At 51.0% G+C, this 142,439-nt stretch overlaps 2 protein-coding genes across 6 annotated transcripts in view; both read right to left on the bottom strand.

The window, feature by feature from the left end:
* Window positions 1-16,445, bottom strand: part of ZBP1 (Z-DNA binding protein 1) — a 16,676-nt gene extending 231 nt beyond the window's left edge. Inside the window, exons 1-8 of one of the 4 annotated variants that reach the window (XR_004032992.1) lie at window positions 16,128-16,287; window positions 11,410-11,478; window positions 10,785-10,958; window positions 9,070-9,237; window positions 7,625-7,828; window positions 6,052-6,270; window positions 2,713-3,219; window positions 1-687 (exon numbers count right to left, since the gene is read on the bottom strand). The exon at window positions 1-687 is cut by the window's left edge and continues 229 nt beyond it. Coding sequence is in view for 3 of the 4 variants with exons in the window: in XM_004090058.3 (XP_004090106.1) it covers window positions 491-687; window positions 6,052-6,270; window positions 7,625-7,828; window positions 9,070-9,237; window positions 10,785-10,958; window positions 11,410-11,478; window positions 12,134-12,358; window positions 16,128-16,161 (1,290 nt within the window). In the remaining variant the exon portion in view is untranslated. Of the gene's footprint in view, window positions 688-2,712; window positions 3,220-6,051; window positions 6,271-7,624; window positions 7,829-9,069; window positions 9,238-10,784; window positions 10,959-11,409; window positions 11,479-12,133; window positions 12,359-16,127 lie in introns of all 4 variants that reach the window. The other 3 variants (XM_004090058.3, XM_030825796.1, XM_030825797.1) reach the window with 3 other exon arrangements.
* Window positions 16,446-44,409: 27,964 nt separating this feature from the next.
* PMEPA1 (prostate transmembrane protein, androgen induced 1) lies at window positions 44,410-105,425 on the bottom strand. Of its 2 annotated transcripts, none has more exons than XM_003252978.3 (4): window positions 105,277-105,425; window positions 55,549-55,703; window positions 49,049-49,102; window positions 44,410-48,615 (listed from the first exon to the last, which is right to left on the bottom strand). In XM_003252978.3, exons 1-4 carry the CDS (start codon window positions 105,278-105,280, stop codon window positions 48,070-48,072), a joined length of 759 nt encoding a protein of 252 aa, XP_003253026.2. In that variant the 5' UTR covers window positions 105,281-105,425; the 3' UTR covers window positions 44,410-48,069. The 2 variants fall into 2 exon arrangements, with proteins under 2 accessions (XP_003253026.2, XP_030681667.1); XM_030825807.1 differs by lacking the exon at window positions 105,277-105,425 and adding an exon at window positions 104,293-104,927.
* Between the last annotated feature and the right edge of the window lie 37,014 nt (window positions 105,426-142,439).

The raw sequence follows: 142,439 nt of genomic DNA, 5'->3' as shown, positions 1-142,439 counted from the left end.
AAGGCTGGTCTCGATCTCCTGACCTCCTGATCCGCCCCCCTCGGCCTCCCAAAGTGCTGGGATTACAGGCGTGAGCCACTGCCCCCAGCTGGGATTATGTTTTGTTATGAATTTTGTTGGGACTCCAACATTCAAACCACAGCAGGTAGCCATGATGGAGGGTAACTCCAGGCAGATGCCCCGAGCCCAGGAAAGAGTGGAGAGAGTCCCCTGGGCCTGGGAGACCAAGCTCCACTCCCATCTACCCACCTCCTCTCGGCACACCAAAGGTTCCCCAAGGCAACTCCCTGTCATCTGCTCCTGGCCATCAAAAGACCTGGCCTGAACCCATCCCCATGCCAGGTCCATCCCCCCAAAACTGACGCATGCAGGTTATGTCTGCAAGCAAGCACGTCGAACAAGACGCTAAGGAATGCAGAGAGCAGCAGGCTAGTTTCCCTAGCATGCGCCCCCTCCCAGCCTGTGTCCAAGCCCCACGTGAGGCTGTGCACTAAATCCCACCTCCCCACCAACTCCCCTCGCATGAGGCTTCATCCACATAGTGGCTGCCTTCTGCAGCTTTGTGACTCCTGTTTCCAAGAGTCATAGCTTCCAGCTCGGAGGTGAGCTTCGAGTGGCTGTGAGTGACAGGCTGACCAATGTCTCGAGGAAAGTGACTTCTGGATTGTGTGTCTGCCGGACGAGGACCTGGGGAAGAGAAGATGGGGGGTGAGCTTCGTGGGCACGTGGCCTGGGCATTTCCACAGGGACCCACTCTTGGAAGGATTTCGAGCTCAGCTTGAGCCTTTGTTGTACTGTCTTGAGATTTGTACTGAGTCTTGAACAGGGAGCCCCACCTTTTCACTTTGCACTGGGCCCCCAGATCATGTAGCCAGTCCTGTTCTAGTTTCACAGCAGTGAGATGGAGGAGCAGAAATAACACCAGAAAGCCCCCATCCCAGGGCTCTCCCACTCCCCCCAGGGACCCCAAAAGACGGCTCTACGTGCTCTGACACTGACAGTCTCTGGTTAGCAGTTTCCTCAAACAAAACAAAACAAAAAACCATTCCAGGCCTTACACATCTCAGGATAAGGTCCCGCTCGCCACTCAAGGAGGAAGTGACAGGCAGACTCATTTTATCGCACTTTACCTTATTGTACTTTGGTTTATTACACTTCATAGATATTGCATTTATTTTTCACGAGTTGAAGGTTTGTGGCACCCTGCGTGAAGCGAGTCTATCAGTGTCAATTTTTCCAGCAGCATATGCTCACTTCCTGTCTCTGCGTCACATTTTGGTAATCCTCACGATATTTCACACTTTTTCATTTTGATTATATGTGTTATGGTGATCTGTGACCAGTGATCTTTGATGTTGCTGTTATAATTGCTTTGCTTTGGGGTGCCACAAATATCACCTGTATAAGATGATGAAGTTAATTAATAAATCTGTGTGTTCTGACCTGTCACTGATCGGCCGTCTCCTCCTCTCTCTCCCTCTCCTCAGGCCTCCCTATTCCTTGAGATGCAACAATATTGAAATTAGGAAAATTCATAACCCTACAATGGGCCAGGCGCCATGGGTCACGCCTGGAATCCCAACACTTTGGGAGGCTGAGGCGGGCGGATCACCTGAGGTTGGAAGTTCGAGACCAGCCTGACCTACATGGAGAAACCCCGTCTCTACTAAAAATACAAAGTTAGCCAGGCGTGGTGGTGCAGGTCTGTAATCACAGCTACCCAGGAGGCTGAGGCAAAAGAATCCCTTGAACCTGGGAGGTGGAGGTTGCAGTGAGCCTAGATTGTGCCATTGCACTCCAGCCTAGACAACAAGAGCAAAACTCCATCTCAAAAAAAAATAAAAATAAATAAATAAATAACCCCAAATGGACTCTATGTGCTAAAGTGAAAGGAAGAGTTGCACGTCTCTCACTTTAAATCAAAAGTGAGAAATGATTACGCTTGGTGAGGGAGGCATGTCCAAAGCTAAGACAAGTTGAAAGCTAGGTCAAAAGTTAGCCAAATTGTGAAGACAAAGGAAAAGGTCTTGAAGGATATTAAAAGTGCTACTTCAGCAAACACATGAGTGATGAGAAAGTGAACCAGCCTTGTGGCTAGTGTGGAGAAAGTTTTAGTGGTCTGGATAGAGGATCGAGCCAGCTACCACAGTCTCTTAAGCCTAAGCCTCGTCTAGGGCAAGGCCCTTGCTCTATTCAATTCTAAAGGCTGAGAGAGGTGAGGAAGCTGCAGAAGAAAAGTTGGAAGTGAGCAGAGGTTGGTTCATGAGGTTTAAGGAAAGAAGCCATCCCCATAACATGCAAGTGCAAGGTGAAGCAGCAAGTGCTGATGGAGAAGCTGCTGCAGCAGGTTACCCGGAAGCTCTAGCCAAGATCATTGATGAGCGTGACTACACGACAAGCAGGTTCTCAATGTAGATGAAACAGCCTTCTATTGAAAAAAGATGTTGTCTAGAACTTTCATAGCTCGAAAGGAGATGTCAATGCCTGGCTTCAAAGCTTCAAAGGGGACAGGCTTTCTTGTTGAAGACTAATGTAGCTGGTGACTTTCAGCTGAAGCCTCTCCTCAATGACCATTTTGGAAATTCTAGGGCCCTTAAGAATGATGCTAAATCGACTCTGCCTGTGTTCTATGAATGAAGCAACAAAGCTAGATGACAGCACCCGTTTATAGCATGGTTTACTGAATATTTTAAGCCTCGCATTGAGACTTACTGCTTAGAAGAAAAAAATTCCTTTGAACATTTTACTGCTCATTGTCCACACCACAGTAGCTGGGTGTTCAGGATCCTGGGTTGAGGGCCAGAAAAAAAATGTTTTTTGTTTTTGTTTTTGATTTCTTTTTCTGCTCGTTGACAATGCACATGTTCATCCAAGGGCTCTGATGGAGATGTAAAAAAGATTAACATTGTTTTCATGCCTGCTAGCACAGCATCCATTCTGCAGCCTATGGATTAAAGAGTAACTTCAACATTCACTTCTTATTCTTCAATAAATACATTTTATAAGGGCATAAGTGCAATGCAGAGTGATTCCTCAGATGGATCTGGGCAAAGTAAGTTGAAAATCTTCTGGAAAAGATCACCAATCTACATGCCATTAAGAACATTTGTGATTCACGGGAGGAGGTCAAACTATCGACATTCACAGGAGTCTGGAAGAAGTTGATTCCAACTTTCATGAACGACTTTGAGGGGTTTAAGACTTCAGTGAAGGCAGCAACTGCAGATGTGGTGGAAATAGCAGGAAAACTCGAATTAGAAGTGGAATATGAAGATGGGACTGAATTGCTACGATCTCATGAGAAAGCTTGAACAGATGAGTTGCTTCTTACGGATGAGCAAAGAAAGTGGTTTCTTGAGATGGGATCTATTCCTGGTGAAGATACTGCGAACATTGTTGAAATGACAACAAAGGATTTAGACTGTTATATAAACCTAGTTGGTAAAACAGCAGCAGGGTTGGGGAGTCTTGGTTGCATTTTTGAAAGAAGTTCTAGTATGAGTAAAATGCCATCAAACAGCATTGCATGCTACAGAGAAAGCTTTCATGAAAGAAGAATCCATTGCTGCAGCGAACTTCATTGTTGCTTTATTTTAAGAAATTGCCACAGCTGCCTCCACCTTCAGCAACTGCCACCCTGATCAGTCAGTAGGCAAGACCTCCACCAGCATAGAGATGATGACTGGCAGAAGACAGGTGATGGTTAGCATTTTTAGCAATAAAGTATTTTAAAATTAAGGTATGTATATCGTTTTTTAGATATAACGTGATTGAGTGCACACCTAATAGACTAGAGCATCGTGTGAATATAACTTGTATGTGCACTGGGAAATCAAAAATTTGCATGACTTGCTTTATTGGGGTGGTCTCACCCATAGTATCTCTGAGCTATGCCTATTGATGTCTCTTGGGGACAAAGAGAGGTGGGTGGGTCAGGGCAAGAGGCAAAGATGTCATTGGCTCCTCTGCTGGAACCTCAGGGAAGAATGTCAGGATGTTGCAGGACAAATCTGGGAGTGTGGCCATTTTTTTTTTTTTTTTGAGACAGAGTCTCGTTCTGTCACCCAGGCTGGAGTGCAGTGGCGTGATCTCGGCTCACTGCAAGCTCCGCCTCCCAGGTTCACGCCATTCTCCTGCCTCAGCCTCCCAAGTAGCTGGGACTACAGGTGCCCACCACCATGGCCGGCTAATTTTTTGTATTTTTTAGTAGAGACGGAGTTTCACCATGTTAGCCAGGATGGTCTTGATCTCCTGATCTTGTGATCCACCCGCCTTGGCCTCCCAAAGTGCTGGGATTATAGGCGTGAGCCACCATGCCCAGAAGTGTGGCCATTTTTTAAAAACACAGAGCTGTGTTCTTTCCAGAAAGAGGAGTCTTCAACGGTCTGGCTTGAGACCCCCAGGGCTCTGCAGACGGCCCGTGCTATGGGGTCCTAAGCCGGATGGGGGATGGAGGGCTGGTGGCACATGCCCTCCTAGTGGTTCCCAGTGGCCTTGGAGGTTTCAGAGACACCCTTTGCTGCTGGAAGGGAGTCCGTGCTCCCAGATGCTCATGGCCTGGGTCCTGAGGAATGCGCTCCCGGTCCCCATTCCACAGGTGTCACGTGTGCATGGGGCTCCTAGGGGTCCTGGAGGGAGAGTTTGAAGACACGTGGGGCCAGGGTGTCCTCAGTATGCTGGGACAGCAAGGACACGGCCCTTGGGGTGAGGAGGCCCTCTGGACTTCCAGGACATGCATGCCCTGGGCCTTCAGGCACTGGAGGGTAGATGCCGGCCAATCCTCCAGATTCCATGAATCCACATTTTCTCCCCACTGGTGGGATTGGGTGTGATCCCTTATTCCAGATCCCAAAAGGGTAGGAGCGGAAATCCTCCTTCTAATTCTTTCTTCACATGGGAGGCAAAAATCTCATCCTGCCCCTCTCCTGCTCAAGGGCCGCCGTGGCTCCCAATTGCCTTAGCATCAGCTGCAGCCTGGAGCCAGGCCCTGGCTCTGCTCTCCACGCTCAGGTCACAACCCCTATGGGTTCCCACACTGTCATGTCCTCACCTCCAGGCCATTGTCCACACGGTTCCACCCACCAAGTACACCCGCCCTGGCCCTCCCCACCTTGCGTGGACCTGCCTGACTCTCCAGCTGCCCCCACCCAAGGCCCCGAGCTCCCTTCTGCAGAGTTGGGATCCTCAGGCTCTGCAACCAGCCTGTGCAGCTTCCAGGGACTGAACTGTGGCTGGGGCGGTGAACCGCACTGGTTTCCCCTCTCCCCTCTTCCTGTTGGCAGTGGAGCCCCCTCCCCTGAGTCTCTTGCTGGGCTTAGACTGCCTTGACACAGGCGGCACTTCCCAGGCCCCCCGTGGCTAAGTGCAGGCCCTCAGAACAGCACAGATGCAGTGGGTGGGCTTGGTCAAAGACAACAGCTGCTCTCTGTACCCTCTCTTGCCCCTCTGTTTGCTGGTGCTAAGTTCAACCCCACAGACGAGGACGGAGCCCAAGGGACGACTCAGCACAGAGGTAAAAGAAACCCTGATCTGCTACCCTCGCCCGGACATGAGACTTGGGCTTCAAGTAGGCGGGGCTGCCACATGTGGCATCTCCACTGCGGCAGGTCAGCCTGTGCCCTGATGCAGAACCTCATTTGCATGGCAACCCAGCACCTCTCTTGGGCCCAAAACAATCATGACAACAATGATGAGACAATAACACTCCTATCTCCTGAATGCTGGCAGGGCTGGTGCAGGGCTGAGCTCCGCCTTCAGATTTTACCCCAGTCTTGCAACCACTGTAGGAGTTGCTTCAGGCTATTCTTGCCATCCCACTTGACAGTTAAGGAGACAGAGGCTCCTGGATGAAGTGACTTGGGTGGTCCCTCCACTAGGAGGACGGAGCCTCGAAGCTGTGACTCCAGAGCTGCTGCTTCTCGCTATGGGTGGGCGCTGCCTCCAGACTCCGGGAAACCAGAGATTAGCGAACGATCCATGAGAATGAATGAATGAGTGGAAGGTGGGGAGAGAGAGAGAACACACAGGGGTCCACTCTGCCCCCCAGCTCACCTGCGTCCTCCCCTGGCTCCCCTTCTCCAGACCCTGCGACTCCTCCTGGGCCAGCCACCCCTGGGCTGATAGACATTTTGTTGCTGTTGCCGATGGTGGCATCCTTGAGAAAGCACGATTTCATGTGGATTCTCTGGGCGGCGTCCCCCTCGGGGTGAGTTCCCGGACTGGGCATTCTTGCTTCAAACGAAGCTTCTGGGCCGGCAGCAGTGGCAGAGACTGTGGGTCAAAGGGAGAGAGGCCTGGAGCCAGGAGCAGCTGGACAGTGGCCGGGAACCCTGACCCCCAGCCTGGCTCACCCTCCTCCCCAGACCTCCCACCAGTGGCCCACACCATCCCAGGCGCACAGCCTGTGCCTGCCGGCCACACCCGCGCCCGCCACACCTCCGCCCGCCACACCTCTGCTCGTGCTGTTGCGCTGTCTGGGAAGCGTCTTTCTGCCCCACTGATCCCGCAGTGGGTCTGCCCCACTGATCCCGCCCAGCTGATCTGGACGTCAGTGTCTTCCTCTGGGATTCAGCTCCTCTCTCCTCTGCTTCCTACTTCCCACTGCACTGGAACACTGGCCCCCACTTTTGGTTGAAATCTTATGGGGGGTCCCAGCCTGGCCCCAGCCCCTGCCATCTGGCTCTGCCCTTTCCCACCCAAACTTCTGAAGAATCATCCACACTGAGTCTCGCCTCCACCACTCCCCAGACCCCTTCTGCTCCCTGGTTCCCAGAAACCACCCCCGCAATGTTACCACGACCCCTGTCCCTGAACCCCACAGATGCTTCCTTGGCCCCGCCAGCCTGGCCTCTCTCTGGAGACACCTTTCCCAGGGCCTCTGCTTTCCTCCTCCCTCTCTGGCTTCTCTGCTGGTTCTCTCCCCCAGCCCATCTCTGCATTCCCAGTGCGGGGGAGGCCTCTGCCCGCGGCCCTCTGGTCACTGCAGCCACAGCACCTAGTAGGGCACCTGTCTTCCATCCTCCCTAAACACCATTGCAGTCTCAAACCGCCACCCTGCTCCAGCTGGCTCAGCCTCTGCTTCTCTGTCCATTTTACAAATGAGGAAACTGAGGTTTCCTGCAGTCAGTCGTAGGGGAAGGGGATCCAGAGTGCTAGCTTTATTTTATTTATTTATTTATTGAGATGGAGTCTCACTCTGTCACCCAGACTGGATCTCCGTTTACTGCAACCTCCGCCTCCCAGGTTCAAGCAGTTCTCCTACCTCAGCCTTCCGAGTGGCTAGGACTACAGGCACATGCCACCATGCCCAGTTAATTTTTTGTGTGTGTATTTTTGGTAGAGACAGGGTTTCACCATATTGGTCAGGTTGGTCTCGAACTCCTGACCTCAGGTGATCCACCCACTTTGGCTTCCCAAAGTGCTAAGATTTCAGGTGTGAGCCCCCGTGCCCAGCCTAGAGTGCTAGCTTTAAAAGCCCCACCTGCTCTACTCTGGTTCAGCCACCTTGTGGAAGGAAAGGAATTTCCCATCATGCTTCTCTCCCCACAAAGATTCTGGCTCCAGTTCCTTCCAGTGAGGACCCACGGGGTGGCAGGGTTGGGTCTGGCCTCTAGATGCCAGTTACCTGGGGGGCTGCCAGGAGGGCTGTGGGCAGGGCCCTTGGATGGGACGCCGTGAAGCCTCATCTCATTGCTGTGTCCCAGCTGCACCCGTTTGAGTATGGACCGCTCCATGTGGATGTCCTGGGGGCCCCAGGGATTAAGCAGGATCCTCCGAGTTGAGGAATCACCTGGTGCCATTGAAGGGAGGTGGCAGGGACCGGTGGAACCTGGCAGGGAACAGTGGCACAGCCTGACTGGAGATTACTGCAGGCTTCTTCCCTCCCCTCACTACCACACACATTCCTGTCCTCTGAATTCTTCCTAGACACCATCGAACTGGGGGCCGAAGACTTCAGGCTCCGGCTTAGAGAGCAAGAGGACCTGGCGGAATAGCTCATTTTGGGGCTCCCTGGGTTCTCAGGACCGGGGCTGGTACTGGGTGTTGCAGGGATACTCACAAACCCAAACAATGAGCTCCTCGTTCTGATTCCCAGTCACTCCCGAGCCTTCCCACCTCATGAGGACAAAGTCTCCTTCAGTGCTAACACCGAAGGCTCAGAGCCTCCTGCAGTGTTTTAACTGCCAGGGACAACATTTATTTTTATGGTGATTTTCATGGTTTTCACTTAAAATAATACTATAAAATTGTTTTAAAATAACTTTTTAAAAAGGTGCACCACTCAACAACATTAATTAAATAATCAGACGTGGGTATGGCCAGAATCAGGAAGGTGGGGCTCAGAGAATTAAAGCTAGGGAAACCATGATCTAGATTCTAGAACAAAGTTCCTCATTTCACAACTGGGGAAACTGAGGCTGACAGTGGGGAAAGGTTCTCCCAAGGTTACAGGGAGTGTCCTGACTTTGGGGCTGATGCTGTCACTCACAGGTGACAAGGCTGGGCTGACACGTGGCTCTGTCCCCTCTTGCCACCGGGCCCGGCACAGGGTAAGTGCTCTAAGTGCAACACCGCATTTCATCCAAACTAGGATGCCACAGGTGGTGAGATGCACCCCAGTTTCCAGCCTGTTAAAATGTGGGGGAAAGTAGCGTGTCTCAGAACAAATACCGTACTACAATAACCTCCCCTGTAGCATTCCACGGAGGGAGAGGAAATCGAGTTGTTTCTCATGAAAAACACCGGACCCCATTGAAAATGAGGCATAAGGTCAGGCGCAACACAGAGATACCCCATCTTAATTTTAAAATTTTATTAGAAAAATAAAAATTAAATTAAATTTAAAAATGAAGTAGAAGGTATCAGAGTACAGGGAAATCAGGAGAGCTTTGATCCGGGTGTCCTCATTCTCAGGACGGCCATAAAGGTGGACTGTGGGGATCTGGAAGCAACCCTTTCCCCTTGGAGGGCTGAATCCCCCCACTCCCCATCCCTACCCTTTGCCCCCACCCAGTGGATCAGGTGGCCCCCCACTGAGGTCCCCTCCCCGGGCTCTCTCGGGTGACTCACCGTCCTCCCTGGAGACTGTCTGTCTTGTAATGATGTTCCCGTGTCCAATCTGGATGGCTTTGGAGTTTGCGATGGAAATCCGGCTATTCGGTCCATTCTGGCAGATCATGTTGATTGGATTGTGCTGGTGAATAATTGAGACCGACTCTGCTCTTCTTCCAGAATCTTCTGCAAAATGATATTCAACTCTATCCCTTCGCCCCTCTCTATGGGTCAGGGGTTCCCAATGCCAGTCGGCAGCACCAAATTCTCCTGGGGAGCTTGTTAAAATACCCTGGGCGTTCTGAGTCAGTAGGGCCAAGTGGGAGGCCAGAGCTGGGTATTTAACAGACACCACAGGTACCTCAGAGGGAGCCTTGCTTGAAAATAGCCACTGTGAGTGACCCTACCTGTGTCCTTTGCTGCCCCATGGCCGGGCCGCCATGATTGCTGGCTGGGAGGACCACAGGGGCCCCACACTGCTATCCCTGGGGGATAGCCACAGCCCAGACCCCCGAGCACCTGCACCATTGCCCTTCTCCCTTGAGTAGTGGCTGAGAGACAGCAGCCCATCAGGCCAGATCGGTTGTGTTGGGCTCTCATGACATTTTAAATATTTGAATTTGTCACTAGTGTTTTGGCTGTCACGCGTTATTCCTTTCTCACAGCAGCCCTAGGATGCTGAGACCCCCTCGGGCACCCGTCGTGAGTAGCAGAGTCAGCCCCGCCGGGGTCGAGGCAGGCACCTGCCCAGACTGTGTGGGGCCCATCAGCACCCTCTGGGGTCTCGGCTCCTGTGCCTTTGTGGGCCCTTCCCCTATACACAAATATTTAAATTACATTGTAGGGCAAGGATAACCCAGACTGGATTTTTAAATTTAATTTTATTTATTTATTTGGTTTTTTTTTTTTTGAGACAGAGTTTCGCTTTTGTTGCCCAGGCTGGAGTGCAATGGCGCAATCTCAGCTTAGTGCAACCTCTGCCTCCTAGGTTCAAGCTATTCTCTTACCTCAGCCTCCCAAGTAGCTGGGATTACAGGCACCCGCCACCACACCTGGCTAATTTTTGTATTTTTAGTAGAGAAGGGTTTCGCCATGTTGGCCAGACTGGTCACTCCTGACCTGAGGTGATCTGCCTGCCTCAGCCTCCCAAAGTGCCAGGATTACAGGCGTGAGTGACCGTGCCTGGCCCATTTTTAGATATTCATTATTATTGTAGTATTCATTCTTCTGATTTTAAATGAAATTAAAATTAAAACATTTTCAAGGACCCCTAAGAGTGCCATGCACCTATTGGATCTTGGCCCTCTGTGCCTGCTGGATCTCACGGGGAAGCTGACCCTGGGGCTCCACCCGGTAGGGGTCCGAGCCTAGTCTTGCCTTCTCTTCTGCCAACTTTTAAAGCCAACTTGGGCAAAGTGCTCAAAGAAAACTATTCCCAAACTCAGACTGATCCCTGCACCCCAGAGCTGAGAACACTGGGAATGGGCCACCTCCATCCCATTTACTGGCCTTCTGCAACTGTAGCCCTTGGGCTACGCCTCCAAAAAGCCATCCCTGGTTAATACTGCCAGCACACCCCTTCCTCCTGGAAGCCCTTGCAGTGAATTGTCAGTAGGACCCCCAGAAGCTTCTAGCAGTTTCTGGTGAGCTGCTCAGCAGAGCACCCAGCAAAGACCAAGCGCTAGTGTCATGGTTTCCCTCTGCAGCCCAGGTGCAGGCAGCCAGGCGCCTACCTGGGCGGTAAATCGTCCATGCTTTGGACTGCTCATCCACGTCCAGAAGGTGCCTGCTCTTCATCCTGTACAAGTCTGGGTTCACATCTTTTGCTGTCCTCATTCCCAGTGCCTGGGCGATGACCAGGGCCCTCTGGGGACCATTGTCTTTGAGAAACCTGTAGATGTCTTCCTCTAGGAGGCAGGATGGCCAGGTGGTTAGGGAGGAATCCTGGGGTTTGCATCTGCCCCACCGCTTCCTAGCTGTGTGGCCCTGGACCCGGCCCCTCGAGGCCTGGTTTCCTCATCTGTAAAATGGGTGTCACGATAACGGGGTCATAATGATGCACCGCAGAGGTGCTCTGAGGGTGGGGGATGTGCACAGAGTGCTGTGCACTGGGCCTGGCGCATGGCGGGTGCATGGTGAGGGTCAGCTATTGTCTGACTAGAGAAATCACTGCTCAGCCACTCAGATTCTCCCGCTGTGAGGGCTGGGTCTTGGCTCTGAATACTGTGTGGGAGCCGCCTGGTGGGTGGGACAGGGCCCCTGAACACTGGTGAGATCTTGTACCCTCAAGGAGGGCCTGGGGTTCCTGGGGATTGGGATCCTGTGTCCCGGGAGCTGAAGGGACATGCAACTACTTACCCCGTTGTTGGCTGAACTGAGGGCCAGGGGCCTCTGGAATTGTAGCTGAATATTGCTGGGTCCTCTTGGCTGGAGAAAGAAAGATGGGTCAGAGGGGTTGGGGACAGGAGACCGCACCAGGCCCCCACCCACAAAGGTGGGCAGCTCCCTAGGGGTGAGTGGCAATGCCGGTAATTGCAAACTCAGACTCCAGAGTTAAACACACTTGACTTCAAATCCTGCCTGCACCCTGGCAGCTGCGGTTTCCTGCTGATTAACTTCTCTGGGGCTCAGCCTCCTTTGCCTCCTGGGGTTGTGTGAGGGCTGGGTGAACCCCAAAACAGTGCCCAGCTTAAGTGCATGATAAATGGCAGCTCTTTCTGGCTGTGGGCTGTAAAGCTAGAAAAGGGGGGCTGGTGGGACTGCATGTGTTCTGTGATTAGGACCATCGCGTCATTGCTGTTTCCATCATGATGATTTTCTATTATAATTGTTAGTGTTCTGCCTAGTACTTCCTGTATGCAGGGCTGGGCTGAGCCTGACACAGGGCCTCCTCTCAGCAACCCCCACCAAGCAGCCCTGCTGTGAGCTCCATCAACCAGAAAAAGAAACCAAGGCACAGAGAGGAAACCCGTGAGCTCCCAGGTGGCAGAGCTCAGATTCAAACCCAGGCTCAAATCTGTGCTTGTCCATTGCCAGGATGCTCCCTGCTGGGTCAGACCCGCCTCCCCGGGGTGGCAGTTACCAGGGCTGCGCAAGGCCAGCTCTGCAGGACCCTCGCCTTCAGGATCAGTCCCGCCCAAGCACCAGGTGGCAGGGGCTGTGAGGGAGACTTTCAGCTGCTTTTTCATTCGGTAGAGGACTTGGTTAAGCTCCCTCTTGGGCGCTTGGCATTCCTTCACCAGCTGGGCAAGTTTCACCGGGGAGCCAGCCTCTGTCAGCACCTGCAGGATCCTCTGTTCAAGGTGGCCTGGGGGAGCGAGCGGGGGACAGAGAGAGGAACTGAGTCTGCCGGGTCCCCACAGTTGAGCCCAGGCTGAAGGCTCCAGGAGGCACATAGGCCCCTTTTTGAGAGGGGTCCAGGGCAGAGGAAAGGGCAAGGACCCCAGCAGATGCCCCCTAAGAGCAGAGCAGCTGTCCCTGCCCAGAGAGAGGCATGCAGGCTGATCAGAAACGGCCTTGGCTGGGCAGCCTGGTGGCCAGAGGAGGTGCCGCCTCGCCTGTGCTCTCCCCGGGTGTGGGTTTCAGAGGGCAGTGGGGTTCCTCAGCTCTCAGGTGTCCTCAGGGCAGAGGGGAGTAGAGGGCAGAAGGACGGAGCCAGAGGGAGGCAGGGGGACCTGGGAGCACAAAGGCAAGTTCTGCCTGGGACGCCTGCCTGGGTGTACCTGATGCCCATCGCCATTCTCCCTGGGAATCCCTTCCTGTCGGCTCACCATCCATCCATGGCGCCATATCCATCCAAGCCAGAGACCGACCAGACATCAGAAACAGACCTTTCCCCCAGTGCCCAGTCATGGAGCCCTGGAAATGCCATTCCCGGATTCTCTGGAATCCCCCCACTCCTCTCTTTTCGGCTGGCACCACCCCCTTCCTCTTCACCATCTCCTAGGTGCAGTGATAGGCTTCCCGTTGGCCCACCAGCTCCAGCCGGGTACCCTCCAGATCTGGCTCTGCCAACCACCCAGCTTGGCCTGCACCTGCCCCCAACTTCCCTCCAAGTGCTGGCCTGTCTGTGCTCCCTTCAGCCCCACTCACCCCAGCCCCTTTGCACACACTGTTCCTGCTGCCAGGAACACCCTTCCCTCACGCCCCAACCTGTATGATGTCTACTCAACCTCCAGGCCTCCTCAGATGCCACTTCCTTGGGAGAGCCTGTCCCTGTGTCCCAGAGTGGCTGGGATGCTGATTGTGTGTGGGTCCCCTGCAGAACGTCCGCTAGTGTCCCCCGCTGTGCTTGCATGGCTCACTGTTGTACCTTCAGCATTTAGCACAGTGCTGGGCACAGAGTAGGTGCTCAGGAAATGGCAGTTGAATGTATGAGTGACTGAGTGAATGAATGAATGAATGGGGCCAGGAGTGGTGGCTCACACTTGTAATCCTAGCATGTCAGGAGGCTGAGATGGGAGGACCCCTAGAGGCCAGGAGTTCTAGACCAGCCTGGGCAACATAGTGAGACCCCCATCTCTACAAAAAAAGAAAAAAATCAGGTAGGTACGATGGCACGTGCCTGTAGTCCCAGATGCTCAAGAGGCTAAAATGGGAGGATTGCTTGAATCTAGGAGGTTGCAGCTAGTGAGCTATGCATGCACCACTGCACTCCAGCCTGGGCAAGACCCCATCTCTGGGAAAAAAAAAAAAAGGACTGAATGAGTGAGTGTCTGTCTCTAGGGACAGACGTTTACCCAGTAGACCCCGGGCAGGGCCCGGGCAGCTTCTCCTTGGCCATTTGGCATGTGCTGCTGTTTCCTGGACTGAGTTTAATGAGAACTAAGCAGGACCCCAAGAGATTCAAGGAGGAATTCTCCAAATGACCCCTGCTCCTCCTGAGGCAGCTCTTAAAAATCAAAGCCATTAGCTCACACAATAATTAAAAAATCAAAGCCAGCTGCCCTGCCCGGAGATGAGGCTGGGGCAGACACAGGGTATGGGCAGCACCTGGCAGCCAGCAGCCTGGGAGAGCCACTGTGGGCGGGGGCCCCACCTGTTCACCAGGAAGCTTCTGCTTCAAGGAACCCAAGGGCAGTGCGTTGGAGAGCCCTTCTTGGAAAGACCTGAGTTCCCCTTCCAGGACAGTGACTTAGTCCTTTGTCATCTGGGCTTTCTTTCCTGTTCAGAGGATTCTCCAGGTTTGCCCAGGGTTCCTTGGTCACAGCACTCGTAGGGGAGGGAAGAATCAGTTTGTGCCTCGCCCTGATGGTTACAAAGCTGACAGGCTTGCCGTGTGCAGGTGAAGAGCAATGAGAAGACCTGGGAATCCCCACTCCTGCGCCCACTGAACTCCCCCACCAGCAGCCAGCAGCACCCCCATGCGCCTGACTTCACACCTGACTTCGCCTTGTCTCGCAGAGTTTTTTTTTTTTTTTTTTGAGATGGAGTTTTGTTCTTGTTGCCCAGGCTGAGGCTGCAGTGGTGTGATCTCGGCTCACTGCAACATCCACCTCCTGGGTTCAAGCAATTCTCTTGCCTCAGCCTCTCAAATAGCTGGGATTACGGGCACGTGCCACTACACCCAGCTGATTTTTGTATTTTTAGTAGAGACAGGGTTTCCCCTTGTTGGCCAGGCTGGTGTCGAACTCCTGACCTTGGGTGATCCCCACAACTCGGCCTCCCAAAGTGCTGGGATTACAGGTGTGAGCCACTGCGCCCTGCCGCAGAGTTTTGATTCTGGAAGGCTGACCCTAGGGAGCCAGTGCCTTGGCTCCATGGACCCCAGAGGAGATGGGGTCAGAGGCGTGGATGCAGGACAAGCACGGGCCCTGGGCTGGCCTCGACCACTGAGTCCCAGGCTACTGTGTCTGAAAATGGGAAATTGTAAAATGGAGCAGGTATAGGCAACAATTTGGTCACAAAAGGAAAATCAACTGGGGAAGAAGACAAGAAAAGCCAGCGAGGGCTGAGTCCGGAACCTCTGTCAGCACCCGTGAGTCCCGGAACAGGAAGCACCACAGGAACTCAGTGGCCAGCCCGGCTCCTGGGCCACACCCTGATATTAGCCCTCTAGGGGCACAGTCTGGGTTGGTTTTTTAAAATTCTGCTGGCTGATTTCCTGGGTTGAGCTCCCAGCCCTGCCAACCACTAGCTATGTGACCTCCTCCCGGCTTCGGGTTCCCCTTCTGTGAAATGGAGACAATAATAACTACTTCAAAGATTGTGGTGAGGATTAAAAACAAAACAAACCCATCCCCCAGACCGCAAAACCACACTTCACCTACAGTCTACAGCGCTTAGTGGAGACCCTAGAGAACAGCAATTATTCGATATGCTATTGGCTTTCATTGCAACTCTTTTAGGAATAGAATGAATGAAGTGTTAGTTGAGGAAAGAATGCAACAAGGGGGAACAAAGGCACACACGTATCTCATCAAAGCAAACCACTTTGTTCTCGATATGACTGTGACATGGGTGTTTAGACGCTAGCACCAGCGCTCGCCACAGTGTCATTTCACCTCTCAGGGCCTCAGTTATCTATAAAATGGGAATGACATGGCACTTGTCCCTGAAGGCCATCAGGAAATGCTTGGAAAGCATGTTTCGAGGTGCCTGGGGCATAGTCAGCTGTCGAAGGAGGATGGCTATGCTGTCCCTTTCTATTTTTTTTTTTTTTTTTTCTGAGACGGAATCTCACTCAGTCACCACACCACTGGGGTGCAGTGGTGCCATCTCAGCTCACTACAACCTCCGCCTCCCGGGTTCAAGTGATTCTCCAGCCTCAGCCTCCCGAGTAGCTGGGATCACAGGCATGCGCCACCATGCCCGGTTAATTTTTGTATTTTTAGTAGAGATGGGGTTTTGCCATGTTGGCCAGGCTAGTGTCAAACTCCTGAGCTCAAACAGTCCACCTACCTCGCCTCCCAAAGTGCTGGGATTACAGGCGTGAGCCACCACGCCCAGCTGGTCTGCTATTCTTTAGGATACTGCTATTGTCATCATGATCTGGACCAAGCAAAACAGGAAGAAAGAGAAATGGAAATCTCATCCCGGGAGCTACCGCTGGTCCTTGGAAGGAAGAAGTACTGTACCTTCTCTGTCCGGGTCAGCAGAAGCCTGGGCCATGCTGAAGGCAGCTGCAAGGAGCCGGAGAGACTTGGCAGGTGGTGCAGGCTTCTGCACTGTGGCCTTGAGAGGGTGGGCTAGGTCGAGGCTGGGGCTTCTCAAGTGGCCGAGCCTGGTACTTCTTGCAGCTCTGAACCCACAAGGGAAGGGATGCCAGCTTCCACCGGGCAGGTGTCAGCTGCTTACAGCCCGGAAATAGACGCCTAGCCAGGCCGGCCAGATTAGGTTTCAGGAGAAAAAGAAAATGAAACTTCTCTGTTTGTCTTTTGAAAGAAAAAAAAAAAGTGGAAGCCGGGTGGATGAGCAAGACAGAGTTGGGGCCCTGACTTGATATTGACAGGGAGGAGCTGTAAACTTGGCAAGACCAGAGCGTCCTCCGAAGAGGCCTTTGAGACAGAGGACTTCCCTCACCTTCCCCGTTCCAGGCACAGCCCACCTGGACCTCTACATTTTTATTTTCTGAATCAGCATCAGAGAATTGAAAAAAAAAAAAAAAAAAAAAAAAAAGAGCATTCACCACCTGGAAGGGTGATGTCAGGGCGTGGCATCACTCTGATGATGTCAGGAGCTGGGGCTGGTTTCCTGGTTTCTGTGTTTTTGTTTGTTTTTGAGACAGGGTTTCTGTCATCCAGGCTGGAGTGCAGTGGCGCGATCATGGCTCACGGCAGCCTCCACCTCCTGGACTCCAGCGATCGTCCCACCTCTCAGCCTCCCTAGTAGCTGGGACCACAGGCCTAGACCACCATGCCCGGCTAATTTTTGTATTTTCTGTAGAGATGGGGTTTCATCATGTTGCCCAGGTTGGTCTCAAACTCCTGGGCTCAAGCGATCTCCCTGCCTTGGCCTCCCACAGTGCTGAGATTCCAGGTGCAAGCCCCCAAGCCCGGCCCCCCTGGTTCCTGTGGTACTTCCTCCTCGGGGGCTCACAGGTGCTACAGAGGCACCGTCCCCAGCTCTCAGTGGCTTTTCTTGTCTTCTTCCCAGTTTATTTCCCTTGCCCACACTAGGGGCAGAAAATTTAGGTGGGTGAATGCCCTGAGATTGTTCTTGTGTGTATCCATGTGAGCCTCTTTAATGAACACCTACTATGCGTTTTCCAATCTCAAGTGCTCCTCCAACCTGTCTACAAGATAGGGGCCAGTTCTGTCTTCTCCTCAGGGGGGAAACTGAGGCTAGAAAGGCAAGATCACTTGTCCAAGGCCACAAAGAGTCCATGGCAGAGCTTGTCCTGTCCATTCCCCAATTGTGTTTCCTGATCTGTAACACCCAGAAGTCATTGGTGAATCACCCTTAGTGCACAGATGACATGGAGTTCCCAGCCTCATCGTAAAACTTGCTTATTAATTTCAGAGTCAGATGCCTGGGGTCAGCATGTGAGAACCGGCAGCTGAGTGGTTTGGAATGCAAGCCTGGGGTCAGCATGCTTGGGTCCAAATCTGGCTCCACCATTTACCGGCTGTGTGACCTCGGACAAATTATTTAACCCCCCTGTGCCTCAGTTTCCCCAAGTGTAAAAGGACTTAATCAAAGGACTTAGCTTATGGGGTCGAGGTGAGGACCTAAGGGGCTAATCCAGCCCAGCTGTCGGGCTAGAGCCCCAGAGCCATCGGTAGTCATGGACACCGTGGTCACCTCACAGGAATGCTTCTGGGAGAGGACCCATTGCTCACATCATTCTCAAAAGGACCAGTGACCTCAGAAAAACTCGGAGCCACTGTTCTCTTCCAGATCACAGAAGGAGGAACTGAGGCCCACAGAGGTGAACGCTGTGTACAAGGCCCCCCAGCTCTTGGCAGCCAAGGGGGTTGAGAGCTCAGCCCTGAAAGTCCCTGGACTTGGGGTTTGTGTCTCATCTGCAGAGGGCTGGGAGGGCTAGAGACGTCTGGGCTCCTTGCAGACCCCATTTATGCATAAGGAACAGCTTAGCAGCAAATACAAATGGAAAGGGGGTCTGGAGGTTTATCCTGAAGCGATCTGTCTTTGCAGAGCGAGCACCTGGAACCCAGGTCCTCGGCCCTGCCTGCATGTTAAGGATTTGAAGAAAAAAAAAAAAGTCTCAATGCCCAGGCCAGACCAGACTAATCAACTCCAGCATCTGGGCTGGGGCCCGAGGGCGAGATTTTTTATGCTCCTGGGTGACTTTTCCTGCTTCCAGGTGGAGAACCAGTAAGTCTGGGACAAGTCAGTAACAGCAAACTGCAGGATGCTTTTATTCTCCTCTTACGTAAAAGCGAAAACTGCGTGTATCACCCTATGAAATAACAATAGTGCTCTTTAAATGGGGGGGTAGGTGGGGTGCTGAGGGAGATGATGAAGGTGCCCTCCGGGAGGGGCACCGGCTGAACCCTGCAAGGCTGAGTCCCTTGGGTGTCTGGGGTGCCATGCCCGAACTGGCCACCAGGTGATGCCACTCACCAACCTGGGCTTGGGCCCCCCTTGGCTTCAAGTTCCCTCTGATCTGCAGGGAGGAGCTCCGACCCCAACCCACGGTTGGACTCCAGACTTGACGGCTCACGGCTCCAAGACATGCCCACCCCTCCCCCTGCCTTGTCCTGCATCATCCTTTATTCTTCCTGTCTCTTCAATCACTCATCGTGGTTTCTTCACTCATCTTTCCTGGAAGGAGTCAGATTCTAGCTGTTTCTCTGTGAAGCCTCCAGGCAGTTCTTTGTGCTCCTCCAGCCTGGCCTCCCGGTGTTGGTCTTGACACAGCCCACCACTCCCCAGTGGGGAAACCGTCTCTTCCCCTGTCTCCAGGGCCCATGCTAGCTTCTCCCCTTCCTTCCCTGGCCTCTGCAGCTCAGGCCTTGACCCCAGGTCGCTGGAGGGCTTGCAGGTCAGGTTGAGGGATGTTAGCTTGGTCCTGGGTGCCAGCCTTGCTTCTAGGAAGATGGCTTCTGCTGCAGGGAGGAGGCTGGTGCCCCTCACGGCTGGTCTCCATCCAGACTGTTCTTGGATGACCCCTTTCTGTCCCCGTGGCCACATCCTGAAGCCACATGGAGCCCCTCCGAGCCCGAGCCATTCTTAGGAGTCTGTAGCAGGGACCACCGTGCCAGCAGAGACCAAGAGCCTCGGGAAGTTCCCTGGACAAGGATTCTGTCTTGTCTCTTCTCCAGGGCAGGCTCTCCTTCCCAGCTGTGAGCGTGGTTTCTTTAACTATAAAGCAGAGATACTAAGAAAAAGCATTTTTGACACTTAGTATGTGCTCACAAAATTTGTGTAAGTTAGAAAATGTGATGCATCTCCACAGTATCTCTTTAGACACCAAACAAACAAAAGGGAGCAATAGACAAAGAGAAAGAAGAAAACAGTTCACGTGGGTGGGTTCCACCTTTCCACCTTTCTTTGCATTCCATGGCACATCTGGAGATGAAGCCAGGAATCTGCTATGTGCTTGTCACCCACTGAGTGGGAGTCTTACTTTTAAATACTTGGATTGCCTTTATTTCTCTTCTCTATTTAAGAGCTGTTAAAGTTGAGTTTGACCCTAAGGATTATCTTTAAGCCTAAATACCAGTGGCTAAAACAATAAAGTTGTGTCTTTTTCTTGAAACAGTTGTAGGCATTCCAGGTTTAGTGTGGTAACCCGGGGTCCTTCTACATTGTTGGTCTGCCATTTGTGGCCTTCATTCTCATGTTTGCCTTACATTTTAGAATGGCTGCTCAAGCTCCAGCCATTACATCTGCATTCCTTCCAGCAAGAAGTAGGAAAGGGAACAAGGGCAGATATCTCCCTTTAAGCACACATCTTACAAGTTGCACACACATTCCACTAACACCCCATTGGTCAGTCTTGTGGCTCTTATCTGTAAGGGAGGCCTGGAAAGATGGTCCGTATTGTGGGTCACCATGTGCTCAGCTAAAATTGGGGTTCTATGACTTTAAAATGGGGGACAGTAGATATTGGCAGAGACCTAGCTATCTCTGTCATTTCAAGATTCCATTGTGTCCCCAAGGAAGGAGCAAAGATACCTCCTCTGTGTCTTCAGGTGTGTCCATTCACGGAGTTTATTTATTCAGCAGTTGCTGTGCCTCCTTACTCTGCCTGGAAAGGGCCTCAAAGGCCGCAAGACTTCCAAGATGGCACCACTGCCTGCTGGAGTCCACATCTCCTTTTGCCTTGGAAGGCGCACTCCTTGTTCATGGCTTGTGTTTTTCCGGAAACTATTAGAGCTCTCCGCCCAAACCGGATGATAATTACATGTTACTGATCTTGAGTCTTTAAAGTTTTCTCGCTCTCTCTTTTAAAAGAGAGATATTTTTACTGCACATTGTGTTGACAAAACCCAAGTCTCCTTTCTACCAGGCAGCCTGGATTTTATTTTCAGATTTCCTCTGTGAATTCATGCAGAGGGAGGAGGTGGAAAGGTACTGAATGTGAATAATAACATGTCTTTGGTCAGGGACAAGGGTCAGAGAACCAGGGGTGGCTGAAGAGGGGAATGGAGATTGCCCAAGGTCACAAAGTCATCCTCCTGGGGCGGAATGAAGACTGAGTAAAACTGGTGTGTCCAGGAAAGCAGGCTTTCATTGCAGTCCCTAGAGGAGTCTGCCCTGGCCCTGTTCTCTGCTCTTCAAGGCAGAGCTGTTGATGGGGCCTCCATTGTTTATCTGTGTCCATTGGAGTTGAAGAGACCTGGGGTTCTGGTCCTGGCACCCACCTTTTTAACTCTGTGCCTTGAGCAAGTTACTGCTCTGTCTGAGCCTCAGTTTATGTCTTTGTAAAGGGGGTCATAGAAGTACTTACCTTGTGGGGTTGTTGCACAGGCTAAATGGGATCATGTACCTGTAGGTCCTAGTAGAGCACTGGGCCCATAGTGTGTGCTCAATAAACAGGAGCTAGTCATGTTATCACCATGTGATGCTCAGCTGTCCCTCTCTCTGGTAATAAAGCAATCCTATTCACTCATCTGATCATTTGCCAAATACTTTCTCATGCCTTCCTTTTATCGGGCCACATGCTGGGCCCTGCAGGGCATGGGAGAAACATCTCTGTCTTCATCTGTTTTCTGCTGCTATAACAGAACATCACAGCCTAGGTAATTTATAAACAATAGGATTTTATTTGGCTCATGCTTCTGGAGGCTGGGAAGTCCAAGAGCATGACACCAGCCTCTGGCAAGGGACTTCATGATGTATTATCTCATGGTGGAAGGCAGAAGACAGAAGGCAGAAGGGCATACAAGCATATGAGACAGAGGGGAAAGGAGCTGAACTCCCAAGATAACCAAACTACACTGGCAAAAATTAGCATTTGTCCATTCATGAGGGCAGAGCCCTCCTGACCTAATCACTTCTTAAAGGTCTTACCTTTTTAATACCATCACAATGGCAATTGAATTTCCACATGAGTTTTGCAGGGGACATTCTAACAATAGCAGTTCCATTTGCTGATTCCTGCCTCCATTTCCCACTCTGGCTGCAGAAGAGGCCACACTGCCTGGTCCTGGGATGAATGGGGTGGCTCAGACCAAGTCCTAGGGCCCCAGCACTGACTGGTAAAGGCAACCTGAGACGGGGGCAACAGCACCTGCTCTCAAGTGCATATGAGGTCAGGGAAGTGGGCATGGCCAGGGCACGGACAGTCCTGGTAGAAAACTGAGATTTTTACCCAGGAGGTAAGGGAAGGGCCGGGGAAGACTTTCATCAAAAGCAAGTGGAAGATTTGGAAAGGTGGCCCTGGTTGCTGGGAGAACAGGTGACAGAAAGTGGGCAAGGGGAGAGGGAAGGCGGCCACTTCATATTTAACTTTTATTATAATCAAAAGATTTTAAAAATCATTTTGCTTCCAAAATTATTTGTCTACAAAAAATTCACTTAATTACAATTGGCCACAATTTACCAAGCATTATTCTTGGGAATTCTTGCAAAATGAGGAAAATCTTACAACCTATAAATTCTTTTCAAATATAATGCAGTGTCATGAAATTTTTATGAGAACTAAATGGAACAATTAGTGAACTTGCCATAATGTTAGTTTTCTAGATGTTTAATTAAACATTTATTGGTTTTAATTTTGCAGTGGGGTTTTTTTTCTTCCGTATTTTTGGGCACAAACATTTTCAGAGGCTCTTGAAACGTCTGTCGGCCTGATGTTCTAAGACTTTCACACTTAAAAGGTAAGATGGGGAAATGGAGGGACACACATCCAAGGGACAGGGTCCCTGGCCTCCCAGAATAGTGGACAGGGTGTGAATTGATGGTGGCATTGGGTGTTGCTGAGTGTGGGACAGAAGACAGGGCAAGGGGAGATGCATTTACGTGTTAATGTGCAACTTCTTTTCATTTAAAATGGGTATCCTCCTTTGAAATTTGACCCAAAGATGGCCCCTAAAAGACTTGGTAACCCAACAGCAACTTACATTTATTTGGAGCTTACTGTCTACTCAATTTCCAGTGCCTTACACTATTTCATTGACTTCTTATAGCAATGCTATATGGTAGGTAATTAAGATTAAATCTGCATTTCACAGACAAGGAAACTGAGACATGGAGAAATTACCAAGTTGACTGGCCAAGATCATAGAGCTAGTGAGCATTAAAGATGGGATTGCTATGAGACCCTAGAACCCAAGCACTTAGCAATTCTAATATTGCTAGGAACAAATCTGTTGTTATAATTCTGCAAAGATAAGAAGAAATGCTTTCTATGCCAGACAACTCTGCTATCTAGCATGGCTTTTGAGGCCTGTCAGAAAAAATAAGTTGCAGCGTCATCGTTTCCTAAGCTTTCTTTGACTGAATGCGCCCAAGGGAACAGGACATTGTGCCAAGTACTCAGGGGCATAGAAAGCTGACTAGCTAGAAGAGAGTCTAATATTTAAGATTTTTTCCTCATTATGATTTTTAAAATATTGACTACATGTTGAAACAATATTTGATATATTGGGTTAAAAAATCATTAAAATTTTTAAAAATAGAACAAGGTGACTATATGTGCACACTGATCTCATACACGCAGCCCCAGACACATACATAGCCTCTCTGTGCTTTCTCCTCCCTAAGCCCTTCTCCTCCAAGGTTCTCTGACTTTCTCACTTTACTGACCACTGCTTTCTAGTTTGTCTGAGGCTGAGCACTCCCAGAAGCACATTCCAAAGGAGAGCTTTGAGTGCAAGTTGGTTATTTGAGAGGTGGTCTCAGGAAATTCTGGGAGGTGGGTGTGGAGGTGAGCCCAGGAAGGATGGAGAGCAGTTGAGGATGTGCCGTCTGCCGATGACTTCTGCGGGCAGCTGGAGCTCAATCCTGCTGGACAATGCTGGGAGAGCATGTGCCTCACGGTGATCTACCCATTGGGCGAGGGAGCTGGGGTATTGATCCACCCACTCCCATCATCACTCAGTGAGGTTGCCCCTGGTGGGGGGGGTTAATTCCCTGGCACTCTTGGCCTGCCACATGGGGGCCAGAAGAAACTCCAGGCAAGGCACAGATGCCTTCACCTGGAAGCTGGACCCATGTGGACAGAAATGCAAAGGGCCAAGTGGATGTGAGTGGGATACCAACCACACCTGCAACGGATTCCTGCATAAGTTACTCCTTACGGCTGCTGAGGCCTGGAGTGGTTAAGTAGCATGCTGGGGCTGAATAGCTGGAAAGGGGCAGTGGAGAGGATTTGAATTCAGATTGTATGACCACAGAGCTGGAGTCCCTGACCTCAGGCTTTGCAGCTTCCTCTGCCTTTGCTGACTCCTATGAAGGGCAGGCAGGACTCTAACTCTGTGAATTTAAAAAATTCATTTTTAAACTCACTCACTCAATCAAGTTAGAAGCTTTTAAAGACAAATTTAATAAGTTTGAACTCAATAAAAGCCTTTTAATAAGTTGAACGTCATGATTTCAGCCCTCTGCTCACAGAATTATTAGGCAAGATGGTGGGGGGAGGGGAGGGGCAGGAAGGGAAGTGGGGGGTGAGGGTGAGAAGGGGAAGTTAGAGGAAGTGGGCTAACACACACAAACAGGCACACACACAGATGTATGTTTCTTTTTAAAATTCATTTGCACATTTAAATCGATGGTTTGTTTCAAATTGTTTGATTGTGAAGCTTTTATAATATTTTGTTTTATTTTTAGAAACAGTTCTTTTACTTCAGAACAACTGTACAAAGTGCTAAAGAAAATGCATCGCTGACTTGGCACGGGTTTGCTGTGTGTTCTGTCTCCTCGCTGGCTCACACATTCTTCCTCACACTGAACGTTCCGTCTAGGCCTGCGACTGAGACAGGAAGCCAGACACACATGCTGAACTAATTTCAACAAATATCAACTTAAACCCAACCTGAAGTCGTTGGAAATGGACGGACTGGTTCAGACACAGCTGCCTTCCCCAGCTTCATGCACAGGAAACTGCACTGTCTACACAATGCAAGAGTGTTGCCATAGCTAGAAAAGTCTTTCGGCTTTTCATGACTAATCCATTTACTTGTCCAGTGTAGTGAAATCTGTTCTTGCTAGCTGCCCAGCACCCAACCCCTTCTTCTGGGAAAATCACCTCAATTTTCCTTTGAAAACCTCCTCTCCCCTTCTCAATCCATGTGGAGCTGACTCTGCCTCCAAGGTTCAGGGCAGGGCCTGGGACTCAAGCCTGGCCAATTAGAGCATTCCATTTTTTGTGGCTGCAGTGACTGGTCCAGAGATGGGCATGTGACCTAAGCCAAGCCAATGAGCTTCAATTCTGAGGCTCTTGCAGGAAGGACTGGGGACTAATTTCTTCGGAGTGGATTTAGAAGTGTAAGGAAATGAGCCTAGAGAAAAGATAGTGCCAGGAGGGGAGAATTTGAACAGAAATCAGTAGAGACAACAGCAGTTTGATAGTGGAGACAAACTGCTCCCTAACACCACCGTGAGCGTGTCTAGATCCGGTAGTGTATGATCTAGCCCAGCTCTAGACTGTAGCTTTTCAATTATATGCACCAACAATGTCCTTTTCTGCTAAAAGGTCTAATTTAGGTGTAGGTCACTTACTATAGAAAGATTTAACTGATACATAAACTTATTTTAATTTTGTTTTAACAGAAAACCAAAATGTGGAATCAACTGGTTCAAGATCACTGGGTGAAGGTCTAGGGATGAAAAGCATTTTTGAGCGAGTGTAGTCAGTCCAGGGACTGCCTGTGTCCCAACCTTGCCATGTGGTCTCTGCTTGTTCATCCTCAGTGATGGGCCATTCGCTGTGTGTGTAGCAGTGCTAATAATCAGAGTTCCTTTCTTTTATCCTAGAGATAATATTACATTGTTCAAAGATGTACACATGAGATGTTCATCACAGGATTGTTTACAAAGGTGAAGGAGGCACAAACAGCCTAGATATCCAAACAAAAGAGATCAATTACATGAATTATGAAGTCTGTACAGTGAAATGCTCTGAAGCTATGAAAAATGGGATCTAGAATTGTATTTATTGATATGGAAGAGTGTTCACAGTGTGTTGGGAAAAAATGTTTATAAATTGTATGATTCCATTTTAAAATGTCTGTGATTATCCATAACCCAGAAAAATACTGAGAGTATGGAATATGTCTCTGAGATACATAGGTAATGTGTATTCTAGACTTCCTTTCTTTCTATAATAAAAATGGATTACCTGTGTTTCTTAATCAGCTTGGGCTGTCATAACAAATACCATGGCTGGATGGTTTCAATGATAGAAGTTTCTTTTCTCACAGTTCTGGAGGCTAGGAATTCAGGAGCAGGGAGTCACCATGGTCAGGTTCCGGTGAGAGCTCTCTTCCTGGCTTGCAAATGGCTGCCTTCTCATTGTGTCATTGAGAGAGAGAGAGAGAGACCAACTAAGCTCTCTGGTGTCTTAGGGCACTGATCTCAGGGCACATGATGGCCACATCCTTATAATCATGTCTAAACCTAATCACCTTCCAAAGGCCATATCTCCAGCTACCATCCCACTGGTGCTAGGGCATCTACTTACCAATTTGGAGAGGACACAACTCAGTCCATAGCGCTGTGGAATAAAAATAATAGCAAAAATCAATTATTTACATTGCGTGGCACTTTGCAATGCAATGAACAATATCGGCATAGTCACAATGTAAACGCCATTTACTGAGTTTCAGATTTAGAAACAGCTCATGGATAAAGCACAGATGATTTCATTATGCTGCAGGGCAGAATCCAGATGTCATTGGTGTTGAAGAGTTGGACATAACAATGAAGAGGCCAGAGGAGGCAGTGAGCTGGAGGCCAGGGTGGGGTTCCGGATTCTGCACTGGCACCATGGGGAGTGTAGAGCCACATCCCCTTATGTGGTACAAGAAATAGAGTCTAGATGAGGCAGGGAAGTGAAATTTTTCCCCTGAAGTTTTGGAAAATGGAGACTATAAAACAAACTGAGAGTAGACAGATTAACTGGAAAAAAGGAATACAAATGTGTTAGGTGCACTGTGTGCACAGGAGTCGTACAAAATATGAAAACTCAAAGAAATGTCCAGATGGCTGATGCTTTTATAGCATCGTGAGCTTACAGAAAGAATAGTTTGGCGCATGGAACACATGTTATGGAGGCAATGCAGGTTATGAGAAGGAGAGAAGGGGAGGAAAGGCATTGAGCAAAGACAATCTTGTTTCGCAGATGAAACCCCACCTCAGAAAGAATAGATGGTAGCTGGTGGGAATGTTTCTCTGTCAGAACTTTAAAGGTGTCAAACTCTCAGTTAATTCTTTTTTAGATCTGGACAAGATGGGCTTAGACAGAGCCTGTTCACATCTGTTGTTTACTTCACTGTATTTCCTCTGCAGATGCAGATCTCCCCTACAAAAGACATCTTTGCAGGGCTAGCCTTAGGTTCACAGGACCTCTGAATAGCCATCTAGAAATATGTCAGATAGATATATTTTGGGGTGAAATATTTTTGATTTCCTTTAATAACAGGCATGTTTAGGAAACCCAATCTAGCAACAAGAAATGTTCATCCTTCTCCAGGGCAAGTGAAAAATTCTTCAAGATAGACCATATATGGCAATTATTTCTTTAACATGACACTGAAATTTTAAAAGGGACCAAAGGAAAAAAATAGCTAAATTGGACTTCATGAAAATGAAAAACTTTTTTACTTTTAAAGAACATTATCAAAAAGGTGAAAAACAACATAAGGAATGGGAGAAAAATTTTGCAAACCATATATCGGATGGAGATACAGTATCTAGAGTATATAAATAGGTATTACAACTTAACACTGAAAAGACAAATTGCCCAAGTAAAACATGGGCAAAGCATTGAAAGACATTTCTCCAAAGAAGATGTACAAATGATAAAATAGCACACAAAAGGATTCAGAACATCATTCATCATTAGGGAAATGCAAATCAAAACCTCAGTGAGATACCACTCTATACCCACTAAGGTGGCCATTAAGAAAGAAAAAGGAAAATAACAAATGTTGGTGAGGAAATGGAGAAATTGCAACCTTTATAAATTGCCAGTGGGATATAAAATGTGCAGCCACTGAGGAAAACAGTTTGTTTCTTCCTCCAAGAGTTAAACATAAAACTACAATATGACCCAGCAATTACTTCCACTCCCAGGTCTATATCCAAGAGGAATGAAAACATATGGCCACACAAAAACTTGCACACAAATATTCATAGTGGTATGATTTGTAGCAGCCGAAAAGTAGACACTACCCAAATGTCAATCAACTAGTGGATAAACAAAATATTGTACAACTATACAACGGAATATTATTCAATAACAACAAAAAGGGATGAAGTACTGATTCATGCTACAGCATGGATGAACCTTGAAAATATGCTGAGTGAGTGAAGCCAAACACAAAAGACCACATATCATATGACGCCACTTAGATGAACTGTCCAGACAGGCAAATCTACGGAGATGGAGAATCGGTTAGGGGTTTCCAGGGGATGGCAAAAGAGGGAAATGAGGGAACAACTACTAATGGGAATAGGATTTCACTTTGGAGCAATGAAAATGTTCTGGAACTAGATAATGATAATGGTTGCACAATTTTGTGAGTATGTTAAAAGAACTCTGAATTGTACATTTCACAAAGGTAAATGTTATGGAATGTGAATTGTGTCTCAATTTTTTAAATTTATAAAAAAAAGAAAGAAAGATGGCCAGGCATGCTGGCTCATGCTTGTAATCCCAGCACATTAGGAGGCCAAGGCAGGAGGATCACTTGAGGTCAGGAGTTCAGGACTATCCTGGGCAATATAGTGAGACCCTGTCTTTACTAAAAATAAAAACTAAAAAATAGGCAGGTGTGGTGGTGCACGTCTGTAGTCCCAGCTACTTGGGAGGTGGAGGTGGGAAGATTGCTTGTGCCCAGGAGTTGAGGCTGCAGTGAGCTATGATCGCACCACTGCGCTCCAGCGTGGGCAACCCGGTAATTGTGTGCACCCAGCTTCATAACTGTGGTCATCTGAAATACTGTGACAAACAACTGACGTCTTTGATGAGGTTCAAAAACCACAGTGGATTACCACTACACCTGCAGATCCTGTCTCAAAAAAGAAAGAAAGAAAAAAGAAAGTGAGTGTTGCAGGAGAACTTCCATTTTCAGCTCTGACATGCTAACAACTTAGAAGTCATCACTCTTAACCCTTACAACAAGAAAATCTGAACACTCTGAAAATCCATAACTTTTCTTTGACTCCTCAGAGAACTGAGGTCAGAGGGCAAACAGCCACCCTAAAATATGCAGAGATGACTCAACCCAGTGACTCCCAGCTGATATCTGTTTACCTAAGGAAGAAGATTTTGGAATAAATTGGTAGAAACACTTAACTGGTAATTTTGGTGAATCGTCAGAGGATGAGTGTGTGCTAGCATGAAAGTTAGTCCTGGCAGCTGCAGTCTTAGGGGGCCCCCACATTTTCATGGGATTCTAGGAATCCCTTCAGGTTTTTACAGTAAAGAAGTGAGAAAGATCCCCAGCTGGGCTGGCAATGGAAGGGAAAGAGTAGCCATTGCAATTCACCCATGGTGTCCTCCACAAAAATGTCCTGCTCTCCAGGGAAAAAGACTCCACCGGAGCCCTCAGCCTTCCTGTCTTACCTAAGCAGGGAGAGAAAAAGCTAAGCAACACTTGTGAAGGTCATGGCCCAGGAACAGCAGCACACTAAGTAACTCAGATTCAATCATAAGATTATAAAATACTTATCTTCTCCATACTCTACCACCACACCAATAGGGCTTCAGGAAAATAGGAGAGTTCACCCGGAAGAGCAGGAAGACACAGGCTGCCTTTGAGAAGGAATACTTAGGAGAGCCCTAAGCGAACAGGGATAATGAAAACAAGGACACTAGAGGAATTTGAAGTCTCTGGCACTACAGCTACAGAAAACATTAAATATAGCCCAACTCCTGGACAGAATAACATAAAACCTCACACTTAAGGCCTCTATGCCTCGATTCTTATTACCCAATACTTGATGTCTGGTTTTCAATAAAAAATTACCACACATGCTGAAATGCAAGAAAAAAACATAATCTGAAGAGACAAAACAAGCATCAGAACGAGACTCAGCAATGACACAGATTTTGGAATTATCAGGCAGAAAATTAAAATAACTATGATTAATATGGTAAGGGTTCTAATGGGAAAAAAAAGTAGTTGGGCAATGTAAGCAGAGAATAAAAATGCTAAGAAAGATGCAAAAGGAAATACTGGAAATAAAAAACACCATTAACTGAAATAATGAATGTCTTTGATGGGCTCATCAATAGAATGAATCCAGCAAAGGAAAGGAAGAGCTTGAAAATACATCAAGAGAAACTTCCCAATTGGAAAAGCAAACAGCAAAAAGAATGGAAGAAAACAGAATAGAAAATCCAATAACTGTGGGACAATTTCAAAAGATTTAATATATGGGTAACTGGAATACCAGAAGGAGATGAAAGAGAAAACAGACCAGAGGAGATACTTGAAGCAATAATGGCTGGGAATTCTCCAAAATTAATGACAGACACCAACTATTTGATCTTGGGAGTTCACAGAACATCAAGCAGGATAATCACCAAAACATCTACCTAGATATATTCAAAGTGACAAAAAACAAAGATAAAGAGAAAACAATGAAAGAAGCCAAAAGGGAAAAAAGCCCCATCTTACCTATAGAGGAACAAAAAAAATAATTACATCAGACTTCTTTTCAGAAACCATTCAAGCAAAAACAAAAACAAGAACAAAACAAAACAAAAAAACAAAACAAACAAAAAAATGAGTGGACTAAAATAGTTAAAGTGTCAAAAGAAAGCAACTACCAACTTAGAATTCTATATTCAGTTAAAATATCCTTCAAAATTAAGAGAAATAAAGACATTTTCATATAAACAAAAACTGGAGAAATTATCGCCAATAGACCTGCTTTGCAAAAAAATATTAAGTTCTTCAGGGAGAAAAAAATGATGTAGGTCAGAAACTCAGATTTACATAAAAAAATGGAAGGGCACTCAATAAAGTATAAGTGGAGATAAAATTAAATTTTATGTTTCTTATTTTGATGATTTAATAGATAATTGTTCAAAAGAACAATAGAAACAATTTATTCATTGATAATAACGTATGGAAAAGTGAAATGAATTACAGAAATGTTGTAAAGAACAGGAGGGAGGAATTGGAACTCTGTGTTGTGGACCGAATGTTTATGTTCCCCTAAAATTCTTATGTTGAATTGTTAATTCATAACGTGATAATATTTAAAGATGAGACTTTTGGGAAGTAATTAAGAGTTAGACTAGGTCGCGAGGGTGGGACTCTCATAATGGGATTAGTGGCCTTATAAAAAGAGGAAGATCTCTCTCTCTTTCTCTCTTTCTCTCTCCTCTCTCTCTCTCTTTCTTCGTCCCTCTGTCACTCCCTACCTCCCCACACACATGCACTGAGAAAAGTCCATGTGAGGCCACAACAAGAAGGTAAGTATCGGCAACACAAAGAGAAAGCCCTCACCAGGAACCCAATCAGCTGGCATTTTGATCTTAAACTTCCTAACTTCCAGAACTGTGAGAAAATAAATTTCTGTTGCTTCAGCCAGCGAGTCTATGGCATTTTGTTATGGCAGTCTGAGCAGACGGTTATAAAGACACTCTGTTACAAAATACATGCACTCTACATGAAGCAGTCCATTTTTAGAAATTGGACTAAGAATAATTGTAAATGTATATTGAAAACTCTAGAGCAACCACTAGATTTTTAAAAATGAAATATTGATTTGTTAAGAGAGGGGAGAAAAATGGAATCGTATAATGCTCCACTAAAGCCAAAGACATTAGAAAAATGGGAAGATAAAAAATGAAATAAGGAATAAGTACAACAAAGAGAAACAGCTACAAAGATGGAAGATATTCATCCAAATATATCAATAATCACTTTAAATGTGAATTGGGCTGAATATACCTGTTAAAAGACAGAGTGCCAGAATAGATTTTTAAAAAACAATATCCTTTTATATATTGTCTGCAGGAACCCACTTTAAATAAAAAACTTGAACAGGTTAAGAGTAAAAGAATAGACAGAGATATACTATACTAACACAAATCAAAAGAAAGTTGGAGTAGCTATGTTAATTTCACAAAGGCAGACTTCAAAACAAGGAAAGTTATCAGGAATAAAGAGGGATGTTATGTAATAATAAAGGGGTAGTTTTCCAAGGAGATACAACAATCCTAAACATGTATGAACCCAACACAGAACATAAAAATATTCAGGACAAAAACTGATAGAAATGAAATAAGAAGTAGAAAAACCTACTCCTACAGCTGGACTCTTCAACACCTCTCTTTAGTAATTGATGGATCAAGAAGGCAGAAAATCGGTAGGAATAGAAATGATCTGAACAGCAGTGTCAATCAACATGATGTAATTGACATTTATATAATACTCCATCTGACAGCAAATTACAGCATTCTTCTCAAGCTTACATAAAACTTTCACCAAAAGGGACCAAATTCTGGGCCATAAAACACATTTTAACACATTTAAAATAATATAGGAATCATACATAGTATGTTCTCAGACCACAATGGATTTAAACTCTATCAATAGTTATCAATATCTGGATGTAAACAACATAGATTTGGATAATAATTCCAAAAGACACAAGCCTGAATGCCATAATCCCAAATGTTGAAATCCCCAAAGATAAAAATCTCTAAAGTCTCAAATCCCAAAAATCCCAGTCACAGGATGATGGTTGCATCATATTAGGCAGAACCGTTACCTTGTTATTGTCTTTATTTAAAAATTAAGCATGGCTTAGGGAGATGTGTATATGGGAGCCAAACTGACCAGAGGTGAACTTTTAGACTTAATTTTAGGTGTTGATTTGACTGGATTGAGAAATAGTAGATTTACTAGAATCCTAGTAAAGCATTATTTTGGGTGTTGCTGTTTGATTGCCAGTATTGTTTCTGCCAAATCTGGGGTCTGTATGTAAGTGCATGTGAAACGGGCTTTTGCATGCCCAAAACAACACAGAAGTATGGCACAGAAGATAGGAAAATATCATCGGGAATGCTCATGTCAGTGTCTATTAAGTCATAGAATTTCAAAAAAAGTGGCACCATATAGAAAGTGAATGTGAACATCTTTTTGAGGACAGTCATGTGCTAAAAGGAAAAAAGCAGCTATTCATCATGATGCAAGACTTCAAAACATAGTTAATGACCATGAAAGCCAGCCAGTTCTATGGACTATCCCTATGGAACTACCCATAATCTATACCTGAAATACCTTTTACTTACATAAATTTTTTTAGGTTTTTAGGTTTTTCTCCTTTTTTTCTTTTTTGAGATGGGGTCTCACTCTGCCACCCAGGCTGGAGTGCAGTGGTGTGACTCCACTGCAGCCTTGACTTCCTGGCTCAAGCAATTCTCCTACCTCAGCCTCCAGAGTAGCTGGGAATACAGCCACACACCACTATGCCTGGTTGATTTTTAAATTTTTGTTTGTGGAGATGGAGTCTCCCTATGTTGCCCAGGCTGGTCTTGATCTCCTGGGCTCAAGCACTCCTCCCACCTCCACTTCTTAAAGTGCTGGGATTACAGGCATGAGCCACTGTGCCCAGCATTTTCTTTTTTCAAGTTTTTTTTCATTATTTTAAATTGTCAGCATTCGTTTTTACAATTCATTATGCTATGTATTTCACGTTTGAATCATTTCCAATACTGAAAATATAAATTTTATAGAGACTTTTAGGGAGCTCTAATTCATTTTATGCATTTTTTACAAATTTGACTCCATGAAAGTGCACTATCGCAATGTTGACTTTGTGTGTAAGCATTGTGCATGTATGGAAAAATGTTGAAACTGTCTCAATAAACGAAGAGATGTCCTTTTTGTACATCTGCATTTGTGAAAGACAACATTTCTTGAGATCTTGGCTCTTTGGGAAACTATATGCAATGGTTATCAATTGTGGGTTTTAACAGTCTCATCAGACTTAGATTGTCTGTCACAGTATTGCAGACAACCACGGTTAGAAAGCCGGTTGTGTACAATTAGCAACCATAGTGATACACGTTTATATGTTCCCTTTTTGCCCTATTTCTTTACGCAGTTTGTCTGCTCATAACTGTTATACCTATGTGGCTGTCTTTAGTATACCTGCTTGCAAAAATATGTGTTATTATTGCCTATTTTATTGTGTAAAGTGGCCTCTGAAGTGTTCTGTTATGTTTTTATGTTTCTCAATTTCCTCTTTAAAATTTCTTCTTTAAAATGTCTTTTAAATAAATTTTTTTTCAGAATTATATTTTTGAAATTTTGATCTTTTGGGATTATAAATTTTGGGATTTCAGACTTCGGTGACTTTTATCTTTTAAGATTTCAACATTCGCGACTGTGTCTTTGGCATTATGATTGGCTCTCAAACAACACATTCCTAAATAACCAATGAGTCAAAGAGGAAACGACAAGGAAAATTAGAAAATACTTTGAGATAAATGAAAGCATGAAACATACCAAAACTTGTAAGATGCAGCTAAAGCAGCACTTTAGCTTTTAGCTAAAACTTTTAGCACTAAAATGTAAAGATCAGCAAAGAAGAAAGATCTCAAATGAACAACCCAAGTCAACACCTGAAGAAACTAGAAAAAGGAGAGTAATTTGAGCCTAAAGCAAATAGATGTGAAAATAAAAATCGTAAAACAATTTTTAAAAAATCAACAAAACCAAACGCTGGTTCATTAAAAAAAATCAATAAAGTTAATAAACCTCTAGCTAGGCTAATCAAGAAAAAAGAGAGAAGACAAAAACTACCAGTATCTGAAATAAAAGAGGAGTCATCATTACTGATTCCATGGACATTGAAATGATAATAAAAAATATCAAAAATTGCTGGGCATGGTGGCTCACGCCTGCAATCTCAGCACTTTGAGAGGCTGAGACAGGTGGATCACTGGAAGCCAGGAGTTTGAAACCAGCCTGGCCAACATGATGAAACCCCATCTTTACTAAAAATACAAAAATTAGCCGGCTGTGGTGGTGCATGGAAGTGGAGGTTGCAGTGAGCTGAGATTGTGCCACTCTACTCCAGCCTGGGCAACAGAGCAAGACTCTGTCTCAGACAAACAAACAAACAAATTTAAAAAAACAAAACAAAAACAAATTCTAAACCTACAAATTTGGTGACTTAGGTGAAACAGACCAATTCCTTGAAAGATAGAAACTTCAAAAAACTCACACAAGAATAAGTAATCTGAATACCTATGTCAACAAATAATTTATCATTAATGACCTTCCAATAAAGAAAGCATAAAGCTCAGATGATTTTCTTTGGTGAATTTTGCCAAACATTTAAGGAAGAAATGATACAAATTTTCTACAATCTCTTCCAGAAAATAGAAACAGAGGAAACGTTATATAAATCATTCTATGAGGCTAGAATTACTCTATTAACAAAAGTTTATGAAAACTTCACAAGAGCTAAAAACTATGAAACAATATCTTTTTTGAAATAGGGCAAAAATCCTTAACTAAAGGATGGCAAATTGAATCCAACCATGTATAAAAAGAATTATACACCATAACCCAGTGGTATGCAAGACGGGTTTAACACTCAGAAAACCCAACATCATCCACACTAACAGGCTAAAGAGGAAAAATCATATGATCATATCAGTGATACAGAAAAAGTATTCGACAAAATCCATTATCCATTCTTGACAAAAGGCAGTAGGAATAAAGATGCCATAGACGGACTGTGTATCCCCAAATGTGTATGTAGAAATCTTAACTCTTAAGGTGATGGCATAAGATGGGCGCAGGAGGAAAGAGCCTTTATGATTGGGATTAGTGCCCTTATAAAAAAGGATTTCAGAGAGATCTCTCACTCCTTCCACCATGAGTTCCCAGCAAAATGACAGCTGTCTATGCACCGGGAAGCCCTCCCCAGACACTGAGTCTACCATGGCTTTGATCTTGGGCTATCCAGCCTCCAGAACTGTAAGAAATACAGTTGTGTTGTTTATAAGCCACCTAGCCTATGGCATTAATGTCATAGCAGCCCAAGTCAACTGAGACAAGAGGAGAACTGCTTCAGCTTAATAAAGAGCAGCTATACAAAGAACTTACCATTAACAGTATACATAATGGTGAGAAGCTGGATAACTTCCCTGCTAAAATTAGGAAGAAGGCAAGGATAGCCTTCTCACTAGTTCTGTTCAGTATTGTTCAACATTGTACTGAAAGGCCTAGGTAACTACCTAGGACAATAAGACAATAAAAGGAAATAAAATGTGTACAGATACAGAAGAAATAAATAAAACTGTTTTTGTTCATAGATGACATTATTGTCTACATAGAAAATCCTAAAGAATCAACAACAACAACAAAAAGTGTCTGCAACTAATAAGTAATAATAACAATGTTTTAGGGTATCAGGTTAATACAAAAGTTAATTATTTTCCTATATACCAGCAATGAACAATTAAAATTTGAAGTTAAAAATTAATATCACTCAAAACAGCACCAACCAAAAATGAAATACTCAGGTATAAATCTAGCAATATATAAGATCTATATGTCTAAAACTACAAAATCCTAATAAAAGAAATAACAGATCTAAATAAATGGATAGTCTGTGCTCATGAATTGGAAGATTCAATATTATTAATGAGTCAATTTTTCCCAACCTGATTCATAGAGTCAATACAATCGCAATAAAAATCCCAGCAAACTGTTTTGTAGATATTGACAAACTGATTCAAAATTTTATATTGAAAGGCAAAATATCTAAAATAGCCAAAACAATAATGAAGAAAAGAAAAAAGTTGGAGGGCTCACACTAACTTATCTGAAGACTTACTATAAAGCTGTATCAATCAAGATAGCATGGTATTGGCAAGAAAGTGGACAAATTGATTAGTGGAACAGAATAGAGTCCCAGAAAGAGACTACACAAATATAGTCAACTGATCTTTGATGAAGGAGCAAAGGAAATTCAATGTAGAGAGGAAAGCCCTTTTAAACAATTGGTCCTTTTAACAATTTTAACAATTGGAACTCTTGGATATCATGTGCAAAAACATCGACCTGGACGCAATGCTTGGGCTTTCCCAAAAATTCACTCAAAATGGATCCTGGACCTAAAACACAAAACCATAAAACCTTGAGAAGGAAACATGGGAAAAAATCTAGGTGACCTTTGGCTTGGTGGTGAGCTATCAGATATAACCCAAAAAGCATGATCCATGAAAGAAAAAATTGATAATTATTGATAAATTGGACTTTATTAGAATAAAAAAAAATCCTGATCTGTGAAAGACAATGTTAAGAGAATAAAAAGACAAGCCACAGATTGGGAGAAAATATCTGCAAAATACACATCAGATAAAGGACTTGTATCAAAAATATACAAAGAACTTGTGAAACTCGACAATAAGCAAACAAACAACCCAATTTAAAAATGGGCCAAAGATCTGAACAGATACCTCAACACAGAAGATATACAGATGGCAAAAAAGCATTTGAAAAGATGCTCAAAATCATTTGCCACTAGGGAATTTCAAATTAAAACAACAATAAGTTACCATCACACATCTATTAAAATAATTAAAATAAAAAGAAAACCTGACAATACCAATGCTGGCAAAAATATGGAGCAACAAGCATTCTCATTCTTGCTGGTGAGAATGCAAAATGGTACAGCTACTCTGGAAGATAGTTTGGTAGCTTCTGACAAGGCTAAACATAGTCTTACTGTGTAATCCAGCAATTGTGGTACTAGGTATTTACTCAGAGGATTTGAAACTTATGACCACAAAAAAGCCTGCATGTGAACATTGTAGCAACTCTGTTTGGAATTGCAAACTAGTGAATATGCAACAACAAAAATGTCGTTCAATAGGGGAATGGATAAACAGAACATGGTATATTGATACAATAGAATACTATCAGCAATGAAAGCAAATGAGCTATCATGGCACAAAAAGACATGGATGAATCATAAATGAATATTGCTAAGTGAAAGAAGCTAGTCTGAAAATGTTGCATATTGTATGATTCAATTACATGACATTCTGTAAAAGGCAAAATTACAGTGATAGTACAAAGATAAATGGTTGCCAGGGGATTAGGAGGATGGTAAAGGGGAGAAGAGATGCATTAGGTGAAAAATGGGAGATGTTTAGGCCAGTGAAACTATTCCATAACGATGAGGTAGGAGGCAGGACTTCACTCCAGAAGTGGGGCTGAGACACTAGGCCAACCTGAGGACTAGCTAAAACAGGGATGGGGTGGAAGCAGCTTTCCATGAGACACACCACCAGTGTGCCATGTCAGTTTACCATCACCATGGCAACACCTGGGAGTTACTGCCCCTTTCCATGACAATGACCTAACAACCCAAAAGTAACCACCCTTTTCCTAGAGATTTCTGTGTAAACCGCTCCTTAGTCTACACGTAACTAAAAGTAGGTATGATTACAACTGCAGAACTGCCCTGAGCTTCTACTGTCAGCACACTGCCTACAGGGTGGCCCTGCTCTGCAGGAGCAGTCATGGGGCTGTAACACTTTTAGAACTCTAACAGTGCTGCTTCAACAAAGCTGTTTTCATCTACCCTACCACTGACTCACCTTTGAATTCTTTCCTGGGCGAAGCCAAGAACCCTTGCAGGCTAAGCCCCACTTTGGGGTTTGCCTGCCCTACATCAATGATACCATAATGGTAGATTTATGACTCTATGCATTTGTCAAAATCCATAGAACTTTACAGAACAAGGAATGAATCTTGATGTATGTAATTTTTTTAAAGATTAGGAGATTGAGGGAATCTCAGGATGAAATTTACAATGTGACCAAACAATCTAACTGCATTACAAATGTAGGAAACAACCTCACTGAAAGGGAAAGGGTGCTAACCCAAGTAACTTTGGAAATGAGTGGAGTCTGTAAGACTAAAGATGAAAGGAACCATACATAAAAACTGGATGCTAGTTGATAAAATTATTTCCTATGACGATACCAGTTAACAATTCTGATACTGCTACCTAAGTACACTGGAACTGGATAATTAAATAAATGGATGATGAGTGATGGGACCCATGTTTCTCACTGCTGGGGTGAGAGATTGCAGATAAGTAAGGGGAGAAGGCTAGAATAATTCATGTGGTGACAGATTAGGATTGGATACAGCAGTATGAATTCATGTTTAGTTTAATTTAAATACAGATGGTTCCATATACAAATATTTATAAATATACGTATATACATGGGCTACTATACACACATATATTTCCTTGCTAAGTCAGCTGAAAGGGCCTAGAAACAATGGAACCCTATAATAGCATGAACACCTAGAGTTTGGAATGTCCTAGAGACTTGTTGAATGGTTTTGTCCAGAATGCTGATAGCGATATGGACAATAAAGTCCAGGCTGAGGTGGTCACAGATGGAGATGAGGAACTTGTTGGGAGGTGAAGCAAAGGTGACTCTTGTTATGCTTTAGCAAAGAGACTGGCAGCATTTTGCCCCTGCCCTACAGATTTGTGGAACTTTGAACTTAAGAGAGATGATTTAGGGTATCTGGCAGAAGAAATTTCTAAGTAGCAAAGTGGTCAAGAGGTGACTTGGGTGCTCTCAAAGGCATTCAGTTTTAAAAGGGAAACAAAACATAAAAGTTTGGAAAATTTGCAGCCTGACAATGCGATATAAAAGAAAATCCCATTTTCTGAGGACAAATTCAAGCTGGCCACAGAATTTGCATAAGTAATGAGGGGCTGAATGTTAATCACCAAGGCAGTGGTGATGGCAGTTCTTCCCATCATAGGCCCAGAGGCTTAGGAGGAAAAAATGGTTTAGCGGGCCAGTCCCAGGGTCCCTCTGTTGGGTGCAGTCTAGGGACTTGGTGCCCTGCATCCCAGCTGCTCCAGCCGTGACTAAAAGGGGACAAGGTACAGGTCGGGCTGTTGCTTCAAAAGGCAAAAGTCCCAAGCCTTGGCAGGGGTCAGGGGCAGAATGGTATGGTTTGCCTGTGTACCCACCCAAATCTCATCTTGAATTGTATCTCCCACAATTACTACAAGTCATGGGAGGAATCTGGTGGGAGGAAATTGAATCATGGAGGTGGGTCTTTCCCATGCTGTTCTTGTGATAGTGAGTAAGTCTTACAAGATCTGATGGTTTTAAAAACGGAAGTTTTGCTGCATAAGCTCTCTTCTCTTGTCTGCTGCCATGTGAGGTGTGCCTTTCACCTTCTGCCATGATTGTGAGGCCTCCCCAGTCCCATGGGACTGTAAGTCCAATAAACCTCTTTCTTTTGTAAATTGCCGAGTCTCTGGTATGTCTTTACCAGCAGTGCGAAAACAAACGAATACAGCAGAGATTGGCAAAGGTCAGATTGTAAATATTTTAGGCTTTGTACGTCTCATATGGCCTCTGTGGCAATTACTCAACTCTACCATTGCAGCACAAAAGCAGCCATAGGTGACCTGTAACTAAACTGGTTGTGGCTGTTTTCCAATAAAACTTTATTTACAAAAACAGGCAGCTGGGGATTTGGTGTATGGGCCAATGTTTGGTGACCCCTGGTCTAGAGAGATGACACAAACAGTCCAAGAGCCCAGCAGGGCCCTGACACTCCTTAGAGCATCTTGCTATGGAAATAATGCATTTTCTAGTCACTGAAATCCCTGTTTGCTTATTTTTTGTTACTTGAAGCCAGAAGCCCCCAGACAGATACAAGTGTGCCAGCTCCTGTTCCCACTCCTCCCCTGTTTCCTACTGGCTGCACTGGGGTGAGTGGGGGAGGCCAGGGGTGGACAGGCAGCTGGATGGTGCACATCTGTCTGCCCATGTCTGACTGCCTGTCCATGGGAAGATTTTGAGGAAATTGGATGAGGAAACAGCGTGGGTGGGAGAGAGCATCCCAACACTTCCAAGCCGGTGACACAGAAGGCAGGCTGAGTTCTCTGCCTTGGTTTCCATGTCTGAAGAATGGGGTGTTGTGAGAATGGAAGCAGTTGTGGAGTGCAGGCCTGGTCCCTCCTGGGAGCATGTGTTTATCCCCCATGGACAATGGACGTGAGTCGGGCCCTGACCTCAGGCAGTGCAGTGACCTTGGGGAGGAGCCATGAACGCCACAAGCAGTGCAGTGACTGCCTCAGTAGAGCCAGCACAGAGAAGCTGGGGGCATCCTGGAAGGCTTCCTGGAGAAGGTGTTGTCTGAACTGGGTCTGGGTCTGAATGACGTCAGGGCAATGTGGGGTTTGGGAGAAGGGGATCCCAGGCAGAAGAGGCAGCAGTGAGCACAGCCACAGGGAGAAAACGGTGTGTGTTGCTGGAGCATCTGGGAGACGCCAGAGAGAATGGGAAGGCTCTGCAGGGCCTTGAGAGCCTCGAGGGCATCTGGGCTTCCTCTTGAGGCCATGGGGGCCACGGAGGATCCTAAGCTTCCCCAGATTTGGGGCTCCCCCAGGAGGGAGGGAGGAAGGAAGGAGGCAATGGTAGGCATCTGGGTGGTGTGGGAGCCTGGCCCAGACCACACAGTGGGGATGTGGGGAGGGACGGGCACAAGCTAGTTAGGGGTGCTCTCTGCCCTGCAGCAGGTGGGTGGCATGGAAGGGAGGGAGAAGGGGCATCTGGGAGGAGCAGCGGGTGGGCAACAGGAGGCTCTGGTCAGGCAGACCACGGTCGCCACCAAGAGCAAGCTCAGGAAATTCCCTGTTGCCTCTGATGGATTCCAGACGTTTCTCAGGAGGTGCCCACTGCTATGTCTGGTGCTCGATGACAGATACGGAGGCGGCCAGACCAGGTGACTTGCTGGTTTTCAGGTAACTTCTGGTCAGGACGAGCAAGGATTGGACATGCCAGGGTGGCTCACGTACCCACGAAGAGGCCCCGAGGCCATCCCCAGGGCCGCCTCATTGACATGAGGCCTGTGAGGGGGAAGTGGGGGCCTCTGCCTGCCACCTGCAGCCAGTGCCAGCCCTCAGGTGTCCAGGCGAGGACGCATCTGTCTGGTCAACCTTATGTCCCTGTCAGTGGCCCCTGGCACACAGTGGGTGCACACTGCCCGCTCATCAGATGGACTTAAAGGTGCCCAAGCCCAGGTCCCTTCTTGTTATGCTCTGTGGTAACTGCGTGGTGCTCTGAAGCCACAGGAAGTGACATTTGTGATCATGCTGGGGCTGCTTGTCAGCCCACACTCATCACCCTTCCGGGCTGGTGTGCTGGAGAGTGGGGGGTCCTGCCTCCCCTTGCAGGGGTCACTTTGTCATATCGAGCAGCAGCTGTGCTAAGTCCCCTCCCAGCCTGGGCTCATGCACTGCCCAGTTCACCCTCTTGCCTCCTTTCCCTGTAAGGAAGGTGATCTCTTGATCTCTAAGCTGAAGATCCAGTCTTCTATAAACCACCCCCTTCCTCCAAAAATCCCACTCTCCTGCCCCTCACCTCACTGTGCTGTGGTTCCAGTTTGTGAGTCTGTCTCTAAAACCTGAAGGTGAGTCCTCGGAGGTCAGGGATTGCATCTGAGTGCTGGTACCTCCCAGCAGCTATCTCAGCCTGGCACCCAGTTGTGATAAAAGAAACGTAGTGGATGGAGTGAAAGATGAGACCTTCCAGGTGACAAGCTGTTGCCTTCAGAGAACTTAGCATTGAGCTTGGCACTTAGTAGGTGCTGAGTAAGCGTGGACTGCTCTGATTTTGATCTGTGTCTACTTAAGCTATGCTCAAGGATTGCGGGGGGTGGTCTCCTTCTTGATTAGAACCCGACTCCTCTCTCCAGCTGGGGAAGGCCGTCTATTCTGTCCTGACCACCTGAGGGACACAGTTCTGTCTCCAGGTCCAGCCCAGGACCTGCAAGCTGATCCGAAGGTTCAAGGGATTCAATTGTAATATGAAAGCCCCATGTAGATGTCCATGTTAATATGAAGAGTGACTAATCCTTGTGGGTGCCAGGCACCCTGCTGGGATGATGTTACAGGCATTATCTCATCAGAGACACCAAGTGCCAGCATCTCATGGTGCCCGCATCAACCCCATGCTAGGGACCGGGAGGCTGAGGGTCGGCAGGGGAATGACCCCTAGCAGGAGGCAGCTGGGTCACCATGTTTGGTCCTCTGCTCTCACCACGGAGGAGTTACAAGCTCTTTTGTTTTCTCTCCAATTCTTCGTAATATCTGAGGTTTTTCTCCACCAGAAAGGGCCCCGGGAAGGCAGGGGGTGCTGAGTGCTGTCCTGATCATGTGGGCTGCTGTCTTGGGCAGCATTCCTCAAAGCAGTGAGATGTTTCTAGGGCCCTGAGGTCCAGATGCTTAGGAAACCCTGGGGCTGAGGCCAAATGGTGTCCAATCCCTCATGGTGGTGGGGTCTTTGCCTCTTTATATTGGCTGATTAAACATAATCTTACTCAGACATTAAAGATGATTCAGTTGACACTGTGCAGGTCCACTTATATATAGATTGTTTCAATTAATGGATTGGAAAATATTTTGGAGGTTTACAGCAGTGGGAAAAAACTCAAAGATGAACATGTAGCCTAAAATATTATAAAATGTTAAAAAGGTATGTCATGAATGCATGAAATATATATATAGATACTAGTCTATTCATGTGGCAATCGACTGTTTATCAATCAGTAAGGCTCCCTGTGAACAGTAGGGCTATTAATAGTTAAGTTTTGGAGGAGGCAAAAATAATGCATGAGGCTGGCGTAGCGGCTCATGCCTGTAAGGCCAGCACTTTGAGGAGGCTGAGGGGTGTGGATCTCTTGAGCCCCGAAGTTCAAGACCAGCCTGGGCAACGTAGGGAGAACTCATCTCTACAAATAATAGACTAATAAAAAATTAGTCAGGCGTGGTGATGCACACACACCTAGTCCCAGCTACTCAGAAGACTGAGGCAGGAGGACCGCTTGATCCTGGGAGGTCGAGGCTGCAGTGAGCTATGATCATACCACTGCACTCCAGCCTAGGTGACAAGGTGAGATCCCCATCTCTAAAAAGAATTTTTTTACAAGTAACGCATGGATTTTTGACAGCAAGGGGGTTCAGTGTGCCTTGAACCCCTTGTTGTTCAAGGGCCAACTGTAGAAAAATAAATGAGACAGTTTCTGTAGTGGGTACTGCAGGTGCCCCCAGGTCCCGCTGGAACCCTTTAGGGAGTCTGTAGAGCCCTCCCCCTGTCTCCATGAGCATTGCTAGTTGCTGGCTTCTGGGAGGACAGTTCTGCAGCTTCTGAGACTCACTCCTCCATCTCGTGCACCAAGAGCCAGAGGGGTCTGGGACTCTACCTTTCCAGGGTCCAGAACCCCTGCAGGTCCCCTTGGGATCAAGTTGAGGCTGGAACGCTGTCCACAAGTGTCTCCCTTGCTCAGGTTCTCCCCCTCCTTGATCCTCTTCCCTGACTCCCTTAGCGGAAGCTCCCTGGGAGCACATCCTTAAAACGTCCTTAATCCCTTGCACACAAGGCCACGTCTCAGGGTTACTTCTGGAAGAACCCTACCTAAGACAGTTTTCTTTTCTTGCAGACCTTATCAGAGCTTTCGTCATGCTATGGTGAATAATGATTTCCCGAGGGAGGAAAAGTATGCAGTGTTTTGCAAAATTGTCTAACAACGACCACCCCCTTTACCAGAACCTGCCTGAGCTAGTGTTTTCACCGGGCTCCCTGAATGCTGTCTGAACTAATAAAACAGAAAGGTTGAACGAATTGTTCAAGGTTGCCCAGCAGCTCCGAGGGATTGCTTCACCTCCACTGAATGCACCCGGGTTTGTTGTAGAAAGGGGTGGGAAGTGAGAAGAGCCGCATTTGGCCAAAGAAGTGAAAAAGCCTCGTTCCAAAGAATTGTAAAATTTATTGTATAAGTATTGCAGCTTTTCAGAATGTCATCATTGCCACTAATGATTACTGATACACAACAAGCAGTTTCTTCAGGCCTGCGGATTGGCATCCAAATACAGAGTCTTACACAGCGGGGACGTGGGTGCGCGCCCCGCATGCCACGGAAAGCTTACATAAGTTTAACTTGAACAGAGCTTGGGAAATGGGGCTGCAAAGGAGAGCAGTTCCCACGCCAGGAACCAACGTGAAAGCATTGGAATCAGCACAACAGCCATGGAATCAGGCAGGCAGGGGAGGACGGGCTGTGTCCTTCTGAGCTCTATAGTACAGCAAGATTTCAAGCAGTTTCCAGAAAAACAACAACAACAACATTTTTTTTCCTTATCGTTGGGATATTTTATGGTTCTGGAAGCTTCGTGTTGCACATAGGAAAAAAAATTTCTCTGAAACGTACAATTCATAGGGACGACCAATGAGGATAGGGAATGAACCCGACTCTCCCCCAGCCCTGATTTTTGCTACATATGGGGTCCTTTTTCATTCTTTGCAAAAACACTGGGCTTTTTGAGAACACGGACGGTTCTTAGCACAATTCGCGAAATCTGTCTGCGTAGAACCGGGCTTTGCAGGGGAGATAATTTTCCTCCTCTGGAGGAAAGGTGGTGATTGACAGGCAGGGAGACAGTGACAAGGCTAGAGAAAGCCACACTCGGCCTTCTCTGAACCGGGATGGAACGGCAGACCCCTGAAATGAAGCTTGTCCCCCTCCAACCAGCCACTTCTGAGAACCCCCATCTAACTTCCTACTGGAAAAGAGGGCCTCCTCAGGGGCAGTCTAAGAGTTTTCAAAGATAACGTGACAACTACCATCTAGAGGAAAGGGTCCACCCTCAGCAGAGAAGCCGAGAGCTTAACTCTGGTCGTTTCCAGAGACAACCTGCTGGCTGTCATGGGATGTGCCCAGCCTTTGAGAGGCCACTACCCCATGAACTTCTGCCATCCACTGGGCATGAAGCCGAGGACACTGGGCTTCAACACTGGGTTGTCATGAGAGGGACAGGCTCTGTCCTCAAGCCGGCTGAGGGCAGCAACCGCTCTCCTCCCTTTTCTCATGCAAAGCCATTCCCACAAATCCAGACCATACCATGAAGCAACGAGACCCAAACAGTCTGGCTCAAGAGGATATGAGGACCGTCTCAGCCTGGCTTTGGGCTGACACCATGCACACACACAAGGTCCACTTCTAGGTTTTCAGGTTAGATAGGAGTCGTGCACAAACCTTGGCAAAAAAGGTTGGAGGAGCAGGAGGAGTAACCTCACCAAGCTAGGCACCTCCCCGGTGGAGAGAGGGTGAGGACGCGCAAGGATGATGGGGTGTCTGAAAAGCAGGAGCCCTTGGTGGACCCTGGGAGGGGATACCAGTCCCAGGTGAGTGAGGCACTGTCCGGGAACGTCCTCACCGAGCGACAGGAGTGTCACTGCTTCTTCAGTAAGGCACTAGAGACGCGTCACATAAAGGAAAGATACGTTTCAATCATCTTTACAAGTGCGTCCTTGCACCTTTCGGGATAACCTGTATTGATTTCTCTGCAGGACCTTTTCAAAGAATCCTCTTCAAGAGAGAAACAAATTTTAGGCTGACGACTTCACAGAGAGGCAGGTTCTGCTGTTGCCAACGAACAAGAACTTTCTACTAGGCTGGCGGCACGCAGAGCCCACGTCTGTCAGCTGCCACCTTCTTAAAGCACACATTTCACATGCATGGAGCTCGAGTGGCTAAAATTTCAAAACTGTGCTCAGGTTTTTGTTTTGGAAGTTATAAAAAAGTTGCTCACAAACAATAGTTATTGCCTTTTATATCTTTCTTTTATGTTAGTCTACTAGTCAGCATTCTGCCCAAAATGGAAAGCCACTCCCATGGGAAGGGAGGGGGTAGCAGCTGGGAGTCTGCCCTTCCAGCTGGGGGCCCTCCCACCCCCATGGGGAGGAAACACGTCGAGCTCCAGCCACCGGCCTCGGTGGGTCCCAAAGCCCCACCCCTCATGCTCTCCTCTGGTCACCTCTATTTACACTCACGTGCCCCTTCCTGCCCTTCACCTGCACGTCACCAGCAGGTCCCGCCAACCCCAGATCTATCTGGTGAAAACCTGGAGAACAAGAGCGGAGTCTAACAGAGATGTAAATGAAAACACAGATCAACAGAGACACCAGAACTGAAGCGTTGTTTCTGCGGGGAAAGGAGATGGAAAGGGGAACAGAGAAGGTGAAGAATTCTGCACCCGAAGCTCGGGTTGGTGTTTGCTCCACTGCTTTACTCATTTTAACCCTTTCACCTATCCTGGCAGAAACCACCTTATCATGTTGGGTTGTCTGTTCATTGGCCTCTCAAGTGAGAATTGATCCGTGAAGGGAAACAGACAGGAGGAGGTCAGATTGCGAATACCTGGGCCTTCCTAGGGTCCAGTGCGGCAGCTACCGCACCTGCCTTCACCGGTGAACCTTTAGCCAGCTGAACAACCACCAAAGCGCCCTGCAGAGACAAGTCATCGAGCCCTCTGGCGTGTCCCTGGTAGCCCGTGCACCAGCCGCTGCGGCTTGTGAGGGGCATCATGCTCCACCCCACGGGGACCTTCACAGTTGGAAAAAAGAAGAGGAAAAACTAATTCCTTCGGTAACAGTTTATTTTCATTTTTGGGAAAGGCAAAACCACTACCTGGAACTCGGTGCCTCCATGGTTAACTTTCCTATTTTGCTTGTGATTTAAAGGCTCTTCTGGGTCGGGGGGAAAAATGTGTCTCCTTCGGTAGGGAATGTATAACGTGGGGATAACCTGTCATTAGGCAGAAGCATCCACTCTGCAGGGACAGTGGCCCCTCAGGAAAGGCCACCGCTCCCGGCCAAGGCCTCTCTGCAGACTCCACGGGGGCTCACCCTCTGCCGTCAGGCGACTCTGAAATTCCGACATTTCTCCCTTAAAGTCTCAACAGACACAAGAGAAGTTTCCATCAAGCAAGCACTGACATATTTATATTAAAAAATAGTGCAAAATCTCAACATTTATATAAATAACTCTAAACCCCTGCTTTGTAATTTTTTTCTTTACAAGGTAATACACACTTTCTGACTTGGCACTCAAAAATTGCCATTTTTTCCTCTTCTAGTTCAGAAAACAACTTTTTTTTTTAATAGGCCTCTTCTAATACAAAAATACTCCTGCCCTCGCACATACAGTTTATCTTATCTTATATATATTTATATATATAATATTGCAGATCTTTAAACAAAGGTTTTGTGCAAATATGTCTTTAAAGTTAAGTGAAATTATCATAAACAAAAGAAAATAAGCATTCACGCACGCAGCTCAACTAGAAACAAGAAAGACTACTGTAGAAATTTTTTTTCTCTTTTGCCTTCAAGACACAGCTCAACAAAGAAACGTGGTTTTTTTTTCTTTTTTCTTTTTTTTGCAAGCTCTCTTAGCTTGTGCATTCAGACCAGACATCACATGTAAATATTTATACACAGGGAGGTGGGAGGGGAGGGCCACGCGATGCGTTGCTGCGCCCCCCGCCTTCCTCTCACTCCTCTTCTAAGAAGCGCGGAGTGTTCTGCCTTTTCACCTACGCAGCCCTAGCCCGGCCCCCCTGGGGACCCTAGAGGGGGTGTCCTTTCTGTTTATCCTTCTCTTTGCTCCAGATGGCTGCACTCTCTAGGGGCGCGATGTGTGTGTGGTGGAGCCGGGTCCCCTCCAGCAAGGAGGGCGGCCCACTGCTCTGCTGGTGCTGGAAGGAGGACCCCGGGTAGTGGCCGATGACCTCGCTGTAGGTGGGCGGCGGCCCCTCCATGCGCCCGCCGCTGCCGTAGCACGTGGCGCTGATGCCCGAGTTACTGCTGGGGGGGCAGGGGCCGCCCAGCCTGGCACTATCCATCAGGTCACTGTCGAAGATGGTTCTGTTTGGGGGTGCGCGCACCGACTCCCGGTTCAGTTCCAGCTGCTGCTCGGGGTCCCGAAGCTGGAGGGTGCAGGGGCCCTGGTAGGGTGGGGGCTCCTCCCCGTCCGACAGCGAGATGGTGGGGGGCAGGTCGATTTCGTGCTGCAGGTACGGATAGGTGGGCTGGAAGCGGTGGAAGCGGTCCCGCTGGGCGAAGGGCGGCACGGTCAGACGGTCGGTGGGCCGAGGCGGGGCGTAGACCTGCGGCTGGAGGAAGCAGAGCGGGAGTGAGGGAGGGCGGCTGTCTCAGGTGGGTCGTCCAGAAGCGATCCTGAGACTGGAGTTCTGCTGCATGTGACCTGGCTCTCCGGGGAAAGGGAGAGGGCGGCAGGGCTGGCGGGGGCAGGAGCCCAGAGCCTGATCCTGCGGGGGCCCTGGCCTGGGGGCAGCACTGCAGAGCTGCACCGCCCTCCTCGAAACAGTGGCAGCGTCCGTGCTCCCGTGTGCAGAGAGCAGAGAGCTGGGCTGCTCCCTCAGGGGCAGGGAGCAGATGATCTCCAGCGAGGAGGTTCCCAGCAGCAAGGGCACTGCAGAGAAGGGCGGAGGGGTGAGCCTTTAGCAGCCCACACTATTCCAGCCGCAGCGGGAGCAACCCAGCGTGGGGTGGGGGTGTTGGAGGGGAGGCCCAGGGAGGTCTCACCTCTGGGATTCCGTTGCCTGACACCGTGCTCTCCGAGGGCCACAGGCATCCTTCCTGCATAGGAGGAAACGTACAAGCAGGGTCAGTGGGGTGGGCAGGAGGGACAGCAAAGGCTCAACCCAGATTCGACTCTTAGGCCTTTACCCTGGAATCAGCTATTGAACCCACCCACCTCTCTGCATCCGCACCAGCTTCCCCAGCCCCTGGCCCTGGACGCTCTTCCAGGACGTGACCACAATCACCTCCTCACTGATCCTTGAGGCGCCCACTGCTGTCCCCTGAAAATCCAGCCTGACGCTTTCCAAAACATACACCCACTCGTGAGGCCCCCTTCTCAAAGCTGGCCGTAGCTTCCCGTGGGCCTTAGTGGCTTCTCACCAGGCTCAGCGTAGCCTCAGCCCCTCACCCCTGGCCCCACTCCCCTGGGCCTGGGCCCCCTGCTGGCTGTGTGACCTGCGGCAAGTTACTTAATTTCAATGCTGCAGTTTCTGTACCTGAATTATAGTTCTTGCGATTACAGTGCTTGCCTCATTGAGTTGTTCAAGCACTTGCTGAATTTGAACGTAAAAACCACCCGGAGCCCATGTGGCACTCAGGTAGCATGTGAATGTGCTGGGTGTCACCTCCACACTCCCACCAGCCACGCTGACCGGCCCCATGGGGCCTCAACAAGCTCAGCCAGAGCCCCAGGTCTTTCGCACGGCAGGCCAGGCTGCACGGCTGGCTCCTGTCCGCTTTCAGTTCCAGCGTCCCCTGCAGACCCTTGGAGACCAGCATCTAAAGGGCCTCTCCCGTGAACCTTGTCATCTGTTGATTCCCCTTCCAGCACCTGTCCTACCTTAATCATTGCTTCTATGCATTTATTTCTTTACAGTCTTTCTCTCCCTCGATCTGGTGAGCTCATCATTACTGATGTCCCAGTTCACAGGTGAAAGACAGGAGAGTTGAGGAAAGTGCCCAAGGCGGCTGCTCTGCCATAAAACAGCGATTCAATCTCTGGCAAAGGAGATGTGTGGTTCCACTGCGGAGCCAAGCTCTGGTCTGGGCGTAGGGACACAGCTGCCACTTCATGAAGCTTATGCCATCTGCTCTGAGATTACAGCAGGGGCCTGGACCTCCTCCCAGGAAAATGAGACCCCATGCCAGGACCAGTTCCTCTGAGTTTCCCCAAATGCCATGACGGTAAGCCCTGGGCCCAGGGAAAGGGATGTCTGTTACTTTTATAGCTTCATTGAAATATAGCTGATATGCAAATAAATGGACATATTCAAAGCATACAATTTGGTAAGTTCGGGCATATATTTATACCAAGAACCTCTCACCACAATCAAGATAATGAGTATGTCCATCACCTCAAAAGTTCCCTTGGGGAAGGTTTTTCGAGGGTTCCCAGGTAGGATACCGCTCACCTGCAGCCTGGGTAGAAACAGCCAGAGGGCAGTAATTTCCCACATGGCCACTAGGAGGCTCTGTGGCCCTCAAAACTGTCCCATCAGGACCGCTCCTACCCCTTAAGGAGGTCTTATCCTGCCTTGTCTCCTGATTTAAGGAATGGCTCTGACATTCTTCAAGTTGCAAAGTCAGATCCACGGGCTCATTCCTGACAGCTCCTCTCCCCACCACCCTTGTTCCACCCACCCTTGATCCCCTCTCACTTCTCCCTCTATTAGACAGTTCTATGCACCTCTCTCCCCAGCATCTGTGCCTAGCGGACAGCAAAGTCCTATGGAACCAGGGCCTCCACGTGCAGACAGTCCATCTGCAGCCTGCAAAAATGCAGATTCTGTAGCAGGAGGGCTGGCGAGGCTGCGTGTCTCACAATCTCCCAGAGGCTGCGAGTGCCGCTGGTCTTTGAGGTCCCTGAGGGGTCTCCCAGGGTCTCCTCCACTCTTGCCCTTCCCCAGGGTCCTTCATCCTCACAGAAGTGGGAACATCTCCCTCACACCCCCCACCCACACCCTGCCACTCCTCTGCTTAAACTCTCTGGGCCCCCCGCTGCCTCCAGGAGAGAAAGTTCCAACCCCTTACCGAAGCCCATGCCCCTGTAGATGTCCACGGCCGTAGTATAGCTGTTTCCTTTAACAAGTTTTCCTATCTGTATAGCGGGCTGATGACAGCGCCTGCAATGCACCATACAGTGTGTTCTGCAAGGTGCCCAGTGAACACAGACTCTCACGTCTTGCCTTTGGATGTGAGCCCATCCTGGGCCTGGACCAATAGCCCCTCTTTCCTCCCTTTCCTAAATAACTTTGACCTGCCCCTCAAGCCTCTGCCAAGGCGTGCTAACCCCGGAGCTCTCCGTTAGCCCCCCAGGTGGGTCAGGCACCTCCTCCCATCTCCTCCAGTCCCCTCCTGCACCACAGCCTTTGTCCCTCTGCCCCTGGTGGCCTATTCATGGGTCTCACTCGCCCTGCAGGAGCTGCTACCGTTTCCCCAGTGCCAGGCGCCGGCGTGCTGTGCAATCAGGGAGTGCTCAGGTTGCTACTCAAGTGTGAAAGTTGCTGAGTGACCCGTGCAAGTCACCTTTGTGGAATTAGGTCCCAAAGTGACCTGAGAAGTAGGGGGAGGGGGCCCAGCTTCAGAATTGTCTGGAACCTTCCCCAGCCTCTGGCTATGTCTGGCAGTCACCCCCAGGTGGAGGACAAGGACAGGTTCCGATCCTACAGCCACTGCTGACCAGCCCCCTGCTCCCTGCAGCCTCCAACCACTCCCAGGCTCCCAGGGCTCGGGGTGGACTCCTCTTCTTTGAAGTGGGCACACCCAGTCTGCCTGCGCCTTCCCCATTTAGACGCTTCTAGACCAAGGGTCTGAAAACTGTTTCCATAAAGAGCCAGAGAGTAAAATATTTTCTGCTTTGTGGGCCGGCAGGTCTCTGTCATACCACTGAACCCTGCTGCTACAGCCAAGCGCAGCTATGGGCAAAACGCACTCGAAAAGACTTCATTCACACTCGGAGAAGCCCTCATTGACAAAACTAGGCAGCCACAGTGAGCTGACGCTCACGCAGCTCCTCCCAGACCCCTCCAGTCTTAACACCACGAGGCCAGAACGCAGCTCCCCATTCTTCCCCTGGAGTCCCCAGGCACAATCTTCCCATCCCAGGGGACGGGATGGCCTTCTATCAAACTGCGAGGACTCAGAGATGTTTCTAAAGAATAAAAGATGATTCTGGCCAGGACACCGCCCAGCACAAGGGGCCTGGGGGAATTCGGTATCTTCTGAGGCCATGGGAGTGGACGCTAGGTCTTTGGCTCCCGCTGCTGGCAGATTGTCGCACACTGGCCTGGCCACAGTCTTGTCCCTGCCCCTGGGAAATGGACCCTTGGTGGGCTGGGTTCTCACGGGAGCAGGAGACCCACACTGAGGACTGATTTGGGGATAAAGATGACAAAGGGTCACCCCATCCAAGGCCTGAGTTCCTAGTCTGGGCAGGCCTTGGGCACAAAGACTGGGATTGCCTTTCTGGGTAAATCTGAGGTCTGTGCCACTCGGTGGCTGGGTGGTCACTGCAGTGATGTTCTGCATCATGTCCCGAATACCCTCAGAGCAGCGCCAGGGTGGAAGTGCCATCCCTGGCCGTGGGGCCTGCCTGCACTGGAGCCTCACTCTCAGAGGGCAGATCCTTGCCCAGTGTCACACAACAAGGAGGTGACAAGGCCAGGACCAGACCTCAGAGCTCAGGGTCTTACCTGAGATGGTGAGGCAGGTGGGTGAGGCACGAGCTCTTGTCTCCATACAGGCAAGAGGGGACCCCCAGGGTCACCCTGAAAAGGGGCCATGGTCCGATAGCCATGCCAGGGGCAGAGCATAGGTAGCCTGGGGGGATGTAAACTGGGCCCGGGACAGATAGGAGCTGTGTGTGGATCTCTATGGAAGGCCGCAGAGCCCAGGGACTCCTGTCTGGCAGGGGGTCCCCAGGGGAGCTGCCACATTCTGCTTTAGGCCTAGTGAGGCTCCACGTTTACCCAGCCAGGCATCCCGGGTGGCTGTGCAGGCGGCTGGGTAGACAGTGGGAGGAGACTTTCTATTGGCCGCAGGTGTGACGGAATCCTACCCCTTCCTGGCAGCAGGTTCCCAGGTGCCGTCTCCCGCTCCACAACAGTGAAGCCCCTGCAGTCGGCCTCTGGGTACCGTACACTCTTTACGAACTGCATCCTCCCCATGACCACGGGCCGCACAGGCCTAGCTTCAACCCACTGTGGAGATGCACACAGGCTCCCAGGGGCAAGGTGAGCCCAGCCTGGAGTGTGTGCCCTTCCAAGGCTGGTGCCTTCTGGAATGTCCAGGCGCCGTCACTCTCCCCAGCATCTGAGGGAGGACGGAATAGGCTGTGGGCTCTTCACACCAGCAGTGACAAGCAGTGTGGCCTCCGGCAAATGTTCCACCTCTCTCATCCCCAGTTTCTCCTCTGGAAAGTGGGGTGAACCCCTGAAGTCCCTGACAGCATCCCTGGGCAGATGTAACCAGTGGTAGCAACAGCGAATAAACACGTCGGGGCTTGAGAGCAGCAGGTCTGCAGCACGCCCTCCGGACAGCATGCCAGGACACACAGCGGGCCCCGGGTCTGGGGAGCCCGGCATTCCCATCAGAGGTCCCAGGGCTGATGCTCCTTGCCCTGGCAACCTGGTGACGCACTGAGGCTGGGGCCTGATGCAAGCAGAGGTGTCCAGACCTGCCAGGGACAGGCCTGCCGGCTAGGGACCGTGGCCAACAGGCTTCTCAGCTGACTTGGCTCAGCCCAGGGACTCTGGGCACCACCACCAACCCCAGGCGTCCCCAGAAGTGGGGAGGCCACACCCAGTGCTGCCTGTTCTGTGGGTCCTCCCCACACCTGGTGAGCCCCGGCTCAGAGACGCGCCGCAGCCCCGGGGCTGGCCACGTGCCACCTCCTCCCCGCAGTTCCCAGCCTGCTCTTTAAACAGCCGCTTCCTGCCCCACGTTGTTGAGTTACACATCCTGGGTGCAGAGATGGAAGCCATTAAGAGATTAACTCTGCGCCGCCCTTTGGTCCACCTGCTGAAGGATACCGAATGGCAGGGCTTCAGGCAGCCGACGTGGAGCCAGGAGTTCACCGTCAGAGGCAGGCAAGTTCCCACCGACCCGGATCTGCCCTGTTTGCCCCTGACTTTGTGGAGACTTGAAGGGGAAATTCTTGGGGTTTCCAGAACACCCACCAATGCTCATAACTCTGAGAGATCAACACCCAGGACTGTAACGGAGAGCAGGGTCCCTCCTGCAGGGCTCTGTCCTCCTCACACTCCCACGCCCACTTCACCTGGTCCTGCACAGCTCGGCCTCAAGAGCAGCTCGCCCCAACTTCCCAGCCACGGCCCTCGCCTTCCTTCATCCACGCACCTGCTCCTGTCTGCGCCCATCCAACTCACCAGCAGCACCCCCTGGGACTGGCTCACAGCCACTTCCCAAACGCAGGGAGAGTTTTGCGTACCCTGTGTGTGTGCTGGGTAGAGATCTGTCGGTGGATGGATGGATGGATGGATGGATGGATGTGCTTTTACAGCCAGCAGTGGCCAGACCCATGCTCTGTGCTAAAGCCCTGAATCTCTGGGGAGGTGGACGCGACTGTCAGCCCATTTTACACATGGGGGATCTGAAGCCCCATTGTGGGGATCAGGGACAGGTCTGAGAGCACGTGGCCAGTACTGGTGGAGATGGGATTAAACTCAGGCCCCGGGACCTGGTGTCCTGTTGCCTCTATGGCTGTCCATGGCATTGTGACCACATGACCAGATGTCAGCATAGCACGAGGACAGGGCCGCCACCTCCCTTTCGTCTGGGTCAGGGCTGCAGGACGGCAGGCACCTTTCCCACCACTACCCAGGTGGGTAAGTGCCAAATGCCGGCCCCTCATCTCCACCATCCTGTTGCATCAGGCCTCTGTGTAGACCCAGAATGCCCTCCTGTGCTGCCTGCCCCAGGTGCCTCCCTGCTTTCAGCCTCATCCCTCTAGGTCTGTCTCCACTCAGCCCCGAGAGATGTGGGTCAAGACGGAGGTCAGCTTGCGCTGCTTGTGAGCCCAGCCCTGCCTCCCCAGCCGAGAGTTCCTCGCAGAGGCTCCCCCAGGCCCCAGTGGTCGCATCTCCTGCATGGCGCTATCACCACCGGGCATCTCCTCATCTCCCTCCTGGAACGTCAGCTCCATGACAGCAAGGACCTGTGTGCTGCCCTCTCCCCGGGCCCCGCCCAGAGCCTGTGACCCGAGGCTGCTTGAAAGTCAGCTGAGTGCGTGAGTAGATCACGAAGCCTCTTCCCAGCCCAGCTCTTCATTCCCCACGTTCCTCCAGCATCTCTGAGGCCCACCTGGCGGGTGCTTTCCTCCCATTTCAGGGGAGGAAGCTGGTATCAGGTGGGCTCATCAGCCCCTGTCTTCCTGCCCTGAATCTGTTTCCTGCAAACGCTGCCATTGGATCCTATCCAAGTTTTTACAAGGGGTGTCCCGCTGCCGCACCCTCAGGCCACAGACAGGATGGCGGGGCACTTACTGAGGACAGGGCATCTTCTCTCCTCCGCCCCTGGCTGTGCCGGCTGATGAAGGACCGTGCAGACAGCTTGTAGTGGCTCAGCAGGCACGTGATCACCACCACCATCACCATCATCACCACCACGATGATGATGATCTGAACAAACTCCAGCTCCGCTGTGGGGACAAAGAGGGACACGTGAGACCCTGGACACCTGCAGGCCGCTGTGCTCGGGACTCAGCCCTTCTGAGCTTTTTCACCGCCCAGGGGGACAAGAGTGCAACCCAGACTCAGGAAGCCCCCGCCACTCTCCCGGCAAGGTCACAGGCGATGCCTGGGGCTGGGGTACGTGCAGGGAAGCTGCTCTCATGGGGCAGGAGGGGGTACTGCTGGCTGGGGGAGCACCTCAAAGGTGTCCTGGGACCCAGACACCTCTTCTGTAGGGACTGACCGGAAGGAGGTAACGGGACAGGCAGGAGGAAGGCCCTGCTCTCTGCTCTCAGAGCCTCCTGGAGCCGTTCTGCGGATGCACAGTGTGATCTGACCGGCAGAAAGGGAGCCCTGCGCACTGGCTCCTGTCGCTGGGCAAAGGCTCAGGCAGACGGTCACAGACCGTCTCTTCAGCTGTCTTGGGGGCCCAGGGAGGGAGCAATTGGGAGGAGAAGGGGACCCCTGAGTGCGGAGAGAGGAAGTTGGCACCGAGTTTGGGAGTGGAGCTTTGTGGAATTAAACAAAGAGGAGCTACATGTGAATGTGTGTACACAAACCTATGCACACCTGACACTCCTACACATACGTCAACACCCCAACACACACACCCCAACACTCCTACACACACACCAACACAAATGCCCCAACACTCCTACACACACAACACTCCTACGTACATGTCAACACCAACACACACCCAACACTCCTACACAAACACCCCAACACGTACCCCTAACACTCCTACACACAACACCCCAACACTCCTACATACACAACACCCCAACACTCCTACACACACGTCAACAACACTACATACTCCAACACTCCTACACACATGTCAACACCAACACACGACCCAACACTCCTACACAGACGACCCAACACTCCCACACACATATCAACATCCCAACACACACCCCTCAACAGTCCCACACCCAGGTCAACATCCCAACACACACTTCCCAACAGACACAAACACACACAGACACAGCGCACCACACGTACCCACACGCACACGTCTATCCCATGACTCACAAACACACGCCACGCTCAACAGGACGGGGGTGTCAGGACCCTCCTCTTGGTGAAAAGGCCTCAGAAAACCCACATTCCAGATGGCTGCAGATGTTGCGATTCGCATTTTCTAAGGTTGGGTTTTTTTTTGGTTTTTGATTTGTTTTTCCCCTAGAAGGCGGAAAAACCCTCAAGTGCTGGAATAGGAAGAAGGTTATTTTGATCCTGCCTGAGCCGGGCAGTTTCTGCTGACTCAAGCGGGTCTGTGCCGAAGCGGCCTCAGCAGCTGGCCGAGCACGGTGCCAGCAGAGCCCCCAGCAATGGGCAAGACGCCGGGTCCCTTGGAGGTGACACGGCAGAGTAGGCACCAGCCGGCAGCATCCGGGGCCAAAGCTCCTCCAGCTTCGCCCTGCCCAGGACACCCTGCCCAAGGTGTGCAGGAATGTGACTCCCCAGACCCCGGCTGGCATGGGGGCAAGGAGGACTCCCCAGGGCTCCCTGGCATAACAAGCAATTAGCCAGGCTCCCTGGGGGCCCCGGTTCAAGCCCAGTGTCACTGACTCCGTTCCTCCTCCTCCCAGGACCGAGGAACCAAAGCCGGGGGAGAGGAATCGGGGTGGGCAGGTGTCAGGTGGGACCTGGAGAAACAACAGGCCTTGCAGAGCCGATGCCCGGCGCTCGGGCCATCAGACGGCCCAGGCAAGCACACTCCAAACCCGGGGGGGCCAGCCGTCTCCTGCCACCGGCCTCGCTCTCCCCAAGGCAGAAAAGCAGCCCATCCTAGGTGGGAATGTCACTGTCTGTGAAGCGGCAGACACCTCTCCACACAGAAGCACTCCCACATCTGTATCCACTGCTACCCCTTCTTCCCCACCAGGTTTTCCAGAACTTCCCCATCTCGGGCACTTTATGCATCTGCGCAACCGCTCAGTGCGCCACTGCCTACAGCGCTATTGACAGTGTTTCTCAGCTGGGGCCGCGTCTGCACCCAGGGAACATGTGGCGATGTCTGCAGCCACTTTTGGTTGTCACAACTGGGGGGTGCTCCTGGCATGGAGTGGGTGGAGGCCAGGGGCTGTGGTAACCGTCCTGCACCGACAGGACTGTCCCCCATGACAAACAGTGATCCGATCCAGTCGGTCATGCTGTGGGCTGAGCACACCTAAGAACAGGCGTTTTTATTATTATCCCCGTTTCACGGGCGAGGAGACACAGGCTCAGAGGGAAAGTGACTGCCTCAAGAAGGCCAAGACCCTAGAGCTGGCGGGTCCTCCCACTAGGCGGCCGGCCTCTGCACCAGGAAATTCAATCTGAGCCTAGGCCTGGGCTGGGTTCCTGGGTGAGATGCGTCCCCATCTCACCCTGGTGGGGCCAGGAGGAAGAGGATGAACTAACCAAGGGCTTTGATGGGGCTTTCCCAAGCTCCGAGAAGGCTGGGGCCCTGCCTGCTGGGAACGCAGGCCCCAAGCCCTGAGCCGCCTGTGGGACACCCGCACGTTCTTGGCCAGGAGAGATCAGGCTTCAGACCCAGGTCGCTGTGGCCACACCTCCTGTCTCCCCAGACAGGCAGGTCCAGGGCCCGGGCAGCCTGGCCTGATTCTGTAGGGCCCAGGTCCGTCTGTTAGCACTCAGGATAAAGCCGCATTCAGGGTACACACAGGGCTGGCTTTGTGTAACACCCACGCCCCCCCACCCCCGGGGCCTGCAATTCCCTGCCCCCCAACCCTGTGCACTCTTCACCCCAGTCCCCCCCTCCCCAGCTGTCTCCAGGGGCCCAGCCCACACCAGCCCTGGAGGGAGGGAGGTGTGTGGCTGTCTTTGTCCCCGTCCCGGGCCCTGGCAGCCTGCAGGACCCAGACAGCAGCGAGACAGTAGCTGGGGCTGCAGGGCCGGCGGGATGCAGGGGCAATGGCGGAGGCCCCTGCAGACTGAATGGGTGTGGACAAACCCTCACGGCTCTCCTGCCCCCTCCAGGCTCAGCCCCAGGGGCAGGAGGATCTGACTTTTGGATGTCTGTATCCACAGTGAGAAAAACGCTCCCAGAAATGAGCACCGGGCTCAGTAGGGCATAAAAGCGTCACCCTGGTCCCCGGGCCACCAACCCCCATTGGGTCACAGGCCCAGGAAAATTCACAACGGGGAGGGGAGGGAAAAACTCTCCAGAAAAGAGAACTACAACTGACCGCTGGCTGGACTTGGTGAGCCAAGGGCCTGGGTCCAGGCTTAGGGAGAGGGAGATGTGCAAGGGTTGCTGAGACTACAGCTCAGGAGCACCCTGGAGAGGGGCAGGGTGGTGGCAGGGAAGCACAGTGGCTCCCTCAGAGGGCCCGGGTCCCAGCCTGGCTCTGGGGGGCCCTCTCTGAGTCCATCACAGTCTCCCTGTGTCAGCGGGGGGACAGTGGGCAGCAGGATGTGCGGGGGACATGTGCTCGGCGTGTAGTGCTCCCTGGAGGTGGACCCAGACACGGGATGCTCACTTCCATCCTGGCTCCACCAGAACAAGGGTGGCCCAAACTCCTCCACCCTCAAAGAGACGTGACCTGCTCTGGAATCGCAGAGGGAGCATCTAACGGAAGACCCTGCAGGGCTCCCTGTAAAGTGGGCACTGAGGCCTTTGGTGCAGGGCACGGAGGGAGGGGCAGAGGGGGGCACAGGCAGAGGGTGTAGGTGAGCAGAGGCCGGAAGCCAGGCCCTCCTGGATGCCTCTGGACATGCCCAGACCTGGAGGTGTTGAGGGGGGCAAGAGAGGTGCCCCAGCAGCTGGATCACCCCCACCCATCAGGGAGGCAACACCCTGGGCTGAGTATTCTGGCCAAGGAGGCCCTGAAATCTCCATCCAGCTCCAGTCAAGCCCCACTGGCCCGGATGCTGTGCGGGAGGAAGGCTGGTCAGGCACAGCAGCATCGGGGCCCACAAACAGGTCCGACGAAGACCACCCTTGGGCACTTTCCACGCACCCTTCCACGCACTTTCACACCCACGGTGCTGCTTCCAGGAGACGCTCAGCTTTAGGGGACAGGAACGCATTCTCTGCGGAGTGGACCAGGCAGTGCCTGCTGGTGAGGTCAGTCGCAAACCAGGGACCCAAGGGCATGTGCACCGACCATCCCTGGCCCCAGCCGTGTTCTCACCTGGCATCACAGGAGCAGGGCTGTGGGCAGCCACCTTCTCCACAGGCCTGGTCCTGGGACCCACCCAGCCTGGGGCAGCCACGCCCTGATGCTGTTGGTCCCCACCCCACACCACCCCGGGGATGCCTGAGACCCAGCGTGCGGGTCTCTACGGCGCACTTCAGGGCCCGCTGAGGCCAAGTTCATCGAGCATGGGCTCCCTCCCCCCACTAAGTCCCACACATCCCTCTGGGCAGGCACCGTGAATCCACCAGCAAAGACCCCTTGGGGGAGAGAAAGGTGCCTCCCCGCAAGGGCCTCGGAGTCAAGTTCAAAACATGATGCGTGTATGAAGTGGCACCAATATAAACATGGCTCTCCCCCCGCGGCAGCTCACGGAATCCTCTGGCGCGCCTGTATTTGTTCCAAGGAGCGCAGGGAGGCTGCTGGGGCCCATTCCCAGTCGCAGTTTGAGAGCCGGACTCTCAGGATCAGATGCCTCGCGGGCAAGGGAAGGAATCCCAGCAGGACTGCCAACGCGAGGTGGAAGGAGAGGAGGTCCAGCGCGGCCACATCCCTCCGTCTCTCCAGAGGACCCTGGAGCCGGCTGTGAAGCTGTGATCCTTTAAGGCTGGAACCTCATTTAAGAGTTTTAAAAGGGCAAAGCAGGCCACACCCAAGGCATCTGCAGGGCGGGTGGCTTCAGGACTTCTGGCCAAGAGTTGGGCCCCAGGTCACTTAGTGACTACTGGCAGATATGGAGCCACACCAATCCTGCCTCAGTTTCCCTAATCTGACAGACTGTCCCTTTACCAAGGCATAAGCAAAGACTTCCCAGGTCAAATGCCCAGTACGACACCTGCAGGGGTGGGTCCTGCCACTGTCCCTGACCACAGGACTCATTGCCAAGCAGTCACAGACCACAGGGGACACAGCAGGAGAGGGCACACCCAAACTCACTGTAGTCACTTTAAGTATTGTCATGATTCTAACACATGACCCGGGGCCACTGAGCTGAGCCTCCCCAATTTAGGTAACATCACCATGCCCATTTTGCAGATGGAGACACTGAGGCTTAGGGAGAAGTAGCCCTAGATGATGCAACTAGGAGCAGGGTTGAGACTTGAACCCAGAGCCGCCATATAGGAACTCAAAAGGGGGAAGGGTTTCATTCTCCTGCTAAATCTTCCTAGCTCACCCACAGCGTTAGTCCACCTGCCCCCTGCCCCGGGAATCTGAGGTTGTGGTTCTGACGTTCTGGTCCGGTCCTCGTGCATCCACTGTCTGTGTGACGCTGTGCGCATCTATCTCTTTGAGAGGAAGTTACCTCATCTGTAAAAAAAAAAAAAAAAAGAACCAACCAGGGGCAGGGGTGAAATAATGGATGTGAGAGCTCAGAACGGGACAGAACACAGCACACCCAACTGTCACCATTGTCACAATTACTGACACTCCTCTGGGGACAAAAAGCATCCCTCGTTCCCATGATGCTCCTTGGAAATGCTGAGGTTTGCCGGGCTGCAGAGTACAAGCCTGCTGAGCCAGGTGTTCCCTGACTGGCTTCTGTCCCCAAGGTGGGAGATTTGAGCTCAAGTCAGTCCCAAAGGTCACCCAGGATGGTGGCTGGACCCAAGGCCCCCCAGGGGCTAACATGCCCTGGATCCCACGTTTATATTGGTGCCGCTTCATGAACACATCACGTTTTGAACTTGACTCTGAGGCCCTTGCGGGGAGGCACCTCTCTCTCCCCCAAGGGCCCGCCGTGGGAACACAAGCCACTGGGAAGGAGAAACATCTCCTCGCTTTCATTTCATTCTGGGCATCAAGCCTGTGCTCGTCACTTGGAGGGCCGGGGGGCTCCTGCCATTTTTCTTCGTAATTTTTCCCTTGGGGAGGGTGATGAATGCAGCAGGCTCTCCGGGGTGACCAAACCCATCTTCCAAACGCAAAATGTCACTCTAATTTAATTTAGTGTCCTCTTTCCTTGTGAATAATTTCACATTAACAGGTTCGTGCACCTCGTTGGAGAGGCCCCATCCTCCTTTTCGTGGTCTCCTCCAGAGACAGGCACAGTCCCTCTGGGAGGTGCGGGCACAGCTCTGCCCTGTCCTGGTTCGTCCTACACTGGCAAGAGAGGAACCGTGAGCTGGCCGCTCCCTAGATGCCAGGCAGGGGGGTCAAACCCTTTATGCACATCGTCTGATTGAATTCTCACCGTCATTCTGTGAGGTCAGTACTCATAGGACCCCCACTGTGCAGATGAGGAGACTGAGGCTGGGAGAGGTGAGGCGACCACCAAAGACCACACAGTCCAGGGCTCAGAATTGAGTTCCTCTGACCCCAAAGCCTGACCGTTTGCCCGACCCCCAGCAGTCCTGAGTGTGATTATCCCAGAATGTCAGAAACAGCGGGAGATCGAGCCAAGGGCTTGTGTTGAATGTGACTGATCTTGGGGTCAACAACAAGTGCCTGGTGTGTCACCCCAAACGCAATCCATGAAGCTGGTATTTATGGACTGTGGTGCCCACCTCCGAGCCAGTGCAGAGCAAAATCCGGACCGTGAGGAAGGAAGTGGGTGCCAGGAGTTCTGGGCACCTGCCATGGCATAACACAGACGCTGACAGCTGCCCTCTCCTCTGCCACTTCCTGTGTGCCAAGCCCCTCGCCACGAAAGACTTCACCCAGCCTCTGAGTTTTTCATGACAAGCCCCGAGGGGCAGCATTGGCCCCAATCACAGGCGAGGGGACAGGCCTGGAAATAGTTGCCAAACTCCGAAGCAGATTTGTGACACCGGAATGATACACAGGATGGCACGTGTGGGACACAGAAATATAATCGCATTAAATGACCTCGCAGGGTCCAGAGCTGGAAGGCCTGTAAGGGACACGGGCCTGTGGAGTGAAGCCGGTGGCTCCCACCTCCAGCTGTGTCTTTGGTGCCGTCAAGGAGACGATGGTCAGGTGCCTGCATTTGGGATCCAAGGGGACCCCACCTTTCAGTTAGAGCTCAGGTAATGCAAAGACACAATTCTTTCCCATCCAAGTTTCTGGACCTCTGTTCTTGGGGGCAGAGCCTGGACCTGAACTGAGGGCAGAGCAGGGGCCCCAGGGTTCGGATCCCTGTTCAGACATTTCGTGGCTGTAAATGGGGAGAGGGTGGCTGGAGAATTTGTTAATGTGCAAGAAGAACCCACCCAGCCCACGGGGGCACTGGGCGGTGGGGGGGGGGGGCGGTGCAGCGGCAACTGAGTTTCTCAGAAATAACGGGGGCGACAATGGGGTGCTGGGGCTCATTTCTCTCTCTTCAGCTGGGGATCTGGGAGCAGAGTCCACCTGGCTCCTGTCGGCCCCATGGAGGTTTCCAGACCAGACGACCCCCCTCCACCGCCACCCCCACAGTCTGTCCCAGGGGAGGGGCAGCTGGCGTCCTTCCTGGTTAACAAGCAGCCAGTGCATGGGGCCCTGTCTGGCCTCCTGGCCGCACACCGAGGAATTAGGAATTGGCGCTGTCTGAAATTTATGAAAATCTAATCTTGTTAGGCCTGCCTGGATGAGACCCGCCTGGCGGGGCCTCATTGTCATTCTGCAGAGCCCCAGCGGCCCTGGGGTTCCAGCCACTTCATTTACTGTCCCCTCCCCCACCCACTCCCACTACATTTGAATAGGAACCCAGCTCCCTGCCCCCCCACCCCAGCCCCCCGAATTTTAAGTACAATCAAACCAGCCGTCAAAGGAATAACTTTCTGATCACTCCTGGTGCCATTTCAAACACCCCCGATGGCATGTCTATTTCTTAGGGTAAGACCTTTTATGGGTAAAAAAATTTGCTCTGTCTTTCTCTTGAGCTTTGGGGGGCGGGCGGCAAATCTAGGCCGGTTTTCTCTCGTTTGTAAAACCAGATTGCACTGCTTTCAGAGGGCTTGCTTTGTGGCAAGCGCACGGCTGAGCACCTGGCACCTGGACAGGTGAACCTGGGACACTGTCCCATGTCGGGGAGGGACGCTGAGAGGGGACAAGTCATGTGGTCAGCAAGGGTGGGGACTGGGGCCCACATCAGGGCCTGCACTGGCTCCCTGCCCTGCTGTTCTTGGTAGAATCTTAGGATAGAGGTTAACAGCATGCAGCTTGCATCCAGTGGTCCCGGGCTCAAGTCCTTGCATTGCCATTTGCTGAAGTAAATCTCCCAGTACCCACATCTGAGAAGAAAACGGAGAGATAACTAAGTCCCCTGTACACAAGGTTGTAGGGAGAACTACCCGAGTTAACTTCCCTGATGGAACCTCTTGAGTCAAGAACTCCAAGCTCTGGGCTAGGCTCCTCCTACGCCTGTCCCCTCTCCCCACAAGACATGAGCTGCAGGCATCCAAACTCACAGTGGGTGGAGAAGGTTCCCTTAAGCAGGCCCTGGTCCAGCACCATCACTTATGTGCCGTGTAGGCTGGGGCACCTCTGCAGAGTGAAACAGCAAACGCTGGACATTTTCAGGTGTGAACCTTTGCTCCAGCATATCGACAGCTGGGTGCTGATCACCTGTTTCCAGTTCCCCTGGGCTCCTCCCCCATGTGCTCTGTTCCAGTCACTTGTTTTCTGTTCTATAAAAGCACCATGCATAACCCACCTCAGGACCCCAGCAAGTGCCGTTCCTCCTGCCTGGAATGATTTTTCCTCAATATCTTCATGGCTTGCTCCCTTCATTGCCTTGATCCCGGCCCCCAGGTCCCTGCCTCGGACTAAAACAGCCCTCTGCCCTCCAGCCTCCAGGACCCCCATCCCTGTGCCTGCTTTACTGATCTCTGCAGCCCTGTTCTGGAAGCTGTATATGACCCACCCAACACTGCACTCTCCGCCTCTCTCCCCTGGAATATCAGTGGCGCAGAGCGAACTCATTCTCCATGGTGTCCTCAGTACCTAGAATGGTGCCTTCCCCAAGGCAGGCACGCAATGACTACACTGAATAAAAAAGCACATTTATTTATTTATTTATTTATTTTTGAGACAGAGTCTCACTCTGTCGCCCAGGCTGGAGTGCAGTGGCGCAATCTCGACTCACTGCAACCTCCACCTCCTGGTCAAGCAATTCTTGTGCCTCAGCCTCCCAAGTAGCTGGGACTACAGGCACCCGCCAGCACTCCCAGCTAATTTTTGTATTTTTAGTACAGACGGGGTTTCACCATGTTGGACAGGCTGGTCTCGAACTCCTGACCTCAAGGGATCCACCCACCTCGGCCTCCAAAAGTGCTGGGTTTACAGGCGTGAGCTGCCGCACCCAGCCGAAGCACATTTATTCTGGTGTACGCAGATGAGTGTGCAAGAAGGCCCCCTGCAGGTTTGCACAAAAGGTCACAATCAACTGGGAACCACTGAAATGTCCCTGGTAGGGATGACACCACCCTGGGAAGCACAGCCACCGGTCAGTCTGCGTCCTCACAGGATGAGCCCAAACTGGGTTAGAAAAGAACAACAAATATATTTTTAAAAATACAGGTGAAATCTTCTGATACACACCTATATTTATGAGTGACTGTCCATGTCTGCACAGACCAGGGACCAGCAGGGCATGCGTGAAACTGCCAGCTGTGGGTCCCTCGAGAGGGACCACAGACAGCAGGGGACATCCCCTTCCGTGTAATACACTTCTGCAATCTCAGCATTTTGGGGCACATATAATCATATTTATAGTAAAAGAGGGAAAAAAAAAGAATTGAGAAGCATCTGTCAGTATCCAAAACAGACAGCTGCTCCCATAATGAGGTTTCCCAGGTGGTCTCTGCGGAGGTGCTGTCACCCTGGGCTGACAAGGGCTGCTGGGGGAAGGGCTCGGAATTAGGGTGGGAAGGCCGGACAGTCTCTGCCTGACCCTAGGAACACAGATACTGCACTGGGAATGGGTGGGGCAGGGAGGGGTACCTGACCACCCCTCCACGTGCCCTGGCTGAGGGCCCCAAGGTGGCATCCAGGCACCAGACAGACATCTCAGCTTCCTGGGCCTTCCCTCTCCTGGCCTGGAGGTAGGGGTGGGGTGGGGTGGCAGTACATGGAGCCAGCCATGCAGGCTGCCCTGTGACACCCACTGGTCCACCGTCTCTCCTTCACTGGGCCACTCCAGGGAGGAAGGTGTCTTCTCTGGGCCTCCGTGGTGCGGCACAGCAAATGGGCTGGCAGATGATGGTTCTGAGGGTGCTGTCTCACCACCCGGCCTCAAGCCCCAGGATCCGCACTCATGCCCGCTGTCTAGAGACCACTTCCACCTTTTCTTCACCTGGCCGACTCACCACAATCTTTCCTCCCTCCTTCCAACCTCCCTCCCTCCTAGGTGCCAGGATCAAAGCTGACAAGCCCGACAAGCCTCCACCCTCAGGTCGCATGCACACCTGCAGTGCCCTGTTGGCCTTGGTCTTCCCCTTCCAGGCTCCCACACTAACTCCCACTCGGCCCCCTGCCCTATTGCCTGAGCCTCTCAGGCTGGGTGTGCCTGACTGAGCGTTGTATTCCGTCCCCAGCCAGCACAGACCCAAGAGATTTCAGAGATCAATGAACGGCACATACCTGGCCTCTGTGTCCTTCTCTTTTCACCGGTACCCTGTTCTAGTTTGCAAAGGGCCACTCAGGTTAGGGGTGGGCTGCCTTTTTATACCACCCAGAGAGAACTGTGCAGAACCCCATTCATTTCTGAAGCTTCGGGAGTTCCTGAGCAACACAGAGAAACACGTTCTTCCCCACCGCCCCCCCAACCCCCAACCAGTGTCCCGAGTCATCATGCAGGAGGTGGACCTGGAGGAGGATGCAGCTGCGGCCGTGGGTGAGCCCTGGGTCTGAAAGTGCATTCGGGGAACAGGAAAGTAAACGGTCTGTAGAATCATTTTAGAACCTGATGATTTTAGAATACTCCTCCCATAAGAAAAGACAAAGCTGCGCCTTTCATCCTTCTTGCTATTATCCAAATGAAAAGAACTAACGGGATTTTTGTTTCTATTGTCACTGACATCGAACACCTTTAAACATCCACTGTCAGCAAAATATCAATCACCATTTGAGTTATTGGCAGAATGGAGTGAACTCACAGTGAGCGAGCAGTCAATGGACATGTCGGAGGTGCATAACATGCGAAAGTTATTTAAAATAAACCAAATGCGTCTGTTAATCGAGGAGAGTGGATGACAAATGGGGAACGGGTGGGCGTGGGTCAGTGAGTCCGTGGTGGTGTTGATGGCCACAGCCTTCTTGGAGGATATTGAGCGGTGCCTGTCAACGTTACACATGCACTTGACCTTTCAACCCTGCAAGTTCAACTTCCAGAATCATATCCATTGGAAAAATTCACAGAAGGGCCCAAAACGTATATCTAGATATACACAAAACAAATACATATATACACACACATATATATCCTCGTTCATACATATATATTGCATGGGGTGTTTTTTTAAATGATCAACCAGAGACCATCTAAATGCCACCAAACACACCTTGGTGCATCACATTATGGGATAACGAGGCCATTAAAACAGATGACGTAAATCTACGCTGAGCTCTGAGCAGGGGAAACTGAGCTTGGAGCTCGATCATCTCTATTGTGGGGCCGTCCTAAGCAGCAGGGTGTTCAGCAGCAACCTGGGCTCTATCCACTAGAGGCTAGAAGCACCATGGCCTCCCCATTGCGACATTCAAAAATGTCTCCAGGGATTGCCAAACGCCCCCCGTGGGGCAAGTCACCCCTGGCTAAGAACTGCTGGTCCACTGTCTGGCTCCCAGGAATTGAATCCAATTCAGTCTGATAATGGCTGGATGCTGGCAATTACTGTGGGGCAGAAATAATGAAACTGGAGCGGTAAATAAAATGTGGATCCATTTTTATAGCAAAATTGAAGATAAAAAATTAAATTGTTCATGATGACTTCTTCTAGATGAGGGGGCTATCCCTTTTACTTTTTTGTATTCGTAAATTGTTTGCATTTTTATAACAGGCATAACACTTTTAATTTTTAAATCTTAATAACATACCAGAAAGACTCTCGCGCACACACGTGTGTGCCTGTATGCACTCACATGTGTGTTTCCAACCGGCCGACAGTGACGCACGTATGCCCTCGCCACTCGGCAAGCACCTCGTGCTCCTTGGTAACCAGCAGATGTTTCTCTCAATTACCGATTTTCAAGAGCCTGGTGTTTCCTGACATGAGCCAGGATGGCGGGCGGCGCCCGGGGGAGGGGAAGTGAACCAGGGCTCCGTTTCCAAGCCTCTTGGACAAAAAGCGAAGCCCTGGATCAGGAAGCACAATGCGGCCGGTATTTAGCCGCTTCTCAATAGTGCCTCATTCAATCCCCGGGGCCTCATTGATGTCCGCCGCGTGCTGGAGAGCCTCCGAGGGTCAGCCGGCGACGGGCACCGTCTGGAGGGGTCTCGGCGCTAACCCGGGGTGGCTCTGCCTTTCGGGAGCAAGAGGGGCCCAGCTATTCTTGGTCTCCCCTGGGACAGAGGCAGGGAGGCGGGCGGATGGGCAAAGTCAGACGTCAGAGAGGCTGGAGGAGGCGGTGAGGGTCTGGAAAGGCCCCTTGCACCATCAGGCTCCCAAAGTTGAATCCAATTCAGTAAACACTCAGAGCAGGGTAGCTTAGTGGTTAACAGGAACCCTGGCGCTGGCCTGCCTGGATCCAACCCCCAGCTCTCCCCATGGCCAAACACGGGACATCAGGAAGTGATTCATCCACTCTCTGTGCCTCGGTTTCCACATCTGGAAAAGCGGAATACCACTAGCACCCACGCATGGGTTGCTGTGTGGATGCAGTGGAGTGAAGAGCCATTAAGTACAATGAACCGCACCTGGTGCATACTGAGGTGAGCAGTAAGTATCAGCTGCCGGTAAGAGGGCTGCTTGCTGGGCCCAACATGCCGGTTCTCCTGGGCCCCCGCCCCGACTTCATCACCAATTGCCCCTGACTGTGGTCCATGCCTCTTGGCCGCCAGCACCCTGGCTGCCCTGGGAGCAGAAGGCCTGCCTTCTTGGGGCCACACCTTTGCCCGGGCTGGCCCACCTGCCTGGGGTGCCTGCCCTCCTCCTGCTGCCCATTCTCGGTGGCCTGCGTCTACCCCATTTCCAATGGCCCAGCCCCTGCAGCCACTTCCTTCTCTGGCTGTCTCTGGCAGTTTTAAGCTCTCCCATGTGGTGGTTAATTTTGTAAATACCACCCAAGACATCTGCTATGACTTCTAAGAAAATGTCTAAGTCACGACTTAGCCTTTCCTCGGTCTATGTCTTGCTGCCATCGTTGGTCTGGCCACTCTGTCAGATGCAATCGCCTCGTTCCTGCAGCCTCCTCAAAGCCGGCATGAGCCGGGCATGCAGGAGCCCTCCGGTCCCGTCTCTAACTGGTAGACTCCTCTTTAACCCTTAAAGCCCAGGGCTGGTCGCCTGAGAACTGCCAGAATACTGCATAGTAGTAGTAACTACTGTGGTGTCAAGTGCAGGCCACCACCACGTGGGACTCCCACCTACAAGGAATAGAGTGTCCCATCATGAGTGTCCCTTCACCAGTGTCCCTGGCACCTGGTCCACAGGCAGCAAAGAGACCCACAGCCAGTCAACACATGATCAGCCAAGCTACTACCTCCAGAACAGAACAGAGGCTCATGGTGTGAAACTGGATGTGGCACACACCTGCACCCTAGTCCAGACTCTGCTACCTGACACCTGAGTGCTACCCTCCCCTCTCTGGGCTTGTTTTCCCACCTTCAGACCCTATGAGTAAATGGGGCCTCACTCATGCAACCAACATGGGAGTTCCATAGTAAATGCCTCTCCCAAAGCCTGACAAGTGGTGGCCACTATTGGGTTGTTGCTAATAGTAACATTACAGAGGTGGCCATTCCCGCCTCCCTTCCCAAACCCTCTGTTTGGAGCAGAAAGCAAAGGACCTCGTGTTATAGACCTCTGTGCCCCTCCAACGTATGTTGAAGCCCTGACCCCTGGTGTGGCTGCATTTGAAGATGGAGCCTCTAGGGAAGTAATTAAGGTTAAAAGAGGTCATAAGGGTGGGGCCCTGATCCAACAGGATTCGTGACCTGTTAAGAAGAGACAGCATAGAGCTCGTTCTCTCCCCCCTCCCTCCATGTGCTGGCACCAAGGAACGGCCATGTGAGGACGCAGCCAGGGGGTGGCCATCTACAAGCCACAAAGCAGTTCTCACCAGAACCCAAACTTCCCGGCCCCTTGATCTTGGACTTCCCGACCTCCAGAACTGCAGGAAAACAAATGTCTACTGTCTAAGCCACACAGTCCCGGGTTATTTTATTACAGCGGCCTGAGCAGAATAATACACCTTGTTTAGACAGACAGAGGGGGCTGAATGGAGGGAAATGAGCTGCAAGGTGAGGAGGCAGGACCCCTGCCCTGGATGATGGACTTGCAGAATCCCAGCTGCACCCCTTTGGTACAGAATATCAGCAACCTGCCCTCTGTTTCCCTGCAGGGACGCCTTGTGGGGGGTTCTGATTTTATTTTCCATGAAAGACATTTTCTTCTGTCATCTAAATCTATCCTCAGGCCCTTTCCCTTCCTATTCCCTCACCGTGGCAGTGCATATATTTATCATGCCCCTGCTATATGCCAGGCCCTGCACAAGCGCTGAGAATTCACGACGATTGAGGCCAGGCCCCAGGAGCGAGGGCACGCAAATCCTACTGTGATCTGTCCTCTCTGGAGCAGAGCAATTTGATCCTGTACCCCAGAAATCAGGCTGGACTTATATCTGGACAGACTAATGTGGACATACGAGGAATAGCCTGGAATCTTCTAAAGCGGTTCTGACCACAGTAAATGTGTAGTAGGTACAGTGAGCTCCTGCTGTGTTTCATGCCCCGTATGAAGGGATTTCTGTCATCTCATTTAACTTTCTCAGCAGCTTCCCAGGAAGTACGCTTGTCTTATTATCATCCCATTTTTGGGATAAGGAATCTGAGGCTCAGAGAGGTGCAACAATGTCACCGCCCACCCCCCACCCGCCCCGCCCCGAAAAGTCACAGAAGTTCAGGTGGCAGGGCCACACTTTCCCTGTGCCTGGGACACGGAGCCTGGTGCTGTGATCGCTGTTCTCACTAGTCACAAGAGTGGACAACAAACTCAAAACAAAGTACCCACCCCGAAAAGCAGCCGCCAGCAGCCCCGACCCCTCCACCGGCAGCCATGCCTTCACCTCCTCCGACCTCTTGGAAGCAGCAAAAGGCAAAGGCCTGAGTGTGTCAGGAGCCCGACTGAGCTGGAAGGTCACTGCCATCATGACCCACGTGTCCCCCGAACATGCCAACTTGCTGACCCTGGCCTGGCGCTTGGCTCATCACCTTCATGTGGGGCTCAGAGGCCCAGGAAGACCCCTGGCCCACAGGTGGGGCATTCCTTGCTACGAGTGTTTTCCGGTTTGGGGGAGGAGGGTCTAGGAAATGCTGCTGGCCACACTGAGAGTCGGCCCCTGAATGGATCGCTGGGCCCAGCGGCAGCCCGAGGAGGGAAGGAGCTCAGGTGGGAAGGGCGACCTCGCTAGAGAGGGGGCTCCAGGGCAGCAAACGTGTGTCCAGGGCTTCTGTGTGTCTGCCTCCCACCTTTGATTGTTTGGGCATGTGTCTTTTCCTCTGGGGCATCTGTCTGTCTGTCTGTCTCCGGTGTGTGACTGTCTGGGGTCTAAATCCGTTGAGTCTTTCCGTGTGTCTCCATCTGTATGAGTCTCTTCCTCTTTCTTTTTCAGGCAACATGAAAAACAGATTCCAAGAAGGAAGTTCCAAGCCTCCCAGACATCAGCCGCCTCTCCCTGTCCCCGCCCCACGGGCGAGGCTATTCCAGCCCTTGCTATCACTTCCTTTCGAAGCAGCATCTTCCAGAAGCAGAAAATCCCAAATTCTGGGAAGACGAGTTTCTGACCAACTGTTCTGTGAAGGGAGCAGGGGAAGCTTCCGGAGGTGTCTTTTCTCTGAGCGTCGAGATGGGGACACAGCAAAGCTGTGGAAGGCAGGCAGCCTGGCTCTGGATTCGAATCCACATGCAGCCACCTGCTGTATGTGTGGTGTCTGTGGTGACCTGGCCCCTTGCTTCAGCTTCTTCACAGTAAGGCACAAATCAACAACAGTACCGGCCTCACAGGACTGCTTAAGGGTGAACTCAACAGGGACATAGGTACTAGCTCTCTGAACGCTAGCTGGTACACAGCAAGTGCATAATAAATGGTGATCATCATGACATGGCAAAGCATGCATGCTGACCGGGCAAGCATGGTGAATACATCAAGGACGTCAGGCGCACGTTTATTAATGATCTGGAGTGGCTGATACTGAGCAGGTAAATTTAATTTATAGAATCGTAACTGGTACGGAAAGAGGAAGAAAGAGAAATGGTGAGAAAACTCAAGAAACCAGAAACATCCATCAGAAGACAGACCTAGATGGGAGCTCATGGTCCAGCTGCAGAGGCTCAAGGGGCCGACTGGCTGGGGATCAGCTCTCCTGCCCTCGAGGGGTGGAGCTGCGGGAGAGCCACTCGGAGCTGGACCCCCCACGAGGAGGCCTCCCTGCACTGCTGAGCACCCACACAGGGACCCTGTGGTCCGAGGAGGAGGAGAGAGAACCTTGGCGCTCATCCCTCAAGAGCAGGTTTGTCCACGTGGCCTCGTCTCCCTACTTCCTCTTTTGCAAACACACCCCCAGTCTATTCTGCACCCTGCAGCCAGAGCAATCTTTAAAAAAAATCAAGTCTCTGACTTCCCACACTACGCTCAGGTTAAAACCCTGCAAGGCCCACCCCACCTCACCACTGCACTTCCCATGTCTTTCCTCGCTCACCATGCGCCAGCCAGCCTGGCCTTTTGCCCGCTCCCACTCCAAGGCCTTTGCACATGCAGTTTTGTCTGTGGGAAGACTTGCCCTGGGTCTGTCATCCCACATGCGCTCTCACCTCTTCTCTTACTCTGCATCGCCTGGTGGCCTGTCTTGGTCACGAGGGGCAGTGCAGGGTATGGTCAGGAGCATGGATTATTCTGGCTGTGGGAGCAGCTGTGTGTCTCCACTTCCTTGTCTGTACCATGGAGTGAAATATGGCCCCGTCTCATTGGGTTGTTTGAGGATCATAAAGAACCCAGAAAGCACCTGGTGTGTCGGAAGCACTGAGTACGTGTTGGCTGCTATGAGAAACCATCTTCTTTCTAAGTGCTTGCTTGTTCATTGTCAAGTGCACCTCACCAGCAAGAAAGCGCCTCGATGACCCTTATTTATCCTGGAGCTGTATCCACGAGGGCTAACACCATACCTGACACAGTAAGTGGCCCTCAATTAACATGTGAAAGAGGAAGGAATCTATGCACAGTGTCCATTCCCCAGCACTCACATCTTTCCACCAAAGCCAGAGACCAGAGGAGGGCATGGATGTGAATGGAAACTGAAGGGTCTTTCAAAAACTAAACCTGCAACTACCATCCGACCCAGCAATTGCACTCCTGGGCATTTATCCCAGAGAAATGAAGACTTAATGTTCACACAAAAACCTGTGCATGAGTGTTCACAGCAGCTTTACTTTTCATAGCAAAAAACAAAACAACAACAACAACAACAAAAAAACAACTGGAAGCAATCCAGATGTCCCTCAACAGGTGAATGGTGAAAGTAACCATGGTGCATTCATACCTTGGAACACTATGCAGCAACAAGAAGGAATGAACTATTGATACCTACGGCAACGTGGAGACGTCTTCAGAGAATTACATTAAGTGAAAAAAGCCAATCTCAAAAGGCTACACAGTGTATGACTCCATTTCTATAACACGCTTAAAATGGCAATATTATAGAAATGGAGAAAAGATTAGTGGTTTCATGGGTAAGGGGGTGGATACAGTTAGAAAAGGGTAGAATGAGAAGTTCTTGTGATGGGACTGTTGTGTCTTGACTGGTGGTTACACAAATCTATGCATACAATAAAATTGCATTGAATGAAACACACACACAGACACACGCACACTCGAATGAGTGCGTGTAAAACTGGGGAAATGTAAGGTTGATGGTTTGTGACAAATGTCAACTGCTGGCTTTGGCACTGTACTACAGTTATGTAAGACGGTACCATTGGGGGAAGCTGGAGGATATCTACATAGAACCTCTCTGTATTATTTTTTACAGCCGCATGCTAACAAACAATTGTCTCAAAATAAAAAGTTTTCTGAAAACAAGTGAATGGTCTGGGAGTGCCCTGTCCCTTGGCATCACTAGAATGGCCCTGGCAGAGGCTGAGGCCAGCAGCCTTAAGCGGTCCTTAGGGCCTGGCCCAGGCCTGGCACTGGGGGAGGGGGTTAGTTTCCTGCAAAGGGAGGGTAAGAGCCGAAACAGAAGCTGCTTCCCTCTCTCGCAGCCTCCCTCGCCTCCCGCTCACAGCATCTGCCATCTGGCTGCTGCAGCCACACGAAACCATCTCTCGGCTGTCATCTCTCCACTTGCAGGTCTGGCTCCCAGGTTTGAAGATTAAATTCTAAACATGTCATTTAAAATTTAGAAACGAGGAAAGGAGATTTTAAGTAACCTGGAAGCATTGGCTCCTATTGTCTGCCCCAAGTAACAAGCACGGAACCTCCAACCTCTGTCTTAAAGGTGACAAGAGCCAGGGGAGGGAGGGCAGCTTGGGATTCCCTGATGTAAAGTGTCACTGCCTCCCCAATACAATCAAATACTCCCAAAAGGATGTCCCAAACTACCACTATATCCCCAAGAGAAAGTATCACTGTAAAGTATCCATGTATCGCTCAGGAAGAACTGCAAACTTCTCTGCCAGTGAGCACTTCAGGTACAGAAGAGCCAGGAACTGCAGGGATCTCTGAACAACAGAAGTGTCTTTGAAGAAGGGTCCTCCTCTGTCTTCTCCAGAACATGGAACAGAACTAGAGCAGGTTTGTGATAATGAGCACCTGGGAGGGGGGACCTCCTTAAATGATCTGGTTAGGGACAGCCTTTCAGAGGAGGTGGCTTTTCAGCAGAGACCTTAAATATGAGGAGAGCTGGGGAAAAAACACTCCTGGCTGAACAATGGCAAGTGCAAATGCCCTGAGGTAGGAATCTTTGTCTCATTCAAGGGCAAGAAACCCTACCTCCTGGGGCATAGGGTGAAGATGCAATGAAGAGCTAGCTGCTTTGGGGCTTGGCAAAGCTGCACTGAGACTTCCTGCAGGTGGGCTGTGTGTGTGTATTGGGGCAAAGGCAGCATAGGCAATGTGAACTTGAAACGATTCAGGTATCATTTTCCCGTGTGATTTTCCAAACACGGCACACATCAGAACTGCTGGGGAAGCCCCTTTCAGACAATGCGGGAGCCGTGTGCAACAGGCTGAAATCGACATCGTTCAGTGGTGGGTTCCGGGACCTGCAGGGAATGGACTTACGAGTGCCCACTACGGATGAACAGATTCCAACCAGGCGCTCGCTTCCTTAGTGGAGGAACCACTTGTTCAATTATGAAGCCCAGGATGTAAAAGCAACTGCTGGAGCCACATAGGTGAATTTGTTATGGTGGAAGGGGGTGGTCACCTGGCACTGTGAGTGGCTCAGAGATCCCTAAGTGATCAAAATTGTGAACGACCCAGGGGGAAGCTTTGGGAAAAAACTCACCCTCTTAGATACTGAGTTTCTAGGGAGGAGAGTGGCTTAGAAGCCCCTAAAATGGGTCAGATGAGAAAAGGATGGGGCCAGAGAGGGGGAGGGAGTTGCCCAGAGACACAGAGCAACTGTGCAAAGTTGGCTAGAGCCAGAGCCTGCGCCTTCCAGTTCCTTGGGTACAGGCTGTCCACGCAGACATCCCTGGTGGGAGTGAGGGTCACAATGGCTGTGAGCTTGACCATCTTTACAAGGTGAGCCTAGCTTGTGGCATGGAGTCTGGCTTGCACTGCAAGCCCCAGGGAACCATGGAGGGGATGAGCGGATGGTAAAAACGACTTCTGCCCGTCAGACACTCAGACACACCAGCGGGGAGAGCTGCAGCCACTCCAGCTTTAGCTGGGTCGTGCTAAGAGCTTTAAGTGCATTATATCATTCAAAGCTCCCAAGGAGCTGCTTTGAGGAGGCCCGTCATCACCCGCATTCCGCAGATGAAGGGACTGGGACCTCAAGGGCAGCTGCCAGGGCTAAGGTGTGGTTCTTATACCGGAGATGATTTTGCCCCAGGGGACATCTGGCCATGTCTGGAAACATTTGTGGTTGCCACAACTTGGAGGGGGTGTTACTGGCATCCAGTGGGTGAGGGGAAGTAGCTAAACATCCACCCTGCTACGCACAGGAAAGTCCCCCCACAGAAAAGAATTATTGAGCCCAAATGTCAGCGCCAAGGTCAGGAAACTCTGGATTAAATCAGATGATAGTGAGTATCTAAGGCACAGTGCCGGGTGCATAGTGCTTGCTCAATAAACATTAGCTAGGCAACAGCTGATTCCTAATTAGGCCTCAATGTGAAGACAGCAGCAGGGACTTAAATCACACACAACCGATTTAAAGAATAACAACAACTTAGTCTAAAAAAATCTGCTTTGAAAGCAAACGCTTAGGAAAGGGCATTTGTTCATTTCATACTTGGATTGTACGTTTCAGAAGGTTGGAGTCGCAACTACCTTGATCACTGATCAATGCACATTGGCACCAACCACCATGCCAGACACACAGGAGGCGCTTCGTAAATGCTTGTGAAATGAATACATGGGTGAGGGAAAGTGGCGGAGAGCAGTCTGCGTGAGGACGTAAGCACTGCTTCACAGGTCCTTCTCTGGAGGCAGGAGAATGAAAATCATCCCACGGGTTGGGGCCGGGTCAGTGAGAAAGGGAGGGAAGGAGTTCTGAGAATGTCAATCTGCAGGAAAATTGGAGTCTCAGACAACTTCTAGGTTCCACCTTTTGCACGAACGGCAGTCACTGAGCGTCTTTTTACCCAAATGCATACGAAACCCTAAGCTAAAGGGCCTCTAAGAAACCAAGGGCCTTCATTCAGTCTTTATAAAGACCTGGAATGGCCCTGGGTGGCCTCCGAATTGCAGAGCTGTGCTCTGACTGGCTGGAAGCTCCCAACGGTGATCTCTATTGCTGGTTGTTCAGGTGATGGGATTTCCAGGCGCCCCAGGGCCTGGGAGTCCCCATTCATCAACCCTGGGTGTTACCGGGGACAGGACCCATTGTGATTCGTGAGGCCTGGCTGAGTGCTGGTGGGGCAGGTGTGAGGAAGGCGCCCATGTTCCTTCCTGACCTCTCCAGCACGCTCCACCCACTTGCGTGGAATCACGGCAGTGGGGAATGAGAAACACCCCTCCACCACTGCCACTGGGAACCCCCGTCCCTCCAAACCTGCCACCTGCCTGAGCTCCTGAGGGCACCCTCACCCTGCATAGGCCTCCTTCCTGTCGGGGAGGGAGCCTTGCGCGAGGCAACCAGGGGTTGCCCCGAAGCCAGTCCCACTTCCACCATCTGCAGGTGACAGCGAGAGACCTCTCTAGGGTGTCCCCCGTCTGAGACGACCGTGAGGATGGTACGTACGGCGCTGCCTCGTACAAGGGTGGTCCCAGCATCGAGAAGGGAACGGCCCTCCCAGACCTTTCATTGCTTAAAATAACCAACTTTGTAATTTAGCAACCATTGTCATTTCACATTCAATTTTGTAAGCAATAATAGAGCTCTCCATATGCCCTCCACCGCTTCCCCTACTGGCAGCACCTTACAAAACTCGATTCTCTGTGGTTTTCCCAGAATCAGAACTTGTGTACTTTTTTGTCACCCCCTCATTTTACAGAAGGAACTGAAACCTGGTTAGTCCCTCTTCAAGGTGACATGGCCAGCTGCGAACTGGACTTGGCCACCACACCTAGCTTAGCAGACCCCACCCTCCCAGCTTCTCCTCTCTGCCTGAGGTACTCTCCCCAAGGTCTTCCCACTGCTGACTCCTTCTCATCCCTCAATTCTCAGCACCAGGTCAGCCCTGCTGAGAGACCCTCTCAGACCAATAAAGCAGCCCCCAGGCACAGTCATGTGATGCTGTGGAATCTCCTCCTCCGTTCAGTATCTGACTCTGTTTCCCATCTGCACCAGACTAGTAGCTCCCTGAGGGCAGGCTCAGGCCTGTTCCATTCACCAGGTCTTCCCATCTCCAGTGGCACAGGGAAGGAGCTGGATAAATGAACAGGCGATGGGTGATTCGCCCAAATACCGCGTCTGTCCTCCTTCCTTAGGTCACTATTACACACAGACAAACACAGCTACCTTTGATGGGAGGTGACGGCGTAGCAAAGGCTCCCAGTAGGAATGAAGGCTTGAGCTGAGTGTGAATGGTGCTCAGAGCAGGGGACCAGCTCCACCAGCGATTCCCTGTGTGACCTTGGGCAAGCTGTTCTCTGAGCTTCGGTGGTTTCATCCATAAAATGGGGAAATGACAGCCCGCTGCCCTTGCATACCTAAGCACAAAGTCACTGGTAACTAGGGGCCCAGGTCCTGGGTCTCCCTGGAGTGTCGGGGTCCTAGGCGCCGGCCCAGAGGAGTTTCAAAGTCAGCCTTTAACTGCCTTCCCAGTAAAGAGGCTGCTGAATGCTACAGAGCAGGCTCCCGTGGCCACCGCCCCACACCTGGAAGACGAAAGGACACGAGAAGGAGAGGCACAGCTGCGTCGCTGGCTGTGACCCACACTCCTCCAGTTTTTGATTTAAAAAAAAAAAATCCCTGAAACAGCACCCACTCCCTATCAAGTCTGTGTCCCCATCGCCAGCAGAAACCAACTCCTCCTGGAGGAAGGAAAGTTCAATGGATGAGCTATAAATATTTCTGCTAGATGCTGCCTGGGAGCTGGGCTTTCTGCATGAGCAGGCCCCGCTGAAAAGGAAGGCGGCTCGCCAGATTTGTTTCGAATTATGAAAATACATGTTGTCTCCCCACCACATCTGTTTTGCCTGACAAATGAGCAGCAGCTCGCCTCCTAAATAAGGCAGCACACCAAGACGGTCTTGAAACTCCGGCTTCTCCAACTCTTCAGAAAAGGAGAAGAAGAAAAAAAAAGAGAGTCCACACCTCCCAGGTTTGAGCTCTAAAAGCCAGACCTTTTCCAACGTTGTCTCTCACGCCGCAATCTCCTGGGGCATTTACGCCACGCCGTCCTTCAGCTCAGATCTCCCTGAGCAGGTAGAGGCTGCTCACGTTAGAGGGCACGGATATCCCCCACTGCTTTTTAAAAAGAAAAAGAAGGCCAGGAGACACGCAATCAATTATAGAAAGTGCAAAGAAAGAAAAGCTCCCTAAACTTAAGCCAAGGGTGCGTTTTTGATGTGCTGAGAAAGGCCGGTTTTTGGAGGGAAACATCAATACTGCTGCCATTCAGTTCTCTATGCCATGCTGGCCTGGTGACTGTGTTAATATAATCATTTTCCTTTAATTACTCCAGGACAGACCCAATTACAGCGCAGACGCATCTGCCAGCCTGAGGATCCAATATTTAATAGCCCATCCTTCAGGTACATTCCTGCTTGGGAGCTTCCTGGAGCAAGCAGCCCTGCATGCATTATGAACTTGCATTACTATACTAACTCGGTGGTGGTGTTCTGGCCAGTGTGTGTGTGTGTGCGTGTGTGTGTGTGCGTGCGCGCGCGTTTCTTTTACAAGTCTCTTCCCTTGAAAATACTTCATGTTGATATTTCTTCTTAAAGACGCTGTAATTATGAGAGAGCAGAAAGAACCCCCTGAATGACTGTATAACTTGAAATATTACAAGCGCAGTCACCCCACTTCCCCACTCCGCGGGGAAATTTACAGGCTTCCAGGCTGCCACGAAGAGGGAAGGACTAGAGCCCAGCAGCTCTCGGAGTTCTCGGCCTCCGAAGCACATTGTCCAGCCACCTGCACAAAGCCCATCATAAACCCATGCGGGGCACAATGGGAGTAGCTGCTCAACAGACCACTCCTGCCTGTAGGCTGTCTGTTTTGGGGGTAGAAATAAAAAGATCTGGCCAAGAAACCCGGAGCGCTATGGGACGTCCTTCTCTATCTCCTGCAGATGAAATGTCCCACCGCATCCCACCCCCCGCCCTGCAACACCGCAGTAAAGTAGGCTGATAGGTTAGACTCGCTTCATCTGGCAGAAATGAGATGCAGTTTAGGGATCCCAGGAGACATCTGGTCAGCTGCCCACGCCTGACTCCCCCTCCCCACCTTTTGTGCCCCCTACCAAGTAAAAACCAGAGGGCAGATTGATGACTGCGGGAGGGGTGGCGGTGGAAATTTATGGCTTTGCAGCAGGTCAATGGTAATGACAATAGTTTTCAGGGGTGGGGGTGGCGGAGTTAGGGGTCTAGCTGGGAGGGGGGCAGGATGACTTCTCTCCACCCTGCAGCCCTCGCTCCAGAGGGGGACTCGGAAGCCTGCTTCCCTCCTGGCCTGAATATGTAGCGGGCCTGGAAGTCAACTGAATTTCCCAAGTCCACTGGGCTTTGTAGCTGCCTGAGAAGGAGGGGAGCTCTGAGAACCGCCCCCACCACCCACTGCAGAGTCTGAGGGAGCCAAAGTGGGCCCACTTTCTGGTTGCTGGCAGGACAATGCCTATTTGGCCTCTGCACCGGTTCCTGTGGGGCGGGTGATGGGTGACTGGGGGGCCCGGGAGACCCTCCACCCCCACAGCTTGCCCCTTTTTCACTTCGGTAACAATGATCTAGTCGCTATGGCAATGAGGTTAATTAATGCATCTATTTGGCAGAACTAAAACCTCGGACGCATTCAAGTAGGCCTGATATTTTCATCCTTAAGAAGCCAACCTCTGGTGTTGTATTTGTCTAGGCATGTAGGCATGCCTCAAAACAAAACATTGCCACAAAAGGAGGGGCTGTAAGAAGAAACGGGGGAAGCTGTGGGGAGGAGCTGGGAGGGGGGTCTCTGCCCACCCCTCAGAGAGAAGAAAACCTGGAATGTCACTTTTCCTTTTTTGATGATGGTATAAAATTAGCACAGTCAAGTAAATGTGTTATAAACACAAAGATGCTGCCAGGAGGCAAAGTGCCTTAATTTAAGGAGAGGAAGAACGGCTGAGGGGTTTTAGAAAGGGGGTTGGGTGGTCAAATGGTTGGAGGGGGTGTCGTCTGCAACCCTCCCGAGTACTGTAACCAGAGGGAAAAGCCATTTCCCCCGAGAACGTGCATCTGCAGAACGTCTAGACAGTCATAAAGAGGACAATTAAAAAAAGAAAAAAGCTGCAAGCCGCAGTCACTCTCCTCGCCAGGGTACCCACCCGGCTGCAACCTCCAGCTAACTGCCCGAGCAGGTGAAAAATTATAAAAGCAAGAAAAGCCAGTGTGGGCTAGGAGGAGGCCAGGGAGTCTGTGCCGAAAACAGTTTATGAGCAAGTGTTTTGAAATCCCGCTTTAAATAAGCCGGTAAATGAATTCAACCTTGTCAGATCTCTCTCCCCTCACGCAGACCAAATATTCCGCTGGCGTGCTGTCTAGACACAGATAACAAAGGACTTTTTACAGCGCGCAGAGACGCGCTGACAAAGTAGCCATTTAAAGATGCAGTATTGCTTTCTCGGCCTAAAACGATTTGTCAGATGGACTTAAATGAAAATGCTAAGTTATCGGTCTGGTTTGGGGTCTGCTGGTGGACTGGCTGGGGGGAGGGGGCTGGCTGCTCCAGAGAACTAGAAACCATCATCTGTGATTGGGCTGCCCTCCAGGTCGCTCTTAAAATAGGACTGTACGTGGCCGCCCAGCAAATAATTCTGGCTCTTCTTGTTCTAGGAAGGCGCCTGCTAAGATGTCTCTAACACCTAGTAGCAGCAATTCTGTTGCAGCACTGTTCACTTAAAGGGGGGTGTGTGGCAAAAAAAGGTTACATAAAAATGCATGGGGGAGAACTTGTTTCCACCTGCTCCGGGTGGACCAGAACCAAGAGGAGAGGAATCTGGTCTCACCTCCAACTTTGCATTTTAGCCCTTGTTATACAAAAGGTCGCTGTAAAATGAGTCACTCTCCCTTCCCAGGAAAGACAGACAGGGTTGGAGGTGGGCTGGCTGCAAGGATGTGGCCCGGGGACACGCTCAGGGTGACACCCAAACACCCTCTAAACTGGGGAGTGGGCCTCCATGCAGCCAAGGTTCCGAGGGTGGGTTCCAAGGGCGGAAGAACCGCATCCGGGAACTCCCAGAGCCTCAACACAGGCCGTGCGCTGACCTCCTCCAGGTTACACCCCGGGGCAGCCGGACAGGGGTGGCTGTCCTAAATGGGGGAACTAGTTTCTTCCCCTGGGACTGTCAGCTTCCAATCTAGAGAAAGACCTGCTGCCTGCCAGATGCCCAGTGAGGGCTCATTCACTCCACCGACCTTTCTCTGATGGGGTGCCGGCCAAACGGTCACTTCCTTTCGATGCCTGCCCTGCTCATGGCAGCTTCTATATGAGACTGGTCTGCTCTCCTTCCCCTGTCTCTCCTTCCTGCCCTCCCTTCCTTCCTTCTTCTCTCTCAGATGTTGTAAAGCCAAGATGCTGGAACCAGACAAAGCCCATCTCCACCACCTTCAGGCTATGTGGTCCAAGGGAAGTCACCTCCCTGAGCCTCAGTTTCCCAGCTGTGAAATGCGGTCTCAACCACCTGTCCTAAAGAGCTGTTGTGAGGATTAAATGCCCTGGTGCATTTAACCCACTAACCAGCCACTAACATGGCATCCACTGGCCTCTTTCAACAGCGAGGCCCTGGGCAGGCCCCTACCCCCTCTCTGGGCCTCGAGGCCCTCACCTGTGAGGTGGGGTGACCAGAAGTACCTGCCCCAATCCCATGCAATGAGGAGGAGATGACAGTGCACACCAAAGAGTGGAGCTCAGTGCTGGACCTGCGGCGAGCACCCCACAAACAAAACCACAGTCAGGCTTAGGATCCCCACCAAAAACAGCTGTCTACACTAATCCCGTGGGGAGGACAGTGCACCAGGGAGATACACCCAGAGGACCTCTCCAGCTGGTCCTTACAGCAGCCTCCCAAAAGGGTGATGGGCTATGTCAGAGGACTGCAGAGTTTTCCCCCATTTCTGTTTTTGGTTTCCACACTCTCATTTTTAATAATTGCTTTTAAACGACTGTTCCTAATCTTCGCTCCTCTTGCAGCAAGCAGCCCACGAGCTCTGCCGTCTGTGGGCACAGCCTCTGGTTCTGCCCCAGACATGGATGTATAGGTTCTAGAAGGGATCTGCCGACACGGAGGAATGAGTTCAAGACGTGGAGCAATGTTCTTTTTCCGTTAAGGGGTTCAACTGAGCGACTTCCTTCTTCTCCAGGCGATCTCCTGTGCCTGGGGCACCTGCGCCTGGGGCTGGTCCAAGGCTCCACAAGGTAGCACATCAGCGAAGTGACCCAGAAGCCACTGACTCAGCTCTGCCATTTAACAGAGGGACCCCAAGGCCAGAGGGGACATGACCTGCCCAGAGCAACCCAACCAGGTCAGGAAAGAACCCAGGTGCTTTTTGCATGTGTGACTTCCCCTACACATACCTACAGCCACTCCCTGGTCTGGCAACCACGGCAGACATTACTAATCAATTGCCACACTCCTTCTCAAAGAGCCCAGCCCTGCCTCCAGGAGCTTCCTCTCCCCACTGCACCAGGAAGGCTCTATCCATCAGGGAAATAACTTTTTTGGCCAACTCTTCCCCAAACATAATCACGGGGTGGTTGACCTGAAAAGAAAGGATAAAATATTCAGAGGCAAGATGAGAAATCCAGCAGGACAAGATCAGGGGCATTTGGGGAGCAACAACTGACACAGCTGGGCTCCAGGAGTCACCAGAAATATCCACAGCAATGTCTGGCCTCTGCACCTGTGCCACAGGGCCCTGCTTGGCCCGCCCTTCTCAACTCCAAGCTGACCCAAGCTTGCCCAAACTCATTTCCAGCCCACAAGGGCCCCCAGCAGGGCTCCTGAGCCATGAGCTCTCTCCAGTCTGTGGGTTCCCTATCCAGGGAAGTAAGTCTGACCCTGCATCTAGATCGGGCCCTGACATTGCACCCACCCTGGGTTCGGTGTCTTTCCCTCTTCCCCTCTCACTGTGAGCACCATAAGGTCAGGCCAGGTGGTTCAGGCCTCTCTGCCGCCTCTGCCCTCACCTCGGGACAGCCTCAGCTCAGCCTCCATCTCGGGACGGCCTCAGCTCAGCCCTCACCTCGGGATGGCCTCAGCTCAGCCCTCACCTCGGGACGGCCTCAGCTCAGCCTCCATAGCGGGACGGCCTCGGCTCAGCCTCCACCTAGGGACGGCCTCAACTCAGCCCTCACCTCAGGATGGCCTCAGCTCAGCCTCCATCTCAGGACGGCCTCAGCTCAGCCTCCATCTGGGGATGGCCTCGGCTCAGCCTCCATCTGGGGATGGCCTCGGCTCAGCCTCCATCTAGGGACGGCCTCAACTCAGCCCTCACCTCGGAATGGCCTCAGCTCAGCCTCCATCTCGGGATGGCCTCAGCTCAGCCTCCAACTGGGGACGGCCTCAGCTCAGCCTCCATCTCGGGACGGCCTCAGCTCAGCCTCCATCTAGGGACGGCCTCAGCTCAGCCTCCATCTTGGGACGGCCTCAGCTCAGCCTCCATCTTGGGACGGCCTCAGCTCAGCCTCCATCTTGGGACGGCCTCAGCTCAGCCCTCACCTCGGTACGGCCTCAGCTCCGCCCTCACCTCAGGACGGCCTCAGCTCAGCCTCCACCTCAGAATGGCCTCAGCTCAGCCTCCACTAGCTTTGACTTCCCCAGGGGAGCAGGCACCTGGGTGTTTCTCCCCATTCCAAGATTTCTCCATTTTCCTCCTCAAGTCATGTGAGTAATTATGCAGGGAGCAAGTTGGAGAGGGGGTGTCTGGGACCTGGATTAAGTTGAATCAGGGTTCCTCAACCTCCACCTGCCTGACCTTAGGAAGGAGACACTTCTTTGTGGGGTGGAGTGGGGTGAGCTGTTCTGGGCATGGCAGGCTGTTGAGCTGCATCCCTGGCCTCTACCTACTAGACGCCTATAGAGTAGGCACTTCTTCCATGCCCCAGGTTGTGACAACCAAAAAGCCTCCAGACACTGCCAATGTCCCTAGGGGGCAGTTGAGAACCGCAAAGTTAGAGTATCAGGAAGCCACAAAGAACGGCAGGCAGCAAGGGCTGAATGACCACCACATCATCATCCTCAGCACCCAGTGGTCGACCTCACTCTGCCAGGCAGGGAACTTTGTGCCAGGCAGAGCCTCACATTCATTCTCCCTAAGGAATCACAGCAAATGCTCACATTCCCATTTGACAGATGAGACGACTGAGGCTAAAAGAGGTACAGGCCTTGAATAGGCAAACACTCAGCCTAGAGCCAGGGAATCAAACTGGAGATTCTGCCTCTCTCCTGGGTCAGCACTTGGAGCTTCTTGTCACTAACGGCCGTGAGGACAAGGTGGCTTTGGGGATGTTCCCGCCTGCCCTCCCCTTTACGGGGCACCCAGGCATGGTGAGCATGCCCTGAGTGGGTGGGGTGGGAATTCTGCGTCTTTCCCCAGGGGTTTCTTTGGCTCAGACGTGGCGGAGTGCTGCCTCCGGGCCTTCGATCCCTGCTGGCAGCCCGCCCCAGACTTATTGGCACAGGCTGTGGGGTTTTATTTAGACGGTGTCAGCTAAACAGCTCTGGGCGCATGGGCCCGAGTGGGCGTCAGCTTGATTGGGTTTCAAAACGCGTTTCTGTTTGGGAGCTGCCTCTATCATTAGAAATTGGTGCACGTTTTGTTGGTAGGGCTGGTCACTCGCTGGGCAGGCGGAGGGAGAACCAGCCGCCTCCTTTGAAGCCAGTTTCCCCTCACCCACTACCCACCCCCTCTCTTCTGTCTCGGCCCAAATCCCACTTTCTGGGGCCCTCCCCCAACCCCTGACCCTTCGGAACAAAGGGAGCATGAGTGTCTAGACCGCCAGTCTGAATGTGAGAAGGGGGTATTGTGTGACCAGGACAGAGGCCTGGCCTTCCCAGGCAGAAAGGTCGGCTGGGGAGTGGGGCGAGGTGAGGGGTGACTCTGGCCTGGTCCACCTCTGTGGCACCAGACACCGCCGCGTTCCTCCTGGGGAGCCCAGCGTCAGACGCAGCACCGGGAATCAGACCTAGGTCAGTGCCAAGACGGGGCAGTCTCCAAATGAAACTCAGGGAATCCTCTCTGCCCGTCGCTAAAGGAACTAGTTCAAGGAGAGTCCTCACAAATGTGCCCACATAAATAGCTGCTTCTCATGATGATCAGCTTAGAAGCTTCGAGTACATTCCCGCCTCGGGGGACAAGGGGACCCAGGGGCCACCCTGAATCTGCCTCCCAAGACCACGGGGAGATGCTCCTGCCTCCTACTCACCCTCTCTGGCTCTCAGGGACCTGCTGTAAAAGGAGAGGCTGTGGCCTTTCCGACGTGTGTGACCACGGAAGCCTTTGATTGTGAATCAAAGTCTGATTCCGCAGCTCTATATATCATATCGGAGGGACGCAGATGCGGCGCTGCTCGGGCTGATGTGGGTCCCAGGGCCCAGTGGCTGCATCGCCCGGCAGCAGCCGAGGTCCATGGGGCACTTACTGTGTGCTGGGTGTTTGCTGAGCTTCTCCCAACACCTGATGCACCCCTCACCTCAGCTCCGCGAGGTAGGAACTGTCGGTGTCACCCCATTTCATGGATAAGGAGGACGAGGCTCTTGGGTGAAGGCACAGCCAGCCAGATCTAACCCTCCCACCTGCCTGGCTTTCAGCCCGGGGGCCTCCATGTGGAACCCTCCCTGCCTTTGCCAGCTGGGCTGCCAGGGAGTCCAGAGAGGTCCCCAAGCGAGCCTCTGACCTCACCTCCTAGGGAAGAGACACTGGGCAGCGGCTCGGGGGCACAGACCACCCGGGGGGGCTGGGCCCAGTGCCTGCACCCACCCCCACCACTGCCACCCGCCTTGCATCAGTGCTACACATGCAAATGCTCCTGAGAATATCCCCTAGAGAAGAAACTTACCTCCATGTGCTGGAATTGCAGGCGTTTTGACTTTTCGCCTGTCATTTATCCAATTCTTTGAATTTTTCATAAAATAAGGAGTGTATATCACTTTTTACAATCAGAAGAGCCATGCTATTTTTATTGTGAAGGAAAAAAGAAGGATGAATTAACTGTAGCAGGAGGCAGGGTCTCCATTGCTATGTCGGGTGTAGAGGGTCATGTGCAAACAGGTGGCAGGGGTCTGCAGGGCAGGCGCACACCCCAGCCTGCACTTCTCCTGCTTAGGCTCTGTCCTGGGAAACACTCGGTGGGGATGAAGATCTGGCTTCTTCTGAGTTTTGTAAGTGATACACCCGGCCGACCCCCACCTGCTGGAACTCTGGGGTGGAACCTGGCCATCTACTGCTCACCCACCAGTTGGTGAGGATCCAGGGGCCGGGGGTTCTGGAACTTGCACCTCCTGGGAGAAAATGTGTGAGCATGCAGGTTCCTGCACTCGCCCTGTTTCAGCTCACATCCGAGGGAAGAACTACTGCACCTGATAAAAGCTGATGCCTCTACACCCCGAGGCCCGGGGATCCCGCTTACAAGGCTACCAGAGCAGTGGGGTTAGAGAAAGCTGGTCCTGGTGCCTCCTCTTTGTCCCTATCGGCCCCTCAGTCTTTTCCTACGGGACTTCTGAAAAGCTGTTCTACAGTTATTGGTTTTCTGGCCAATTTCTGGTCTGCCACGCTAGAGCTGGCCTGTCTTTTTCACGGTTGTGCACGTCCAAAACACGAAGCCCACCACATAGTAGGTGCTCAATAAGTGTGTCAGATGAGTTCATGAATGGCATGAAATATTGAGTAAAATTACCCATTAGTGAGGTCCCTAATTGTGCAAAATGGCAAATGCCACCCAGCCTTCTGGTGTCCCCTCCCATTAACATGGCATGAGGGTAGCCTCCTTCTCCCCAACTCTTCCGAAGGTCCCTCCAGCGGAGGGGCTTCGCTAGGGGTTCTTGTGCAGGCTCTGAAGGAGGAGGAACAGACCGAGGACCAGTCAAGGCCCCAGCCTGACTGAGAGTCCAATCACAGTCCCTGGGCTGGTCTAGGAGGGCGAAGGTGCCCAGGCTACAGCAGCCCCAGGGACAGGCACCACTGGCACCACTCCTCTCCCCTGAGCTGATGCCAGCTCCTACTCCCCAAAACTCCTTTCCTGCTTCCTCAGGGATGGGGTAGGGAGAACGTTTTCCCCGGAAGAAAATCATTACTCTGCTGTTGAGGGTTACACAGGTCACAGCAGAGGTGGGAATAGGACAGGGGAGGCAGGACCCTCACCCTCACTCTCACCCCTCTCAGAGGAAGAAGCTGCAAGCTAGGGCCGGGTGCATCATCTCCCGTTCTAGACTGTGTCCATTTCATACTCACAGAGGAGCTCAGACCCACCTCACTGGTGCCCGCAGCCCTCGTTCCAAAGCCACCCCTGCTGTGTGGTCTTGAACAACTACCTCCATCTGCAGAGTGGGGGAACAGAAGCCTGGGTGTGCCTGGGAGGGGCTGGTTCCTGAAGCCTCCCCCTGGGCACAACTCCTACTCACACTGCAGGCCTCATTCTCACATCTCCTTCCCCGATGAGCCTCCCAACTTTTCACATCCCACCACCCTCTTCTCCCTTTTCACAGGTAGGTCCCGGGGCTTACGGAGCCACCACCCCCCCAATACTGGCTACGTCTTACTAACAGAATAGGCTGCGTTTCTCGAGCATTTGCAAAGCACCCAGGACTGAGCTGAGCCCTTGCCACAAACTGTCTCATTTAATTCTTACGATGCCCCCTGTGTAGTGGGTGCTTATTACAATCCCCATTTTACAGATGAAGAAACAGAGGCTCACAGAGGAGACGCAACCCCGAGGACACTCTTATGTGGTGACCACTCACTCCCTATGGACAAGGTGTGGCCTCCCCTGGACTTGGGCAGCTGCAAGCACCAAAGCACAGCCCACCAGGTGTGGGAAGAGTCATGGGGGCAGGTGAGCAATGGGCTGTCAGGGCTGGTGGCAGGAACTCACGGGGCGGCCCGGACAGGGGAGTGAAGCTCCCACCTCATGACCAGGGTGCCCAGTACTCCTGAGCCCGGTCCCCCTGAAGCCCCTCCCTGCCAGGCCACTGCTCCTTCCAAGGACCCAGGTCTGTACCTGGCCTGTGGCTGGCGGGTCACGAGCACGGCCACTTTTGGCCTCAGGAGGATTTAATTCCTCGAGGACTGAGGCTGCCAGATGCAGAGGAGGCCAAGTGGCTGTCCCACCCCATGCCAGCCGGGTGCCACTGGCAGGGCGGCTTGTGGAAGCCATGGTCACCTGGAGCCTGAGGAACCTCCGTCCGCCTCCTCTTGCCTGGATACTCTTTATTGTGGAGAGAAAAGGCAGAGATCCAGGCCAGGCTAGGTGGGAGGGTTCTGTTCTACAGGACAGCACTCAGCAATGTCTCAGGAAGCAGGGGGGCTGCCTAAGTGCTGCTGGTATTAGGACTATTTTCCAGCTTTCACAACTCATCATAATCAACTGTTTATCTCAATCCCTGCTGTGGGTCAAGTTGTCCCAGGCAGTGGTCAAACCGAAACCTAATCAGAATTAACCTGGCAGAATCAGGGCATAAGGAAACATGGCAAAACCCAGACAAGTCCCGAAGCGCAAAACCACGACGTTCACGCTTATGTTGTGAGCAGGCCGGGGGTGGCCGCCTCGCTCGGTGTTCCTGCTCAGCAGTCAGGAGCTGGGTCTGAAGCCCGCCTACCCCACGCCTCCCAGGGCCAGGATCTCACATTCCAGCCGACCTGCAGTACCTCTGCGGGCTGCAATAAAAATTCCTAGACAGGTAGTCAGGTAGGAGGCAGGCCCACAGGATGAGCAGAGAGACCAGGCCCAGAGTGCCAGGTGCCCTCCCTGCCCCACACAAGTCAGAGCCAGTGGGCTCAGGAGCTGCCTCCTCGACCTTTCCCCCTAGTTCTTGTAGGATGAGACCCAAGCCCAGGATCCGAGACCTGCGTCCAGGAAGGTTTGCCAAACCGCAAGCCAGACAGGCGGCAGAACCTCCCCAACACCTCTCCGCCCAGGGACTTTTCCTAGCGGTAAAAGTCAAAGGTGGGGGCCAGCAGATGGCAGGTGTAACCGCAACGCCTGGGGTTGGGACACACCTGAGCCCTTTTCTTCACTTGCTTCCAATTGTCTTTCCCTCTCCCCAGAGCTAAAAGGGTACATGAGGAGGCTAAATAATAAGTCACAGACCTATTCTGCAGAATATCCACCCATTTCAGACATCATAGAACAATTAAATTAAGGAGACGGTTTTTTTTTCCATTACAAAACGAGAACATCGAGATCTTGGTTAAAATACACAGAGATCAGGATGCCACACAGCTGCAACCTGGGGCAGGATACAGACACTCCAGGCTCTTCTGCAAGCCTTGTGAGGAGGGGTTGGGTGGTGACGGGGCACCAAGGAAGTACTCAGTGAAGTGCTGGCTTCTCCATCATCAGTAGCAGGCTGAGATTTAGGCTGGAGCCCCATCACCGGCTGGGAGCATCTCTGAGCTTTCTCTGCAGGTGAGGATGGGAGGTCCTTCTCTGTCCACACCTCTCCACCTCCCAGCCCTACAGCAGGGCCACAGCCTGGGTCACAGAACTCCATGTCCCACTTTCCTGAGGGCAACATGACCCTGTGACCTTGATCTCATTAGAATCGAGTTGACCCTGACCTTCAAATAGCTGGGTGACCTCAAAAGGCCAAAGAGCAAAGTGCTTCCATCCTGGAGGAGGAGCTGTGGATCCGTAACTGCTGATTAAAGACCCACAAGGGGCTTGGGATACAGCTCCCAAATGACACTCTCAGCCTTCCCGATTTTGGCCATACTCAAGTACCCCATTAAAGGAATTAAAATTCTTCAGTATTTTTCTTTTCAACTGAAATAAAATATTCAATTGGTTTACTTATTACTCAACCCGATCTTAAGCAATAATACTCATGAAATTGACAATGTGCTTGTTATATTTTTCTTAACACACATTCACAGGAGTATGGAACCACTAAATTTTAAATGCCCATCCACGTGCCATCTCTAATTTTCTCATGGGCTCCGTTTGCTTTGGGTTTATAGATTTCTTGGAACTGACACGGGAGGGTGGCTAGGACACAGGTGGGTGCAATGGGCTCGACATCCAGCGGAGCCAGTTACGAGTCATGCACTCTTGGGCAATTGACTTCTGCCCTCTGAGCCTCAGTCTCCTTATCTGTAAAACAGGTCTAGTAGCTCTTGGAGGGTTGCATGTAGCTCCGTGTAAGACAGGTCTAGTGCTCTCGCAGGGTTGCATGTGGCGCTGTGCCTGGCACATGGTAGGCACTCAGGAAATAAGGGTAGGGAGGTCCACATTACCTTCACAACAGGAGGAAGTCAGGACTGCTTCCCAGCACTTCTATCTCTAGATGAAAAACAGGCCTGAGAGCCACAAAGCTGGTAAGTGAGGCTGCCGTGACTGTGACCTGGCATCCCGGTGCCACAGCCACACTGCTCTTTTCTTCTTCTTCTTCACAGCATGCTAGAGTCACGGGGAGAGGGGTCACTGCCTGTCAGCCCATCTCACTCCAATGAGGCCCTTCAAACACCCACCTCAGCAGCCATACCCCAAGCCCAGGACATGAAGCTCCACACTGAGGTCCACGCTGGGAGGAAGGCAGCCTCGGCATTCGCCACCTCTGAGTAACCACCTCCCCAAGACATGATTCATACCTGTCTGGGGTCACCCACATCCTCGTTCCCTGCAAAGGAATGCAGGCCAGGTGAGGCGGGCAGGCGGTGGCTCTGGGCTGGAGCCCAGCGGGGCTGGCATCAGCGGCTGATGGGCCAACCCAGCCCCAGAGCTGCTGGAGTCTGTCCAGTCTCCAAGGCTCTGCCACCACCCTGGGCCCCCAGGCTGGTGCTGGGACAGACGCCCAGGTCTCTGGTAGCCGTTATGGGCCCAGATTCAGGTTACAAAATGTTTTCCCCACTGAGGCACCTGGCATTTCACCACTAGAGAATCAGACCTCCAGCCCAGGTTGGCCCTTTCACAATCCGTCTGCCCTGCTTAAAACTGCAGGCCTGGCCGGGCGCAGTGGCTCACGACTGTAATCTTTGGGAGGCTGAAGCGGGAAGATCGCTTGAGGTCAGAAGTTCGAGACCAGCCTGGCCAACATGGTGAAAACCCATCTCCCAAAGTACTAGAATTACAGGTGTGAGCCACTGTGCCTGGCCTAGCAATACTCCTCTCATTAGCACCAGAAGGATTTTGTGGCTGAAAAGTGGCCTGAGTTTCCTCCTCCCCCTCACCAGACCTCAACTTACCCATCTGCAAGCTTGGGGCTGAGGGCAGCTTAGCAGGCTTAACTCTGCCACACCCTGGAATTACCTGGGGAGTTTTAGGAAACCCGGATGGCCCGGCCCCATCCCAGAGGTAGTGGGTCTGGGGTGCCGCCACAGCCCCTCAGGTGGTGTTAATGTGTGGCCAGGACTGAGAACCACTGCATTCTGAAGAAGGCTATAGAGGGTCCCTCCAGTCCAGATGTTCTCTGGACTCTCCCCTCACCCCTCCTGGGGAGCTCAGATCCTGCGCAAGCACGCTACTGGTCACAGGGACCACTTTCTCCCTTCAGCTGCAACCTGTTACCGACGATTTCTGCTCCCTCCTGCTCTGAGCCCCAGGGATCGCTGCTGGCACCCTTCCAAGGAGGGAAGTGTGTGGAGGATGGGAGGAGAGGAGGAAGGGGCAGAGGCCCCCAATCAGCCCATCCCTTAAACCAAGTGACAGGATGTTCTAGGCTCAGGGGAAGGTGGGCTCGTCCCTGCCTAGACGAGAGGCACAGGCTTCAGGAAGAAAGAGGTATGAGCCTGGGTGCCCCTGGGGCTCCAGGAATGCCAGGAAAACCTTGTGTACATAACTTTCCCCTTCGACCATGTGGTGGCCAAGGGTCCCACTTCTCTGTGACTCTCCCTCCCACCCTGTGCCAAGACACTGCAGCCCAAGTTCAAATGCTGCTCTGCGGTGTGCTGGGCAATCCCTGGCAGGTGACTTAGCTCTGCCTCCTCCACACGATGGGGTTGCCATGAAGATTAATGAGACAGGGTGTGCAAAGTGCTCAGTGAGCACCTGCCACTGTCAGTAGGAATCGCTAGGGTTCAAAAAGCCACGATGTCACAGGCAAGAACCCAGAAAAACAATCAAGGAGACAAAGCTGTTGAGTGTTGGGTTCATTCCCTAAATACTGACTGCCTCCCAGATTCTCCCCTTTCTTGTCTTTGTTCCTGAACCCCACCCTCCACTCTGCTCTGAGTCTATTCTGGGAAAAGGATCCAGAGCTCATTCTCACTAGAGTGAAGGGGAATGCTGTGAAGTGCTGTGAGCAGAGCTCAAGACTTTCGTGGAGAGAGGCTGGCAAGAGAAAATGGAGGCCTCTGTGCACATTTCCGTTTACACCCCTGATTTTTAAAAAAGAAAAATGACATATGGTCAAGGAACCAAGGAGTAATGCTTACTCCAGGTAGTCATGCTCTTTGGGGACCCTCGCTCTTGGAGTCACCCTTGGATGCTGCTTCACTGAAGTGTGGGAGGTCCCGCTACATGGTAGCTGCAGTGTGGGGCTGGGCCATCCACAGATGGGGAACGTCCTTGGAACTCATGGAATGAACTCCTTGGGACTCACACAGGGTGACAAGGAGGAGCAGATGGGAGTTGGTTCTGGTGCCTGGCTGCATGCACCAGCATTTCTGCAGCCCCACTAGTCTTTCAGTCAGCCATTTGTCTGCACAACTTCTAGTTTTCCCCATAAAGATCATCCAAAACCAATGACCAACAGGTGTCATCACTCAAGCCCTCTCTGAATCCCAACTGGGAGCAGACACTTGGAGTACCACCTCGGTGAGGATCTGAGCCCAGCAAGGATGGAGGGTGCAATTGATTAGCAATGTCTGTTATGGGCAGCAAGTGGGGGATGCTGGATCGAATGCCATGCATTCAACATCCCTCATCTATACTTTGAAAGTCACTAGGCAGCTCAATAAATACTGACTGGATTCTACAGGGTTACTGGCAAATTTCTCCTCCAGTGATTTTTCTCATAGCCATCGAACCAGCAGCCAGACAGACACCAATGACATGCTTTGCACTTGGCCCTAAGCTAGGAGCTGGAGATTCAAAACTACCTGAGACAGACCCTTGTTCCCCGATGCAGAGTGGAGGATGCAGTGCAGCTATGCAGTTGGGGAACCAACCAGAGGAAAGCACTGCAGGAAGAAATATTCCCCTTGCAGGCAGAGCCTAAATTTATACGGACAGTTGGAATTTGGACTCATAATTACACCTCCGGGCCACGTGGCAAGCAACTCTGATTACCCTCTAGACAGGAGGACAGTGACAATTTAGGGCCAAAGCAACTAATAAAATTAGGCAAAATAAGTGGCACCATGTGTAAGTTCACACAGTTTGGAGAATAATGCAAAGAACTAATAACCGCAAACATCTAATAATTGTCATTGTTAGAGAAATGAGTGGGGAATGGGGCAGAGGCTTCCTTACACGTGAGCCTAAACATTTAAACATTTGTTTCATGGTAGGTCCAGCTGATACATTTTTTAAAAAGGCGACATTCTCTGCATCTGTGGCTTACGACTTGAAACGTCCCTCCAGGTCTGGGGCGGGGGCATCCCTCCCGTGTCAGCCTGCTCAGAGAGCAAGATCCATAAACACAGGGAGAGATACACCCGAGATAGGAGTGCATTGAGCTGCGATCTAGCCTAACGATCAACAGCAGCAAATGGAGTGGTGTTTAAAGGCTGGTTGGTGTTATTTCATTGGTTATATTCACCCATGTAATTGACACCCTCTCCATCATCTCAATACACCCGCCTCTTTCTCCCATATCATAAATAGATTAGAAAACCAGTTTCCTCCTATGGCTGTGACCCTATTGGCTTCCAAGCTCAGCCTCATATGAATCAGCCCTGGCTCACCGTGATGGCATCTGAAATGACTCAATAACGAGGAGGCACAGACACCAATAAATGAATCACGCCTTCCGCAAGACCAAACCTTTGGCTTTTACAGACACCAATTACAAAGTAGAAAGAAAAGAACAAAGAAATTACTCAGGGTGTTTGCGCAAAGTTGATTCAGAGGTTTATAGAATTATTACCGACTAAATTGTTTTTAGGAAGGCAATTAGAGTCCTGGCCAGCTACAGACATCAGCTCAGCCCGGTGAGGGGAATCTGCGGAATTGGCGGGGCGGGCACCAAGTTCCTGTGCAAAGCTCCCGGCTTCACTTTCCACCTTCTTCTGGAAAGCTGTTCCAGACCTTGCAGAAATCCTAAGAAGTCAGCACGTACATATAGATACACACACACACAGACTTGGCAAGTCTCTGTACTAACTTTTATTTTTTATTCCTTAAATGTAGCAGCCATAAGAGGACATCGAGATTCTCCCTTCTCTGGGAGTCTGAAGCACATCACTGACCACGACCAAACTCTCACGCCATCTCTCAACTGACATCCACGAGGTGTTTCAGATGGAAGCACTGTTACCTGCTGTATAACTCAGGGGAATGAAGAAAGGCGTTTGCTGTGGCCCCATGCACGTGCTGAGCCTCCCTAAAGGAAGTGTGGTCTCTGTGATGAATCACCCCACAGGGCTCGAACCGAATCTTGTTGTCTGGGCATCTGAACCTTATGGGACAGCTTGTGCAGTCTGTGGGTGTTGCCCACATCAAGGATGTGCAAGCCTAGTGGGCAGCTTGATGCAAGAGGGAGCCAACCTGAGCTCCGCCCAGCTCACACTCTCAGGCAGCCGTCCCGCTTACCACCAATCCCTGCTTGCCATCGGCACCAACACCCTGGTGGCCATTTATTGAGCATCTACTAGGAATTAGCTCTGTGATAGGTGCTTAAAAGACAATGTATTTAATCACCTCCATGCAGTAATTATAAATCCTAGTTTATAAACTAGGCAGTCAAGATCAGGGAGAGTAAGGAGCCACATCTAGAAAAAGGCTGAGCTATGTTAAAGAGCCCCAGGACCCCTCCACAGTCTCTCTCCCTGCACAACTACCAGGTGCCAGGACTGCCCCACAGGCCAAGCAAGGCGTATGGGGTGCAGGGCAGTCTCTCGGGATTTCGTCTAGATGAGCAGAGGGGTAACTAGGCAACTGAGACCACTGGTGCTGAAAACCTCCTGGGGGAAAGAGTAGTTTGCATTGCTCAAAATTTCTGAAAAACTGATTCAGCTTCCCACTTCTCTTGCTGCTGAGGACACACCCTGGAAAATGTGATTTCACCTGCCTGGGGGAACCCAGGGCAAAGCTGGGAGAAGGTCAGGCTCGTCTGAGCTCACCCTGTGACACACCTGTGGGAGGTGGGATGCCCATGGTGGACCCCAACAAGGGCCCTCAGAGAAGCCTCCCGGCCTCGGCGGTTGGAACTCACGTTTCGACAGTCCATGTTTTACAAATATCATATATAAAATGCAAATGTATATTGTATATACTTGAAGATACGTGGCTCTAAATATAGAAACACACGTTTTTATATTCTTAACCACTGACACTCAGGCAAATTCATGGCTGGATTTGCCACTTTCATGCTCCCAAAGCCAGCAATGGTTACGGTCTTGACAACCCCATAGAACAGATGTCATTCTTCCTTCCACTTCACAGAGGGTCAACTGGAGACTCGGGAGGATACCACGCTCACCCCCAGAATGAAGGTCTTCAAAGCCTGTATCTTGATCACAAGAATCTGGAATCTCTTGAAAGCTCACCTGCCCACTTCCTCCCTTCATCCAACGCACGAGACTCCTACCAGGTTCGGGGACACAACCAACAACAACCCCTCAGTGCTTGGTGCCTGGAGGGAAAGCGGACATGGCACAGCTAATGACACAAAGATTCAATTACTGCCATGAAAGGTGCGACAGGAGGAAGGCCGAGGTGCTCCTGGGCCCCAAACAGGACACCAGGCTGGGGGTCTTCCTAGGCAAGGCCCTGAAGGTGCCTCTGAGTGTGGCCTCTCAGCTTCCCTTCTGAAATGACTCGTGTTCTTTCACCTGTCTCCCTACAAGAGCGGCAGCTCGCAGAGGGCAGGAATTTGTCTGTGTCGTTCCCTGACGTTCTGCGGCCCTGGGAACAGCACAGGTCAGAGGTGCGTGGCAAATGGTGCTGAACACTGAGCCCCTGCGGAGCCTGTGTCTAGTGATGTTCCCCTAACAAGTCTACATTTGATTCCCTGGGAACATTCCCCAGCTACTCCCCAAACCCCTGCCATGACATCTGTTGGTGCTGGTATGTCAGAGATGCACAGAGAGCTAGAGACAGAGACACCAGCTCCTCACGCAGCCTGACAAGGCACGTGTGTTTTGGGGAGACATTTCCAATGAATGTCAGCCAGTGTCTTGCCAGAGTAGAATGGACCCAATTGCTCTGAGAGGTGGCCAGTTCGTATGTGTTGTTCCTTAACAAATGGTCCAATATGGGCTTGCAGTCTTGGGAGCCTAAAATACCATTGCAATGGCCAATCTTGCAAAGAAAGCCCTGGAGCTCAGGAGGTCAGTGTGGTGGAAAAGAAAGCCTGGGAGTGTGGACTGCAAAGTCAGGGAGCTTGGGTTTGAATCCCAATGGAGCATCAGTTCCTGGCTGTGTGACCTTGAGCAAGTATCTTACACTCTCTGATCCCATTTTTGTATCCACAAATTGGTGCAATAGCTCTCTCAGGGTTGTTTTGAACACTGAGAAAAATGCGTCACTAATACCTGGCACATAATAATCTCCTCATATTAAACTAGGAAAAAGAGCAGAAGCAAAAAAATCCATCAGTCACCCAGGAACAGAAAAGAGAAGCCATTCTGTGGCTCTCAGATAGTCTGGGGATGCCCCAAGCTCTTCCAGGCCCACCCCAGAGTACTGAAGCCGCTGCCCTGGCTCGTAAGTCATTCTGGGATTTTTCCCGGTTTGGTGACAAACAGTTCTGCCAGTGCCCGCCTGACAAGACCCTGGCGAGACCCCTGAGGTGTCAAGGTTTGGCTTTGTAGTGTCATCCAATGGGAAAATGAGGTTGACCGTCAGTACTTGGCACTGTCACAGCTTCACAGAGGTCTGCAGCCCACCCTGGGGAGAAGGCAGGAGGGAGTGCTTGGAGCAGAAGTGAAACTGAAGACCAGCCCCTCCCCAGCCCTCCCCCCGCTGCACCCGTTGATGGGGGTGGGGGACATCAGGGCCTTTATTTTAATGGTTTGCCCCCACATATGCTCACCTGTTAAAAATTTCAATTGATTCTCAAAAAGGGGAGCCCCAAACCATCAGAAGCTTCTGGGCTTTCTGCTCCCAGGTTAGGCTGTCTTAGGAATTGGAGCCAGTGGGGCATCTGGACCTCAGGGCGGTGTTGACCTCACGGCCCCATTTTTGTGCCTTGCCTTGTACCCCGTCTTCCAGCCTCTGTCCACCAAGCCTGGCAGTGGATTAAGGGAACCCTGCTGGCAGACCCGAAGAGACCGTCTGGGGCCTCCTGGGCCAGCAACGGGCATGCTGGGGTTGTTGCCAGGCAGGTCTGCGGTGGGCCTGGCAAGGACAAGGAGTATTAGACAGATAGTCAATTACCTCCATGTTTAAGGCCATGGGCCCCAGATGGGCCTGTTGATTCCAACCTTCCCAGCCAGTCCGAGGATGGGCAACCTTTTTCTGGTGAAGGCCTTCTCATCACTAGGCACTCTGTTAGAGAGTGACCGCCAGGGAACCAGGCAGAATGGACCATCGAGTCCAATCTGCCCCACCATCATCGCTCACCTCTACGAACACACAGCTGCTCTAGACACCAGGCCACATACAGCCAGAATCTCTTGGCACCCTCAGCACAGGGGCTATTATCACCCCACTTTACAGACCCATCAGGTGACAGTGAAGGGAGACACAAAGGGGATGCGGCCAGCAAGTTTTGACGCCTCCATCCCTCTGGCCCTCGGTCTCACTCCTAACCCACCCACAGCAGGGCAGGTCACTTGATGGGACAGATAGGGTCTGCCAGCACATTCTGTGGGGCTTCTTGGTGACAGGGGAGACAAAAGGAACTGCCAGCACTTAAAACCCAGGAGTTTTATGTCAAAATCTAACCATTCGGCTGCCCTGGAATGGAAAGATCTGGCCACTCAGGGCCCACGTGGCAATGGTGGGCTGAGCAGCGGCCACAGTGCCTTTAAACTGGACTCTTGCCCCTAGTTCCCTGGAGCCCACCCCAAAGACAACTGAGTTTGCTCCCCTCAAACATGCTCCCCCAGCCTCGGGGAGCCCCTGGCACAGCATGGTACCATCCTTGTCACTCCAGAGGGTGCATGAAGAGCAGGTCCGCCTCCCGCACAGCTCCCGCACGTGCCCCAACCATGCGTGCGTTACGCAACACTTTGTAAAAAGCAAAAAATGGGCCCTCGGCTTCAATCTCCTTCTCTCAGCATGTGCACCGTACAGAACCCGAGGCTGGCAGCAGCACAGCCTCCAAAATTCACCGTCTAAGAGTTCCTTCTCTTTGGGCAGGATCCCAGACACCGGGGTGCCTGCAAACTTGGTCACTGCATGCTAACACCTGAAGAGAGAAGGCCACACTGATCCTCAGGTTTGGACCCTGCCACCAGCACCCTCCTCCGAACATTTTCTGGCTTTTAAACTATTGACCGGACTATAAACGTTTAAACCCCCTGGCCCTGGGCCAAGATGGGAGTGGAGATGGTGGGGGCAGGCATGTGGGCACATCTGACCCCGGGGCTCTGGGGCAATTTGGTGGCGGGTGCATCTTGCAGCATGGAGGCTGCCTTGGGGCTCCTGAGGGAGGCAACTCTGCTGTAGACGCTTCCAGCCTCCACAGACCTCCCGACGGCCTCCCTTCTCCTGGGCAGCGGCACACATGGGTCCACCTTCCTTCTTTTATGGAGAGAGTGCATACCTTCGCACCTCTTACAGGGGAGAACGTGCACTCTTCCTCCTTTTCTTCTTACATGCCCATAAGTTTTAACCATTCCCAACCCAAAGAGAAGAGGGCAGGAAAGACAGATGGGGTAGAAGCTGTGTGTGCCTGTGTATGAATGTGTGTGCGCACGTGTGTGTGTCTGCACGTGTGCGCATGCAAGCACCCACTCACAGGCGCGTGTGTGTTTGTACAGGAACAATTAGTTATTTTGGCTTTGACAAATGCTAAACTCACGTCAATCCTGGGTCACACTGGGCAGTGTAGCTGGCTTAACCCAGACCTCCTGGGAAGCTGTGGCCAACTGTCTGACCTAAGATTCGGGTCACAGAACTCAACTCCCTTAATAACTCCCTTATTGCACCACAGCCTAAAACCCAGACAGTCAGAAAACCTGTGGGTGAAAAGTCCCAGGGTTTAGCGGGCCCACAGGGGAGAACAGCTGGTGTTAGACATCTATATTTTAACCCCAATCCAAAACATCAGCTTTCACTAATGCCAGGGTCTCTCCTTAGAAATGCAAATCCAAGATGAAAACGGGAAAACTTCATCTCAAGAGGAAGCCCCTATCTTTCCTTCATGGCACACAACAGTCCCTCAGTAAAAGCTGAGTGGATGAGTGGCTGTGGAGTGGCCACAGGCCTTCACAGGGACGGACGTCTGATGGGAATTAAGGGTCTCCTGGCAACGCAGACGCTGCCCTCTGGCCCTCAAGCCCCTTAGGAGAAACCACTAACTGATTAAACAGTGGTCTCAGTAAGGGACATTTGACCATGTCTGGAGACATTTCTGGCTGTCAAACCTAGGAGAGGGGTGCAGGTATCTAGTGGGTGTAGGCCAGCGGTGCTGCTAACACCTTACAGAGCACAGGACAGCCTTTCCTGCCTCCCAACAAAGAATTACCGGGCTCAGAATGTCACAGTGCCAAGGCACTGTCTCTACACCCTCACTTGATTCAAGCAAGTGTCAAACAGCACGTGCCAGGCAAGCCCAGGGAAACCTGGGTGTCCTGTGAGTTTCTGATATTTTCTCATATTTGTTTGGAACAGGTTGGAGAAGAAGAATCAGATGCTCGGTGACTCTGGCCAGCGGGTGATGTTAAAAACACAGCTGCCACCGTAGATACCACCAGAGATGAGCCCAGGGCAGGGGCACCTCCCAGGACCCTCGGGAACCGCCTCCCGTGTGAGCCGACACTGGATGGCCCCAGGTTCAGTCTTTCCCGAGAGCGAACTTAGCATCCATCTGGGCCCCGGAAGTTTGAGGCAATAGCCAGAGAAGAAAGACTGGGGGTAATCTCTGAGACGCAGCAGAACTGAAATGAGGCAGATGAGGTTGCCAGGAAAACCAGGTGCCAGGAGTCCTTTCCTCAAAAGTAGCCGCGTCAAGCTAGGCTGTCATCTGCAAGGCTGTCACTTGTGCTGCCTGCTTTTAATCCCAGGACCCTTGGCTTTTTAAAAGAAAGAGTTTTCCCACGGGTATGTTTTGGGAACACTGAATTCCCACCAGACAGCAGCCTCATCCCTCGACTCTCAGAAAAAATGGGGCCCCAGGAGTGTCCTGTTACAGTCAAGCCCACTCCATTCAGCATCCTGAGAGCAGACACTGCTCCCGGGGTACAAAGGGGCTCTGATAATTTCCCCCAGCCCCCAATTTCAAGGAGGACCTTCTCTGGGGCCCAAGTTCCAAATTCAAGTGGCGTGGGGGGGTGCAGTCCAAGAGAAACCACCCCGGCCTGGGGCTGGTGTGGGTTTTGGACCTCGGGCAAAACTTTCCACGGTGGACTCTCCTCATCTATAAGCCAAGGATGTGAACCCCGAGCTTGCGTAGGCTCCTCTCAGGTCTGAAATTTGGGGTAGCTGAAGACCACCCAGGTGAACTGGCAGTGGGTGGGAAGCCTGGTCTAGCCTGGAGACCTCCAGCCAGGCTCAGCAGGGGAGAGATGCTATCTTGAAAGACTATAGAATTCTAGATTTCATCCATCACGGTCTCATTCTTCAGATGAAGACAGTGAGGCCCATCGTGGCTTAAGGACCTAGCAAGGTCCATTTCCTTCTACCAGAAGAAGGTATCTTACAGGATAGGAGCCCACGTGAGCCTCAAAGCCCAACTCCAAACCATCCATCAAGTTCTAGTTGCAAACAACTCCCAGCATGTACTAGATGAAAAACAGCAGCCACTACTAGTTAAAAGAAAAAACAAGTACTAGCTTCTTTCCTTTCTTTTTTCCTTCCCTCCTTCCTTCCTATCTTTTGGTGTAAAGAAACTCCAGGAGACACCAGGCCTTATCCCCTCCTCACCCTAGTCTCTCAGGGAAATCTGATGAAAACAAAGTGTTACAGTATACCTGCATTTTAAAGACTGGTTGGTTCCCTCCGTGCCTTGTCGCTTTCTTCCAATAAGTAGGAGGCTGTGTATACACAGAACACAGGACTAACTGGGGCACCCAGGGGCCAACTGAAACAGGCTAGGTTCCAGGTATTAACCCCGAGGGTCCCAATCACTCAAAGGCTGCTGGGGGCGGCGGGGCAAAGTGCAGAGGGCGGCGGCAAGGCATTTAACAACAGGCCTTGATGTCAGGTCAAAAACATCATGGACTGATGAGCCTAAGAAAGGACAGAAATAAGAACAATGCCTTTTTTTTTTTTTTTAAGTCCTGAACCATAAAGAGAGACAAGAGCAAAATGCTGCACTGTGCCCAGCCCTTGGAATAAGGGTGACACAAGGATGTGTGCCCCTCGAGCAGGAGGTCCTCAAGGCAGCTTTACAGAGCGAAAGGCAAAAAGTGAGGCAACGAGGGCACTGAAGCAGCAATCCATCTAAGGCAAGACTCTCCAAACGTGTGCGAACGTATTTTAATAACATCCTCGTGCATTTCATTAGCCTCCTGAGTTCACAAAGGGCCTCTGGGAAGGCAAGTCGGTTCCACAAACGCTGGCTCTGGGCAGGTCCTCCTGGCACCTCGCTGGTCTGGCGCAGGCCAGCTAGGGTGGGGTAGGGGGAGAGCTTTCCATTCCAGGCTGGGAGGGAGTGTGGAGAGGTGGATGGATGGAAGGACCCACCACCAAAGCCCGGCCAGCCTGGTTATTTTTACCACTTGAAGCTCACTGTATAGGCTCAGGGGCCACAAACTGGCAGCCGCCTGCGGACACTTGCTTATGAACCGCCCAGACACTGCCTTCATTCCACGGCGGCTGCTTCCCAGCTCCGGGCCCCAGCTAGGGGCAGCCTGGCCCCGGCAGGGAAGGGCTGTGTGCCCCTTCACCTGGGGTGCTTCTTCAGGGTGGGGATGGGAAACTAAAGCTCAGGGAAGCAAAAGGTCCCCGAAAAGGTGGGCTAGGGGACAAGGTGTAGGCTAGAAGCTAGAAGCCAGAACCCGGGAGGTAGTGGTTCAATTCTCCACTCAACCAAATGTCCGCCTAGGTGGGCTGTGTGTGCAGAAGGTAGAGACTTAAACTTATCTGAACTTTTGGGTGCCCAGGCGGCTGCGTTAGCCACAAGCTTCAAAACCCCACTCCCCACCGTTGGTCCACTGACCCCTTTTAGGGCCAGGCAGTCCCAAACACAAACAGCCCCAAACTTTGACTCCTTTGTAACCATGGTCTCAGCCAGACTGAACCAAGCTGTCCAGACAGAGGCTATTTATAGGTGCGTCAGGGACACAGACACTGGCACAATGACACACACACATTCGAGATCCACGCTGGGCCAGACGCGCCAGCGCTGAGCCCTGGATTCAGACACCTGGACACACACGGTCCTCAGATCCGGCCCAACCAGACCAGACCCCCAGAAAGACGCACACGCTCAAGAAAGGCACCCCTGCCCGGACACGGGAAAGACACACGGAGAGAGGCAGGAAGACTCGGTGACACGCACTCTCGGGCAAGACCGCGACTCAGATCCCCAGACACCCCGAGAGACGCCGAAGACCCAGACAGAGCCACGCAGCCACGCACACTCCACAGACGCACGGACATCCACTCAGAGCCCGAGACACAGCGCCGCGAACACTCCAGACACACGCCCCGAGCCCCAGACACCTCGCAGACCAGACAGTGTCTCACACGCCCCTCCACCCCCGCCCAAAGTTGATAAAGAGCCGGCCTAATTGCTCCATCGCGACTGCCCTTAGGGAAATAAAATGGAAACTTCACGGATCCGCCCGCCCCAGCCCTCCCGCGCCGTGCGCCGCCGCTGAGCCCCGGGTCCGAGTCCGGGCGGGCGGGGCGCGGACAGCGGGGGCCGTGCCAGGCTCGCAGCGCCGCGGGACAAAGCCGGGCCGGCCGCCAGCTGCCGCGAGCCGGGAGGGCGCGCCCGGGGCGCGGCGGGCGCTGCCGGGGCGCAGGGCGTTCGGTCCGAGGGGGCGCGCAGGGCCCGGAGCCCCGCCCGCAGCTGTGCCCCGACATAGGGTCCGAGCCCGACGGAGTCTCCGGGGAGGGGGGCGTGGGGTCACTCACTGATCTCCATGCTCTGGAACAAAGAGCGTTTGCAGTTGCACGTGCAGGAGACATTGGGCTGCCCGGCGGCGGCGGTGGCGGTGCTGTTGACCCCCATCAAGCGGTGCATGGACGGCGCGGCGGCGCGGCGCGGGGCGCGGGGGGCGCGGGGGCGGCCGGGGGGGGCTCCGGCCGGCGCCCGGAGCTGGGGCCCCGCATGCAGGAGGCGCGCGGCGGGGGAGGCGCGCCCCGGCTCGCCGGGCTCGGGTCGCCGCCAAGTTCCCGGGGCGCCGCGGGGCTCAGTGCGCGGGACCGCGCTCCTCTTCGCCCCCCCCGGCCGCCCCTCGGCAGCCCCGGGGGCGTCGGCAGTGCCCGCGGGTGGCGTCCGGAAAATGGGCTGGCAGCGGGGCGCGCGCTGCCGCCGGGGCTGAGCCTCTGCCGCTAGCTTTCCCCAGCCGAGCGCCTCCGCCGCCGCCGCCGCCGCCGCCTCCTCCTCATTCAAGTCCAAGGAGATCGGGTTTCGCTCCGAGACCGCGGTCGGAGGCAGGCAGACGGTCTGACGTCAGCGCTAGACGGGGCTGCCGGTTCCCACCGCGCGGGGGCCGGGGAGGGGGCGCGCGCTGCGCCAATCCCCGCCGAGGTTCCCCCGCACCCCCTCCCCGAGCCGGGGGGCGGGGTGACGGGAAACGGGGCGGGCTCTTAAAGGGCCAGAGCTAGGCGGCCCACGTAGACCCGGCACCCGCGCAACGGAGGAGGGGCGCTGTGCCCTCTCCCCAACGGCGGTCAGCCTGGAACGCCTGCCCGGCGCACGCCCGGGGCCGGGGAGCCGAAATCAGTGCCAGCCGCACCCGGGCGGATTGCTGGTGCGCCCTCCCCTCGCCCCCGTCCCTGGGGTCCTTGACCCAGGCTCTTGGGGCTAGCCTATCTTCTGAGGAGCACAAGGTCCCTGGGGGCTCAGGGAAGAGAAATTGGAGAAAGGGCAAGGAAGCCCCCAGGATGGATCACCCATTGCCTGATTTCGCAGAAGACTGTTCGCCTTCAGTTCTCCAGCAGCTCGGGGATCATGGCCCACTGAACCCCCAAGCGCTTTCACCCGAACCCAAGGAGGACGACCAGGAAAGACGGGAACTCGCGTAGACACGCCCGGAAGCCCTTGTCATGTAAATAGCTGTCGGGGACTGGTGTATTGTCGCCGCCCCAGCCGGCGGGACCTGGGGCGAATCCACACCCATTGTCTGCTGCCCGAGGGGCCACCGGCTGGGGGGCGCGGCTCCGGAGTTCAAAAGGGGTATGAGCGGGAGGGGGTGTACTTTTATTTCATTAAGTTTTAAGTACAGGAGTGCTACAAGAACACATTCTTCTGGTTTAAAAAGATATTAAAATATTACGTAAGAGACCTCCCCTCCCTGGCCCACCTCCAGCCTCTTAAGAATTTAGTGTGTCGCCTTTTAGACATTTTCTCAAAGCTTCACTTATTTAACAAGCACTTAAGGAGCACCTACCTGTGCCAGAAACTCTCCAAATATTAACTCAACCTGACACCGACTCAGTGTGGCCGAATATTATTCTCCCCATTTTACAGAGCGGGAAGCTGGTCAAGGAAGTCGCTTGTTGAAAGTCACACAGTGGTGGAGCCTGTGTTCCAACCCAGGACTCTGGGGTAGCTGCCTCCCCCTCTCCCACATAGTCCTGATTCTTTAAATATCCACATATTCCTGTAATGCCTGGAGTTTTAGTAATTAGCAGGGACTTAGTGTGTGTTCAGAGAAAAAAAAAAGCTTTTAAAAATTATTCTTACTGTGTTTGTAACAGTTTGGATAGAGAAGGAAAAGCTGGCATTTGGGAAGTGAAGGTGGCCTCGAGGGAGAACTTACCTAGACCAGAGCGAATTCATCCTGAAGAACTCAGAGAAAGCCGGTGCAGGAAGTGGGTTCCTGCTCTCCCTGCACAGGCACAGTGGTGCCGCCAGAGCTCCCCCAGAAAGTCCAGGAGGCTTGTTCTGGAGAAGTCAAGCCCAGGGATGTGGCTCAGGCTGGTCCAGGCTCTTTGGAGGAGTCCAAGAGTGCCCAGCCCAGAGGGCGGTTCAGAGGCACTGACTGTCTTCTGTTTGGGAGGAGAAGCTCACTCTTGGAGCCACAGCCAGCACTAGGTCAGGACCCAGGCCCCGGCCCAGGAGTGGGGCAATACCCAGGGTCTACCCCAGATGGCACCCTGCTGTGAACTGGGCGCCCTCAGCCCCTGCCTTGAGGAAGGGGCAATACCACCAGCGTGTCTTTTCTCAGGGAAGATATTGCTGCAGTTTGGCCCCTGCAACTTAAGAGAAAAGCTGAGGGGTCCCCAAGCATCCCTTGGGGTACCACTGCAAATACTGGCTGGGCCTGGAGATGCCCTGGGTCCCACTCACTTCCTAGGGTGAAGGAGGTCATCATTACCACCCCTGCTTTCAGCTATTTCTTCATTCATTCAATCAACAAACTCTGGCTGAGCTGCAACCCTGAGCTGGGGAATTCAGCCACGCCAGACACAGCCCCTGCCCTCCGGGAAGTCTCGGGAGACCTGGCTAGTCTGGCTGGGAGAAGTCACACGTTGATTGTCTTGGAAGTGAGATGGCATTTACACAATGGAGGCTGCACTGCCAGCAGGCAAAAATAACCAGTTAATTCAGTGGCTTAAAGAAACCAAACCTACCCACAACGCTTGACCTCCCATTGATCCGTCTGCGACACCGGCAGTGGCTACCATTTATTGAGTGCTGATGGTGTCACCTGGGATTGACTTAGTGGTCTCTGGCACTAGTTCCAAAGTTGATTCTGTCTGGAGAGCTTAATGCAGTGTTCAGACCTTAGGGTCCAAACCTGAGGGTCACTCAAAGATGAGTGGGACATAGCTGTGTGACCTCGGCTGAGTGCTTTCACCTCTCCAACCTCAGTTTCCTCTTATGCAAAATGGGGTGGCTTCATGGCACCTTCACGTGGCGTGATTGTGAGGAATGAAGGGATGCAAGTAGAGGAGAAGGGGCCGGATACATCTTAGTTGTCATGTTATTTAATCATCTTGGCAACCCTGGGAGGGAGGAACCACTATCATTTTATTTTCCATTTTACAGATGAGGAGAATGATGATTCCAACACAGACAGGGCCCCTGACGGGGCAGTAGGAAAGGAGAATTGCTTTGGAAGGAGCATAGGCTGGACTGCCAGCACTCATAGGAGGCTTCATGTGTGCCCAGGACTGTGAAAATTGAATACAGAACACCCAGTTCAGTTTGAATTTCAGATAAACTATGAATAATGTTTAGTATAAGTGTATCTCAATTTAACTGGATAGCTTGTATTTTTCTTTGTGAAATCGGATAACCCTAGATGTGCCAGGGACTGCGATGTTGGCAATTTGGGCATGAAGGGCAGAGCCCACTGTCAGGCACAGGCAGAGAAGGTCACAACTCCCTGATTCTACCCAGGAGAAACGGGCAGAACCAAGGTGTTAATGGGCTGAGGAGGGAGGGCTCACTGCTGGGAGTGGGAGTGGCGAGGGGGCACCATGATTGGGCAGGCCTGAGTCCCTGGGAAGAAGGCCACAAGTCAGAGGCAAAAAAAAAAAAAAAAGGTTTTGTTCACTCATTCAACAAACATTCTGCTCCTATTCAGTGTGAAGCTCTGTGCTGGGTATTGGGCACAGGGCTGGGAAGAAAACAAACTCCCTGACCTCGTGTGACATTGTGGGGGACAAAGGGACTAAAGACACACATGCAAACTCATAGCTCAGTGAGATCAGGAGGTCATTTCAGACATGGTGATGACAGGCCAAAGGCCAGAGTTGGGGTGAGATCAAGGAAACCCTCCCTGAGGAGGTGGCATCTCATTCCACCTGTAGTTACCAACCACCCACAGGTGCAGCCCCAGCCATACTGAGGCTCACAGGTGAGGCTGACATCACATGTGTAAAAAGATGAGTCCAGGTGATAATTTCAGAGAGGGACGAGACCTGGGAAGAATATAAAGGGAGAGGGTTTGGAGGCGACTTGAGCCCAAAGGGTTGGGCCTCCTCTATGGGGAGATGTGGGCTGGGCATATAGGGAACAGTGGAGAGGGGGTGCCAGGCCAGTGGGGGCATCAGGAACTGGGAGACTTTCATGGTCCCAGCAGCTTTGGAGTTTGGGACACATTTCCCAGCCTGGCTGTGGCCATGGGGTTGTGAAATGGGTGTGTGAAGCAAATGGGTTGTGAAAGAGGTGACTGCAGACACAGGCCTTTGTGGGACTCCAGACAGCATGTGCCACCATCTGCCCTGCCCATGGGTTGAATCCGCGGCAGGGGGGATTTTCCAGAGGAAACATCCTGTTTCAGCAGGTTAAGGGGCTTTGCTCCCAGCGGCGCCGCGCATCTGTGCTATGCTGGACTTGTGTGCAGAGCCAGCTTTGTGGGAATGCGACCCCCCTGCACTTGCCAGGGCCCCATGCTCTGAAGGGTCGGGGGTTTATTGTATTATTTTATTTTATTTTTTGGTTTAGTTTAATTATCTACTGTTGACATCTTGAAATTCCTGATAGTTAACAATTTATGAACATGGGGGCCTGCAAATCTGTAACCAGTCCTGCTCAGATGCCAGGCCCACACTGGCAGCCAGTTGGGACCCCGTGGAAGTCAGTGTGGGTTTTGGCCACAGCCGAGAGTGGCTGGCAGTGTTCTGACTGTGCCCGCTGGCCAAGGGTGGCTGGCCACTGTGGAAGGTGCCTGGCTGTGCCAACAAAGGTCCTGCTTGGGGAGCCGGTTGAGGGGACAAGGCAGAGGCCCTCCTCAGGGCCAGCTGTGCCTCTGTCTGCCTGCCACCCCCTGGCCTGCCTGGATGGAGCTGCCTCTGCAGAATTAGTCTTGGGAAACCTTAAGTAGCTTAATGACCTCCCCTCCCAACTTAGCACCTTTGGAAACCCCGTCCAGCAGGGTCATTTTGTTCCTCAGGTTGGGGTTAATTGGCGCTGTCAACTTTCACAGGTTAGCAACTTTGGATTTCATTTTTTTTTTGTCTTGTTTTACTTTTAAACACTAGTAAGAGCCAATGTTTACTGGGCACTGCCCATGTGCCGTGCCAGGCCCTGTTCTAACCACTTCACATTCTTCCACTTAGTCATTCAACAAATATGCATTGGGATCCTAAGGTGAGCCAGGAATGAGCTCACTGGATCCCCACAACAACTCTCTGAGGTCCAAGCTAATATTATTCCCATTGGACAGATGGGGACACTGAGGCTCAGGGACCCAAGGATGAGGTGGAGCTGGGATGTGAATCAGGTACTTGGGCCCCAAAGCCCATGGGCTGGCCTCAGCAAATGATGCCTTCTGCACCCCGTCTCCCTCCTCACTGCCTCTGACTGGGTCCTCCCTGGCCGTCCCTCTGGACTCGGTTGGCACTGTCCCCCTTGGCTCCATGGAGGCCCCCAGGGATCCACCATTTGCCTCACCGCTGGTGGTGTTTGTTCATAAAACCTCAACTCCGACCATGAGGGGCAGCTGACTCTGCAGCGGAGTGAGGCTGGAGCGGCTGGATTGGTGAGAGAGGCCACTCTAGCACCTGCTCTGGGTCTGGCGTGGGCAGCCTTGGCAGGCCGCTTCGGCTCACTGAACCTGCGTTCCCTCCACCACTGAACGGAGAGGAGGGGGATTTCACAGTGAGGGAGAGGCAGTGTGGGGAGGCCTCAGCACAGGGCCCAGCGGCCCCTGGACTCGGTGTCTGTGAGTTCACCCTCCCCTCCACTGCTCCAGGGGGCAGGCCAGTCTGGCATCCAGTGCCTTGATTGGGGTCTGGCCTGCAGTGGGTTCTTGGCAAACCTCTGTGGACTAAATGCGGGAGGGACACCTACCCACAAACACATCCAAATCCCATTTTTGGCTGCCTTCATGACTGGCTAACAAGTCTTCCCTCTCACTCACCCTCTCCACCTCCAAGTATCCTCTTGCAGCTGAGTATCCAGAAGCCAGTCACCTGGGCTAGCACCTACCGAGAAGAGCAAGGAGTGTTTGCATGGTATCGACCAGAACCAGAAGTCTCAGCCAGAAAGACGTGTTGTGCATGTATGGTCTCCACTGTGAGCTTGTGGGTGTGTGTCGCATGTATATGCGGGACGTACATGTGCATATTTACGCTGTGGGGTGTGTGTGTGTGGTGTGTGTCGTCTGTGTTGAGGGTTTGAGGGTGCATGTTGTATTGTACATATGTGTGGGGTACGCATGTGAGTATTTGTGCTATGAGGGTATGTGTGTGTTGTGCGTGCATCTACACGCGTGTGTGCGCATTTTCCTGGTTGCGTTGTGTGTGTTTAGGTGCTGATACAGGAGCTTCGCTGCTGGACAAATGTCAGATGGTTGAGTTCTCCAACAGCAATCCAAAGATGCTCAGCTAAATTGGCCGCAGATAACACCCCCACCTCCACCCCGGGGTGCCATCCCATTCTCTGCTGTCCAATTTTTCAATTCCAGCAGGGAACTGGATTCTTCCCGAGAAGAGAGGGCTTTGGAAGCCAGGCAGGGAGACAAGGGTGGGCAGAAGGAGAGGACAGAAGGGAACATTAGAGCCAATTTTGTCTTCTGACAGATGGGTAAACTGAGGCCCAGAGAGGGCCATGACTTGGAGAAGATTCAAGGTGCCAGTGAAAGGCAGAGCTGAGCTAGGATCCATCCAGTGCCTGACAGCGGCCCAGGCCCTGCAGGGTCTTTGGTTACCTTAAATAGCTTAATACACAGACTTTTCTACCACACGTTGAGCTTGAGAGGGGAATGGAAGATTCCAGATGTTCAACTCATGTCTGAAACACTTTCAGAAAGAATTATTAGTCATTCGAGCTGATTTCATGGGCCAGAAATACCCAACCAAAAGTGTTCTCCGTCTCTCTTGTCATGAATGACACGTTGTACTGTTGTTAGGAGTAATTAATAATATAAAACTGTGCTTCTCAATGACACCAGGGCGATTTAGGGGAGGCTGGCCCTTGGTGTTCTGCTGCTGGGTTTGAGGGGAAGCAGGTAGAGTGGTCTGGGTGTGACAGCAAAGGCCATGCTGATGACAGAGGACTTGGACATGACGGTATCTGCCAGGCTCTGTGCAGTGCTAATGCCGGACACTTCAACTGGCACAGAGACAGTTCCATACCTCGTGCCAGGCGCTGCAACAAGCCGTGGGGCTGCACTGTGACTAGTGCAGGCCAGCTCTGCCTCCACGGTATCCCCTATGATGGGCTTACCCACTCATCTGCGCATTTCCCCAAAACCTGAATTCTGCATGCTGAAAACTGTGGGGTCAGGCAAGTATATGTTACCACTTCTGTGTGACCCTGCTGGAGAAAGTGAATGAACTACTCTGGGCCTTAGTTTCTTCATCTTAAAAGTGGAGATCTGACAGGTATCCACTCACAGGGCCACTGGAAGATTACATGGGGAACTCACGCAGGGCACTCAGCACAGGGCCTGGCTTGGAGCAAGCTCTTGAAAAAGTTAATTACAGTAGTCCCCCCCCAACCCACCCCATGCATGGCTTCCCTTTCCAAGGTTTCAGTTACCCATGGTCAGCCGAGGTCCAAAAATAGTGGGTACAGTACAGTAAGGTATTTTGAGAGTGTGAGAGAGAGAGAGGGAGGGACCACATCCACACAATTTTTATTACACTATATTGTTATAATTGTTCTATTTTATTGTTAACTGTTGTTGTCAATCTGTTACTAGGCCTAATTTATAAATTAAACCTTATTGTAGTATCCATGTGTATGAAAAAATAGAGTATACAGTGCTATGTGAGACTCCACTGGGAGTCTCAGAACATACTCCCACGGATAGGAGGGGAGACTGATTAACACTGCGTGCTGTGCATTCCAGGGGCTCCCCATCCTGGACAAAATACAAACAGACCCTACTAAATCCCTCTTCTTCCCCTTGGAGAACTTATCCCAAATTATAATTTTGTGTGTGTGAATTTGTGAGTGGCTTCGTTCAGTGTCTCTCCCCAGCTAGACGGTGTCCTGTGTGTCCCCAGTGTCTGGTCTAGGGACAAATGCTGAGATGTCTGCAAGGCATCCAGAATGCCAGACAGGCACTGTGAGAACCCAGAGGAACAGGGCACGACGGTGCCCAACAGTCCCCAGGAAAACACTCTGTGCCCTTCGCCTACATCTCTGTGCCAGGGTTGGAGACAGGGTCCTGTCCCATCTGCACAGGGAGCCCTCAGGCCGGGTAAATCTGTTGTCAGTTTGGGGCTTGGGAATTGGTGTCCAAGAGCTGGCTTCAAAGGCAATGAAACTGGCATTGCATCTTTGAAGGCAGCACAGGCTACATCTGTCTTATTCTCCGTGTCGACAGCCCCTAGCAGTGACTGGCATGTGGTCACGCCCAATAAATATTTGCTGAACGAATGAACGCAAAACAATTTGCAACTAGTCCCTTAAAGTATGTGTATCTGCAACCGGTAGGTCCATTTCTACCACATATCTTAAGGAAATAATCAGAGAAGTGAACAGAGTTTTAAGGAGAAGAACGTTGATCCTATGTTCATTTCTAAAAGCAAAAGTGCAGTGAAATTAAAAACAAATAGAAGATGCGTAATAAAAGCCAATGATCATAAAACTGTTCAAAACCATGTTTTCAAAAATTATCTGACGATATAAAGTCCCATATAAACTAAATTTAAAAATAGGCTGCAGAACCGATCTCAACTTTGTACAAAAATATTATTAGAAAAAGGATTAAAATGATATTTGCCAAAATATTAACAGTGGTCAGCTTTGTGTAATGGATTAAATGCAATATATTTCTCCTATTGTTTGCTATATTTTCTACGATGAGCATTCATTTAGAACAGTTTTACAACATTTTTACTTAACAGCGCCTCTGAAGCAACTCTCAAGTCCTACCTCCTGCGGCTCCTTTAACAGCAGTCAAGACACCGAAGAGGCGGGGGTGCCAGACAGGCTGACATCATGGGCAGCCCGAAATGACACAGCGAACGGGCCAATCCCAAGTTTGGATTCCGGGAGAGGCACGATCTATTGGATACAAGTGCTGGCGGCCTCGGCCAATGGTGGGAGAGGGGCCGGAGCCCGGCGGCTGCGTGGGTTTTAAATCCACGTGGTGGCTGCGGGGCGGGGCGCGGGGTCTCGGTGTTTAAAGGCTTTGGGTCTGCCGGGGCTGCAGCTGCGGCCCCGAAGCGCTTGTTCTTTTCTGTGAAAGGCGATTCCTCCACCACCTTTTAGGATCTTGGGCCAGTCACTCAGCCTCGCTGAGCCTGTTTGCATCAGTAGGGTTTTGTGAGGCTGCAGCCCTTCGGCAGACATTTGCTGAGCATCTACTGTGTGCCCGGCAGGGCCTTCTTAGATCAGGTGTAAGGCAGGAGGGAAGCGTCGGGAGTCCCAGGCCTGCTGCCTCTGTAACCACGGGCGGGTGGCCCAACATTACCTCCCTTTCTTCCCCACTGCTCTGCGTCATCCTAGCTTTTATTGTATCTCCTCTAAAAGGGTGTGAGTTCCACGGGGAGGTACCTATGTGCCTTGAGGAAGGTCTGCCCCAGTTTATATTCAACAGGTACTTTTTGAATAATTAGTGCAAAGACTTATTCTCAGCACAGAGCTTAACACATAGGAGGTGTTTGATAAATGGCAATTGTTCATGCAATGAAGAACAATAGCGGGCCACGTGTGGTGGCTCACACCTGTGATCTTAGCACTTTGGGAGTCTGAGGCAGGATTATTGCTTGAGCCCAGGAGTTTGAGACCCCTGGGCAACGGTAGTGGGACCTCATCTCTTAAAAAAAAAAAGAAAAAAATAAAAGAAAAAGAAAGAAAGACAGAAATATATTAGGCAAGTGTCTTGGTGCATGCCAGTAGTCCCAGTTAATTGGGAGGCTGAGGCAGGAGGATGGCTTGAGCCCAGGAGTTTGAGGCTGCAGTGAGCTATGATTGTGCCACTGCACTCCAGCCTGGGCAACAGAACGAGACCCTGTCTCCAACAGCGACAACAGCAAAGAAGAACAGATAGCACTGATGAAATGCCTATTATGTGTAAAGTGGTGTTCTGGGCATTTCACATGTATTACATGCAATTTAATATTAACAAAATTACAAGTCTTATATAACAATATTCCCAAAAATAAAACCAAATTAGGCACCATTATTATTCTTATTTTGCAGATGTGGAAATCAAGGCAGAGAGAGGCGAGGTAAGTTTTCTAAGGTCTCGTGGCTAGGAGGTGGTGGGGCTTGATTCAAATCCAGGTCTGTCTATTCCTGGGGCCCTTGTTCTTAACCGCTGCACTATCCCAGTACTTGTCTAGTACTCAGTCTTTTTTTCCCAAGAATGTTCTAAGTTAGGCCTGTGCTAGTGGGAAATGGGAGAGGAGGGGATAGGAATCAGGTGGGTGAGGCAGAGCCAGGCGAGCTGGGGTCCTGCCCCCTATGGCATGGCCCAGCCCTATGGGGTGGCATTGGGCAGGAAGAGGGACTGTGAGACAGACAGCCATTGGGGCCACATGTCCCGTAAATAGGCTACCTGCTTGCCAGGCCCTGTGCTGGGCTGGTGGGGGGCAGTGCTGGGCATGACACACCCTCCCTGCCCTCATGGGGCTGTCAGTCTAAACCAGCTACCACTAATGGTGACCTGAGCGCAGCCTGCAGGAGGGGTTTTGGTTTTGCCTGCATGATATTTAAACATTTTTTAAACATGAATTGCCTCGGTCCCCACCCCTCCCTAGTGTCACACATGTCAGCTTTACTCACGTGTCCCACCAGCTCCTGAATGCCCTGAGCAGCTTTGTTCCCTGGTCTCCCCAGGCCAGCAGCCCGCAAGGGGGCCCTCTGTGGCTGGCACACAGTGATTGCCCTGGCTTTCTTTGCTTTGCCTCCTGTCTGTGTTTGAAATTCCAGAATCACCACCTTGCGCTCTGAAGCCCTGCGGCTCCGAGGCTGCAAGCCTCTCCACTGGCCCCAGATGTGCGGCATGCAGCTTGAATCTCTGAGGACTCTGGTGGTGGATGCCAACTCCGAGTAAGTCAGACTTGGTTTCAAGTCCCAGCATCACTGCTAACCAGATGAGTGACACGGGGCAAGCTAATAAAATCTGTGGAGTCTCAGTTTTTTTCCTCTGCGAAATGGGGATAATAGCTCCCTCTTCGTCCGGTCATGGTGAGGGGTAAGTGTGTTGATGCAGGCTGAACGCTTGGCACAGAGTAACACTCTTTCTTTGGAGGCAGCTCATTTAGAGCCATTGTCACTGGCAGGAAGTCCTTCCATACATCAGGCTGAGGTCTGCCTGCTTTATAACTTCCGTAATTCGTTTTCCTAGCAGCATAAACGTGCTTCTCTTTCCACAGAACGGCCCTTCAGTAACTGAGGGCCATGCTAAACATCACAGTCTTCTATTCAAGCTCTCCTACATCATTTGTGGAGCCCAGTGCAAACTAAAAATGCCAGGCTCCATGTTCAAAAAATCAGCAAGAACTTCAGGATGGTGACAGCAGAACTCAGAGCCCCTTCTGAGGGCAGAGCCCCATGTGGCTGCACGTTACATCCCTTGAAGGCTGGCCCTGTTCTCACTGGGGGTCCATGGTCTGGCAGCATCCTCCAGTACCACGAGACGGGGTCTTTCCAGAGCTGAGCAGGGCAAGGACAGGTTCTAGCTGGACCCAGGGAAGGCCACCTGCAGGTGTGGACTCTGTCTCTGCAGCTCACCGTGGGAATCTGGCTCACAGGACCCAGCCTGCCACCCTCCAGGGAGGCGTGGAGATTTCGGGATTTCTCCTCTGAGAAATGGGGATAACAGCTCCGTCTTCATCAGGCTGTGGTGAGGGGTAAGTGCGTTGATGTAGGTTGAATGCTTGGGCAGAGTAGCGCTCTGTTGTTGACAGCACATATATTGAGAGCAAAGCACACAAATCCAAAGTCGATTGTTTGATGACTTTTCACGTTGAATACACCTGGGTCACCACCTGCCGGATCAAGATCGAGAGCATTCCCATCACTCCAGAAAGTTTCCAGTTACTGCCCACCTTTTTTCCAGTTACTGCCCACCTTTTTTCCAGTTACTGCCCACCTTTTTTCCAGTTACTGCCCACCTTTTTTCCAGTTACTGCCCACCTCATTTCTAGTTACTGCCCACCTCGTTTCTAGTTACTGCCCACCTCGTTTCTAGTTACTGCCCACCTGCGTCCCTGTTGAAGAGATAACCACGATTCTGACTTCTTTGACGGTAGATTTCTTTAGTTCATTCTTGACTTTCTATTGTTTTATTTTTGTTTTTATATTTTTAGAGACAGCGTCTCACTTTGTCACCCAGGCTGGAATGCAGGGGTGTGATCATGGCTTACTTCAGCCTCCATCTCCCCTGGGCTCAAGTGATCCTCCCATCCCAGCCTCTCAAGTAGCTGGGACTACAGGTGCGTGCCACCATGCCCAACTAATTTTTTAATTTTTTGTAGAGACGAGGTCTTGCTATGTTGCCCAGGCTGGTCTTGAACTCCTGGGTTCAAGCTCCCACCATGTCCTTCCAAGTGCTGGGATTATAGGCATGAATCAAGGCGCCCGGGCTTGACGTTCTGTAAACAGAATCCTGTGGTATGTACTATTTGGGTCTGACTTCTTCACTCACAGTTAGGCGTGCTAGGTTCACCCTTGCTGCTCTGTTCTTTTTCATGGCTTTGCAGCTTTCCTTTGTGTGCAGACACCGTGATTTGTCCCTTCTCTTGTCATGGGCGTGGGTTGTTCCCAGCTATTGGCTCTTGCAGGTGGGGCCGCTGTGGACACTCTTACCATTGTCTCTTGGCTTACTCCCTGCGCACTTGTTCTCCTTTCTCTTGGGTCCTTTGCCGGGAGTGGTAACGCTGGCAGAGGGTGGGCTTGTGTTTAGCTTTAGTAGATATTCCTGATCAGTCTTCCAAGGTGGCCGTACCGACGCACATTCATTGCCCCCCGCAGTGGATGGAGAATTCCTGGTGTTCCACATCCTCCCCAGCACTTGGTTTGCCGCTCTTATTAATGTAGCCATTCTGATCAGCGTCAGCCTTGGATTTTGCAGCTGACCTAAGGAGGCTGAGTGCCAAGACCCGAATTTGCTGCTCCTCACTGACCACCGGCAAGAGCTTCTCAGCCCGTGGCCTTCACCCTCGGCCCCTGGGTGCCCCTTACCCTTGGAGATACTTGCAAATCTGACAAGCATGGGTTCTGTGACTTCATCTGAGTGACTGATGAGCTCCCAGAAGAGGACAGACCCCACTGCAGAGAAAGCCGGGGCTTCCTCTTAGACAAGCCCCTCCCAGTCATCGCGTCTTTCACTCACGTCCTCTCCCAACAAAAGCGTGGAACAGGAAAGTATCTGCTCTTCACAGCGTCACATGCTCTATTTAAAAACAACTTTTGGGAGGAGAGGAGGGAGCAGAACAGATGTTTGGCCATGTTAAATTTACACAGTGATTGTAGGTTGCAGCCTCCTGCCTGAAAGATTAAAATATGAAAAAAATGCATCTCAGAAACACAACAATAACAACCCCAGCCCCTGTGGTGCACTCACTACAGGGAGGCGCTGTGCTGGGGGCTTTGGAGCTGGGGCGGCTCCATGTCAACTCCTCAGCAACCCTTGGAGGTTGGTGTTATCACACCATTTTACAGATAAGCTACGACCTCCAAGCCTCAGTTTCCTTATCTGTAAAATGAGAGGGAGGCAGAGGGAGATTCAACATGTGCAGAGAGATTAAACATACACAGAGGAGAAGGCCATGGGAAGACAGAAGCAGAGACGGGGTAGAGGCAGAGAGCAGGCAGAGGGAGGCAGAGACAGAGACCAGGATGGAGAGGGAGAGGGAGAGGTAGAGACCGGGGTAGGGGGGAGGCAGAAACTGGAGGCAGAGACTGGAAGCAGAGACCAGGCAGGGGGAGAAAGAAACCTGGGAGGAGGCAGAGACTAGAGGCAGAGACCCAGAGGAGGCAGAGACTGGAGTGATACAGCCGTGAGCCAAGGGACACGGGCACACGGGCAGCCATCAGGAGCTGGCAGAGGCAGGTAGGACCCCGGTGGGGCTCTGGAGGGAGCCTGGCCCTGCTGACACTTTAATTTTGGTCCTGCAATAACTGATTGTGAACTTTCGTCCTCTAGAACTGTGGGAGGATCAACGCTGCTTGAAGCCATCAGTTTCTGGGAATTTGTCACAGCAGCCCAGGAAACACATGCAGAAGGTTTGGAGATAGGTCTTTCCGATGTCCAGGGTGCATGATACCCATTTCAACACTCTCTGCCTTCAGTGGCACATTTGGGTCACATTGACTTGGGCAATGGTGAGGGAAATGTGAAGGTGAGCCAAAAATACGTGGTCCCTGTCTTTGGGGGGACTTAAAACAACAGCAGCTCATTCTGTCGCAGTCCAAGAGGCCAGAAGTCCAGAATCATGATGCCAGTGGGGCCGGCCCCTCTAGGGGCTCCAGGGAAAATCTTCAGTGTTTCTCTCCTGGCCTGGTGGCCGCTGGCTCCTTTGGCAATGTGTGGCATGTGGACGCGTCACAGAGATCGGCAGGCAGATCTCTGCCTCTGTGCATGGTCTTCCTCTCTGTGTGTGACTCTCTGTGTCTTCACTTGGGCTTCTCACAGGGACACCAGTCACTGGATTTAGGATGCACTCAAATCCAGTATGACCCATCTGAACTTACGACATTTGAAAAGACCCTTTTTCCAAATATGGTCACATCTGAGGTCCCAGGTGGATATGAAATTTGGGGGACTGTGCAACCCAGTACCATCCCTTTTTTTTTTTTTTTTTTGAGACAGAGTCTCGCTCTGTCACCCAGGCTGGAGTGCAGTGGCGCGATTTTGGCTCACTGCAACCTCCGCCTCCCGGGTTCATGCCATTCTCCTGCCTCGGCCTCCCGAGTAGCTGGGACTACAGGCGCCCGCCACTGCGCCTGGCTAATTTTTTGTATTTTTAGTAGAGACGGGGTTTCACCATGTTAGCCAGGATTGTCTCGATCTCCTGACCTCGTGATCCACCCTCCTTGGCCTCCCAAAGTGCTGGGATTACAGGCGTGAGCCACCGTGCCTGGCCCAGCACCATCCCTTTTTGCAGGAGTCACCCTCTTTGGTTTCTGAAATGGGGACACATGTTACAATGGAAACGAGCACTTGGGGCTCCCTGTCTCGGAAAAGTTGTTGAATCAATGCACATTGATTGCTTCAGCAATCTAGGAAATACTATGTAAGTTTTCTTCAAACAATGCTAGTATGGCCATAGCGCCCCCCAGAATCCTATTCATTCACTCATTCATTCATTCATTCAGTGTTCTGTCCCTGATGATTTGGTTATAACCAAAGCAGACACAATCGCTGACCTCAGGGAGCATGTGCTCTGGTGCAAGAACTGACGCTGAGGTCCCCCTGACTCTTTGCTTATCCTTCTGACAGCAGAAGTTGTCAGGAAAATAGACAGAAACAAAAAATGCCCACTGTGGACTGAATTATAAATCTTATCCCTTTCTCCTCACCCAAAGCCCAACAAAGCAATTTGAAATTCCAAACCTGTGACCACTGGACAAGATCACCTTTCTCCCACTGAGAAGCAGATCAGCGTTGGCTCAGGCCAAGTCTGGGAGACAGACAAGGCCTCCTTTCAACATCGTGCCTCCAGGGGAACCAGGCCAAGTATCGGCCCTCCAGAGACAGCTGCAACCCTTGGAGGCCTCCCCACTGAGTCCACACCCCTGGCCCAGGGCACTCAGGCTGGCTGACCGGCCCTGCCCCCTGGCCAGCCTCATTTCCTCCTGTTCTCTTGCTTCGTGCCCCTAGTAGCAGTCTTGCACCTGGCCCCTGCTTCCCACGCCAGGGCCTTTGCCTTTGCTGTTCCCCTGCCTGGCATGGTCTCGTCATTCAGGGCTCAGCCTGAAAGTCACCTCCTCCTGGAAGCCTTCCCCTCATGTCGTTATGTCCTACCCCATCACCCTATTTCTTTCCAGTAAGAAGCTCAACCAGTAAGAACCTGGGTTGAGCGTGTGCAGCCATCTCATTGTCTTTGCCTCACTAAACTGTAAACCCTTTGACAATAGGGATCTGTCTGGTTTGTTTGACGTGTAACCCCAGCTTCCAGCCTAGCACAGAGAAGGCTCCGTGGAGACACTGACTGTCAGATGACTGCAGACCTCCCCACAAGGAGGAGGGAAGCTGGCCTCCAAGGAGGCGCATCCCACAGTGCAGTGGTCTCTGGACAGGGTGGGTCATTACGCCATTGGTTTATAGCGCCATTTGCTTTGGCCCCTTTTGGTGGCATCCCAGGGTTCAAAGTGACCAGGCAGCTAGTGTGGGGAGATAGGACACAGCTGTCCGAGGTCAGGGGGTCTGTATGTGCCTCTCCGGCAGGGAACAGCCTCGGCCATCAGAAGCCAGGTTTCAGCATTTAGGATGCAGCCAACAGCCAAATTGCTTTCTTGGTTTTATATATGAAGGCTTTTTTTGGTACCATAAGGGCAGGTGGACAGGGCTGCCTTTGCTTCCTGGAGGGTCTGGTTCCTTTTGGGGAAGTTCTCAGTTGGCCAGTGGAGAAACAGCACTGAGTCAGCCCACGTGGCCAGCTGACATCCCTGTGCTCATGGCCAAGGACAGGCTGTTACTTTGTTCTGCGGGTCTTGAAGTCATTTGGTCAAGTGGACTTGGGAAGGAGAGAGAGAGAAGGGCAGACAGCATCCATGGAGACTGTCACAGAGAATGGAAAGAGAATGGGATCTGCAGTCTGATGGGCTGGCATATCTCAGCAGCAGCAACAACACAATAATATGGAATTCAGGGCAGGCCCGGTGGTTCCTGCCTGTAATCCTAGAACTTTGGGAGACTGAGATGGGCAGATCGCTTGAGCCCAGGAGTTTGAGACCAGCCTGGGCAACATGGTGAAACTCCGTCTCTACACAAAATACAAAAATTAGCTGGCATGTTGGCATGTGCCTGTAATCCCAGCTACTTGGGAGGCTGAGACAGGAGGATTGCTTGAGCCCAGGAGGTGGAGGCTGCAGTGAGCCATGTTTGTACTACCACACTCCGGCCTGGGAGACAACGTGAGACCCTGTCTCAAAATAATTCTAAATACTGAGTTCATCTTGTGTTCCTCCTACACGCTGAGCACTGCTCAGGCATTCACCTAAATTACTTCACACATTTCTCATGAGAACCCTATGAGGTAGGTCTCAGTACTGTCCCTTTTTACAGACACGGAAGTGGATGCCTAGAGAGGGTCATTTGCTCCCTTTTTTTTTTCTTTTTTCTTATTTTTTTTGAGACAGAGTCTGGCTCTGTTGCCCAGGCTGGAGTGCAGTGGCATGATCTCTGCTCACTGTATCCTCTGCCTCCCAGGTTCAAGCGATTCTCGTGCCTCAGCCTGCCGAGTAGCTAGGACTATAGGTGTGCACCACCATGCCCGGCTAATTTCTGTATTTTTAGTAGAGACAGGGTTTTGCCGTGTTGGCCAGGCTGGTCTCGAATTCCTGACCTCAAGTGATCCGCCCGCCTCAGCCTCCCAAAGTACTGGGATTACAGGCGTGAGCCACCTCAGCCAGCTGTCAGTTGCTCACTTGGTGAAGTCAGGATTCTAATTCAGGCTGTTGGAGTTTGAAACTGAAGCTCCTCTCCATTAATGGAAGAACCCAGATTTGGGAGTTTCCCGGAAGACCCACCTGGGGTGGGAGGAGAATTGACTGGAGCAACACCAGCAATGCCCACAGTAACAACCTCAGGGACGCTAATAGCCTGGCCGTGGGAGCAGCTGCTTATGAGCCTGGCCCGGAGCCGGGCCCTGGATAAAGAGCTTCATGTACTTCATTCCACGCTCCCAGCAACTTCCCACAGCCAGCACGTCACGGGTGCTTGGGAAGTGTTACTTGCATATTTGTTGACTCAATCACTGAACAACTCTAGGCGGCCGTTAATTTTATCGCATTTTGCAGAGGAGAGCACTGAGATTCAAAGGAGCCAATTTGCCTGGTGACTGCCCCGCTCGGCGCTGAGGACCACTTCTGGTCTGGGAATGATGTTTCCATCAGGCAGCTGTGAAATTAGGCCAAGCGGAAGATGTTGTGAACCGTTTGCAAAACGAAGTATTATTTCTGTTATGTTGATGTTAAAGATTCTCCTATGAAATTATTTTGATTGCAGAAAGTAACTTTAAAATGTTATTATTACTAACCTATGGTGGTCTCTTGCCATCCCCTTCTGAAAAGTCATGCCAGTTGGTGAATCCTGGACATGTGGGAGCCACTTCTCAAGGTCACAGCATCCAGGTACCTGGAACTTGAGCCCAGGTCTGGGTGATCGCACAGCTATGCCACCTGCTCAGCTCCATAAACTAAAGGTGGGGGGTTTCGCCTTTCTTAGCCTTATCGGGAAAGCAAGGCATTACAAGAACCCGCCCTGGCACATTACTGAGAAACCAGGATGAAGTGAGGATTCCAATCCCATTTCCTGGCACACGGTAGATGCAGGTTTTGCCCTAATGCAACCCCAGGGTCCCCCATGCCTGAGGGCAGGCTTAGAAATGTCATAAATCAACCCAGAGAAGAGAAATGAAGAGGGAGAGGCAAGCATGTTTGTGGGGGAAAAAAAATGCCTGTGGGGTGGAAGACTACGGTGATAAATGAAGAAGCAGAAGACTTTGATTTCTGGTAACAACAACAAAAACTAAAGAAAATGTTGATGTACACGCACAGTTTGTCAGTGGAATGTACCAGTGCTGAAAGTAAGTAGGAATGTAGGGGAACACTGGGATTGGCACCGGGGAAAATACCTCCAGGCTGGGGAAAGTGATCCAGTGGCTTGCAAAGGTGGAAGAGGCAAGTCCAGCCAAGGTCGGGGGGTGGGGGAGGTTGCTTGGAGGATCCTTGGGTCTGACCACAGCTTCACTCTTGAAACTTCATCTCAGCTGCCTCAGTAGGTCTGGTTTCCTGAAAGCCAGGACCACTTAGCAGAGGTAATTGGGCAAATCGCTTCACCTCTCTGGGCTCAGTTGGCTCCTCTGTAAAGTGGGTGGAAACATACAAATGCTGTCATGGAGTAAAGCCCTCGGAGCAGTGCAAGGCACCAGGCAGCCACTCAGCTCTGCCTGCTGTCCCTTGTAGGAAGGAGGCAAAACCCCAGTCCCTGTGAGTCCCTCCCCAGCACCTGCGCACAGGGTTGGGCAGTCAGTGGGGAGAGACGGGACCATCCTGGAAGGTGAGGGGAATTTCAGACAGCAATTTCTAAAATCTGAGTTCTCCTCTGGGTTCAGTCTTGGGTTGGCAGCTGCCAGGCACTTCCGGGAAAGGCAAATAACAGAATTGCTGGTGTTGAGAGATGAAATAATACAGTCCCAACAGTGCACGCACATGCTTTGTGAGTCAAGAGATTTTGATATGCTTCTGGCTGTATCCCCAGGATACACAGCACTATGCACTGTGCCTGGTGCATAGCAGATGCTTAATTAACATAACTTGAGTCAAAAATTGAATATGGTTCTCAAGGGTGGCAAAGTACAGCCTGTGGGCCACATCCAGCCTGGTGCCTGTCTTTGTAACTACCTGCCAGCTACAAGTGGCCTTTACATTTTTAAATGGTTGGAAAAAGGCAAAAGAATAATATTCTGTGGTACGTGAAAACTATTATGCAATTCAAAGTTCTGTACCCATAAATAAATTATTTTGGGGAATGCAAACAGGCTCATTTGTTCACATGTTTTCTATAGTGGCTTTTGAGCTACAAGGGTAAAGGTGACTAGTTGTGACAGAGACCTTTCAGCCCACCCAGCCTAAGATGTTTACTCTCTAGCCCTTTAAGAAAAAGTTTGTGGCTGGGCACAGTGGCTCACACCTGTCATCTCAATGCTTTGGCAAGCCGAGATGGGAGGATCGCCTGAAGCCAGAAGTTCAAGACCAGCCCGGGCAACAAAGCCAGAGTCCATCTTTACAAAAAAATAAAATAAAATAAATTGGCCAGGTGTGGTGGTACACACCCGTAGTCCCAACTACTTGGGAGGCTGAGGTGGGAGGACTGCTTAAGTTCAGGAGTTTGAGGCTGCGATGAGCTATGGTTATACCACGGCACTCCAGCCTGGGCAACAGAGCAAGTCCCTGTCTCGAAAAAAAGGAAAAGGTTTGCCAACCCCTGATCTAGACCAATTGGTCTCAACCTTGGCAACGCGTTGGAATCACCTGAGAGCTTTAAAATTCCCGATGCACAGGCCTCAGCCTCAGAGATTCCGACTTAACTGGTCAAGAGTGCAGCTGGGACGGAAGATTCTAATGGGCAGCCCGGGCTGAGAACACTCCCTAAGTGCTGGCTGTTAATTAGGACTCCTCTTTTTGGTTGTCAGTACCTCCCAAGCATGAACAGGGCATCAGAGCACCATGGCGAGAGCAGCACCAGGCTCCTTCCAGGGATCCCTAGCCCAAACTTGCAGACTCCCAGGCCTGTGGGGCCAGGCAGGAACAAACATGGGGGAGCGGGCAGGTAACTGAGCGTGGCCCGTCTCAGGTTCTCTGTCTCCCTCTGCTCCCAGCAGGTGGGTTCAGGAGGGGGTAGATGCAGGGCTGCATCTCCTCTACAGGCCAGCAGCATCTCTGCATGCTTCGTGGTGCCTGGTACCATGTACTGAGCACTGGCCATCATGCCCATCTATGTTGGTGGTGGTAGAAGCTGCTCCCAGGTATTGAATGCTCCCTCTGCGCCCAACAACTCTGTGCCACCCTATGATGGGGGGAGTGTCTTTCCTTTTGCTGAAGAACTTTTCTGGGGCTTGAGGAGGGTAAATCACATTCCCACAGCTGCCTAGTTACTGCCAGGCCAGGGTTTGAAGTCAGACCTGTCGGGCTCCAGAGGCCACTCTCTGAGTCCCCGTGCGCTCCTGCCAACGGGAGGAAGAGAGAGCTAAGCCGTCTCTCTCCTGGGAGGCTGGGGCATCTGGTTTCTTAAGTGACGAGCACCGCAGCAGTGGCGGCGGCACCGTCCTGTGGCTTCTTTCTCACAAATCTTTTATTTTTGGCCTGAGACAGCTAATGCGTGGCCAACGTATCCTAGGAAACCAGGATGCTTGGAGCAAGCTGTACCAAATCTCCATGCTAAAACCATCAGATGGCTAATTTGGGCCTCTCTCGTTATTTATTTAATTATTTTTAGATGCCTGTGTATCATTTTACACACTTTCTTGACAAATGCAAGCGTCAGGCACACGCGTGCAGGGCATTGGACCATGTGCCTGTTCCTGTGTGCACACGCTCACTGTTCCTCTCATTGGTGAGCCTCCCGGGGCTTGCAGGTGAGGCAGGATCTGCCCAGGCCTCCCCCTCCTGCCTCTTTCTCACCCTTCAGTGTCACATCCCAAATGTCAAGCCCTGAGGTCTAGCTCTGGGTCATGGCTTCTCAATGTTGGCCCTATTGGCATTTGGAGCCAGGGAACACTGTCCTGTGGGGCTGTCCGAAATCAGACCTGCAGCAGTGTCTCTGGCCTCTACCTCCTAGGTCTTAGTGGCAGTCCCCCCCATCCCCCATACCTTACCCCTCACCCCCTGTTGCGACAATCAAAAATGTCTCCAGGCATCACCACGTGTCTGCTGGGGTTTGAGTTGCCTGATAAAATACAGGACACCCAGTTAAATCTGAATTGCAGATAAACAGGGAATTATTTTTTAGTAGAAGTATGTCCCAAACATACACATAAGTATAGCATAAGAATGTCCTATGCAACATTTGGGACATACTTATACTAAAAAAAATTGATCGTTTATTGAAATTCAAGTTTAACTGGATGTGCTGTATTTTATTTGCTAAATCTGCCAATCCTAACTAGGGGGCGACATTGTTCCCAGTTGGGAAGCACTGCGCTAGAGCCTGGGTTCTTCACCACAATGCCTCAGTTTCCTCACCTGTACAATGGGTATGGTATTAGTTCCGAACTTGTCAGCATGTCCAGGCTCTAACACAGCCGAGACAGGAGGGGAGGCATGTGGCGTGCTCAGTGAAGGCCAGGACATGCTGTGGGGGCCTCAGGGATGTACCTGGGCCTCTTTCAGCCTCCCTGTTCTTCTCCCTACTTTCTTCTGCTCTTTGTCCTGGATCTTCTGTGGGTGACTTGACCAAGGAAACACAAACACCACCCTAAGAATGGGCAGCAGAGGACAGGCCCTGCAATCCAAGTACAAGTTTAGAAAGAAACCCTTTCTCACAGGGAGTGTATTAGCCCTTTCTCGCATTGCTATAAAGAACTACCTGAGACTGGGTAATTTATGAAGAAAAGAGATTTAATTGGCTCACAGTTCTGCAGGCTGTACAGGATGCATAGCTGGAGAGGTCTCAGGAAAGACAATCATGGTGGAAGGGCGAAGGGGAAGCAAGCACCTTTTTCACATGGCAGCAGGAGAAAGAGCACGGGTGTGAAGGGGGCAGTGCCACACACTTTCAAACAACCAGATCTTGTGAGAACTCACTATCATGAGAACAGCAAAGGGGAAAGGCATCCCCATGATCCAGTCACCTCCCACCAGGTCCCGCTTCCAACACTCGGATCACAATTCAACATGGGATTTGGGTGGGGACACAGAGCCAAACCATATCAGAGAACCAGCATCTACTGTACAGAATTCCTTGTGCCTAGTTCTGTGCTAAGAACTGGGAACAGTGCTGTTAAAACACAGATCCAGGCCCTGCCTTCCACGAGCTCCCTGGTTCCTGGGTCCCTCTGATGCCTCCCTCCTTCCCCACACCCCTCACATCTCATCCATTGGCAAATCCTGGAGCTCTACCTCTGTTTTAAAAATAGCTCTATTGAGGCATCTTTGGCATACAATCAACTGTACCATTTGGTAACTTTTGATCTATGTATGCACCGTGAACCCTCAACACCGTCCACATGCTGAATATCTCTGTCGCTCCCGGTGAGCTCTCTCTCCCGCCCCCTCTCCCCCAAGCAACCACTGATCTTCTCAGTCACTATAAATGACTTTGTATTTCCTCGAGTTTTATATATAAATGGAATCATACAGTATGTACTTTTTTGGGTCTGGCTTCTTTCCTTCACATAATTATTTTGAGATGTGTGCACGTTGTTGTGTGTATCAGCAGTTCATAGCTTTGTATTTCTGAGTAGTAGTCTGTGGCATGGATATACCCCGGTTTGTTTATCCATTCACTTGTTGATAAATCTACCTCTTTTTTAGGATGCAATTATGCATTGAAGTATAACATGCATACAGCAAAGTGCATAAAACATTCATGATAGTTTGATAGAAAAATAAGATCTAGTGTTTGATGGATCAGAAGGGGACTGGGGTTCACAATCCTCTATTGTGTATTTCAAAACAGCTAGAAGAGAATAATTTGAATGTTTCTAGCATAAAGAAAAGACAAATATTTAAGGTGACAGATATTGTAAGCAGACTGATTTAATCTTGACTAATGATACGAATGTATTAAATTATATGTACTGAAAAAAATGATATGTGACCAGATGAGTGAATTTTCATGAAGTGCACACCCTCATCCATGTAACTATAGCACCCAGATTAAGAAACAAGACATGGCTAGACCCCAGAATCCCCGCTGAGCCCCTCCCTGTCCCTGCATTCCATTCCCCTCTGTGTTCTGACACATAGATCACACTGAGGGTTCTTGAACTTCATCTGAATGGATCACACAATACGTTATTCTTTGGTGCCTGGCTTCCTCCACTTTACGTTATGACTGTGAGATTCATTCTTGGTGTTATGTATACCGGTAGTGTGTTCCTTTTTACAGCCGAGTAATATTCCACCCTGTGAATACACCACAGTTTGTTTCTCCAGTCCTCTGCTGCGGGACATCTGGGCTGTTTCCAGTAGTTGGCCATTTCAGATAATGCGCCTGTGGACATTGCTGCCATAGCTTTTGTGCCTGTGTTTTCATTTCTGTTGGGCTGTGCCCAGGAGTGGAGGTGCCGGGTCCTGGGGTGTGCATAGGGTCAGCTTCACTAGATAGTCTTCCTCTTAAATTCCTTGTAAGACCATTCACTCTCCAGCTGTCCACCACCATCCTAGCCCCAGACGCTGCCATTTGCACCCGGGTGACTTCAACAGCCTTTGAACAGGTCCCTGTTTACCCCTCCCCAATCCACTCTCCACACGGAAGTCAGAGTGAGCGTTCAAAATGGCAATTTGGGTTATGTTGTTGCCCTGTTTTCTCACGGGCCTGAAGCCCATGAGGCCCTGCCTCATTCCACCCCTGACTGCCCGCATGAGTTTCTTCTGGCTGTTGTGACAGATTGCCATGAACTCCACGGTTTAAAGCAGCACACATTATCCTAAGTTCAGGAGCTCAGACGTCTACAACAGGCAGCAGGACCCATCCCTTTGAGGGGCTCTAGGGGATAATCTGTGTCCTTGCCCTTTTTCAGGCTCTAGAGGTCACCTGCATTCCTCAGCCGCAGGCCCCTTCCTCTGTGGCTTCCATCCTCCAATCTCCTCTCTCACAGTGGCTCTCCTTCAGCTCTCTTATAAGGACCCCTGTGCTTGCACTGGGGCCCTGGCTAGTCCAGGATAATTTCCTACCTCCAGGTCCTTCACTTCATTACATCTGCCTGGTCCTTTTGCCTTGTAAAGTTGCATATTCACAGGTTCTGCAGATTAGGACGTGGACATGGGGGAGCCACTGCCTCTCTGCCCACGGCCCTCTCATCCTTCTCTGGATACACTGGCCTCCCTGCTGCCCCATCTCAAGGAACAAGCCTTCTTCCCCTTCAGCTTTGGCAGATGGCCCTGGCTTTTGCACACCTGGTCTCCCTCTGTTCATGTTTTCCACTTGTCTGCCACTGCATTGTCCAGCATGACCGTGTTCACTTACCTGTTCGAACATTTCTGCATCCCCATCCTACTCCCTCCCTACCCCCATCGGTCCCTGAAGCAGGGGCCTTGGCTGATGCCCCGCTGTAGCTCTGGCTCCTAGGCATTTCGTGACTCACGGAAGGTCCACATGCGTTGCCCGCCTAGGTCCTCTCACAGTGCCGAGCACTCTACTCATGCTTCCTGGGTTAACTCTTAACAGCAACCCTCTGCTGTAAGTGCCAGTAACAGGCATGAATTTGCAGGCGAAGAAACCACAGCATAAACAGGTGAAGTGACTTGTTTGAGGTTACACAGCTTTTAAGTGGCAAAACCAGGATTCATGCCCAGGCAGGTGGGCTCCAGAGGGCTCGAGGGTCTTGGGCCGCCTTGCGGGCCGGGCTTTGTCTCCTTGTAGCTGTTCTTCTGTTCACAGCAAAGGCAACCTCATCCCTTTGAGCCCAGACAGTCATGCCCTTTGGGATGTGTCCACTCCAGAACAGGGTCTGTGCTTGACTTACGCATAATGAAAGCTCCTCTGAGGGAAGTCCCCCTGGGTCTGCCCCATGGTGAGCCCGGGCCTCTTAAGGAGCCACCTGACACTCCTAAAATGGACTTTTCAAGGTCTCAGCTAAAGCCCCGTGTGCTTCTCCTCCTCCCCGGCAGTCCTGCAGCAAGGTAGCTTTTCATCAGACAAGGAGGCCTGCTCTGGGCTGGGGGCCCCCTCCCCAGCCCACTCAACTCCCTCCCACATCCTCCAACCCCCTCCCACTCAGCTGAACACCAGGTCTCCTCCCCTCCCTCTCAGGCTCCTGTGTTACCTGAATAGCCTGTGGGTGGGTCTCCATATTGCCCCATAGTCAGATGCAAACACAAAGTCGAAGTGCCATTAACTTGGTGGATGAGTCCATTTTCACACTGCCAATAAAGACATTCCCAAGACTGGGTAATTTATAAAGAAAAAGAGGTTTAATGGACTCACAGGGCCAGGTGTCTGGGGAGGCCTCACAATCATGGTGGAAGGCAAAAGGCACTCCTTACATGGCGGTGTCAAGAGAGAAAATGAGCAAGCGAAAGGGGTTTCCCCTTATAAAACCATCACATCTCATAAGACTTCTTCACTACCACGAGAACAGTATGGGGGAAACCGTCCACATGATCCAATTGTCTCCTGCCGTGTCCTTCCCACAACATGTGGGAATTATGAGAGCTACAATTCTAGATGAGATTTGGGTGGGGGACACAGCTAAACCATATCACTTGGTCATCCAAGGTCACGTGGCTGGAAGGAGGGTGGGGGGCACAATCCCAGCCTAGATTCCCCTGACTTCACAGCCTGATCTCGTTGTTTATTTATTTATCCAGCAAATAGTGAGCACCTACCGTGTGCTGAGCAGTGTTTTGGAAGCTGGAGATAGAGCATGGAATGAAACAACCAAAGTCCTTTTCTTCAAAGAGCTGGCATTCTTGAGCAGCAGAAAATAAATGCAAAGGTTCTTTACCACAAGGTGAAGCCTGGTAAGATGGAACACTCACACAAGAAGTCAGGCAGAGCAGACATCACTCACAGATAGGCAGCAAGAACAGGCAGAAACCTAGGACCTAGCAAGCCAGCTGCTCACGGCTCAGGAAAGCTGCCCAAGGCGGAAGGCGTTTCATCTGTGCATGTCCCACCTTGGGCTACAGCCTAGGGACCCTGAAAGCACCCTGCCTCAGGTTTCACACCCTGGGTGACACTGTGATTGCTGAGTTCCAGCATCGAGGGACACCCTGATCTAGGAGGAATGAGGATATATACAGCCCGGTCTGTTCTGGACCGCTCCTTCTAATCTCAGGACATTGGATTTGTGGCATATTCTACAGTGAACCCGGGCACCAGCACTGATCCCCTCTCCCCTCCTCCCAGGGAATATTTTTGGTTGTCCATTCTCATTCATTCTACTTCTTAAACTATTCGGAACCGCAGGTCAGGTTCTGAGAACACCAAGGGAGGAGGTGGGAGAGCTCTGTTAGCCAAGGCCATGTGAGGCCCTGTCCTCCTGCAGTAAACAAATAAGCCCATCTTATTGACACACACACATACCCACTATACCCTCTCCTTAGGGACACACACACACACACATATACCCACTATGCCCTCTCCTTGGGGACACACACACACACCCACTACACCCTCTCCTTAGGGACACACACACACCCCCACTACACCCTCTCCTTAGGGACACACACACACCCACTACACCCTCTCCTTAGGGACACACACACAAAGCCTCTTTCTTTGTAATAATTGCAGCAAAAATACCATGGCTGGTGCTCATTGGCCGGGCTTGTGTCACATGCTCATCCCTGAACCAATCACTGTGGCTGTGGGGATGGAGCCAAGCTTAGGTCACACTCCGCCCCTGAAGCAGGATAAACCGTCAAACCCACCTGGACCACACGGACTGAGCATGCTGATGGGGGTGGGGTGAGGTCCCAAGAAAATCGAGGTGCTCTTACTGGAAGGGACAGGGATGCTGGTAGGCAAGAGGTCCAGTAGCCTTGGCATGTCTATGGGTTGATGACTCCTCCAAACTGTTCTCCAGCCCAAACCCACCCTTGAGCCCCGGACCCACAGTTCCAACTCCCTCCTGGCCACATTTGTTTGAAAGTCCTATGGGCACCTGGAACGCAGTGTCTTCCTGCTCGCGGCAGAAACCTGATCGCCTGCGCCGATCCCCTCTCCCCTCCTCCCAGGGAATATTTTTAGTTGTCCATTCCCATTCGTTCTACTTCTTAAACTGTTCAAAACCACAGGTCAGGTCCCACCTACACCAAAGCATGCAACAAAATGTTTTCCTGCTGCTCTTGGAACAAAGCCCTGTCCAGCAAATTTCACACAGGCTATGGGTTCTGAGCCCTGGCATCCGGGTGATTTCGGATCACGCCGAAACGCGCTTGCTGTCAGCCCTCTGGTCACACTGACCCACGTGAGCAGCACTTAACAGGTGTCTGGCACAGATGTCTGAACGACATCTGGAATGTCCCTTTGTCTCTTGGTTCTCCCTTTCTCTTCTCTAAGCTTTTATGAGTGTTGCCCTGCTGCATGGAATATTGCCTCATAACTAACTTAGCTAAGTCCTTCTCATCCTGCAGGCCTCAGTTTACCCATCGCTTCTTCCAGGAAGCTTCTGCTCATCTTCCAGGCTAGGTGAGTATGCTCCTCCCATAAACCCTCGTACTTCACCTTAACATGGTGCTGAGCAGATGGCATCATTTCTGTCTAATCCCTTTTCTTCTTCCTTCCCTTCTTCCTTCCTTTCCTCCCTCCATGCTTTCTTCCTTCCTTCTTTTCCTTCCTTTTTGCCTATGTTCTGCCTCCTTGTCCCCTACTGGGCCATAATCCCCTTAAGGGATAAGACTGTATCTTACTTACCTTTATAATGGGGTGCCAAGAACTGCAGAGTCATAGGCCCTCGACTAAGCTCTTCCAAAGGAGTGGGCTTATTCCCATTAGATGGGAGAGCATCAAGAAGTGGGTCCAGCCCTCCACTGTTCTCTGCTGGGAGTCCTGGAGGATTTGGGGTACGTTCTGGCCCAGGATACCTGAGATGTAGGAAAGCTTCGATTTAGAGACAGGGATATGGTGCTGAACCTTAGGGGTTGCAAAAGAAGTACTTGGAAATTGGCTTTGTCTTTACCAACTTGACCCTGGAAAGTTGTTTCCAGGGAGCCCCCTGGGTTTGCTGCCCAAGATCTTTTCAGCAGAAAGTTGGGATATGCTCAGCCTTCTGACCTCAGAGAATATTTTTTCCACAAGGTCTAACGTACGGTGGCCAGATAAAATACAGGACACCAAGTTAAATTTGAATTTCTAATAAACAATGAATAATTTAGTAGCATAAATATGTGCCAAATATTGCATGGGACGTACTTATACTGTTGATTGATGATTCACTGCTTAACTAACAAACAAACTTAACTGGGCATCCTGTATTTTTATTTGCTAAATCTGGTGCATTTCTAGAAGGTAGAGCTGAGTTGGATGAACAAACTAATGAGTCTGTATTAGTTATCTACTGCCCTGTAACAGATTACCATAAACTCAGCAGCTTAAAACAACACACGTGGATTATTCTGCAGCCTCTGTGGGCCAGGAGTCTGGGCACAGCGTGGCTGAGCTCTCTGCTTCAGGCCTTCCCCAGGTTGAAATCAAGGTATTGAATGGGGCTGTGGTCTTATCTGAAATCAAGGTGTGGGATTGGAAAGGAATCAGCTTCTAAGCTCTTGCAGGCTGTTGCCAGAATTTATTCCTTTATGGCTGGAGGACTCATGGTAGTTTGCTTTTTCAAAGATAATAAAGAGAGTAAGATTCCAGAGTGAGTGCTGGTGGATGGGGGGGAGGGTCTCATGACATGACGTCATCATGGGAGTGACACCCATCAGCTTTGCTGTGTTCTGGAGGTTTGCAGCAAGCCTCAAATCCCACCCACAATCCAGGCGTGGGGATTATATGAGTATGGCCACCGGGAGCTAGGGATCCTAGGGACACCTCAAAGTCGGTCCTACACAGTTTTGTTTCCCACCACTTCACTTTTGCCCACACAGTTACTCATGCCAGGGATATAATTTCCTTTTCTGAGTGGACACCAGATGTTATCCTTCAAGGGCCCCTTAAGAGCTTGGGCTTCTGAGCCAGACTTCTCTGCATCACTTGGGCAGGTTTTGCCTCTCTGCATCTGTGTTGTCCCATCTGGAAGCTGGAGAGTAACAGTGCCCATCTCCTAAGACGGTTTGTTGGTTGTGACAATTCAGGAAGAATGCTCAGCTCAGGGACAGGGAGCACTCAGTAGACACAAGAGCCCCACGAGTTCTGCCCCAGGCAGTGCCCAGGAACTGCCCAGGGTCATGCCATTAGTGAGTTTCACGGCTGTCATTAGACCCCAGCAGCAGGCAAAGCCAATGCAAAGTGGAAACACTGGTGGATGATGTGCTGGGTGATTTTCTTAACAACAGAAATAAACACGTTTCAAACTTGGTTTTATTTTTGGTGTCAGTGAAGGTGGGCAGTCAAAGTAACTTCATGCCAAGAGCTTCCTGTGTGCCAGGCCCTCCCTCGGCACAAGGACACAGCAGTAAACACTGGGTGTCGAGGGCTAAGTCTGGCGTGGCCGATCCGTGGAATTGGCCTGTGGAACTCTGAGATGTTCTAAGGTCCAGGCCCTGCCTCATAGATGCCCTTCATTGGTCTGGAGAAGCCATTTTCCAACTTCGGTGAGCTTGTGAACCACCGGGGGCATCTTTCTCAAAATCAGATGCGGATTCAGCAGGTCTAGGGTGGGGCCTGAGGTTCTGCATTTCTGAACAACTCCCTGATGCTGCTGGTCCATGGGAGTTACAGTGGAATTGGAGGTGTTGATATTTATTAGGCTACCCCAACAGTGATGGTCTTGAAATAAATCCATAGGTTCTTTGATACTCCTGTCTTTAAGAGGTAAAGTTGACTCCCCCAACTGCCACCCCTTGGAGTGTGAGGTGGACTTCATGCTCACTTCTGAAGAGTAGAATATGGTGGAAGTGACGGTGTGTCTCTTCTGAGACTTAAGTCATAAAAGGCACTGGGGCTTCTATCTTGCTCTCTCTTGGATCACTTGCTCTGGGGGAACCAGATGACACCTTGCAAGGGCGCTCAAGTAGCCTACAGAGAGGCAAGGAATGAAGGCTGGGAACGTGCCCATGGCAGGACCTAAGGCCTGCTGCCAACATCCGGTGAGGAGCTGAGGCCTTCAGCCAACAGCCACACAGTGGGTCCTCTTGGAAGCAGATCCTCCATGTGGTCAAGTCTTCAATGGCCACAGCCTTGGCTGCCATTTTGACTGCAATGTCAGGGGAGACTCTGAGCCAGCTCTATCAAACTGAGCCACTCTTGATTTCCTGACCCACAGATGCTGTGAGATAACAAATGCTCGTTGGTTTAAGCTGCTAAGTCTTGGGTATAACTAATATGCCAAGTGATCTGAATGTGCAGCTGGGTAAGAGAACTGTTGTAATGGAAGAGACAGACAGTAGTCAAGCAGTTATTGAAGTCAGTGGTTCTTAAGCCTGAGTGTGCCTCGGAATCAGCTGGAGGGCTTGTTAAAACACAGATTCCGACTGGGCTTGGTGGCTCACGCCTGTAATCCCAGCATTTTGGGAGGCCGAGGCGGGTGGATCACGAGGTCAGGAGTTCAAGACCAGCCTGGCCAATATGGTGGAACCCCATCTCTACTAAAAATATAAAAAATTAGCCGGGTGTGGTGGCGTGCACCTGTAGCCCCAGCTACTCGGGAGGCTGAGGCAGGAGAATCACTTGAACCTTGGAGGTGGAGGTTGCAGTGAGCCGAGATTGCGCCACTGCACTCCAGCCTGGGCGACAGAGAGAGAGACTCCGTCTCAAACAAGAACAACAAAAAACCCACCAGATTCCTGGGGTGAGGACTGCCGCTGAATAAGTAGCTTCCTACTGGGCCAGGTTTACTGCCCACCCATCTTCTCTCTCCCTGCTCACTCCCCACTCACCTCTAAAGCACCCCTTTGTCTCAATAAATGGGGGAACCATCCCCAAAACCTTTCTGATCTAACTTTGGCCAACTTGATGCTCCATTACTAGGGAGATGGTCGAGTAAATAGCAATACGTCCAAGCTCCAGAATATTGTGCAGCAGTAATAAAAAAGGGTTTGGTTTCTATCTGTGGATCTAGAGAGGCACCCATGATTTATCTTGAAGTACAGAAAGCAAGTTGCACATTTTTCAAAATGAAAATAGCTAAATTGTTTTTTACATCTCCACCCGCCCCCAATTATAAAAGCAATACATGCTCATGGCAAAAAATAGAGAAAACAGAAAAGTATAAGGAGAAAGAAAGTGGAAAGGATCCAGAATCTTACTGCCCAGAAACACTACTTTTAACGTTTTGATGCATTTTCTTCCAGTCTCATTTCTATGCATATTTGCACACATGGGTGTATATATATATATGTATATGTATATATATATATATTTAAATTTATATTGAAGCAAAAATAGAATCACACTACGAATGCTGTTTAGTAGATTGCTTTTTTTCCACTTAACTATCACAGCTTTCCATGCTAATGAATATAGATTTATCATCATCTTTCATGGCAACAGAGCATTTGAGTTTGAATACAGCCTACGTTATTTGAGCAATCCCCTGTGGATGGACATTTAGGCTGTTTCTGGATGTTCATGACTGTGTAAACAGTGCTACTGAGGACAATGCTCCACTGTACCTTACCCGCTGGGTGCTTGCCTGATCCTCGCCTTGGGATCAATTCCTGAGTGTGGAATTGCTGCTTCAAAGGTTGTGCACAGGTGGCTATCTTCATAACGATTCTAAGGGTGGGTTCTGGAGCCAAGGGTTTGGGGGAGAGTCTGGGCCCTGCCCCTCTGTTTTTACAACTGTTTTTTATCTGGGGCACGTTCCTTAACCTCCTGGTGCCTCAGTCTCTTCTTCTCTAAAATGGGAATAACAATTGGATGTCGTTCCTGGAGCTGCTGGAAGGAGCCAATGAGTTGGAAAGTGTTTAGGGCTCAGGACTGGCGCCAGCCGGCTCCTGGGTGAAGCCAGAGGGCCAGTTGGGAAGGTGCCTTGGGGACCTTGGTGCCTGCTGGAAAGCAGAGAATATGGATAATGTAATGCTGGCTAATTGTGTGTTTTTCCTGCACAAGGCACTGTTCGGAACCCTTTGCTAACTCACCTCATCCTTTTGTAAGCTCCTGAGTTAGGCACTGTCATCTCATTTACAGACGAAGAAGATGAAACACAGAGAGGTCAGTGTCATGGCTTGGAGGAGGTGGAGCTGGGACCCAAGCCTGACGGTGAAGCTCTAGAGCCTTCATCCCTACCATGATGCTGGGGGACAAGGATGGAGAGGAAAGAATTGGTGGGGTCAGAGAGACTGGATTCAAATCCCGGCTCTGCCTCCTCACAGAAGGATGAGATGTTGAGTGGCCAAGTGAGCATTCTGTGAGGGAAAGGGGAGGTGGGGGAGGAGATAGGCAATAAACAGCAAACACGTGTGTGATAACTGCAGACCTTGGTGCTACTGGGAAGGATATGGACAAGAGAGTAAAAGGAGGGATTGGCAGGTCTGCACGATCCTCCCTGAGAACCTGACCCCTGAGCTAAGATGAGGAAGACAAAATGAGGAGTTACCTCTGGAGAGGAGCTGGGTGTGGGGAACATTCTGGCATGTGCAAGGGCCCTGGGGTGGGCGAGATCTTGGTGAGTTTGAGAAACTGGAAGGAGACCCGTTCTGGGGCCACTGGAGGAAGGAGGAAGGTTGTTCTCTTGGCAACCCACTTGATTGCAGGGGAAATTGAGGCACAGAGAGATAAGTGGTTTGCCAAGTCCATGGGGCTGGCAAGTGCAGAGCAGTGCTTTTGACGCAGGTGGTCAGACGCCTGAGCCTGGGCCCTTCATGAGGCGTGTGAGTCATGCTCACTGGCCTTCTGAATATTCAAGAGAAGCTGAAATGCTGATTTTTGTGTGAAACGTCCTTATGTTTAAATTTTGGTAACCACTTAAAACATAAAGTAACATAAATCCTATGGAGATATGACCCAAGGGCCATGACCTAGTGTGTTTTGATGTCACCTCTCTGTCCCTTTATCTAACAACCTCTGTGCCTTTATCTAACAATGCACACGATGCCAGTCCCTACCTCGTAGGATTGCCAGAGCCTGTTAAGAGTTATGTGAGCAGGAGCTCCAGGAGGGGGCCTGTGTCTGTCAGCCCAAGGCTGAGGTTCCACTCATGAAACATGGTTCCTATTTCCTCACTCCCCACCATCTCTGGCAATAGCCTAGGTGAGGTCATGTTTCTAGAATGGCTTCTGCCTTTGTCCCAAAAATGACAGAGTAGCAGCAATTGATCCCTTGATGTCCCTCCCAGCCGCTGCTTTGCAGAAGCTTATGATTTGTGCATTTAAAACCTGACTAGAAAACTCTCAGGGGCACCTCCTCCATTACCTAGCAAGCCTTGTGGGAGAAATATGTCTCCCTGGCACAAATGCCCAGAGATCTGAGTAAGAGATAGTATTAGTCCGTTTTCACACTGCTGACAAAGACATACCTGAGACTGGGAAAATTACGAAAGAAAGAGGTTAAAGGGACTCCCAGTTCCACGTGGCTGGGGAGGCCTCACAATCATGGTGGAAGGTGAAAGGCAGGTCTCACATGGTGGTAGACAAGACAAGAGAGATTGTGCAGGGAAACTCCCCTTTATAAAACCATCAGATCTCATGAGACTTATTCACTATCACGAGAATAGCATGGGAAAGACCTGCCCCCATGATTCAATTACCTCCCACCAGGTTCCTCCCACAACACATGGGAATTGTAAGAGCTACAATTCAAGATGAGATTTGGGTGGGGACACAGCCAAACCATATCAGAGATTGACAACCATTGTTTGAAAAGTCAAACTTTGGAAAAAACCTAAATGCCCACTTAGTGGGGACTGAGTAGTTGACAGCACAAGTCACAGCGGATACCCAGGAGCTATCCATGAGGGTGAGGCTAGAGCAGAGCTGACTAATGACGGTCCTCAGGCCAAGTCCAGCCCACAGCCTGTGTTCGTACATAAAGTTTTATTGGCACCCAGTCACACCCATTTGTTTACACATCGTCTAGGTCTGCTTTCAAGCTACAATAACAGGGATGAATAGCTGCGATAGAGACCATATGGCCCACAAAGCCGAAAATATTTACTTTTGACCCTTTTCAGAAAAGTTTTGCTGACTCTTGCACAGCACCAATTAACACCGAGGTGGAAGGTTCCCCTTGACTGACTGCTATGTGGGAAAAGATCAGAAGGGGAGAGGGGAGGGACAGGAATGCCAATAGGATGGCTTCAGTTTTGTAAACAACAATGGAAGGCAACAAAATCATAGAAACATGCACACAGATGTATCTTGTAGGTGAACAAACATCTGAAAGGATACACCCCAATCTGCTAATCATGCTACCTCTGGAATTTAATAGGTAATATACCTTATTGAGCATGAACTAGATTCCAGACACTATGCTGAAGGCACAGATTCTCTCAATTTTACAAGACTGATGCCCTTTTCACAAGTGAGAAAATGAAGGCACCGAGAGGCAAAGTCACTTGCCCAAGGTCACACAGCTTTTGAGTAGCAAAGCTGGGATTTGAACCCAGACCTCTTTGATTCCAGACTATGAGGGAGAAAGGCAAATGTGTATTTGTTTTTGTCGTTATTGTTTGATAAGCATGAAAAAGATCAAACATGACTTGATTAGCATAATTCGGATCAAAAGCCCTCTCAACACCCCTCTCCTATCTCTTAGGGGCATTCTTCCAAGTTGGGGCTCATTGTGATTTGCCAGAGAGGTCACAGGGCAAGAACTGCTCTAGATAATAGGTGAGAGGCTGGGTGGGGACAGATTCTGAGCCCTGGGGTAGGATGGGCACCCTCTTTTAATTTGAGGCCTGCCAAACTCAGGACACACATTCGCATGGGAGCTGAGAGCTCACCTATTCTGCCCAGATTTTCCAAGACATTGCATTTTATGAGTGTTATCAAATGGTGACATTTCGGAGCGCAAGTCGTGGAGTTGTTGTTAATACTGATTTAATGGTGCTAAAATGATTAAGCATGGCAGGCTTTTAAACAATGAGGTTCATAAAAGGTGTTAATAACCTCTTAAGTACCTTAATAATATCCCCACCTATCATAAACTGCTCCCAATTAGGCCTCTTTACTTTTCTTTGCCCCAGGAATGAGTCAGGAATCCACTGGAAGGCTGGATGGAGCCTTCTGGAACAGAGGAGGAGCTGTGCCCAGTTTGGGAAAGTCAAATAGAAAGGCCAGGAAATGTTCAGGGCACTCTGAAGAACAGCTCATTTCAGGCTTTCCAGGAAGAGGACCGTGGTCATCCAGGCACCAAGAATGTGGTGAAGGGGGTGGGGGCAGGGGCTCTGGTGCCCGACAGCTCCACCTGTGACTGCTCTCCGTGGCAAAACCCAGACTGCAGTGATGGAACCGAGGCTTAGCGTCTTGGCTGCTGTGTGTAGACCTCACTCTACCCCACTCTCGCCTAGTCAGTGTGGTCAGTTTGCCTCCCTCTGTGCACTGCACCAGTGCAAAATGCAACTGTGCAGCCCTTTGTTGAAAAGTTACTAAAAATTTCAAGGTGACAACAGTAGAGCCTTCAACCAATTGTGGAGCCCTTCTGAGCCTGGGGCCCTGCGTGACTGTATGGACTGCACCCACAAAGCTGATCCCTCTCTGTGTCCTGTTTCCCCTTCTATAAAATGGAGTTAGACACATATATAACTTAAAATTTTTTAGTAGTCACATTTAAAAAAGTAAAAAGAGACCAGGCATGGTGGCTTATGCCTATAATCTCAGCATTTTGGGAGGCTAAGGTGGGAGCATCACTTGAGCCCAAGGGTTCGAGATCAGTCTGGGCAATATAGTGAGACCTCGTCTCTACAAAAAATTAAAAAATTAGCCAAGCATAGAGGTGTGTGCTTGTAGTCCCAGTTATGCAGGAGGCTGAGGTAGGAGGATGGCTTGAGCCTGGGAGGCAGAGGCTGCACAGTGAGCTGAGATTGCACCACTGCACTCCAGCCTGTCTCAAAAAAAAAAAGTAAAAAGCGACAGGTGAAATTCATCTTAATAATATACTTAAAATTTAAAATTATGTTTAACATAATATATCCAAAATATTGTAATTCCAACATGTAATCAAATAGGAAATTATCAATGAAATATTTTTACTTTTTTTTAAAAAATACCAAACTTGTGAAACCCAGCACATATTTTATAACGACAGCACAGGTCATTTTGGAATAGCTGGATTCTGGGTGCTCAATAGCTACTCGTGTCTTGTCGTTGCCGTGTCAGACAGCACAGATCCAGATAGATTGCACCACTGTGTTTGGAACTCATTTCTTTCTGTGCCTCAGTTTCCTTAGTTGCCAAGGGCGCATCATTAGGTGGGCCTGGCAGGGCCATTCCAGACTCCCTGAGACAGCGTGCTTGATGCACAGTAATCGGCAAGTCCATCACTGTCGCCAGATTGGAATCGCTGCCCTGTGCGTGCCAGCCAGGTGAACCTGGGCACGTTCCCCCTCCCCAGCTTAGGATGTGGAATGCACCTGCCAACCACCGCCTCACGGGCTGCTGCAGGGACCAAAGGAGATGCGGGCAGGGGGAGGGTGTCGTGTGAGCAAGGGACAGGGCATCACGCACACACAAGTCAGCCGCTGGTGTTCACAGGGCTTTGCTTTCTCTCTGCAATGCCTGCCCCCTCTAGGGATGTCTTGGATCTCCCACCTGAACACGGAGGCAGTGGCCGCCCATCCTGGCCTCTCAGTGCTAAGACTCTGGGAAGTATCACTATCTCTTCATATTTGTAGCTCCTAGAACCGTCCCTGGTATGCAGTAGGCACTTAATAATCGTTAAATAACTGAATGAGTGAATGCACGAATAAATGAATACCCATGTGAAGGGAGCCATTCTGCTGTCTTGTCGTTTGGGAAGGGCACAGATTTGAAGCTGGGTGGGGACTCGGAGGCTCTCTTACCTTTGCCTGATGGGCTCATGATCTGCTGGGCGAAGCCACTCAGGCCAACTCTCAAAGCCCAGAATCCCTTGGATCTGCTCTAGTTCTACCAAGGGGTTTCACCCTCCCTGGTATTGGGCTCTGGGTGGACCAGGACGCCTGTGTACTCCCGGAGGGGCCCTCAGAGTGGCCTGTGAATGACCTCTCCCCCACCCCCACCCCAGCCAGGCCTGTTTACTCCTAATGCATTAGATTTCCAGATGGGAATCATTTGGGCAATCATGCACTTTTATATCCTTGAAAGGAAAAGAGAAAATGGCAACATTTCCCTTTCTGCCGTTCCCCTCAAGGTCCGCCAGGATGACATCAGACCCCCAACCTCACCAGGGGGCTTCCATGGGTTGGCGGGGACCAGAGGGGCAGAGCTTTGAGGGAGGCTAGAGAGGGGGCCTGCCCCTTCCCCTGCTTCCCAAAAAGGAAATCATGAACTCAGAAATGTTGGAAGCGTGTCCTCTGTTAACCTTCTGCACACCTCAGTCGTCTGCACTTCACCGTCAAACTTTCTGACATGTCTGGCTGCCACTCATGGTATTTGTTCGCTTTTTTCTTTAAGATAAGTTAAAAAAGTTTTTATATAGCATTAAAAATGTTTTCATTATGGAAAATTTTAAATACACACAAAAGTGGCCCGAATAATATAATATAATGTAATCTAATCTAATACAATATACTTATAATATATAATGTATGTATTATATATAACATACGTCATATTAAATGTTGCA

Source organism: Nomascus leucogenys, chromosome 13 (assembly GCF_006542625.1).
Source record: "Nomascus leucogenys isolate Asia chromosome 13, Asia_NLE_v1, whole genome shotgun sequence".
Taxonomy (NCBI): Eukaryota; Metazoa; Chordata; class Mammalia; order Primates; family Hylobatidae; genus Nomascus; species Nomascus leucogenys.
This window is presented reverse-complemented; position numbering and strand designations above follow the sequence as displayed.

Excerpts from the sequence above, each read along its gene's own strand:
- PMEPA1 (XM_030825807.1), bottom strand. The coding sequence starts at position 104,401 with ATGCACCGCTTGATGGGGGTCAACAGCACCGCCACCGCCGCCGCCGGG. Across the intron at positions 49,103-55,548 it reads GAGAAGATGCCCTGTCCTCA|GAAGGATGCCTGTGGCCCTC; the intron begins GTAAGTGCCCCG and ends CCTCCTATGCAG. Across the intron at positions 48,616-49,048 it reads CAGGCAACGGAATCCCAGAG|CCGCAGGTCTACGCCCCGCC; the intron begins GTGAGACCTCCC and ends TGCTTCCTCCAG.